A 142,602-nucleotide genomic window follows, 5' to 3' on the forward strand; every position below is an offset into this window, starting at 1 on the left:
ATCACCTGGGGTTGTGTAGAAAATGAACTGGGAGAGCAAAGCAGATCAGTAGCTTGACAACTTGATGATCCTGAGGTACCTGCGATCATAGAACACATGAACTAAGCCGGGGGTTGATCCGGCGGAAACCCCTCCGACGCTCAAGTCAGACGTGCTGATCATAGAAATAGTCCAGAGAATACGCGTTTTTGTATTGCTCAGTTAATAGGACGTACCTTAATAAAATGAGGAAAACCTCTATTTATATGTCGTTTATTGGGTTGGGTTTGCTTTGTTGGGCCCAAGCCTTACTTGAAGGTGTTTGGGCCTCGGTGATATTAGTCTTCGATATTGGACTCGTAGCCCAGTAGGTAAAGAAATTGTAGGCCCATTGGGTTGGCCCAATTAGGCATATCACCGATGTTTTCCGAAAAGTATAACAATAATAAAATATATATGAAGAATTTATCGTATGAGTAGTTATAGCTTTATGATTTTATGTAAGTGGATGTTCTTGTTTTTGAAATTTTATGAAAGTTTACGAAACCTTTCAAAATGTTAAAACTCATAAGTGGTTTCCAAAATTTCCCCGAGCTTCCGAAATTTCCATAGATCGTGGAATTGGAATGAATTTCTAAATTTCGAAAATTTTGAAATTAGAATTAGTTTTGTACTTCAAAAAAACGTTAAAAATTTCTAAAAAGTTAATTCCGATCTTGTTCCATCCGACTTTCAGAGTCTAAATGGCTAGTACAAATTTACAATACTCACTATGTGTTTGAAAGAAAATTTCAAGATTGTGGTACCACCAAATTCAAGATTCTCAATTTTGATACAAAATGTATCATAAATAAGAATTCCTATCTACTGTCACAAAATTCATCAGAAGATGAAAATAAAATTCCCCAAAAAAAAATTTAAATAAAAAATAAAATCACAGCATCTCAGTTTCCTTGACAGCAGCAATTCTAGCATTCTCCTTATCCTGCTTAAAAGTCCAATACAAAGGACTATAAAAAAGGCAGCACAAACCCGTGGGGACCACCATCATCGCCAAAAGCCCCCTCGACAGAGCCATCGCCTCCTTCGCGGACCCCAAATCGGGGTCCACTGTCTTCGTGTCATACCCGTAAACCTTCTCCGCAAGTATCCCCACAATCGGAGCGGCGAAAGACGAAAACGACACCTCAAACGCCCTATCGAACGCGTAGATCATGGTACGGTGCTTCGGCGGGACCACCTCAGCGAACATGGGCCCGTTTGCGGCGGTGGCGCACCAGCTCACGGTGAGGCCCATCAGGAAGAGCGTGGTGGCGTACGTGTAATAACTCGAGACTTGTTGGGGTATGATACTTAGGAGGAATATGCAGAATGGGATGCCCATGAACGAACTGAACTGCGCGCACATTATCCTCCCCGAGTGGGGGTATTTTAGGGATATTCTATCGGCTATCACTCCGCCGAGGAAAGAGCCTAGCGCGCATCCCGCGGCAAAGAGGCCGACTAGTGTTGCCGAGCTGTTGTGGTCGAAACCTGCGCATTTTTCAAATTTTCGTGTTAGAATTTAATCAATGTGAAATCTCGCGGAGTAGGAAACGGGCGCGCGGCTCCGGGCCGAACCGACCCGAACCCATATTGAACCGGTCAATGGTTAACCGGTTTGTGATGGTTCTAGAGGCAACTTTCGCAAATTTGTTTAGAAAAAATTGAAAAAAAGATGCATGGTCTTTAGTTGCTCGAAACCACGAGTCGTAAAACGAAAACGCAAAAAAAAGGGAGGAAATTCGAAGAGAAAACTATACCGATGAGTTCGAACCACAAGGTGATGAAAACCATGGCGGTCCAAGGGATCGATCCGACTAGACCCTGTAAAACAATGAACTGAAAAGTCGGCACTTTCATCACCGTTTTCATCGCTACCCACGAGTCCCACCACACCGTCGAAGATCTTAAACTTTTATTCTCTATTAAATTTTCCCTAAAAACAACAAAATATCACCCGATAAACAATCAAGCATTACACGTAAAAGAATAAAAAACAAAAAACGCGTACCTTTCAGACATCTTGGTAGCATCATTCGAACCACCGTTAATCCTCCTCGGATCAACAACAAACTGAAAGACGAGAAACGCAATCAAGCAGCTCAAAGCCCCCATCATCACAAACGAGCACCGCCACCCAGCCACCCCCCAGTACTCACCACCGGCCATAACGGTGGCAATAGCACCGCCACCTATGCCGCCGACAGTTCCGATGAGGTTCAAGAATCCGAACCCAGCACCTCTCACTCCATCCTTGTAGCTATCGGCGATGAAAGACTGGAGCGCCGGAATCACTATCGCCAGGCCGAAACCATTAACGGCCCTCCAGAAGGCGACCTGGAAGAAGTACTTGCTGGCGCCCACGGCTGCCGTGGAGAGGGCCCAGCAGAGAATGCCGATAGCAAGAACGGTTGGGCGGTCGTAGTTTATGGCTAGTACCCCTGCTAGAGGCGAGGCGAGACCCTGTACGAAGTTGCGTATGAACGTTAGGTATCCGAGATCCGAGGGGCCCGCGGCGAACGCTTCGCTGACTTCTTTGTAGACTGCCGGGAGGAGATTCTCGTCCGCTCGCTCCATTATTGCAGCCATGTTTATGATTACCAGAGAGAGAGAAATTCCGAATATTGTTTTTGTCCTGTAGTGTATACGATTAATTTTCGACTCGCACGTTTGAATTAGTGAATGTTGGACATTCTTTGTTGCGTAAGATGAAATGCAAGAAATGTAAGTATGTTACACGTTGTGAAGAATAATTTCGGGTGGTAATTACGATAACCGATATGCAAAAAACAACGGATTTCGGAAACCAAATAGGTTGTGAAATCTGCGCTTAACATTCGACAATGGAATGTGTGCCTAGAAAACGTGATCAGTGATGTGGCGACGAAAGGGGGTGCAGTAGAACATTCATTTAGAAGAAGAGATGGAATTAAAGAAAGCCATTGAGTGATTTCAACTTCATAGAGAGAGAGAGAGAGAGAGAGAGAGAGAGAGAGAGAGAGAGAGAGAGAGAGAGAGAGAGAGAGAGAGAGAGAGAGAGAGAGTAAATGAAAAATCACACCCAAAACAAGAAAATGAAATCGAAAAGCAATAACCGCGTGGGATTGCCAAAACAAGAATCTTTACTAGGGAATCTATTACATCAGGATAACTGGTACTAAATCTTATGTAAGATTCTAACCAATGCCCATCAATCAATCTTTGAACTACATACACCTCATAAATAATATCACAACCCAAAAAAGCAAGAAAACGGGTCAACCCGTATCCAATCAGAAAAACCCAACTGTCATACAATACAACAAGATACGAAAAACACCAATCAACGAACAGAAAGCAGAGAGCACACGATTCAAATAGAGAAATCCGACAAGAAAAATACAAACGTGGGCAGAAATCGAAAAAAAAAAAAAAAAAAACTCACTTCATGGTAACAAGATTACTGGGAAGCAGATTCTTGGATCGAAAATAGGAAGAAGGCCCACGAAATCTCTGTGCCCTTGAGGTAAGTCCCATAAAATCAATCAATTAATAAGGTGTTTCGGATTATGGGATTGCCCTCTGCGGCGGATCTTGCACCCATCACGGCGGCGACGTGATTTATTTATTTGTGTTGACCCCCGAAAGAGAATCTTCAAGCCAGCAAAAGAATAATAACGTATGAGAAAACAGGTGTATTAAAATTTATAAATAAAATATTATCTGTAACGGGTTTTGTATTTATTTGATTATTAGTCCGAGAAGAGAGTTGAAGGAAATGTGGATTAATTAGTGAGTCAACAATGGAGAGAAGAGAAAGAAGAGAGAGAAGCGATGTGGAATTATTATTACAAAAATCTTATCTGATGATTGGTGGGAAGCTTTGGAAATTTCTATGTTGTACAAGGTTCTATTTTTCACTCTCGATTCTTTTCTTAACCAATCCAATTTCTTTTTTCATTCCGTCATTAATTTCATTTAAAACTCATTTGAAATTATTTTCTTAAATTTTGTCTCGGTGTAGTAGGGTTAAAATATTTGGATTTGAAGATATGACTTTGGACAATAATTTCAAATGAAATTTGATCCTGCCTTGAAAATTATTTGCCCGTTGCAAGTCACTTCACAACTACTATATGGACACGAAAGCCTTAACCCGTCGAATGTAATCGTTCTGTCAAAAAAAGATAAGTCGGAGTTAGCACTCCAAATGTTGAGTCAGTAGAAGACAATGAACAGTTTTAAGGGTGGATTCATATACTTTATAAAATAAACAGACTAAATAGCCTCTAAGTGTTTAAAAACTTACCTCCTTCGGGGAAGGGGAAGCTCCCATTTATAATACTTCGATCCAAGTCATACCACTCCCTGGAAATAGGGGCGAGCGTATACCTACTGCCACCCCCGTCGTCTCCTTTTTACCTTCTTCGGGTAATCTGACCATCATTGTCATCCAATCAGTCATCGCACCTCACATAAATTCTAGGGGACCACCTTTTCCTACATTTACATGGATTCTCCTATTTTTCCGACTATCACCAGTCATTCGTGTAACAAATGCTGATGTCAGTGCATTTATTGCGCCGGTGTATGTGTGAGACGAGCTAGCTAGAGTGATTTAAGGCGCCCCTCCCTACTTGTCAGAGTGATAAAACTTTTAGACAGAGCCATCATGGCGTTTCCCCGAGAACCATATGTCCGCTCGGACCTCAGCAACTCGTCCCTTTTGCTCGGTCGCATTAACAAGGACGGGTTTTTGGCGTGGGATATTTTTTTAGGCCGCACACCTTAGTGGGCCTTGGTGGCTTCTGTCTTTTGAGCCAAGCCTTTGGTTGGACCTTAACAGACCTCGTCTCGTAGGCTACATTCCTATTCGGATCAAAATTGATGGAAATCTAACTTAAAATTTAACATTCTTTGTTAAATGAATTGATTCACACAAGCTCAATATATTATTATCAATTTAAATATTATTTCCTCAAATTGTTTAATCCAAATACAACTATAAAGAATTGGAGTTGCATTTATGAGTTAGAATTCTCTCAATTCTAGTGAAATTGAATGTGTATTCCATCTGGTATAGTATTGAGAAAATCAATCATTTGCACACGAAATTGTCCAATACAAATTTTAAAAAAGTCGTATGATTTGTAGGTTATTGCAGGAGAACGGAGTTTTATCCAATGCACGTGTCATTGCAGTTTCCTTGTTAACAAAAATTGAATTATATAATAATCTATTTATTTACCACTAATTAATATTTAATTGAAGATATATTTCGAAGCCCAGTATGTAGAGTTTTACTCAAAAGTGGCCCATTCAACAAATATACACTAAACTTCTATATATTTAAACAAAAGCCCAGGTATATATGGGTGTTTATTTAGTAAAATTAAATTCTGTAGAATCTAATAATGGATTATATATTTAATTCTTTTTATTCTTGTCAATATCCATAGGACCATATCCAAAAAAAAAAAAAAAATACAAATATGTTATTTACATTATAAATAATTAATTAATGATAAAATAAAAGTATAAAACATATTTTGGCATTTTTAGGTTGTTTGATATTGATATAGAGGTGGCGGTGGGTGCATATGGTAGACTAAACCCTAAAGCAATGTGAATTAATTACACCAATACCAATCGACAAGGCATGTGCATGCATATAGTGACCCCTCTTGCATGTGTTCTTACATAAAAGTTGTGGCACATATATACATACATACATACATACATGTATATACACTATTTCAATAATATTCTCAATCATTATTTTAGCAGAAATCAATCATCATAAAATCCGAATTAAAAATCCAATCTTCTGATTTTTAATTTTTTTTTTTCAATATTATATTTGATTTAGATTGAAGTACACTAAATAAATTACATCAAAATGAAAATCATAAAAAATATATATAAAAATTACACTAAATTAACTATGTGTGACGTAAATAAATTTGATAAATAGATTTAAATTGGTGTCAAATAATTAATTACCAATATTTATGAGAAAAGGGGTAAAATGAATATTTATTGCTCCACCAACTATTGAATTATTGACATTTGCGTGTGTTACTTTAATTTCATATATATTTTTTTTCTATAAATCTAGAATTAAATTATTTTTATTTAATTAGAAAAATAGGAAGAAGAAATAGTAGAGTAGAACAAATAGCAATAAAGCGTGGGGAGGCCGTCGTCCTCGTGACCATCCTGTTCAAATCCCCCACCCCTTTCTCTCTCCTCCTTCCCTCCAACTACTCTCTCACTATTCTAGAGAGAGAAAGAGAATATACAGTGAGAATACACAGAGAGAGAGAGAGAGAGAGAGAGAGAGAGAGAGAGAGAGAGAGAGAGAGAGAGAGAGAGAGAGAGCTCAATTAAGTGAATTGGTGAGTGAATTGGGGCTATTTCCGGCGGCGGAGGAGATCAATTTCATTTTTTTAACAAAATGACGGCCGGCGGTTCATCGACGGGGCGTCTGCCGACTTGGAAGGAGAGAGAGAACAACAAGAAGAGAGAGAGGCGGAGGAGAGCCATCGCCGCCAAGATATACGCCGGACTCCGATCTCAGGGCAATTACAAGCTCCCCAAGCACTGCGACAACAACGAAGTCCTGAAAGCCCTCTGCTCCGAGGCCGGCTGGGTTGTCGAAGACGACGGCACCACTTATCGCAAGGTACTTTTATTTCATTTTCTGTTTTTCTTTTTTTCCGATTTTAATTTGAATTAAATTGTTTCTCGATCATATATATGTATATGTATATATTCTCGGATCCAGATCTACTCCGATCCCTAATTTGTTTTTGTTTCAATGGCGGTTACCGGAAAGTCTGAAAATGACTATTTTACCCCTAATTCCTGACACAATTACCGCTTTGGTGCAGGGATGCAAGCCACCCCCATCAGACACATTAACAGAATCAAGAAACATAAGCCTCTGTTCTTCAATCCAACCAAGCCCGAATTCTTCGGCTTTCCCGAGTCCAGCACCTTCTTACCCTACAAGCCCAACTCACCGGAACAAAAACCCCACCTCGTACATTCTCCCATTCCTTCAGAACTTATCATCGATCCCTTCTTCGCTCCCGCCTCTTCGGATATCGAACAGTGCTCCGGTGACCCCGCCGCTTTCGTCTCCCACGAGAAATTCGAAGCCGAAGCCTTACTGGGAGACGAACGCTTCGAATATTTCGTCGTTGAATTCTTTTCTGCACCCTATTTTTGCCGACTCTGCTCCGTCCAGCCCGACGCGACGCAGGCGGTTTTTTACGCCTGTTCCGATACCGGAATGCGACGAGTCGGATATTTCTACGGTGAACTCTTCTTGCTCGCGGTGGGGCAGTTTTCAGACAGTGCCCACTTCGCCTACCTACAACCTCGTAAAATCTCAGCAGAAATCTGCAAACGGTGCCGAGTTTGGATGGGGAGCTGCGGCGAAGAGGGCGTGTGGGCCCGAGTTTGAGTTCGAGAACGGTGGTGCGGTTAAGGCGTGGGAAGGTGAGAGAATACACGAAGTGGGAATGGATGATTTGGAGCTCACACTCGGTAGTGGAAAACCTAGTGCCTATTAAGATCACACGGAAAAAAAAAAAAAAAAAAAAGACGACAACGACGACAATTTGGTTAAAAAAAGAAAAATAAAAAAGCTTTGTTAGAATCGAATTCTTGATTGCATTAGTTCTGAAGCAGCTGAATGGTGTTTAAGCATCCTTGAAAATTTGAAATTTGTTATATTATTATTATTTTTTTTAATTTTTTTTTCCTGTAGATTGCCATGTACAAAAACAAAAACGTTCGGAAACCCGAGTTGTGCTTCGTGTTGTAGTTTTCTCAGGTTGAATTACCCAGAAAAGCAGCTCTGGTTCCTGTAATATGATTTGCAATAGATGATCTGATTATACTTTGAGATTATAAAACCATTTTTTATTTTTTATTTTTGTTATTTTTCTGTTTGGTGTCCAATTCTTGAATGTATTTTTCTTCTGTTTGGTCAAAGATAGGTATATTATTACAGGGGCCCTTCTTCACCATGTGATATGTTTTTGTTTGGACAAGCAAATATGCTTCTAGGGTTGGTAACATCCCACGCTTGGCTTTTAATGTGACAGCCATTTTCAGTAATTCCAAACAATTGTTTAGCATCTTCCCACTAGTAGGACTCGTTTTGTTCATTGCTCCACGTGCAAATGGCGGAGGACTGTGTCGCTTTTGTGTCGATCGTTATCGAAGTAAAATAAGTGGTTGGTCTTCGAGTTGTTTTTCTAGCATCCTCGTCAAAGAAAGCTCAGGTCCCGCTCCCCTAAAGTTTATATGTTATTGCAAGTCTTATCTTTTACGCGTTCGGAAACTATAATTTTTTGAGTTAGCTTTCTGGAACGAGAATTTGAATCAAGATTAAGTTACATATGATTGAATCGCGTTCTGATTTTTTGTTAACTCAAAAAACATTAAAGTTGTGAGCACTAATCATTGGTTCATTCATATTTTTCGCATCCAACATTCAATCTTAACGATTCAAGTTGGATTAGAAAACTAACTCAAAGAATTATAAATTGTGTTTTGGGCTTTGCCAAATTCAGCTTCAAAACTGGTAAAACTCACGTTTAAAATCGAAAACGATATTATTAAAACTAAAACGACATTTATCATGTCCCGATTAAAGTGGACTTGTATGAATGATCATGCTTTTTCTATATAAATAAGAAGCACCATGCCTAAAAGATTTTGACATAAATCATTATTTCACTTGATCAGAAGAGAGAGAACTGTAAGATTTTGACAGAAGTTTAAGGTTCTAAAATTCTTTAGGGGTTGAAACAAATATGGGGAAGTAATGGTCCTAGGAATTGAGAGTGTCGGAAAGTAAGGAAATGATGGACTCAAGCAAGAACAGGTTCAGTAGCTTTCTTGAGCCATTCCATCTCAGTAGTATCGAGAAACGGAGCCAGAATTTCTCTGCATCTGTAATGGTACTTGTTCAGCCATTCCACTTCTTCAGGCACAAGGAGGCTGAAATCCATCAATTTCGTCTGATACGGTGCCTGAATTGAACAAGACATTAAAATGAATTAAAATTTTCGAAAGCATAAAAAGATGAAGGCAGGGCAAAACAGAGATGAAAAAAACATTACCCATGTTATATGCTCGAACGACAAGTAACCCTTGTTCCCAAAATTGAACTTTGTTTCGGCTTCTTTTACAACAAGCACGTTCTCCAATCTTATGCCGAAGTTCCCATCCTCGTAATAACCGGGCTCTGAAACCAAAGTCGTAAATCAAAAACCTTTTGCTAAGAAGCAAAAAAAAAAAAAAAAAAATTCAGATTTCAGAGACTCGTTACCATCTGTCACAGTCATTGAAGGTTGCAACGGCACATTTCGAGCAGCTGGTCTGAAACTGATTTGATGAGGCCCTAAAGAAAACATAAATTTGTGGACATTAAAAATAGGGCAAATTGTAAAAAACAACCCTCGAGGTTAGATTTATTTAAAATTTATTTAGCATGTATTAGATTTGACGTTAAATGTTTTTTATGGCAACTAACCTTCATGAACATTCAGATAAGACCCTATCCCGTGGCCGGTACCATGCCTGTAGTCAAGACCATCCTTCCACAATGGAATGCGGGCAAGAACATCAAGAACATGACCTGAAAGAGGAATTGCAGTGATCAAGAACAGAAGGTTTCACATAATTCTTAAAAAACCAGTCCAACATTGTTGGAGCTTACGGGAAATCTTTAATATATTTCAGTTAAAATATTATTTGCTGAAAGAAAAAAACAATCTTTACCGGTGGTTCCATTGGGAAATCGAGCATTACCCAAGCCAATGTGGCCCTTGAGAACCTATATTTGACACAAATTAAGTACAAAGTAAAACGAATTAAAATTAATGTTTTTAAACTTGATAGAAAACTAATTTCTACATACCGCAGTATAACATGCTTTCTCATGTGAAGTGGGTTTTCCGAAATGCACTGTCCGAGTAATGTCGGTTGTTCCATCTACATACTTCAGAGCCACCAAGAAAATTGGTACAAGGAAATCAACATGCAGAAAAAGTTTTAATAAATTATAAGAACTAAAGAAAGAAGGAGAGGAGATGCACCTGCGCTCCCGAATCAAATAGGTACATGCTATTCGGATCAAGTTCAGCGCATGTTTCTGGCTCTGGAGAATAATGTATAACCGCACCATTTGGACCAACTGAAGAGATCGTAGGGAAGCTCAACCCCCTAAAATGCTGTTAAAATCAAAGATGGGTTGAGTTACTAGAAAGAGTTATTCACATGCTCGACTTATGCAAATATGGAAGTCCATGCACTGAACTATAAATTTTTATTTGAGCACACAATATTTCCAAGTTAATCAATATGCATCAAAACTAAAATAATGTAGAGGGTAGCAGTCAAAATAAGAGTCCTGTTTTAATCCCTTGATGCGAATTGAACACGGAGAAACGACTTATTTCAGTGCTATTCAATTTCATTTGATGGATAAGTTTAGTTAATACCTCTTTGGATGCACGGAACTCTTCTAGCTTATCACTCACCGAAACTTCAGTAAGTTTTCCTGTTCTCCTGCATTGTTAGAAAAGAAATAAGTTGAAATTGGATTAAGAATAGCGTTTGCCTAGTAAGGACTCAAAATTAGTTCCTCTAGTGTAGTACAACCCGGAGAAAGTCAGTATGTGGCTACGTGTTGGTGTTGATGCTGAGACAGTAGTTTTAATTTCCACTTATTCTTATTACAGTTTAACATGTTTTCACTCTAATCAGAAATTTAATTACGACAGACCGAAGCAATATTCCCCATTCATTAGGCAAATAAACATTGGTACAACAAACTTACGATTTGTTATTCTTGTTGATCTCGTTGTCCACGAAGTAACCAGAAGCCCCATAGATTTCCTGCATCTGAGGGCAACCAAAAGATAAATTAATAACAGTTCATACATCCCCTTTTAACAGAGCGTATCACAAAGAATGTGTAATTGGAGACTGCAATGCAATCATTCACTACGTGGATTAAGTAAAACATAGGCAATATCTGCAATAGACAAAGGATGTAACATAAATCGAAGATAAAGCACCAATCTTGGCTTAATTAATTAAAACATAGATGCACTAAAGCTTCATATATTTCACTTAGTGAAGAGTAAAATAAAATATTTCTTCATCACTAGTCGGTGCTCTAATAAGAGCATGAGTTGTTTGATTTCACGGAAATCTACTAAAGAAGGACTTTCGTTTTGTAATGCCAATACCAATTAGGATCTAAAGTAGACCAAGACAGTTAGCTAAAGTAGCAATCACCATAAGTTACATCTAAAGAAATCACGAGACAGAAAGTAATGGAATGTATCCACATTTCCGGCAGTTATTCCTTTTACCTGTTTGTCCAGCCAAACAAGATACTGCACAACAGCTGCCCCATCTCGAATGTGTGCATTCTTCAGTCCTTCAATCTCAACAGGATTCTGAAAGTATGATCAAACATAAAGTAAACAGAAAGTCAGATATTGGTAAACTGACTGCAGAAAGTTTAAGCTCATAATACATCTGATTCCAATGCTATTCACACACACTTATATTTTATCCTATCTGTACTTGCTTTACATGTTTTAGTTGATCTTCTCGTATTTTCCATAATTGAACAAGAATGTTTCTAAATTTAAGATATAACATGATTGCCATCATACTTAGGAACGTGAAATTAAACATTCAAGTACTCGGACAATGCAAACAAGTTATTGATGGCATCATAAATTTCTCAACTTCTAGATTGAAGCATTGCATTGCATATTGCACGCCCTACTTAAAAGCACAAAAATAAGCATCATTCACCAAAATACAGTTTGAGGCCTAATTATAAAGACACTGCCAACATGGATGATCGATAGAACTATCATAGAAGCTAGTGTTCAGTCCCATTGTAGCATTGCATAGTACTCGGGATACTGAAAAAGAAAATAGGAAAATATGAAAAACATGTAAGGACCCACAAGCATCGAACTTAGGTTATGGTTCTGGCCAGAAAAATCACAATATGAAAGGAAAATAACATCTCAGTGGCTTTTCAGAGAGAGGAACATACCTTTAGGGCTTTAGCAAGGGCCAAAGGTGATGAGTGCAGGAAAACTTTATCAAGATTCAGTTTTGAATACAAAGCAAAGCATGAACCAGGATCAACCCATATGAGATCGTTCGGGTTTTGCGAAATATCATGTGCATTTTCTTTGGCGGCATTGGAATAAGAAAGCTTGTTAGATGCAAGTAAAGCTGCATCTGAACTAACTTCACCATAATCCCGCACTTCAATACCATTTTTCTCCATGTGAGAGCTTACCTGCAGATAGTATAAACTTGAGACCACGGTATGATCACAAAAAAGAAAGAAAAAAAAAGAATTTTAAAGTAGACTAACCTCAGAAGACACCTTTCTCTTGTCGACATAAAAGAAAGCTGCAGCCGACGTTACTATAGCATACGCATGTACAACGGGACTGTAGTCAACATCAGACCCACGGACATTATACAGCCATGCGACCTGAAATCGTAATCATCTAAATGACAGGACTAAAAACCTACAAAGTTACCATTAAAAAATTATAAATTTGAAAGTCAATATGGCTTGCCTCATCTAATGCAGTAAGCACAATAGCACGGGTTTTTTCCTGCATAAGTTCTTCCCTCAAATCCTTTAGTTTATCTTCAACAGAACGACCAGCAAATTCCAGTGGTTGCACAACAACAGGATTTGTTTCAGGTGGTGGTCTACTTGTCCAAACTTCATCGACCAGGTTAGTCGCAGTTTGAATCAACTTTTGCTGTTTCTTAGCAAAAGCACGCTCCCATTTCTGTGCAGTATCAACTGATATGCACCAAGGATCAACACCAATTGCTGCATTACTTGCTAGATTCTAGTGCATAATAACAAGATTCAGTTAGTATGACCAATGAGCAAACAGCAAACAATCCAAGATATCACAGAGTATTCAGAAAATGGTGATTTTATAAAGAAAACAAAAATTATCATTCGAACATAAGAGTAACAATTCAAAAATCATGCATATATAGATCTCTTATTTAACAGGAAACAGATATGTAAACTCAGAGTGAAATCTCACATCAGCCATCCAGATATCAACTGTAGGGTCTTCTCCTACACGCATGAGCTTCCATTCGTTGCTAAGCTGTTTTTCTGCCTGCAAAAAGTACCGTCCATCCGTCCAAAGCAGTGCCTCATTTGCTGTTATAAGTGCCAAACCTACAAAAATAAAAATTTAATGATCAAGTTCCTTTTTCAGTAGTAATCGATAAAAAACAATTAACCATCGATTCATACAAAAGCTGTAAACTTCAAACACTCATTACAGAGTTACTTAAGTAATTAACTTGTATGGACTAATAACACTGGAGGACTAATTTCTCCTAAAATCTCGAGAATAATCTATATCAAATAAAGTGCTTTTAGACCTCAAAATGCAGAGACTTCAAAAATTCACTCTTAAAATAGATATAAAAAACATATTTTTCAATTGCATCAGTAAAAAAGTTCGCAAATTAAAAGGGAAAAAAAAACATTTGTAAATCGATAAAGAAGAAACAAACCAGCGCTTCCATTAAAACCCGATACGAATTCGCGACGCTTGTCCCTCGCGGATACGTACTCGCTCTGGCGCACCGATGATCCAGCCAATTCAACCAACAACCAAAAGTCAAATTAAAATCAAAATAGAAATAAATTATTCCGATCATCGGTAATTGAGAGTCCGATTAACAACCAATTCAATTGCACATCGGAAACATAGATTCACAATCAGCAAAAAGAAAATCCACAGGCGTAAACGCGTAACGATGTAGAGAGAGAGAGAGAGAGAGAGAGAGAGAGAGAGAGAGAGAGAGAGAGAGAGAGAGAGACTCAAACCTGGTGATAATCTTCGGAAGGAACGACCAAAGCGTCCAGTGGAGGGTAGTGAGACGCCATTAGAGACCTTAGCGAAGCCAGTGTTTCTTCCGCCATAGCTGCCAGTTCTCTCTCTCCTCTCTCTCTCTAAACACTGTAGTTTGTGCGGACTGGAGATGGACTTGGTGTAGAGTAGACGTATGGAGGAAGATGCGATTTTTCCGTTACTTCCGACGATTTGAAAGATACGTTTATATCAGTGATTGAAGTTTTTGCTTCTGCCATTAAATTTAGGGCCCGGCTATTTACAGGCCCATATATGTTTTATGCACGACCAATCTACCTTAATTTACCAATGTACCCTTATAATTACCCCAAAAAGGATATTTGATGTTGGCTTGGGTTTGTTTTTACCTTTTCTCTTTTATGAGCGAGGGTATTATAATAGACACGGCCATGGGCCGGTTCACTCCGGTTCGCGGTTCACTTTTTTCGGAACCGGAATCGGCCCGTATTATGCACGGTCTGGCCGTTATTTACTTTTTCTCTTGAGCTTTTTTGAATTTTTTTTTGATTTTTTTTTTTAAATCTGGGTGAACCGCCGGGCCGGCCCGGCCGTTCACGGTTCACCAATTCATAGAACCAGGCCTGTCTCGGAGACTACAGGCCGGTTCACCGATCAACGGTTCAGGCCGGTTCGTCAACGGGCCGGTTACAGGCCCAAAACCGCCCCATGACCGTGTCTATATTATAGTGATTTAAATTGAATATTGTGTGTCCATAAATTAATGTAATTTATAATACGTATTAAATGGATGGGCGAACTTACTGACGAAAGAGATATATCCTTGAACCTAGCATTTTTTCTCGTGCTTACCGGATAACATTTCAAAATTGAAAATTCCTTTTCTATATATAAAAAGAAAAAAAAAACGTTAGTCAATCATAGGGGTGATTTCATAGTATTCTACGAATTGAATGATATATAAAGATATGTAATTCTTCTTACATATATAGGGTAAATTACCAAAACCCGTTTGAAGTTTGAACTATGATTTAAATTAAGGGAATATTTCATAAAACCCCCTCATCACAAAAGTCCAATTACAATAAGCCCAAATTTATTTCTTATTTTTAAGATAAATCCAAAACATCTTTTATTAATAAAAATTAATTAATTATACGTAATATCTTTTCCCTTAATATCACGTTCTCAATATCATTCACAAATCTCGCCCTTGAATATAACTTTTTTTTTTCTTTTCTATTCACCGTTGCAGATCTCCTTCCGTTCACCTCTTCTTCTCTCCCCATCGGTGCTGCCCCAACCCGCACCCGACGCCGCCCAGCCGCCGCCCCAGCCCTCGCGCGGTGCCAGCCCCCACCCCTATTTTGCAGATTCAAATCCAACTCGAGAATAATTGTTAACGGAGGAGAAGAGACAACGTTTGTTGGTGGTTTGCAGATTCAAATCCAAGTCGAGAACAATTATTAACGGAGGAGGAAGAGACAACGTTTGTTGGTGGTTTGGGTTAGAAATTGTAGATGAATTTGAAATGTGAATTTTGTTATTTTTTTATTTTGATCAATTCTTATATATTTATAAATCTTATTCTTATATTTTTTTTATTTTCCCTAATTAATGGTTTTTAGGGTTTCGATCTTTCTATAAATTTAAATACAAGACCAATTGCATACATCATGTTCACAACTTGATATTTTAATTTGCTTTATAACTTTGTAGTTTTATCCCCCTCTTCAGTTTATATGGTGTTCGGCTTTATTCTATTAATGGTTTTAACTTTTTACAGCATCTCATGGTGTTTTGAGTATAATTCTTTTTTTTATTTTGTTTGTTATTGTTTTTTTGTTGTATTCTATTTTTGTTGTATTGTATACTGAATTACGTTAATTTGATAGTGGATTTCGATAAGTATACAGAGTGGTTATCGATAAATTTATGGTGAATTTCGACAAGTATACAAAGTGGTTTTCATATTTATATAGTTGTTTATACATAGTGGTTTTCATGTTTATATAGTTGTTTATACATAGTGGTTTTCATTGTTCCTCGTTCATTTTTCGTTTCAACGGATTTATGCAATATGCGTAGGTTGAAAATAATTTGTTTATGAAAGCTTCTCATATTTTGTTCCCACCACATGGTATGACACCAAGGTTTACTTTTGGAAATTGGTTTTTATTTGCTAATTAAATTTGTTCTTGTTCAGATAGATTTAGTGATCCTCGTCGGCCTTGTTGGTGGTGGTGTACTGGTCTTGCACTTTTTCGTGGACATGGTAGTCATTTACATTTAAAATAGTGGATTTTGAATAGTGAATTTACGGTTTTTTTGTTTGTTATTTTTTGAGTTGTGTTAGTAGTGGACTACATATGTTTCTAGTGGATTTTGATAAGTTTGTTGTGGATTATGTTAATATTAAAGTGGATTACGTTAATTTTATTGCGGTAATTTTACAGTGGTTTTCGATAAATTTGTAGTAGTTTCCGATGAGTATATAGTGGATTTTAATTTTCGTAAACCTGGTGGAAAAAAATAAAATAAAACTGAAATAATAAAAAAAACAAAAAAGTAAAATAAAATTGGGCATTAAATGAAAAACCTAGTGGAAAAAATGAAAAACTAATTAAAAAAAATTGAAATAAAATGAAAGCAATATTTTATTTTAAAATTGAAATAAAAAAAATTCTGCAAAAAGAAGAATAAGGAAAAGAATGAAATAGCGTAAGATTTGTGAAAGTTATTTTGGAAAGAAAATATAATAGGGGTATTTCAGGCAATTTAAGTCAAATGGACTTATGTCAAATGTCAATTAATAAAATGGATTTATCATGAAGTCCAAATTCAATGAGGGGTGTTTGACAAATAGCACCTTAAATTAATTACCGAGAACCCTTCACGTATACCAAAAAAACTCCTATGACTGGTTGTTGACCAAATTTATTATTCAAAAAATGTATAATGTCTATAATGCTAGAGTTAAATAAAATTTGAAAAGAAGATATATAATTGTCAAAAACTCCCTAAGGTATAGTCAATGTACCAAAACCCCCTAACATATCCATTATTACTAAATATCAAATTACCACGGAAGTTATAAAAAAATAGGACTTATAATCTGAATTTTATCCTATAGAATCTAATATCTAGAGAGCATCTTCTTAATTCTTACAGAAATCCTAGCTATTCTTAGCATAATATTGGGTCATCTCCGGGGAATTGCACCAAAATTCGTAGAAGCTTCTATCGTAAAAAATTACACCCTTTTAAATAGGAACTGACAAATCCGTTAAATCCTTAACCCTTCCCCTCTTACTAAGACTTAAGAATGCTGTCTTTGTCCACAAATGATGTATTGAACTCATATCTAAAGCAAATTATCCCTTATAACATTTCACATTATTAATAAAATATAGTAACAAAATAAAATTTAGAATTATGAGAGATAGAGAGTATTAAAAATTAATTTATAATACAAAATGTTGCATATAATATAATTTGAGTTATCTAACATATTTTCCACTTTGTTTAGCAGCTCAAGTTCTAGGACTACATATCTTTTATCAAACATTAGAAATTGTACAATTACTTTTTTAAATCTTTTCTTTTGTTCTTTTATGTATATTTATTATTTATTTACCTTCCTCATAACTGAAATATTGGAAAAATAAAACATATCATAGATAAAACAATTTGACGTAAACCACGATTATAATGTAGTTAAATAATATATCATTAGAAATCTCTCCAAATGAACTTCAACGTGATTTTATTTTTAGATTTCAAAGTATTTTAAGAGTTTGATAGAAACAAAATATTTATTAAATAAATTTTAAAAAAAAATTATACACTGTTTTAACTTTTAACTACTATCATATGATTCATATCTGTTTTCATGGGCTTCGGCCTTTCTCACTTGATATGGTTTATTATGGCCCAAATTAAATATTGTTCAATTCGATTTTGAAGGATCAATTTAGTAGCCCTTTTGGGTATGGGTCGTTTTTTACCCTACCCGAATCCATACCTAATTAATATCAATAACTTTTTTTTTTCTTTTTTGAAGTAATTAATATCAATAAGTTGCACATGCATGCATGCACGCATGCCTTTTTCTTCACAGACAAGAACATAGTATATATTGATCAATCACCTGGAAGCAATAAAAATCTTTCCCAATATTGCCTCATCAATATATATATATATATATATATATATATATATATATATATATATATATATATATATATATATATATATATATTAGAAATTGGACACATAAACAATGGACCACCATAAACTGGATCTAAAAAAGGCTCAAATTTCAGGCCATTGTCTTCGGATCTAGGACACCTGAAAGATCCCTTTAACAAATCTCTCTTCGACACATGTTCATGCCGATCCTTCGCCACGTATCGTCGAATTTAAATACAAAAGAAATATATTTATTAATTAATATAAAAAGAAATAAATTCTAGCTAGCTAACTAATATAGCAAGTGCTAACCATGTGCAACAAAAGGTTGTGCAAGTTTACAGAAAGATAGAAAAGAAAAAAGACAGCAAGAATTCTACGTTGTTGTGTTTTTTTATTTTTTTTATTTTTTTATTTTTATTTTTTTATTTATTGTTTTTTTTTTCTTTTCGGAAAAGAGTTGAAATATCTCAAATTATATAGTAAAATTGATGTAATGAAATGAAGGAACATAAGCATGCCACGTATGTGCATACTTGTAGTCCATCCACGTATAGGGAAATGAGTATTTTGATTAACTTAATTAATCATTAATTAATGGTAAAGATTCTTTGTTTGGAATGTGGAGACTAATTAATCTTACTTTATGTCTTTGTAATGGACTTTGTTTAACATTTTGGTGGAAGTTGTAAGCTATAGGGGTTGCCTTCCAATAGCATTATTTCAAACACCCTTTTTTTTTTTTAATAAAGAATTGATTATTTAACCTATGAATCATCTTTTTCATCCAATGGGAGTAGATATATAGTTAATTAAGTACTCTATTAATATTGATTACTTATGGATTAGTGGATAGCTTCAAACCACGCGCGTTGTAATTGGGGGTTAGATGTTATGTCTGGTTATTTACACCGGATAAATTTAAATTGTAGATCTGATTAAATAATAATTCGCTAAGCACATATACATATAGATGTGTGTCAGTGTGTGTGATTATAAAACCAACTAGTGTATTATAAATAATTATATCAAATTATATCAAATATATTCGACTTCTAATTTTCAATATATATATATATATATATATATATATATATATATATATATATATATATATATATATATATATATATATTGAAAATTAATGGTGGATTAAGCCAAGTATAGTACCACCATAGGACACCTTAATATCATAATTAACCTAGATTGTGGCCTAACTTTGGCCGTAAATTAAGGAAAATTTTGATGGATTCCAAGAATAAATATATTAAAAAAATTGGGTTGCCTCGTGTAAGTGCGTGGGAATGCACGCGCGCAGTTTTAAAGTTGTGATTAGTTGAAATAGGCTCGGAAGTAGAGGAAAATAAAGTGATTAGTATGGGTGGAGGGAAACATGGAACTGTTTTGTTTTGTTTTGTTTGTGGCTCTAATTACCAACACAAATTCAACTAATTAAATTGACTACACTTAAATGCTAAGATTACTTATAACCCCACACTTTGTTTATATTAAAAAATGAACAATCACCTAGTGACTAGTTCAATTAAATTTCTATAAATTAATATAATCGGGACTGACAAATTCTATTAATTTATCGAACTAATAAGTTAGTACAATTTTATTTAATAGGGACCGAAATGAATTACTATCCAAGTAAAATTATTAATTTATCGAAATTTTACTATACTTTTATAATCAAAAATACATTTACAAGAGTCCAAGACCCACCCCTTATAGAAATACATAATAGTCATTTATTTAATAAATACATTGTTGACCTCATATATATTGTAGGGAGTAGGGACCCTAGGCACCTATGTTTTTTAATATACACTAAATTATTAAAAGTTTACATAAAAAACATCAAAATCTTGGAAAATTTTATTATATATATTTTTCTTATAAATTTGGGTATATATATAATAATAATAATTTCATGAATAGGTTTGTGAATGGATCAAGGGATTAATGAGTCCTCTCTAATAGGAAATAGAAAAATGCTCTTGAATTTTATTATATTGAATTATTGATCAAATACAATAGTTAGCTAAAGTATAATTAAATAAAAAGAGCATATTAATTAAAGTATGCATTTCTACTTTCCAAAAAATAGCTAATTTTTTTAATTAATTAAAATCAAAGTTGGAAGGCCTTTTTCTTTTCTTTTTTTTGAAATGATTCATGAAACTACACCACTTAAAAAAAATTATTTCTATTTTTTAATTCCACTTCTTTATAATTTCGTATATAGTGTATATAAGACGTGTGGGATTGGGATCACAAAAGAGAACTCACCGTGACCGGTGGTTGAGAAAATATTAGAGGGACAGTATGATTTGTTCGATCCTATACTCGGTGATAAATAATGGGTGGGTCTTCTGCTGTCACGTGTCTCTTTTTTGTATTTTATAATAGATTTCCAATTATGATTTACCTTTAGAGGTTTTAGAAAAATAAAAAAAGAAACACGTGGCAGCAGAAGAACCACCCGATGTTTATCACCGAGTGTATGGTCGAAGAAACTCAACATTACGGAGGATCTCATACGTGTGGCTTTACAGTTTGGCATATGTAAGAATAATAATAATTAAAAATGATGGTTAAGAGGTCCCTACTGTAATAATTGTACGGATGGAATATGTGTGACAATAAAAGTTTTGCATAAAGCGTGTTTTGCTAGCAGATATATCAACACGATTACAAAGTTTGTACATAAGAGCTGTTTGTAGTGGTGGAGTTAGGATTTCATTTACAGTAAAGGCAAATTCATCAAGATTTTGTTGGATTAGAGTGAGTCAATTTAATCAACCTAAGAGGATTGGTTAAAATAAGATTAAATTACGAAAAATCTCCTCATATTTGTGTAATTACAACTATACCTCAACTAGGAATCTTTTTACACATTCACCTAGGATGGCAATGAGTCAGGGTTTGCCGGTAATGGGTGTAAATTTCTAAAACCGAATGTTTTAGGGTCGGGTTATAGATTGTATTGAAACCGAGCCAGAACAGGCCCAAAACAGACCCGTATAAATATATTATATTTCATAGTTATCTACATATACAAATTTAGGATTTCATTAATCAAACTTCCAATTTTTATTGTGTCTATTCTCATTTGCATTTTTTTTTAATATGGTATGAATAACATCAACTAAATATTTACATAATATTTCAGTTGAATTTTCTAAAATTTGTGATGGAGCCGTAGCTCATCTGGTCTTATACTGGCTTCGCCACTAATTATTTATATAATGAATAAATGTGTCATTGTGTTGCTACGGTGAAATGATAATTACTAAAGCACATTGGAATATTCCGTGGTATCTCATAACTTTATTGTTTATCTTTTCTATTCTCAATATTCAACATTATTGGATTATCATATTAGTTTAAAGTTTAAACCATAATCTCTTGAACCAGTTTAGTGAGCTTTAAGCCGTATTGCCTAATTAATATAATCATCATTTACAAAATAATTAGTGTCAATTGGTGGAGAGCTAATTGCAATGTAATCAATGAATTGTGGCAGGATCACCTACAATTAAACTTCTATAAATTAATTCAGTTTGCACCAACAAAATTCTATCAAATTAGCGTAATATTAAGTTAGTGAATTAATAATTTAATACGTTTTCATTTATCAAGTATTAATCTATCGAGATTCTACTGTATTATTGTACATGTATATATTAACATGATTAATAAATTCAATCAAGGTCCTAGAATCGAGTACTGACAACTACATCGTGAGAATTTCAACTCCAACAAGAGTTGGTTGCTGGTGGGCACCATATCCGAGTACGATACCTTAACATGCCGTTCTATCACCTTAATTTCCAGTTCCTCCATAAAAACATGTCCGGCCAGTGAATGAGGATCCTGAGGATGAGAGATTTCGCCTTTTGGCAAGTTAAATACAAATCAACACGATCAAGAAAATTATAATTAAGAGGTGATTAGCCAATAATAATTGTTGAGAAGCTCAACCCAATGTGTGATTAGCTGTTGAGCATCTGGTGGGTAAGTTGGAAGATTGGAAACAAGAGCTAGGGTTGTCGGGATAAGCATGGCACAGATTAATTTAATCAAAGATTTAGAGTATATATAATATTAAGAAAAATCCAAATTAATTAGCCCTATAATTAAGAAATAAATAAATAATTCATCATCAAAAGCATACAAATTAGTGAAAAAAGGAATCGCCCTCCCCTACTTCAGGGCACCTTCTTCGATTCAAATCTTTCCATTAAACTATTATCTCTTGAAAAAAAATATATAAAGTAATAATAATATATAAATAAATCATTCAATATTTAAGTTGCCAGATCACCGCGAATCTGTGTTCGTAAGAGAGATATGAAGAAAACAATTTGCATTTGGACGAATTTATTTCGTAATATGTTTTAAACTTGAAAATTTGAAGTTTTAATCCCTCAATTTTGCACTGGTTTCACATTTTGTCCTTCATGTTCGGAAAATAAAACGTTTTGTCCCTTGTATTTCAAAAATTAATCACCTTTTGTCATTTTCATCAATTTACCGTGGGCCGTCACTTAAGGCAATAATTGACTCATACTTGATTCCGTAAGTCTTAACGGAAATTGATGATTTGAAAAATGAGGGTCTAAATGTGTATTTTGTGAATATTGAGGGATCACATATATAATATGTGCAAACTTAAAGGATGAAAACTGTATGTTTTCATTTAAAACCTATAGCTTAAAAGACAAAATAACAACGGTTATATATCTATGGCTAAAAATATATTTCGAATGCATTAACCAATTTTTTTTTTTTTTAAATTATCTGAACTTACAGTAAAAATACGGTCTTGTCGTAATTATTTCTGAGTAGATAAAACAAAACAAGATATAGATAATATATAGATTTAATTTTTCCTTATGACTTATCCATTACTTACCACCTTTAAGTAGTACTATAATCTACACTAATCCCTATACTAAAACTCTAATTAATCCTCAAAATCTCAATCTTATCCTTGTTGATTAAGATAACCAACTTGAAATAGAATTAACCTTTCTTTACCTTAGATACCCCCTACCCCCACTCCCACCCCCACACCCCAAAACCTAGGGAATGAAGAATTTCGGTAGGCCACTTGTCATTTTCCTATTGGGTCCCACATCCCTAAATGCTTTCTTAGTGTATGAAATTATAAAGTTGAAACTATAATAACTGATGCTTTTTTTTTTTCTTAGCTTAAAAGTTTGTGACTTCAACTTCACTAACCGAACCCCCCAATCAGTGTTGTCTATCCTCTGACACAAAAAAAATGACCATCGTATCCCCAGTGCGCGCCATTTCAATCTAGAGGGGCTGAATTCTTGAGTTTCCCAGGTTCCGCCACGTGTCGCGATAGTTTTTTGCCATTCATGGGAAATTTTTCTTAGCCCCCTCAATACTATCATGCATCCCCATTTACTTTCCCTTTATAGGAATCTTTAAGTGCGTACGCAGTGGCGGAGTCAGCACAAAACTATCGAGCTGAGTACAACCGATCTTGAGAAATTTTAGTGTTTGTATATTTGGCTTCCTCGAACGCGAAATCCTCGAGTACCAAACCCTAAAAAACAATGGTTATTATAAAATATGTACGAAAACGATGTAAACCGTTGGCTGATTAGTGTACATGCATGTGTTTGAATTAATTCACATTCACTTATATCAAACTTAAACAATTAAACCAATATTGTAATTAATAGGAAATACAATTGTAATTATTTATAATACCCAAAACAAGAATTGCACGAAAAGAAAATTAGAAAGATATGTGGGGGTTGGGGTGCAATCTTATCTTCTTCGTAAGAAGAAAATGGTTTGTGGTAAAGTCGTGCGATTGTGTGTAAAGTATCTCAAAAAAAAGAATAAATACAAATAATATAGATACAGATGGTGGTTGTATGCATTGGCGGCTAACGTTAAAAGGATAGAAAAAAGTGGTCCCAATGGAGGGGTGTTTCCCGGGTTAGGACGCGTGTAAAAGTTGTAGGGTTCCCGCCCATGTGCCTTTGCTTCGCGTGATACCTCTTCTTCTCAAACAATCTACCACCCCCCCCCCACGCCACCAACCCCAAACCCCCCCCCCCCCCCAATCCACTCCCCAAGATTTTTTTTAATTAATCATTTGTTTTATTTTGTTGGGGGGGTTTTAGCAAGTTAAATTAAACATATTTAGATCTATTCGTTATTATAAATATGATTTTATTTCATATTATATTGTTGTATTAAGCTTCATATGTTTAGTTGGTTATTAGAGTGCATAACTACGTGACCCGAGTTTGAATCTCCTTATAAACTTTTCGAGGTTTGTTTTGCAATCTATTGTATAAGATCAATTGAAATTTTACCTAGCTAGTAACGCTGATGATTAAGTACGCGTTTTATTTTTGTTGTATAAGTATTAGATAAATCCTGGCTAATCTTGCATTGAGACAACAAGAAGATGTTTAGGAATAATAATAACAACAATAATAGTATTGTAGAAGTACTAATAAGAAAAACTCAAAAAAAAAAAATAAAGAGTCATAAGTTGAAAATTAATTAAATTATGTTCTAAATGTGTTTAATTCAAGATATTTCTAAGAACTTCTTGTTTTCATAATTTAGAATCACTAAAATTTCAATATAATTGTAATTACTAGATCTCTTTTGTGATATATATTTTGTATCTCGTTTTCTATATGAAAAAATGGATAAGTTTGCTTCTTTTTTTCTTTCCCTTTTTTTTCTTTCAATTCGTCAACTTTTAAAGTCAAGACATGCCCAAATTTGACTAGTAAATTAGTTATCGACATTGCGTGCGTGACATCTCACCAACATTTGGAGCCAACATAAATACTAAAAAAAAAAATATTTCACATATAAATTTGTTATTTTTCGGACAATGTAGTATTATGATCAGATCCCATAAAAAAATTAATTATTTTTTCATTAATTTTCTTGAAATGCAAACTATTAATTTACAATAATTGGTGGAACATATGTTATAGATATGATTCGAATCTCTTAATTAACTCACCTCTTTAAAACAATCTCAGTTATCAACTCTCCACAGATTGGATAAGAGTTGATAAAAAGTCGAACTTAATGTATTACGAGAGAATAAATTAGTATGCAACAGTTGTCAAACAACGTTTTTAATTACAATTTTACTATTTTAAAACATGAATTTCTTGTTCTTGAAAATATTCTATCTATATATACAAGGTTTTTTTTTAATAAAAAAAACCCTTATAAGATGAAGTTAGTGCATTATTGTTTCTTACATGTGTTTATGTTGACATGTTTTTCTAATTAAAGAAACCAAACTATGGATTAAGTAAGACTATTAATAGCCATTAACCTCCAAATTTGGTTTAAAGTCATTCATTTCACATGAAATTGAATATAATTAATTTTTTTCACATAAAGTTGTTCAACTTTAACCCTTTATTTCCAATCCTCAATCATAATATATATATATATATATATATATATATATATATATATATATATATATATATATATATATATATATATATATATATATATATATATGTCATTATTTTGTTGCGGTAAAAGGAAAAATATAAAGTTCAAAGATAAGATATTGTTGTTATAATCAAAAGATTCAAAACAATTAGATATAAATTAAAAGGTTAATTTTCTTTCGAGATTTAGTATCTTATACTAATTGCCAAGTAATTAAATTATCAAACTAGGAAGCTTTACTACTCTAGGATGATCTTTCTTAAATCATACGAACCTTAGCTAGGGTAATTAGACGTTACACTTGATTATTTACATTGTGTGGATTTTAATCATAGATATGTATATAATCAGTATACAATTCAAATTCACACGATATAAAAAGAAAATTAAAAACTTGCTAAATAATCTTTATATTAACAAGCTAATTCAAAATTAGCCTCGATTAAAAATAATATAAATATTAATTAACGTGAATACGTGATCCTATTTCCTTTAACCTCACATTTTTCTACCTCAACAATTAATGATGAATGGAAAAATTGGTGGAAATCCGTCAAATTCGAACTCATTTTGTCGACGAATAGACCCCTTCCCCCCACGAGTTATAAATTTCAACACTAATTCTTTTTTATTTTTTATTTTGTCCCTTAAGGAATGGGCTAATGATTGGAACAAGTGAGCTCGTGTCAATTGATTCAAATTTGAATCATCTTGTCAACGGTTGCTAGGTGCAGTTTCTCACACATAGTTAGCTTAATGGTTTACATGCATATCTCGTAGGTTTACCTAATGCAATTATATGATCAGCTACGAGCTTCTTCATTATATAAAAAAAAACATTATATTTTTTTTCAACATTATATTTCTTTTTATGTGATAATGAAATTAAGTTGAAGGAAAGAACAATTTCACTTAGAGACAATATTGGTGTGGATAGTCAAATCCATCCACGTAGTTCCACTTCCCTCCACTCAATCCCACTCTGCCTCGCCTTTCAAATCATTGTACTCATTTATACTTTTATTCAATTTCATTATTATTACTATATAACAAAAATAAAAAACAATAAATAATAAATAACTATCCATCTTAAATTAATTAGTTCTTATTAGATTTTAAAAAGTTCCTTAAATGTGATCATACAATTACAAGCTATTCAATTTTAGAACTAACATTGTATAAACTTTTTGACCTATAAAATTGAGGGTTTTATACATTGTAAATGCTTATAAATTTTATTTATTAATTAAATAAATTTATTAAAAAAAGGCCACTGAAAATAATTAAGTAGATAAAAAGTGTGGTGGGGTATATAAGTGAGGAGAAAAAGGCTTTTTCTGCATATGAGAAAACGACCCCCTCATCTCATCAGACAATAGAACAGCCAAAATAATAATAGTAGTAATAATAATAATAAAAATAAAAATATATTCTTTCAAAAAAAAATAATAAAAATATATATATTTAATTGTTTAAAATATAAGAGCCTGAAAATGCGTCAAAATCCAATAAAAGTGAGGAAAGGGATTGGAAAGGAAGTGAGACAAACAGATATTTTCTTGAGCACGGTCCCTCTTGCACGCTTCATCAATTAATTTTGCCATTTAAATTTTAACATATGATCTATTTAATCATTTTTTTAAATTTGTTCTAAAATATTCGGTCTTCAAATTTATTGTTCAATTTTTTTTCTATGTGCTTCCCAATCAGTGGCGGATCCAGGATTTTTACCAAGGGGGTTCGAAATTGTAGAATAAAAAATTAAAATATCACTTTATAAAAATAGTGGACCAAAAATTTATAATTTATAAATTTTAGGTGAATTGTGGAAATATTTAAAGACCAAAAAGTTGAAAAATGTTAAGATTTCAAAAAAATTCCATTATTGTGAGGGTGGGTTTCGAACCCATGACCTGTTAATAGAAAAAGACATATCTATACCACTTCAACCAACTACCTTTCCTGCTATTTTATGTATAATAGTAATATTTACTGAAAATCAAGGGTGTGCAACTGCACACCCTAGACCATGGCTACATCCGCCACTGTTCCCAATATTCAAAAATATATACATGATATACATGATTTGGCTACTACAATATTTTCAATTCTCGTCTCGTAAGAGATGGCCGGTTTATCGGTCGGAGCAATTGACTCAAATTAAAAAAAAAAAACCTTTTGTTTGGGTATTACAACTACCCCCTTCAATTGCAAATTTCTTTACACGTCCACTCTTGCGGGATCAAATTTAGTGAAATCTTCTAGATTATATGGGATATTTTCAATTTTGAACCCATTTTATATGGTCATAAGATGTGTTTTTTCGCTGTGTATCAGATTGTAGTGCATCGAAAACTGCAGTTTTGCACAAAACAAAATCAGTGAATATTTCACGAAATCTAGAACATTATGTTGAATTTGACACCAGAAGAGTGAACGTGTAAGAATATTCATAGTTGATGGGTAGTTGTAATTATCCAAACATGAGGATTATTTCGTAATTCGACTAACATCTCAGGGGGTGATTGTAATATATACCCTTATTATGCTAATGTAGGCGGAGCCAACATAGAACAGGGCGGCAAAAGGGCATGCTCCCCCAACATTTTCCAAATCCTTATTATTTTATATAATTTTCGTAAAACATCACAAACTTTTAATTAATGCATTCGACACCCGCACTTAAAATCTGGCTCCGTTAATGAACTTGATTAATATTTTTATTTTTATTTTGTCTATTCATTAATTATTTCTATATCTAATTACATCCTTTTAACAATCAGTAATCTATATATATGGCCTATAGATTCAGGCTATTGATCGAATTTGATTATAACCCCTATTTATATATATATATATGTGTGTGTGTGTGAGTGTGTGTGCATAAATATATGTGATGTCATAGGTTAGCTACTGATATGGGGGAGTTCACAAATTTGGACAGACCAATTAGAAACGTTGTACTGTTTTTTGCTAACAACTATTCACTCTTCTCGAGCCACGCATCATATTTGGTGCTACCTACAAGTGGGGCCCCTTCATACACTAAACAAAACCAATTAAAATTTTAACCCTTAATTTGTTTTAGTAAATGAACCCCCATCAAAACATATATATAAGTGCATCGGATGAATTTACACTATCGTATAATATTTTGAAAATCATACAAGGGAAGTTATAAGCTATATTAGACTAATCATGTGTGATAAATTCGATCTAACGACACTGACAAAGGGGATTCGGACTTGAGTTTATTGACACAAACTCAATTGCGGAACAATTATTAAACTATTTAAAACCATATATATGTCACTTAATCTATAATTGGTAATAGTAACTAATAACTATATGTAAATATTTGTTATTTTTCGTGTATTTATAGTATTATCTACAGCTTTTGAGAACTTTTAATTTATATATATTTGACCTACTTCAACACAAAATTCAAATTAATTATGCCATATGGCTTAAGAGTACTAGTTTGACTTGGGTGTGCATGCTTCTAGTGTATATATATATATATATATATATATATATATATATATATATATATATATATATATATATATATATATATATATATATATATATATATATATATATATATAAAGTGTGTGTGTGTGTGTAGTGTAGGCACTAGAAATGTGAATATAATGTAGAGTAGAGGGGGGGAGTGCTTGGAAAGAGGAGAAATACCACCTAATTGGACAACAAAAATAAGTTTCTCTAGTCCAAATCAAGAGGCTAATTAATCTTAATATTATTAATTAATTTAATTAATCACTTTGATCGAGGTGGTCAGAAATTTGGGATCCCAATCCCTAATTACCTAACCTTATCTCTCTCTCTCTCTCTTGACACACACACACACACACACACAAACACACACACAGTTTTCACAAAATAGCTAGAAATAGAATTAATTGACAGAGCGTCACACTCCTAAGTAAATATACCCAAATGAGGAAAGCCAAATGCAAGCAGCATTCCTTTGTGTCACAATTACTTTCCACTGTATTTGTTGATGGATAAATATAATGGATAACCCTTTACATTTTTGTATGCCGTTTTCACTATCTTTACATCACTTATTTTTTCTTCTTTCCTTTTAATTTTATATATATTCGTGGACTAAGTCGTAAATTCCTAGTGTACGAAGCTATTTCTGATTATTTACAATGAATGTGTATTTGAATTAAATTATCAGAGTGTGTGATTATGTGTAGATCCATGGTTCGAATCCACATAATATAAATAATCATGTATATTATTTAATTTACCGTTTGTTAGAGCTACCTTTTTATTTCTTGATTTACCAAAAAAAAAAAAAAAAAAATACATTTAAAATCACATGCTCCCACTAGAAAACAGAAGTACATATGTATTTGTTTCGTTGTCATCAATTTGATCCAATGAAACCATCAAATGGGGTCCTTTTGCCGGTGAATTTTGCAGCCTTTTTATTCTTTGTGGATCATATTCATTCATCTTCACACAACAAAACATCAATTTTTTTTGTAATTAAAATAAATTAATTAATTAAAATAAATAAATAAATTAAAATAAATAAAAAGTGTTTGGCTCACACAAGAAATTACTATATGCACCCCATTAATTGAGTCACGTTTCACCAAATCAAGACACGATATAACCACCCAATATATAAAAAAAGCCATTCCAATTATCCCATCTTTCTATAATCCAATTTCCCCATCTGTATAACCAAACACCCCCCTTAATTCTCTCTCTCACGCACACACACAAACATGTGTGTGTAGGGCATACATACATACATGATACATACATACATACATACGTATATACATGTTACATGATGACGAGGAAGCTAAGCATATAAGTGGCATAATTGAAAATAGGAAGAAGACCAAGACTGAACTCAATCGTCCAGGCTTTATAAATATAAAGCCTTTTCCCCCATTTCCAAAATCCTATCCTAAGACACCAAGCAATACTTTCTTCCTTCATATTTTTTTCCTAATTATAAGTCAAACAAAACTCCCATAAATCAGTGCAGTAAGTACTAGCTACCACCATCTGTAGAGAGAGAAACACAGAAAAAAGAGGAGAGAGAGAGAGAGAGAGAAAGAAAAAGAAAACAGTATTATTATTGTTATTATGAACTCTGAATTTGAAGATCAAATGGTACTCATTTCTCAGTATTATCCAGACGGCATGTACAACAACCACCACTTCGTACCGGAACAAACTGGTCTGTACTTATTACCTTTATATACATATACATATACATATATATATATATAAACACACTCTAATTTTATATATACGTGCGCATGCATTATTTATTAGGATGGTTGTTAATTTTCTGGTGGGTTTGTATGTATGTGTACTGTGTGCAGGTGGTGCGGCGGCGGGGGTGGTGAACTCGAAGCCGCGGCGGAGGCGGAAGAAGAACAAAGGCGGCGGCGACGATGGTTGCGGCGGCGTTGAAGGGATGCTGAGGAAGAGGAAGCTGAGCGAGGAGCAGGTTAACATGCTGGAGCGGAGCTTTGGGAGCGAACACAAGTTGGAGTCGGAGAGGAAAGATAAGCTGGCGGCGGAGCTTGGCCTTGACCCACGCCAGGTGGCGGTTTGGTTCCAGAACCGCCGTGCCAGGTGGAAGAGCAAGAAACTCGAGGAGGAGTATTCCAAGCTCAAGGCGGAGCATGAGAGCACCGTCGTCAAGAACTGCCACCTCGAGACTGAGGTATATATGTATATCCATCTCTCTCTCTCTCTCTCTCACACACACACACACACACACAAACAAAAAAAACCCCAAGACAAAATTTGTCTACCCATTTTGGGGAATCTTGAAATAACAAATAATGAATAATTACACCATTTTTGTAAAGATGCATGCACCATTTGTATGGGGTAGAAAAACCTAATTTCATTAAAGATAGAGGACCTAGCTGAAAATAAAAAGATATGGAGGAACATAATTTTATATCAACACAAAAAAAAAAAAAAAAAAGACTGCAAATTGTACTATTATTATGCTCAGGTTAGCAAGTAGCAACTGGTCCGTACGTAGTTCTTTAAGGTGTGGGGATAGTGCTCCTTGATAGGGCCGCACATGCAATTCACCCTCCCCACGTGTACGGCCCAGATTCATCCACCCTTACTCTTACACATTCACCTTTCTTTAAGTTTTTAGTACGCGTGTCTTCATCTCTTCATCATACATTTCATAGGGATAATATATAAAAAAAATAATAAAATTATTGTACGCATAGGTTTCTTTAAATTGTGCCCTTTGGTGCTTCCTTAAATGGACCACACACACCAACATGGGTGTCTGTGTGTGTGAAAATGTTTTATATATTTATGTATTTTTTTTTTTATAAATGTGATACTAAAATTGAGAAAAAATTGATGTGTATGTACAGCTTTTGAAGCTGAAGGAACAACTAAACGAAGCGAATCGAGCGATACAGAGGCTATCGGAGCAACGATCGGACGGATTTTCGAGCAATAGCCCGAGTTCTTCGTTCTCAATGGAAGGACTAGGAAATGTGTTTTACGCGGCGGAAAACAACTATTTTCATGGAATGGAATGGGACAATAATATCTACTATATGTAAATATAATATATATTTAATCATGTCGTATAATTAAGTTAGTATCTCTAGTTAATTAACTATGTAGATAGTCACTAATTAATTATATGTAAATTAATTTATCTTTTTCGATTGTGGGGTTATTAATAATTAGGTGATGTGTGTGTGTGTGTATGTCAAGTGCTTAGTAGTACTAGTACTAGTGATTAGCAATTATTAGATTGTTATTCATTGTGAATTAATTTGTGATCAATCAATTAATTACCATCGCTTTCGTTTTGACTAATGTTTGTAGTTTATCGTTTTTTTTTTTTTTTGTCGTTACTATCTTTTTTTTTTTTTTGTTTTTGGGGCCTAACTATTGGCTTATAAGTTATAAATAAATAGAATGGAGACAAATTAATCTACGTCGGCGTCTTCTTTAATGGTCAATAATGTGGGGAAAAATGAGAAATTGGAACGAGTTAATTGCAATTGTTTAATGTTTAAATGGGAACCAAGACTTCTTAATCTTGTATTAATTAATTGGAAGAAAATCATAATGTCACAATTTAATGGATATATACGTATATTTATGTGTATATATTATATATATACTACTCGAAAGAATCTTTGATCAACTTTGTGTGACGAAAAAATGTGCTACTAGCTTTTTATATGTGTGTATATATATATATATACATGTGTGTGTGGGTGTGTGAAAAATTTGTATTCTAGTACGTATTTTATTTAAATATTGAGATACTATCAGTTTGTATTTTAAAATACAAACTGGTAGTATCTTATGTAGTAGCACTAACACGAAAATAGTGATACAGGGAACCGGGTACAAAGGAAATGAAATGTCCAAAAAATGGGGAGATGAGAATTTGGGGAGAAACGTGTAAGTATTAAGAATGTAGGGCTATATTTATAAATATGTTATATAAACCTATATCAGATTTTATTTATATATAATTTCTTTTTAAATCTATTCATACAAATATATTCGAAATAAATATTATTATCAAATATCACTTTGTAATTGTCATTAAATCATGTAAGTAATTAAAGAAACAGCAAACATATTTAAAAATTTGCGATTTTAACATATTTATGTTTTTTTAGAAATTGCAAAACAGCTCAATAGTGTCGTTGGACATGTGTCCTAAATTGTGAGACACAAGACGTGTCTAAAACATGAATATATTGAGAAGTTGAGTTTCCGTGCTACATAGATAGTATCTTACTACTGTGTGTATATGTACATAAGTATATGTTACGAATCTTAAAAAATAAACTAAAAATAGAGGTTTCAAATTTATGACCAATTTTTTTTTTTTTTTTTTTTTTTTTGGTAATGCAGGAACCCGCAGCCAACGAGAGATGTAAACCACACTAGGCTAACCATGTGTGACAAGCTCGACCTAGCGACCGTTGGCAAGGGGATTCGAACTTGGGTCAATTGACCCAAGCTCCCTTGCTCCAACCGCTAGGCCACCCTTGCGGGTATTTATGACCAATTTCAATTCTTACCAACTTGGAGTGTCAGCAATTGCAGCACGCCTTATCTTAGCGTCAAACAACTCATACAATTTTAAAAGTTAAAACATTTTTCAACATTTAGGGAAACTTTACACTAATTTAGTTCTATACTTACCAATTCTTTTTTCTCTTTACACATACAATTTACATCCACCACGCAAAATTAAAGCACCAAACGACAATTCATTAGCTGCCATTGTCCCTTTCAACTACTTAAAATAGTGCAACTATGTTTGTTGCGCTGTTAGAATAGAAGAGTGTGACGTCTAACGACCCGAGTTTGATTTTCACTATTATTATTTTGTAAGTCGGACTAATTTCACATATTTTATCCAGTACGATATACATCTATCGTGTAGTTTACTCACTCAGTGCGTATGGTTTATTAAATGATGTTTACATCGTTTGTGCGGATTCCGAGTTATTGCCATTGGACTAGAACGAGATTCATTCAGTGTACTTATGTGGCCGCAACTTCCCTCAGAGAAAAATGTTGGTGTTTTTTAAAAAGAAAAATTGTATATTTTTGTATTTTTCTATCTAATTTAGTGTCATTAAAAAATACTCCATATAAAAAAAATATTAATCCATAAATCCCAGAAATATCTAAGATAATTAAAATTATGAGTTATTTTATTAGAAGCTAAATGCATCAAATGCTGTGGCCTGTGAGTTGGGTTAGTTAATTCTCAATTGTGAAGACCCAAATCTAATTGTTGGGCCGTTAGCATCAAATGGTCAAAAAAGAAATATTTTAGCCCAATCTCATTCTATAAACTCCCATTTATTTATTTATTTATTTTTATTTTTTATTTTATTATTATTATTTATTATTTATTATTTTTTAATTTTATTTTAATACAAATAAACTCTCATTGTTGCCTTAACGTAGGGTTTGGGTAACATATTGATTTCATCTGATTAGTATTCCATTTTCGACTCATATTTTTAACCCACAGCTAATCGACATCGACCTATAGGTTGCGAATTTGTGCCCATTTCGCTAGTTACCCTTTAAAATAAGAAAATAGCTCTGCCACAAAGTCTCATTGATTAAGGCATGTAGAACGAAGTTTTTATTATTTAACGTATATTTACCAAGAATTTCAATCATACGTCTCTCAATGAGAAGTGTGCATCGAATTACATCGAACCGATATTTTGGTATATATTAACTGAATACCGAAATATTAATTCGATTTAGTATTAAGATTTTCTTTTTCAATTTTTTGGTCATTATGTACCTGCAAAAAATAAATCCCTTTTATAAAAAGTGATAATGAAAAAATAAATTTACTTGTTCAATTGCAAAAAATGATAATGAAAAAAATATAACAATAAGTAATTAGGCCCTAATAGATTTTTGATATTTCCTATATTTTATAAAAATACCAAATTGAATAAAATATTTTGATTGGATATGTAAAGTTTAAAGTGTAAACCACAAACAATAGTTTTGAAGATATGTGTACGGTGAAATAACCCAAGTTCGAATCCCCTTGTCAACGGTTGTTATGTGAAGTTTTTCACTAATAGATTTTTGATATTTTCTATATTTTATAAAAATACCAAATTGAATAAAAAAATTTGATTGGGATATGTAAATTTTAAAGTGTAAACCACAAATAATAGTTTTGAAGATATGTGTGTACGGTGAAATGATCCAAGTTCGAATCCTCTTATCAACGATCGTTAGGTAAAGTTTTTTATACATAGTTAGCCTACTGCGATTTACGTCTGTCGTATGATTTTCAAGTTATTATACGAGAGTGAAGGTTTACATGATACACCTATGTGATTAGTTGCGGTTCCTTCATTACGAAAATAAAAAATAAAAAATGTTCTATTATAATTTTCAAGTTATTATATGACAGTATAAGTTTACGCGAACCTATATACTTGATTGCGGGTTCTTTCATTACAAAAATAAAAAAATGTTCTGTGTATGCAAGTGTTAAGTGTATATTTATACACTTAATTGTACCTTTTTTATTTGAGCTTTTGGTGTGTTTTAACGATAATTGGTGCTTAAAATGGTTATTATTTGTATTTTAGGTGCAAAGTGAAGAATTGGCAACTTTTGGGGTGAAAACTGCAAATTTGGAGAAAAAGTGGGCCAAAAGTGAAAATATCAAAATTCTGGAGAATTAAGGACCGGACGGCCGTCCGGATTTTAAAGGGTATTCTCGCACGGCCGTCCGGATTGGCGAGGTGGCGCAGTGAAGGAAGTTTAATTACACAAGGAAACCCGCCCTATTATATTTTTGCACCCTATTTAAAGACCAACCCAAGCACACAATTAGGGATCATCTTTGAACGAAATTTTACACCACAAAACGCGAAGAACGAAGATCAACGAAGACTCAAGCATAGTTTTTCTTATTTCTTTTATTTTTATTTTGTTTATCATAAGAATTACGAGTAGCTAAGTTTTTATTCTAGGATTTTATTGGAACCCTATGTGGTAATTCGAACCTATTTTTCTACTTTTATGCAAGTTTAATTCTTCGATTATTTCTTCTATCTTGATCTTATTTAGCGCATGAAGGTAGCTAATTTATGTTGCTATTAGTTATTGTTAGAATTGATTGACAGATCGTTTTAATAATTAGAACAGGGATAGAAGAGCCTTCGAGTAGTTTTTCACCGAATGCGTGTGTTGATTGCATGTATTATCGTAGACATACAGATAATACCTTAGGTAGCCGTTTTCGAGACTTGTTATTTAATGCTTTATTCATACTAGGTTTGCATAGACATATAGTGAATCTTTTATGACTAATAGGCTTATAATACAGCGACAGCTGGTTATGAGTAATTTCGTGTCTTGGGTTAATAATCGGGAATCATAACTTGCATGATAGAAGATTAATTGGGTGAAAAATTATCGCATAGGGAGAAGATAAAATCCTAGATCCGTTTTATATTGATATTCTCTCGTGTTTAATTGCTTTCTTAATTAGTTTAATTTATTTAGTTAATTAATTTGACAACTCTGCGTAGGCTGGATAAAAATCGTAATTGTTAAGATTTGGTACTTAGGATTAAATAATTTGCGTATTCCCTGTGGGATCGACATCCGACTCTCACGAGTCTACTTTACTACTTGTTTGCGATACGTGCACTTGCGTGTTGGTATTTAGCACCCAACAGCAAGCAACTAACTCATTTATTGAAATTAAATTAGATTCTTATCGGATATCCAAACACTTGATAATGAATGTAATCAAATTCGGGTTTTGACCCGATAGCAAAATTAGATTGCAAAGGGATCAAGTTTTATATGGCAAGTAGGTTTACCATTTTGTCATACATTAGTTGTATTATCTAATGTATATATGCAGACAATTCCTGCTTTAATATGCAAAATACATGGTAAATAAAAATTATTTATTTATTTATTACTCCCTCTCGTTTTTTATTCTGTCATTTAAGTTTCGATAAATATTCAAAGGAATTCATATACCCTTTTTATTATTTTTTCTCTAATAATTATCTCTCCTTAAATTAGGAGTATGAGGGGAAAAATGAGAAATTTTTAATAAATACAACAAATAATACGAAACAAAAAAAAATATATATCTTATATATAAAAGAAAGAAATGCTGTACAACCCTAACAAACCCTAATGGTATTTCTTTCATTAATTATTTTTAATATTTTTTATCTACTAATTTTCAATAATTATCAATCTCCTATTTTTCATCAATATAACTCAAATTTTATGAGATATTAAATCTAAATCTATATATTTGGATTATAAATCTTAATATGTAAAATTTAAACAAACTAATGTTATATAAAATATGAATAATACTACATTATTAAATTTTACTATGTTCGGGAACTATATTTTCTTATTATGTATTAAACTGATTTTTTTACTCCTGAAATAAATAATATCCCGTGCATCGCACGAGGAAAAAATGCTCGTATATTTAAATTTACATTTAACTTAGAAATAAATTGAGTAAAATAACCAAAATATTTTGAATAAAAATAAATAAAAATTCAGTGACGCGTGGGATCCCAAACAAAGTAATTTAATACCACTTTCTTGATTTATGACGTCACCAAAATACATTATAGTAATGGGATTACAAGAATTCAATATTTTTCTTTACTTAAGAAGATTTTTCCCTCTTATTTCTATCACTGTATCTCATTCAAATACACCCCCTCTTCTCTCTCTCTCTCTCTCTCTCTCTCTCTCTCTCTCTCTTAATGCAACGGTGGGTTTATTAGGAAAAAAATAAAAATGGCTGATCAGGATAAACCCTCTGAGCTTTCTCTCTCTACATTTTATTACATGAACGGCGGCGATGATTTGAATACCCAGCAGAATTCTCCGGCGCCGATTGATGAGAAGCTTCTGATTGATGCTGACCAGCTTGCTATTGGCCCGATGATCAGTGAGGGCCACTATTCCATTGTCTATCAAGGATTGTGAGTCTCTTTCTTTTTTCCCCAATTTTTTTTTTTTTAATAAAAATAAAAATAAAAATAAAAAACCCATCTTTATTTACTGTGTGCAATTTCATCAGCATTTGGGTTTGCGGCCGTTGATGTTCTTGTAATCTGCGTGCATGTCTCTGTTTTTGCACTTAATTGTGTTTCGGTATTTGATTTGTGCCGAATGTTTCGGTTTCTTCGATTTTATTTTTTCTGTGCTGTTTATCTGTTAAAAGGGGTTTTATTTGTGCGGATTGTTGCAATTAGAAGGGTTAATCAATATTTTTATTTATTTTCGATAACTTAATCGCAAATTTCGCTTTTTATTTATTGAAATGTGGTTGTTTCTCGGTGATGGAGTTTGCGGATATGTGTTGAATTCTTTGTTTTTCTCATTGCAAGAAGCCGATTTCTTTTTTTTTTTTTCTTCTTTTTTTCTTAATTTTTGTTGAGCACCATTTTATTTTCTTGGTTGAGAAAAAAAATTAGAAAATCGGACTGAGAAACCGAGGAAGAAATGTTAGTTGAGTGTCATTACGATTCGTAACGGATGACGAACGAGAATTGCACTAGTAGTTTTCGCCATGCTTTTGGTGACATAAAACACGGAATAAAGTTTGCAACGTGCGTTGTAATCTGATCTCTTCATTACTCTCACTCGACACCATTGTAGATATTTTGTCGTCTAGAACATAATTTCAGAAAAAAAGGAACGGATTTTTATATATCCGCAATCTTGTATCGATTATGCAGGTTATTAATTGATATTAAATGAATACCCCCCGCAAAAAAAATAACAATAAAAAATGGCAAGTAATTGGAGAATTCTTGGAGATTTAAGCTATCCGTAGAGGATTGCTTACCGGTTTACACAACGTGTTCTATATAATATTACAAAATATATTTTTCCCGATTTTGGGAGGTAAGATTTATGTAACAGAGGAAAAAATATTTGGTAGTAATAATTGTTGAGTTGACGGAGTAATGAATTTCGACAAAGTGAGTGTAAAACCTTCAATGAGGCAGAATCGAGAAATAAGTGCATGAATTAGTTGCTTTCTGCTTTATTTAAATGTGTACGCTTTTGATAAATTTAGATTTCGTCTTACTTACTTTAGATATGAATTGTTTCGAAATTTGCGTTCATAAGGAAATTTTCGGGAAATAACGGAAATTTTACTTACTTTAGAAAACCTTATTTATTTTGTCTCAAGTTGTCAAGTCGAAAATTTTATGGTGAATTTTTTTTTTTTTTTTTGAAATGTTGTTCGTTCGATTATTTTTTCAGGTACGGGTCGCTACCTGTGGCTGTAAAAATGATACAACCAGACATGTCAACAAGTGTCAGTCCAGAACTCGAGGAAAAATTCTGTAGGGAGGTTTCGATGCTTTCTCGAGTAAATCACGAGAATATTGTAAAGGTATGTTTTTATCAAGAATCGGCCGGGGAGATTAGAAATAGTTGCATTTCCTTGCATGAATTCAATTATAATAATTATTTATACAATTGCATCAATTTTTTTTTAAACAGTTAATTGGAGCTACGATCGAACCGAATATGATGATAGTCACAGAGTACATGCAAGGTGGCACACTACAAAAGTTTATGTGGGGCCTACGTCCGAATTGCCCCGATTTGAAGCTTTGCATACGTTTTGCTTTAGATATTTCCCAAGCCATGGAATATCTTCATCAGAATCGAATTATCCACCGCGATTTAAAACCAAGTAATTTTCCATGCCGATTTTATAAAACATATCATTATACAAAAAAATAAAAAATTGTGTCACATTTACTGATGGATATATATATATATATATATATATATATATATATATATATATATATATAGGCAATCTACTTCTTACAGAAGATAAAAAGAAAATCAAGTTGGCCGATTTTGGATTGGCTAGAGAAGAAACTGACGATGAAATGACAACCGAGGCTGGGACCTACCGTTGGATGGCTCCCGAGGTATTATTTATAACTCGTGATTTTTTTAATATAGATTTTCTTGATTATATAATACTAAGCCTCAGTAATTTTTTATTTTTTTTCTTAAATTAGTTGTTTAGCGTCGAAGCTCTTCGTTTGGGTGTAAAGAAGCATTACGATCATAAAGTCGATGTTTATAGTTTCTCGATGGTTTTGTGGGAGCTGATCACAAACCGAACCCCTTTTAAGGGCAGGAACAACATTATGGTGGCTTATGCTGCAGCAATGGTATATATATATATATATATATATATATATATATATATATATATATATATATATATATATATATATATATACTAAAATAATAAAATGCAAAAATTAATTCAAGAAAATTGCAAAACTGAGATAGGTTTTTTTTTTTTTTTTTTTTTTCCTTTTTGTGTGAGTAGAACCGAAGGCCTAGCATAGATTGCATTCCGGCAAATATTGCACCGCTATTAGAGTCTTGTTGGGCGGAGAATCCAGAAAATCGGCCGGAATTTCAGCAAATTACGCAGTTTCTGAAGAAATATCTTCATAGCATATGCCAAGAGAATATTCTAGAAGCACCACCGATTTTGTCGGAGGTGGAATATTCTAGAAGCAAAGAAGAGACGGAAGATCCACCGGCTACGGATTGCTTGATGTATGGGCCGATGGAGAACGAGAAAAAATCGAAAAGCCTGTGTTTCAGGTTTGTCAAACGTTTCGGACAATGTTTTTAAGAATATACATGCATAGAATCTATATAAACATATATAAATATATATAATATATATACAAGGTGCTACTTTTTCCTTGTAAATAGTTTTGTAAGCTATGCTCAGTTTTGTAGTTCTTATAGTGAAAACAAAATGCGTAGCTTTTGAAGATCGTAGTTCCGTTTCGTTTTGGTCTCTCGTTTTCACTACAGACATTGTACAGGAGAAGTGTTTATAATCGGCATGTAGTGTGTGACTGTGTGTTAAATAGAGAATGAAAATATAGTTTCTGATGCAATGCTGTGATTTAGGTCTCTAAACTTCTATTTTCATCTTTATTTTTTGGTAGAAAATGAATTTTATACCAATTTTTATTTAATTCATGTCATGTGATCTTATTAAGGTGGGAATCGGACGGGGTAGATCGAAATTAAAACTTTCATAAACCTAATTCCAATTTTCGTTCGAAAAAATCAGAAAGAAGAATTTCGTAAATTGGAATGAAAAAACTTGGTCCAAATCGTAATTGGCTGAATTCGGATATTACAATTTTCTAGTCACCTACAACATAAAATATATAATAATCTCGATATTCAAATATAAAGTAAATAAATAAAACAGTTGCAAACAAACGGCTAACTAATCCCAGAAAGAGAAGCCTCGTTCCCTCGTAACGCTTCTCGATTCCGGTTGTCTGAGAAAATCACTCTCCCTCCGACTTTTTTCACTTTTTCCAGATTTACCCCTCACCTTTTCTCCAACTTCACTACAAACCGTTCGATTCTCTTTCGACACAACCACATTCAAATCTCCATCCCCTTTACCAGCCACCCAAGCCTGAAGCACCTCGTCAATTTTCGGCTCCGGCAAGAACTGCTTCTCCTTCATTTCCAAGTAGTACTTATGGGCCTCGTCCAATCTCCCGTTCAAGAAAAGACCGTGTATCAGCACAATATACGAGCTTCTATCTGGATCGAGCCCATTCTTGCTCATCTCACCCCACACCTTATACACGTCGTCCAGCTGGCGCCACCGGCAGAATTTCCTTGTCAGCATTATATACGTCTCGTGGCTCGGACTGCACCCGCTAGCCGACATTTTCCGCAGAAGCTCAAACACTTGTTCCCGTGTTCTTAAAGCACGAAAGAAACCGTGGTACGTTCGGATGGAGGGTTGCAGGCCTCTCTCAGTCATTTCGTCAAACGCATGTTGGGCTTCGTCCAATAGCCGCGACTTGCAGAGCGGCATGATGAGCGAGTTGTAGGTGATTGCATCGGGTTTGAAACCCTCGTCTTCCATTGTCTTCATCACATTATAAGCTTCTTTCAGAAGCTTCCCTTTGGCTAGAGCGTGAATTACGGCGTTGTAGACTTTCTTGTCGGGTTTTACGCCTAAAGACTTCATCTTTTCGTAGAGTCTGACGACTTTGTTCAGATGGTTGGCTTTCGAATAGCAGGACATGATGCTGGAGTACGAGTACACGTCGGGCTTGACGCCTCTCGTCTCCATCTCGTTCCAGATTCTCTGGCCCTCGCGGAGGGAGCCGATCACGTTGCACCACCCATTGAGGATGATGTTGAAGCTCTTCGTGTTCAGAGGGAACACGTCCTTGTTGCAGAAGAGCATGTGCTCCGCGTCTTTCACGTTCTTGTACCTGCACAGGGCGGCCAGCATTCGCTGGAACTCCTCCAGGCGGATGTCGAACTTGAACCGCCGGAGGGCGTAGAAGGCTCCGATCGCCTTGCCGACGTCGTGCACGGCGGCGTAGCGGCGGATCATGATCAGGAGGGTGTGGGGTGTGACGAGGGATTGGGCTCGCATCTCGTCGATTAGGGCCCACGCGGTGTCGAATTTTCGGAATTTTCCGAGGATGGCTATCATGGAGTGGTACTCGCGGAGGGAGTGGGCGTAGCCCGGCTGCTTGCCGGCCCACAGGAAGAAGGTGAACGCTGCTTCCCAGTCGTTGCGTGTGCCGGAGAGCATGTTGGCGACTAATCCCGGCGAAGCATTGACCCCGCACTGCTCTAGCTTTCTGCTCTTTTCATGAACACCAGGTGTTCGAAGAATGTCCGCAATGGCTTCCAAATCACGCGAACAGCATTGGTCGTCGGCGTTCTCGTCAGCCGTCGGGGCTTCATCGCCGCCGCTATCGAATTCATGTTCTGGGTCACTGTGGGATTCTTCTTCTTGGCCGTCGGCGGAGGAAGAAAAAGATGAGTAAATGGCGGGTCCGGTGATAGGGTTGTCAATGGCGGATTTGGAAAAGCTTAAATTAGTGGTGGCGGAGAGATGTCTGGATAGATAACGAAGAGGGTGTTGGATATACTGCGGTGTGTTGTGATCAACGCCATGGATTTTATGACGGAGAGCAAGAAATAGAGAAGGTGTGCATCTCAAATTTCTCTTCATTTTGAGTGAATTTGAATCACATAGCAAACCACATTGGTGACCAACTGACCATGTCGAGCACCTGTTTGAGGAAATGACTCAATGACTACTGGGGATAAGAAGGCTAAACCCATCTTTTAAATCAAATATTTTGTCGATTATATAATAAACAAAAAGTCGCTTTGGCCGAGTGGTTAAGGCGTGTGCCTGCTAAGTACATGGGGTTTCCCCGCGAGAGTTCGAATCTCTCAGGCGACGATGTTTATTTTAATTCTGAACAGTTTTTTTTTTTTATAAGTTGTAGTGGATTTATTTTTTTAAAGAAAAAAAGAAGTATACATATTCTGTGAAAAATTAATAGAGCTCGAATAAAAATTGCATAACACATATATTAATAAAGGCCAAATTGCAGTTTTGTTCCTCTATGTTGGCTTATTTAGGAATTTAGTCATCTAACTTGTCATGTTTCAGTTTTATTTTACATGTAATGACTTTGCAAATATAGTATTTTTAGTCGTATTTTGCATTATTTTTAATTTTATGACGCGACAAGTAAACTTGATGCATTTACTTATATGGACGCTTGAAAATTGATAAATTCAACATCTAATTTTACATTAGTAGAACTTTAATTATGTGAAACGATACATCTATAAACCAAATTAGAGGACCATTTATAATTTTTAAGTGTCCATATAAATAAAATTATGCGAGTTTGTTAGGTATATCATTAAACGATCAAGTGAAATATGACTATAAATACTAACTTTGTATAATTATTGCATGTAAAATTGAAATAAAACAACATATAGGGCTAAACCCTAAAAAAATAAACATACAGGACCAAAATTACAATTTTCCAATGTTGTTAGAACCGGACCGGCTATAAAACCGAACGACCATTTGGGTCATGGTTTTATAGGGTCGAACCGGTTCAACCGGGTTTTTGATTTTTTTTAATATGTCCAATATTTTATTAATTTTAATATTTTAAAAATTCTATTTATTTTTATATTTTTAATCTCCCACCTATTATTTTCAATTTTATCTACCTCACCCCACTTTTCACTATATTCCTTTTGTTTATACTCTATATTTTTCCATTCTTTACTCTCCAAATCCAACAATCGGCCACCCCTATTCGATCACTCATGACCATATCCGGTAATCCTTTCGACCACTCACGAATATATCCGGCCATCCACGGCTCACCACTAAGTTTGTGAAGGTTCTCGCTCAAATCTAGCAAAAAATAACCAACTTAGCGGTGGTTCGAGACGTTTCGGCCGAAAATCGGGTTCTTTGACTGACTCGTCGGTTCTCGGGTTTTACCCGGTCGAACCGATTTTGGTCATTTGACCCCGATTTTTTAATTTTCCGGTTTTAAAGGTTAGACCGGACCACATCATCTCCGGGTCACGGTCGAACCGGTCCGACCGGGCGGTTCGGTCCGGTTCTAACAACATTGCAATTTTCCCCATTAATAAATGGAGCTCAAACGAAATTTTGATGTGCAAAAAAAAAAAGACCAATTTGATTAGATTTTGCCATTTTGGCCTCTAATGACACTTAAGTACTAATTACAAAATTACCAGTCTAATTAATGGTTTAATATTCTCGTGGTTTCTTTTGGTTGGTGGGTGGGCGGCGGCAAATGCAAGTTAAAAAAAGAAGTTATCCGCAGAAAAGTCGTGACTCACCAAAAACACTTGTTCGCCTTGTCACGCCCATCCACTCACCTCCCGCCACGTGTATTCCTCTCCCCCCTCACGTGTCACCCTCCCCAAAAACCCTACCCCCAATTTCCCCCCGTCCCCGATTCGCCACCAGCAAGCACCATGTTCGTTGATTTGATTTTAATCAAATAGATAATCCGATCACCCACACAGCAATTCACGCGTGTTTTATTTTTCTGCTTTTTTCCTTGAATTTTTATTTCAACAAGGGGGCAAAAAAATTAGGGTTTTCGTCTTTATTTATTTATTTATTCTCAGGCAAAGAATTAGGTAAATTAAAGCGCAGCAGGTACTGCTGTCGGAGCCATAGTTTTGCCCGTTAATCGGGTAACCGTTAGATCTCAGGCAAAGAGTGTGCGTGTGTGTGTGTGTGGCGTTATAGATAAAGTATAATACTATTTGACAGCCATACCAAAACCTCGTCTGTCTGACTTGGACTCCATTCGTTCCACCTCAGTTGCTCTTTTTTCAGACCAGGTCAGTCCCTCTTTCTCTCTCTTCTTTCTCTCTCTAGTTTTTTTCTGACCCAATTTTTCAAGATTCAATGAGGGATTTATCATTTTTTGGATTGATTGATTTAAATTTGGTAATCCAATTTTGCACTCTATTGGATGTTTATTTATAAGCTTGTGGTGGATTGATTAACATGGACCTTGTTAAATATGGATGGATATATATACATATGTTTATTATTAAATAATATATATGTATTAGTTCAGTTATCAAGAAAAAAACACTAAAAGCATCTGATTTGTATTCTTGTGGTGTTTTATTACAGAATGTAACTGCAGAATCTTTTACCCATCAGATTTGCTGTTATGTTGGAAAAATGCTCTGATAAAATATCAAGATTTGTTTTTTCTTGTTTCTTGTAATAATGAGAAGTGAGTTTAGTGATGGGTTTTTTTCGGGTAGAACCGAAACCTCTTAGTGCATATAAAGTTTTAAACTTTACTGCATCTTGGTCGAGCGCTGTACCACTTTCGCGTTTTACAGCACACTGATTATCTAGTGACTAGGTCAAAAGAAAATTGCGATCATCTCAAAGAGATAATCAATATGGAAATACGAAAAGGGAAAGTTACACTGATATCGTTTTCTATGTTGGCCTTTTGATATATAGTTGACGAATACAGCTTAACTTTCGTTCCCTTTTATTCTTTGAAATGTGACTAATCTTATATATAAACATCTCACCGATTTAGTTACCTAGAAGCAACTGAGTGGGGGAAATTGGGTTATCTGTATAGCGTATATAACCGACTTCCTATGTTATCTACCTTTTGGACAGTCGTTCATAGGGCTTAAGATATTGACCGCGTACTCTGTGATTAAATCCTTTTTTAATTAGAACCCGATCATAGCTTCCTCGTATATTTTTCATCTTTTTTTAAGGCGCTTAATATAGATATCCATTACAATCTTGTACTTCATTAGATTTTTCAAGAATACAAAGATCTTGTCTCGATCTTTTGTTTTAATGGGGGCTGGGGAAGAGGGCACACCTGCAAAATCTTCCAAACCTGCATCCACAGTACAGGTACCGTTTTTTTCTTATTATTTATCGTTAATGTAATCTACTAAATAAATAATGCTTCGACACACTTTTTACTACCTATACGTATGCCCCCTTTTTTCGGATTTATTAAAGCTTATACGTTTCATTGTTTTATTGAATTTGCAGGAAGGTCAAGGTACCCCTACTGCGCCTACGCCTGCATATCCTGATTGGGCGAGCTCTATGCAGGTTTTTTTTTTTTAATCATGTTTATAAACAGCTTTCATTTGTTCCGTTGTTTTAAATTATAATCGTATTTTCTTTGACAGGCTTTCTATGGTGGTGGAGCAACACCGCCTTTCTTCGCTTCGACTGTGGGCTCTCCTACTCCTCATCCTTTCATGTGGGGTGGCCAGGTCATTACTGTAGAATAATATTTAATAATTTCGAACACTTATTATTTATCTTCTGCTTATTTGTGGGAGCATTTGATTTCCTTTTATTCACATTATGTACTGAGCTTTTTTGTTTAAATTTTCAGCATCCTCTAATGCCGCCTTACGGAACACCGATTCCATATCCAGCTATGTATCCACCTGGGGGTGTCTATGCTCATCCTAACATGGTTAGGGTAATCAAGATCTCGGTTTTTATTTTTTTTTAGCTTTCGACGGATCGAAATTAACTAATTGAATGGAAGTTGATTAGTACTGTAATTTTTGTAGTAATTCTGTATAATCTTGATTCTCAGCTGTTAGTTGGGTTCTCTTTTGCAGGCTTCCGTCAATGTACATGCATCCGAATTAGAGGGGAGAGCTACAGAGGGGGGTAAGGATCGTGCCTCGACCAAAAAAAGCAAGGGTAATTCGGCAAATCATGGCTTGGTTAGTGGTAAAACTGGAGATGGTGGGAAAGCAACTTCAGGCTCTGGAAACGATGTTGGTACACAAAGGTTTGTTCGAGACGATATCTAGCCCCGGACTTGATAATATATTTTTTTTAGAAATTCCTTTTTCTTTTTATTATTATTATGTATTGAAATTTGATTTTATTCAGTGCTGAAAGCGGGAGCGAAGGTTCGTCAGACGCGAGTGATGATGAAAATCAGGTCTTCATATCATCTTGTATGGCTTTTTAGTATATATAGAATATATACATATAATATTCGAGTGATTAATTCTTTTAAAAAAGCTTGCATTTGTGTATTTGATACTGAAGCGAATGTAGTTTTCGATTTCAGGATTTTTCGGGTAACAAGAAAGGAAGCTTTGACCAGATGCTTGCCGATGGTAAACTAGTAAAAGATTATAAAAGGCCGTTTTTTTATGTTTCTTTAACTACGTCCCGATTATGGGATTTTCTGACATTGAAAAATGTCAGGGGCAAATGCTCAAAACAATGGTATTCCAGCTAATTTCCAACCTGGCAATACTGTAGCTTCTGTGCCCGCAACTAATCTGAACATCGGGATGGATTTGTGGAATGCATCACCTGCTGGTGCAGTGCACCCGAACCAGCCTACCGTAGCTCCAGCTGGCGCCATGAACGAGCCCTGGGTTCAAGTAAGCTCTCAATTATGTTACTATTGACACAATTTATATGGGTTTAATTTAATGAAGGAATATAGTAAATCTTTGTTATGTCTTTATTTCTTATACGAGGGTTATTCAACTCATCTCGACACTTGAGTCTAATTTGAACTTTGATCTGACAGGATGAACGTGAATTGAAAAAACAAAAGAGAAAGCAATCTAACCGGGAGTCTGCTCGTAGATCAAGATTACGCAAGCAGGTACTGTTCAATAAAATTCTAAGAAATTAAATAAATTTGGCTAGTAATTTTTCCTGTGTTACGATATTTATTTCACCAATCTTTTTTTCTTCTTTGCAGGCTGAGTGTGAAGAACTGCAGCAAAGGGTGGAGGTATTGAATAACGAGAATCGCACTCTCAGAGACGAATTACGGAAGCTTTCTGAGGAATGCGAGAAAGTCACATCTGAAAATAACTCTATAAAGGTTTCCTTCCTCTCTCTCTCTCTCTCTCTCTCTCTCTCTCTCTCTCTCTCTCTCTCTCTCTCTCTCTCTCTCTCTCTCTCTCTCTCTCTCTCTCTCTCTCTCTCTCTCTCTCTCAAACAAAGACTGCTGGTTTTTAACAGGAGGAGCTATCGAGGTTTAGTGGGCAAGACGACGTAGAGAATAAAAGCTCCGAGATGCATAAATCTCAGTAGGGATGTGAAGGTAACTGTTAGAACAGGCGTGCGTTATTACACAGTAGATTACGCTTTCTCTAATTTGACGAGTGTCCGAGAAATTTATTTCTAGGTTCAATCCAAAGTTAAGAAAAGCTTGTTGTGCCTACTAATTCTATACTATGTAACCCCCTATCACTACTACACTACTGTTGTAGCATTAATACATACATGTTATTTAGTTAGTTAGGTAGAGCTTTAAGCATCAACAAATTCTGTATGCTTTTTGGTGTGAACGTTGATTCGGAAGAGTATCTGACATTGTTTTCGTCGTCTTAGTAGTTTTCGTCCGTCTTCTTAAGTGGCTTCGTATTACATGTATGCATTTGTATACTTTTTGTGAATGTACGATGATTTGCTTGGAGATTGATTTGAGGATTTTGTGAGTTGCATCAAAATAGAGGTGCAACGAGTTCGAGCTTGAATTGAACTTGGTTCGTTTGGTCAACTTGAGCTTGAATTTGAGTTCATTGATATTTTTCTTTTCTAATTCGAACTTAATTATTTATTACATATGTTTTTTCTATTGATAGACATAATTAAAATAAGAAAATGTAAATCTCATGCGTTACTCCAAATTAGTTTTATTACATTTTTTATTAAAATATTGAAAACAAATATAAAAAAGAGTTTATGAACAACTAGACTCATTTACATTGATTAATCAATTTCTTGCTAATACTTCCAAGCTGACGTGGCAACAATTGGCCTATCGTGCCAGCAAAGCAGCATCTCCGCTTGTTGTTTGACGACGTGGAATCCCTCCACTCTCCCTCTCCTCACTAGACACTCTGCTTGAAGCTCTGCCAGTTGGCTCAGCCCCGCCTCTCTTAATCCTGCCGCCGCCAGCGCCTCCCTCGACCCAATCCCTCGCCGGCCCGCCGCCTCCACAATCATAGGAAACACCACAAACGTTTCAATCATCTGAACCCAGTCACCGCCGCCGTCAGATTCAGCTGCTTCCAGTGATTCCAGCAGAGCGGAGTACAACTCAATCCCGTCGATCACAGCCTGCCGACACGACGACGATCCGGAATCAAGCCCCCCTTGGATACCTACGTGCACCACCACGTATGGGGACACTTGTGGGAGGTCATTCAGGAACTCCGTCCCCACACGATGGAATATCTCCGGAGATAAAAGAACGGCCACCTTTTCACCGTCGGTGAATTTAATCGATCTGAAAGATAGATACTCGAATGTTCGTACCGAGATAAAGTCGATAACAAACCGATCGATATTAAGCTCACGTGAAAACTGAACTAAACTCTCCCTAATCAGCCTCGACTCCACCCCGTACTGTTCACAAACAACAGCCGATATTCGGAGCGCTGGCGGCGGCGTGGCTCTACTGGCTAGGTCTTTCATGAACGAAGCCCAGTGGCCGCCGAGCCCGATGTCGAAATCGATGACGTGGACACTTGTCGAGTTGTCCATGACATCAAGCACGGCTTGGTTAGCCGTGAAGCTGGCGAACATTGGAATCGGAGAGATGGTGGAGAAGATTTTCTGGGCTTTGATGGTTTGAATAATTTCGGAAGAAGTGGTTGGGTGACGACTCGGCCGAGTTGACTCGGTGAGTAGGCACTGAAGGGCTTCCTTGAAATAGAAGGCAATTCTCTGGAGAGGTTTTCCGGCTGGAGAACTGAGTGTCTGATTGAGCCGCGAAAGTAGCACGTTCCCGAGTTGAAGTGAGTTGGTGTCGATGGACTCAGCGAGTTGGATCAACTCGTTTACGTAGCCGTCCAAACCGGTGAAGCTATCAAATGAATTGATACTATAGGGATTATTATGGATCAACGATATATCCGAGAGAGAGCCGAAATCAGTTTGTAGAAGCTGATTTGAGTACTGATCGGTTGGAATAATCTGAGTCAGCGGATGCGAATTGAGTTGATGAATAGTGGGTTTGGAAACTGAGTTAGGATCATGATGATCATGCAAACCCAACTCGCTGAAAGAATCCCAATCCACCAATTGTGGGTCCACCAATATCAAAGGCTTTTGATTAGAAATTGGACTGCCACATAGCTCAAGAACTGATTTGGGCTCGTAGGCGGCGGCGGCGGCGGCAGTGGCGGTGGCGGGCGGTGGTTTTGGGTTGTTTTGAGTGTTTACAGAAAAGGGAACCTTCATTTTGTTGAATGAGAGGGAAAGTGAAAGTTAGAGAAAGCAAAGATGTAGTTAAATCATAAATGGAGTTCCAAGAAAATATTGAATAGGTTAGGTTTATATCTTTCCCAAAATTGGCCGATCTTAGATATATAGGGTAAATTACGACCACTCTCGAGGTAATATTAGATTACAAAAACTCACGCTTATTTTGGTGATTACAATTATCTCTTTCCCTAAAAGAAAAATTACAATCATCCGTTCAACTATGAATCTTCTTATAGGTACACCATTATGGTGTCAAATTTTATAGGTACACCATTATGGTGTCAAATTCAACATAATCTTCTAGATTTCGTGGAATGTTCTCTAATTTTCGTTTTGCAAAAATATAGTTTCTGATGCACCACAATCTGATATTTACAAGTCAAAAAACACAAGGAGAATTAAATCACATATAACACACCAATTCGCCGGTACCTAACCCACACAGACCAATGAATAAATCAAACTTGGTGCCTCCGCTTGGATTTACGAGCACGCGCAACCAAACTCAGCAATCAATGGTTTAGTTCTAATTGATTATATATCTGCATTAAAGGTTTAATATTTTCGATGTGAGACAAATCATTCATCTTTTTTTCTTAATTGGGGAGATTAGTTACCTAGGTAGTTGTAATTACTTAAATATGGTTATTTTATTCGTAATTTGATTTTACGACGGTGAATGTAATTTACCATAAATATATATGGATAAGGGTCGAATACCTCCCAAAATCATCCCAAAATCATCCCTAGTTAGATTATGATTCAAGGACCTATTAGAACAAGGGGTCAATTTGTCTCTCATAGTTGTAAATGTAGAAATCAAAAGATTGGTACTACTACTTTCAATTAGTGGTTAGCTTTATTAACTTTTGCTTCTTGTGGCTTTTGATAATTGCTTCACATTTTTCATCTTAATATATCAGAATCTCTTTAAAGATCATCATCGAAAACATTTGGCTTTCTTTTTTGATAATCATGGAATCCGTAGTCGAACTTATAGGAACACTGGGTAAATCACTCTCGTATAATAGCTTACAAATTATACAAGAGACGTAAATCATGTTGTTCCCGATACATAAAACGGGTAGTGAATTTAGTAAATTGGTTGAACAAATTAATTAATTGTTGGAAATCTGCTATGAACGAGAATTTTGCCGAGGCGAGTTGTCTCTGTCCTTAAGACGAAATTTCCCCGCAACGGTGCTAACGGATTAAATGAAAATCGTCTCCCAAGATACAACGGCAAAACTTGGAATAGGAGCACTCCAAATCCCAAGTACGACGAACTGTACTTTGTGTAGAACTTTTCGAGAGAATCTGTGAAGGGTAGGCTTAATATGTAATAGGCTTGTTTTGGATTGAAGTGAGGAATTTTGGGAAAGTTAGGGTCTATTTATAAGGTTCGAAAAGTAGTGTCCTTTGGAGCAAAAAGGTACCTTTTGTTTTGAATGGTTGCACCATTTCGAGTTGAGCCAATTGGGAGTAGTTGCACCATTTCGAGTTGAGCCGAATGGTTTGCATTGGTTCGGCCGCACCAATTCAGACCAATCAGACCAATCGAGATGGGCTTCGAGTAATAAGGGTCCAATGGGTTAAAAACCCATGACCTAATGTTTTTGGCCCGTCCCAATATTTTGATATATATACAGCTCAGTACTTCTCTACTTTTCCAATGTGGGATAACTCAAATCCCACTTTCCTTATATTTTGGACTAGTATTTTTTTCATTCACCACAAAATTGGTTCTAATCCAAAATTCATTTATATACTCAATTAGACCGTACAATAACATTGATAAAAAATTGTTCATGACTCAATTTTTAACCAATTTTCCCAACAATCCCCCACATGAATGAAAACGAGGGCGTCGATTCTCTCTAGAGTTCCCGCGAATAGTATTGCATCGGGATAGGTAGCATATAGCTTTGAACCTTCCGTAGTGGAGTTACATCGGATTTACTAGGCTGAGTAGTGAACGCGATGTCTTGAACTGTCAGCCGTTCGTGTAAACCAAGACAATGCAACCCACACAATACTATTCTCACATTTCCTTAGTTCTCATGATTGTGTCCGTTTTGGCCATGGACACACATCTTGGATTCATAAGTGTTTGTCAAGTTTTTTTGAAGCGGCCCTCACTTCATACACTTACATAGGTGATCTCCTATTAAAGGTATCCTGCCAATACCTCACCTTTTGTTATAAGGTTTTGGAATCATTAAAAGCTTTCGCTTATCCTTTACCCTCTCTGCAGGCAGCACTAATGTCTATCACGGGAATGAGTTGGAAATATATTATTCCATAGGAATATATACTCCTTAGTGCATCACTGAACTTTCTTAGCTTAGTTGTCCCTTTTGAACCAGTTCTTGGGATCTCCAGTCAGCATGGTTGGGTTACCACCAAGATTGTCCTTAATTTATGGGTTTTAATCTCACTCCCCTAGACAGGCAATATGTTTGATCTCTTTAGTTGACTTTTAGTCGCGGATCCGCTATTAACCATTGATTTTCATAATCAATGTTATATTATTTCTTTTGAGATCAATTGCCTAATGGTCTTATGTGTACGAGTGTATCGATACTTAATTGCCATTATACATGTCGTTTGTGCCCTTAACGTAACCGATTGGTTATCACAATTTATTCATAATTGTAGACACCGACTTAGTCCAATACGGAACATCCTCCAATAATTTTATGAAGTTTATTCAACTTCTTTTATAACCTTATCTCAAGTTATACATTCGAATTCGACCATGAATCGAGCTATTCAATTTTGTTTGAGGATTTCCAAGATACATAATCTTAGTGGACTCATATATCCAATGTACTTTCCTAATACAATAAGATATTTTCTTTAATGTAATCCATTTAAAGGCTATACTTAGATTACCTAAGAACCCTTATAATATCATTGAATGATTATTATTTTTGGAATTACATATTTACTAGTTTGCAATTCATTATGCTGCCAAACTATCCAAAAATATTTGTAATTGAACCATTGTTCATCATTATTTTTGGCAAGGTAAACCCTTGGTCTTTAGATAACTAGATCAATTTTCTAGTAGTGTCTCAACATGAGACTTTCAATAAGACTATCTTTGTCTTAGTGATTTTAATCTGTAAGATTACATCGTCTAGACCCTCGTCTTTTGACATCAAAATTTTATTTTTACTTTTCCAATATTTTCTCAGCGTTCAAAATAGTATCATGATCACTATCTCATGATTATAATGTCGTCTATAGACATATACTTCCATGTGCTTTTAATATAAACACACTGGCCACACTCGTTATTGCTAACACAATTTTATCAAATATTACTTTAGAATATTTCCATAGCTATTTAATTTAGCTTGATATTACAATGTTATAAATAATCAAGATTTTTCCATAGCTATATAATTTAGCTTTATTGGACCACCCTTAATCATTCCTTTGAATAGTCCATCGAAACCTTAATGGTTTACTACTTGGAAGAAGACAAACTAACTTCCACGTACATTCTTCCAATGTAGACAATATTTCAATAATTGTCCTTTGTTCATTTTATAACTCATAAATTATAAAATCAAATCAAAATCAAACATATTGATTTTCTTTGTCATCTTGTTGTATCTTGGTTGTTCATCACTTTGATGATTTACCAATCACACATATTTTAACTTGGTTATTCATCACTTTGATGATTTACCACTTAGACATTTATTAGTTCTCTTATTTAGAACTTATTTATTTTCTTATTTTACAAGAAAAATATAATGTAATTTGCATCAAGAATGACTATCTTATGCACAATCATTATTTGCATATTCAATGAATATGCTTAAGTATTTTATCCACTTAACTATACTAGGCATTGTATATTAACTTAGGTACTTTTTTACCTTTGCCTAAACACCCCCACATTTCTAAATATTTATGTGGTTAGCTCGGGATAAAGAACCCCACATTTCTAAATATTAATGTGGTTAGCTCGAGATATCTAATTTCCACCACAAATTCTAGAGTATATATTCTAGAATTTATCAATATAATATCCATAAACTTTTTCCAAAAGTTTTGGTTCTCATTTTTCATTCATTTGTCAAAGTTGGCTCTTTCCAACTTTCATTCACATAACATTTAAATGCTTTGAAATCCTTATTTTTATTTTATTAATAAGGATACAATGAAACAAAATACATTTCTTCTTTAGTTAGAAAAATATTTTGGATCACCAATAAGATTTAATTACAAAGTATTGTTTTTCTTTCTCTCAAGAAAGCACAACAAGAAAAATCTTCTCAAGATACTTAAATCTTGTCAACAATTAAGATAATCAGATTTCTTCTTTTTCCTCAAAAGAGAAACTCGTCAAGATACTTAAATCTTGTCAATAAACAAGAGAATATTAATCTCTTCAAATGGTGGTTGATCTCCACTATTCAACATTAAAGTTAGAATATATAAATTCTAATCTTAATCATTCATAATTTAGGATTGCATGTCCTAAACATGCTGTTCAAAATTCAGTCAAATCCAACGATTTAATTCTACAAAACGAGCTCTTAAGTAAACTGCTCGAATTTTATTTCAACAAAACATCCATTGTTGTTAACAACTATTTCGGATCTTTGAAAAATCAAAATCCGATCTCATCCATTCACATTGTAGATCATTATTTTGCAAATGTGATATCAAATCAAATCAAACCAACGATTCGATCTTCTTTTATGTTCTTGAGACAAGAACTACTCATGTGTTATCATGAATTGAGCTTCTCTTTCTTTCAATTTTATTTCAAATCATGCTTTTAATTAAACCGTAATATGATTCATATGTACATCAATATTATAATAAACATAATATTTGACATGTGAGCACGTCTTTCATACTAGTTGATCATAGAAAGAAACAATATATCAAGCATATTATATCAACATATACATAGTATACGCACGAGTATATAATAACATCAAATTTGAACATAATATTTCATGGCATAAATAAATTCATGTCCAATATAATGAATCGATAAAAATTCTATAGCACGTAATCAATGCATGTCAATGCAATAACACAATTCTAAGGAATTAGTATGGCTTACGCAAAAAATAATATGTATAATAATATTCCTCTTACTAAGTAACTCATACTTAATATATGAGACAAGTCTAATCGATCATGACAATAATAAAAACGTTAATAAGATCACGTACTCACATATTCGAAAATCAATCAACCGGACAGTTCCACATCAAATTGGGAGAAAGTTAATCCCATATCAAACTATAAGCAATTTATGCAAATAAATATTGCATTTCCATGAGAAATGTCATTAGTATAGCACTTATCATGCGGTTTATGATAAACTTATTCAAATAATTAGCACATACGCTATCACTTTATTTTATTTAGGATAAAAATATTTCTATTATTAATGCACATACACAAACATCGTGAATATTCATTAAGCATATATATTGTATATGGTTTACCATGCTTCCACATAGAAAATTAAACTATCATGCAATAATCCACCATTATATCATATAGCATTATCAATATATTTCACAAATAGATTCTTATAATTAAAAAGCGTACCCGATAAATTATATGTTCGTCAATTCAAAATTTGTGGGTAGCACCAAATCGTGTCAATATTATGGCAGTGCTGAATGATTTATTCATATCTCTTCCATCCCAAGTCCGATTTTGTTGATTCAATATGATCCGAACAGCCAACAAACTTTTCTACAACTTTTATCTTTTATGTTTTCTGAGATTCGGACCGGATCATGATCAAAATAAGCCTCGAAGTCGGAATAGGTGTGCTGTAAATTTGCACCTACAATGGAACCAGAAAAAAAAATATTAAATAATATTCATGAATCAAAAATAATATAAAACCTCATTATTGATCTTCGATTCAGTTTTCTTTCACCAAAATTTCGTGCATTGGACATTGGTGATGAGTTAATATGCGACGAGTTGCATTGGTCACGAACGGTTTGTATTTTTCATGAAAAGGTGCATTGGCAGTTCTGCCACCCTTTCGTGTTTTCATCATAACTTCCTCGTACGATCTCCGATTGTGACGATCTAACATGTTCTGGAAAGCTAACTTGATTATCTACAACTTCTGTGAAATGTTAATTTGCCATATTCGGACTTTAACACCTTCGAAAATGGGAAAGAATGTGGACTTCATGTTCTGTCCGAAAATAAACTTTCTCCAATTGTATTTTGTAACTTCTTGATTTTTGGCAGACTATCTTCTTCTCCATCTCGTTTACCAAAGTGTGCAGAAAACACAATTTACTAAATCAAAAAGATTTCGTCTTAAGATTGTTGTTCCCGATACATAAAAGGGGTAGTGAATTTAGTAAATTGGTTGAACAAATTAATTAATTGTTGGAAATCTGCTATGAACGAGAATTTTGCCGAGGCGAGTTGTCTCTGTCCTTAAGACGAAATTTCCCCGCAACGGTGCTAACGGATTAAATGGAAATCGTCTCCCAAGATACAACGGCAAAACTTGGAATAGGAGCACTCCAAATCCCAAGTACGACGAACTGTACTTTGTGTAGAACTTTTCGAGAGAATCTGTGAAGGGTAGGCTTAATATGTAGTAGGCTTGTTTTGGATTGAAGTGAGGAATTTTGGGAAAGTTAGGGTCTATTTATAAGGTTCGAAAAGTAGTGTCCTTTGGAGCAAAAAGGTACCTTTTGTTTTGAATGGTTGCACCATTTCGAGTTGAGCCAATTGGGAGTGGTTGCACCATTTCGAGTTGAGCCGAATGGTTTGCATTGGTTCGGCCGCACCAATTCAGACCAATCAGACCAATCGAGATGGGCTTCGAGTAATAAGGGCCCAATGGGTTAAAAACCCATGACCTAATGTTTTTGGCCCGTCCCAATATTTTGATATATATACAGCTCAGTACTTCTCTACTTTTCCAATGTGGGATAACTCAAATCCCACTTTCCTTATATTTTGGACTAGTATTTTTTTCATTCACCACAAAATTGGTTCTAATCCAAAATTCATTTATATACTCAATTAGACCGTACAATAACATTGATAAAAAATTGTTCATGACTCAATTTTTAACCAATTTTCCCAACAAATCAGACTAAGGATAACAATGTATATGAATGCTGACAATAATGCAATTACAATATAGGGCCTTTTGGCTCCCCATTTATATATATTCCCTCTCATTAATTCTTGAGAGTTAACTTTATTGCAAAAGCATTCACCTTTTAAATATGTTTTTTTTATGTCTTTTTGGCTCAAAACAACTTTAATTATTCTCTGCATCAAAGAGCAAATTAAGTATAAGCACTCATGTCTAATCAAGATTTGCACACCTTCAATTCGCTTAACTTTTACTATGCTAGTGTGAACACGTTTCTCTTTCTTCCTTTCTTTTCGGAAAGAGTACGAACTCCGCGGGTTATTTATTTATAATCTAATTGAATAAATAACAACTTTTTATGTAATAAATAAAATAAACTAATAATACGCGTACACATTCCGTGACAAATTGACTTTAATGTTAATTGAGCTACGGCTTAAATTGGACAAATCAACGAGTTTCAATCAATTTCTAGAATTTGGACTCGATTTTGTTTCCATACTCAAGAAATTATATTGTTTTTTTGTGAAATTCATGTACATAGATCTTTGTCTTGATTTCACGATTCTTGATCGTAGAAAGTCATTTATGTTATTTGTTATGTTTGTATCATATTGCAATTTAGATGGAATCATTCGATATTTCTACATGGAACAAGCACATCTCTCCTTAAGTAGTTAGGAGTTAAGTTACAAAAAAAATGGATAATAAGAAAATAAAAGAAATAAGAGAGGGAGCTTGTAGCATACAAAAGAGAAGATAAGTGTGGGTTTAGATTCTGATCAAAGATCAATCTTCAATCATACATAGATTTGTCACATCCTTTTCTGCTAACTCTCAAAAGCAAAGGCAAAAGTCAGAATGGGAAATTCACTCTGTCACACTAGTAGTGTATCTTGTATCACATATGATGCATGGAAACTTCTATACATAAGTATTTTTGTGTTTGGGAAACGTTTCGACAACTAAAACACCATGACACCTGTTGGAAATATTTTGGGAGTGCTTCTATAAATGTTTAAAAGTTTCGAAGATGTTTATGATAATAATGAAAAAATAGAAACACATTTCCATCCAAAAAAATTCACAACCCGTTTAATTAAAAACTCATAATTGCCTACGATTAAAAAATCTTAAACCTTATGTTTTTTTTTTCTTCACTTCTAGTGATGTCTTCATATTTTTTGTAGATGTTAATTCCATACTAAAATAAATTCAGATGCCCCCGTATATTATTTGTAGAATGATAATTCGGATTGAAACTTTTAAATTATATATAATTTGTAGACACAAATATGTAACTGACAATAAGTATATAAGTTAAACGTTTTAATATTTTTTAGAAATTATGAATGAACCCCAATACTTATAATGTCTACATTTTCTCCACACGTTTATGTGTCCAACTTTTTGAAAAATCGAATTTTTCCGTGTCCGTTTTACTGTGTCTCCGTATCTGCATTCTCATGTCTGTGCTACATAAATTTTCACTAGTTGGAAAATGAGGGAAAATTAGTGAATTATTTCATAATTCAAATTAGTGCCAACATATATATGTTCCTAAAAATAATGTTATCAGAATTCAGAACCACAAAATGTCCATTCACAATATAGTTATTTATATGCTATACCTGATGAAAATTACATTGGGTAATTGTTTGCCGATTATCCACACACTCCAATGTGAGTGTATATGTGTTTGTGGTATATGAATAATAAAAATATGTCCCGTATATTTCACCCGATGTAGCATAAAATAGAAATTCAAAATATAATAGCGCGAACCACGAATTAGGAATTGAAATTGGGTAGTTTGAGAATATCAATGAATGGGATTATTATTAATTAAGCAGGGCTACTAATTATGACACTGATTAAACATCGAACAACTAAACAAGCAAGGCAAGCCCAATAAGCCACAGTCCAAAAAGTCAAAGGCCCAAAACAAGGTCAACAATTCACCACGATTTGACTTTGTCCCTACATGCATGGAAAGCTCACCCAATCCCAAGCCACGTGTCACTCCCTCACTTGCACGTGTCCATGCAAAAGCCACGTACCCCCCTCTTCTTCTTCTTCAACATATATTCTGTGTGCTTTTAATTTCACCTCTCACTCAATAATACATTTAATTAATTACTACAAAAATGTCGAAGAGAAGCTTCTTCTCCGGCGGCCCCCTTTCGGCGCTTTGCGTGCTGTCTGCGATATTATTTCTGCTAACAATCGGCGCCGCCGGTGCTGCTGTGCACGCGGAGGAAGGAGTTCGGGCTTCGGGCTTTTTAGTGAAGAAGGAGAAGAGGACGACGGTTGTTTCGACTGAGTACGGAGAGATCTCGGCCGCACGTGCCGGAGATAATATCAACGGCTCTTATCTACTTCACTTCTTCACCTTGGACCCCAATTCTCTCTTTCTTCCTGTCGTTCTTCACGCCGACATGGTTTTCTATGTCCATACAGGTATTCATCATAATATATATATTTTCTATTTTTAATAATTTATATTTTGAAGAAATACATTTTAATTTTGAAATTAAAAATAATTATAGTTTTTTTAAATATATATGCTAATGTATCCCCATGTAATTAGTATGCTTATAATTACCGAGCAAGGGCAAAAATGTCATTTCTAAAAGAATATTCCATGGTTTGGGTAATTGCATCCGCCCCTCTTTTAAAATATTTTTGCATAAAATTTATGTAATCCGGTAAATAAGCGAACCAAATTGTATATTCAGTTCGGTAAATGTAATGGTATCAAATGTTGGCGTACTGCAATTTTGGTTCGATTTTATCGATTTAACATCCCTAAATTTACATTAACATCTAGAGGGGTACTTTCGTAGGATAATAAACAGTTAGGGGTGGCTGTCTGTATACACAGGGAGGGGTTTTTTTAATTTGACCATTAAGTATGGGGTGGCCGTAATTGCAAATGTAAGGGAGGTTTTTTATAATTAGACCTTATCTCAAGGGGTTTTTTTGAAATTCTTCCAAATTACGAATACTGTTAATTATTTCAAAAATTATGGTTCCCCATAATTGCATGAATTGGGCTTGAGCAATTGCTTTAATTACTTTAGCAATTGGTTTAACTAGTTATGGTGGTGTAAGTTTGTGTGTGTGTAATTTTCATGAGTTTGTAATGTGTGTGTGTGTGTGTGTGTGTGTATATATATATATATAGGGAGTGGAAAGTTGAGTTGGACAGAGGAAGATGAGCTTAGGACCACCGATTTGATACGAGGAGATGTCTACAGACTCGAAGAAGGATCTGTTTTCTTCTTACAGAGCAATTTGGAAACTACCAAAACCGAGCGACAAAAACTTCGCATTCACGCCATCTTTACCGATCCAAACAATGGAGGCCTCCACGTACTAAAAATTACATTTTCTACATTAATCACACACACACACACATTACGTATTAGTATGTTAATTTGGCAAATTTTAATGCAGGAACCGATAAACGGACCTTATTCTAGCATCCGCGACATGGTTCTTGGTTTCGACAGCAAAGTTCTGCAAGCAGCTTTCAATGTAAGTCGGTTTGTCAATTTGGATTTCCGATTTTCGATTTTTCGATTTTTCGGTTTTCTAGGTTATGTTTTGTAATATTGAACATGATTTTTGGTGATGAATTAATATAATCTTGTGTTTCTTTAATAAGGTGCCTGCGGAAGTGATAGACGAAATATTGAACGGCACGAAGCCGCCAGCTATCATTCACGGGGTGACGAAAACCAAGAAATCAACTTCTTCGTGGGAGGTGGAAACTCGATTCGTACGAGCCCTTCTTCGAGGCAATGTTTATAATTACAACATATTCGAAACGAACAAGAAGAAGAAAAAGTCGAGTGTGAAACTATTCAACCTCTTCAAAGAGAGCAAAGATTTCGAAAACTGCAACGGGTGGAGCACAACGGTAACAAGAAAGAAACTGTCTGCTTTGAAAGGCTCCAACATTGGTTTATTCATGGTCAACTTGACCACGGTAAGTTTACTACGAGCTAGTATACAAACTATTGCTACGTACGGAAATTAGTTAATTAATTAATTAATATTTAATGTGAAGGGGTCGATGATGGGCCCGCACTGGAACCCTATGGCTACTGAGGTGGCGGTGGTGCTACAAGGGAGGGGAATGGTTAGGGTTGTATGCGCGAGTGTTTCGAACGAAACGGAGTGCAAGAACAGGAGATTCGAGGTAGAGGAAGGGGATGTATTTGTGGTGCCGAGGTTTCATCCGATGGCTCAGATGGCTTTCAATAACGGGACTTTGGTTTTTATGGGATTTAGCAGTTCGGCGAAGAGGAACCATCCGCAGTACTTGGCGGGACAGGCTTCGGTTTTTCGGACGTTGGATAGAGATGTTTTGGCTCTGGCGTTTGATGTTTCGAACACGACCTTGGATCAGCTTGTGGGCCCACAGAAGGAGTCGGTGATATTGGGTTGCGTGTCTTGTGCGGAGGAGGAGTTGAAGATCGTGGAGGAAGAGAAGGAGAAGGAGAGGGAGAGAAAAGAAGAGGCGGCGAAGGAGAGGGAGAAGGAGAGGAAGAGGGAGGAGGAAGAGGCGGCGAAGAAGGAGGAAGAGAGGCAAAAGAGGGAGGAGGAAGAGGAGGCGGCCAAGAAAAAGAAGGAAGAGGAAGAAGAAAGGAAGAGACGAGAAGAGGAAGAAGAGAGGCAGAGGAGAGAGGAGGAGGAAGAGGCGGCGGCAAAGAAGAAGAAGGAAGAGGAGGAAGAGGCTAGGAGAGAGGAAGAAGAGAGAGAAAGGAGGGAGGAGGAAGAAGCAGAAGCAGCGGCGAAGAAAAAAGAGGAAGAAGAAAGGAAGAGAGAAGAAGAGGAAGCAAAACGGAAGGAGGAAGAGAAGGCGGCTAGGAGAGAGGAAGAAGAGAGAGAAAGACGGGAAGAAGAGGAAGAAGAGAGAGAAAGGCGAAGAGAGGAAAAAGGAGCGAAGAGAAGGGAAGAAAAACAAAGGCAGGAGAGGGAGGAAGAGGAAGCTAGAGAGAGAGAGCAAGAACAAGGGGAAGAGGAGGCTAGAGAGAGAGAAGAGGAAGAGAGGAGAGAGGATGAAGAAGAGAGACGAAGGCATCAAGAAGAAGAAGCTAAACGGAGAGAAGAGGAAGAACAAGGAGGAGGGCAGAGCGAAGGTGAACGCGCGGCAGAGGAAGAGAGAAGAAGGGAGGAAGAGGCACAAAGGGAGGAACAAGAACAAAGAGAGAGGGAAAGAGAGGAAGAAGGAGGTGATGAATGGAGAGCTGTGTCTTTCTAATTCGAGTATATTCGCAATTAGTATTCTGTAATTTTAGTTTTAAAAAAAAAGTGTTATGTCATCCCATCATCTCCAGTTTTCGGGATTTTCTGTTAATCTGAGTTTTGTAGTGTTCTTGTTGATACCTTCTTTTAAGTTTGAATAAAATGTTAAATGGTTGTTCGTACAGTGTTTTTGTTGGTTTTCGAGTTTCTTGATTCATGTTATATGGTTCGAGTTCTACTTAAGTCCTTTTTATTTCGTAAGAAAAAAGAAGAAGAAAAAAAAGTAATCGCAAAAGTAGTGTCGGTAGTATTAATCATTCGTGCAGGTTAAACACTTCGAAAGCAGAAACTAACTCAAGTGGGGGGGAAATTCCAGGCATTTTTAAGCAGAAACAAAAGAGACAAGAACAGTTAAATCATCAAGTTTACCGCCATAGTAAGCATATCCAGCTTCTTGAGCAGCAGTAGAAAAAGGAGTCCTATGTTTCCTGTCCAAAGCTCGCGCACGTGCCACATCAGCTATCTTCTTAGCTGTCTCGTCCGGGCCCACACCATCTCTGACCGAATCGCCCACAATAGCCGCTATTTCTTTATTATATAAGTTATCGAACAACCCATCACTCCCCGCAACAATTACATCTCCAGCCACTACCGGAATCTTGAAAACCTAGACAACACATTTATAACCGTACATCACTATAAGACAATTCGAAACTAGGACGGAAGGGTACTGTGGTAATTAAATGCTTTCCAACTGACCTGTCCTGAGCTTGGCATATCGCCTGTGTTGCCTCGTTCGAGTTGGAAAGTGAAATTGAATCCGTGTTGTTGAACGGGGGATTCGAATATTATTTGACCGTCTCTTACGATTGTAAAACCGCTGTCTCCAAGATTAATTGCGTGAAGATCCTGTCCGATTAAAGGAAAAATTACGTTAGAAGCAATTTATAAATCTTCTTACATGATTTGTGTTAAAAGAAGCTAAATACGAAATTCGGATAAACAAAACGCAACTCATTTTGATGTCTTGAAGACAGATTGTATAAAATCTTACGGTTTATTGCATTCAGCACCCCTATGTTTACTATAATTGTTAAAAAAGATCCTCGTGTTATTAATATTAGCAAAACTCCCACTATAATGCAACCTTTTTAGCAAACAACCCTAAAATTTCCACGTTTAGGGGGGCTGTGTGCTAAAAAAATGCATTGTAGGGGGGTTTTGCTAATATTAATAAGACGGGGACTTTTTTAGCAAATAGATATAATACAGGAATAATAATGCAATAAACTCTAAAATCTTGCACACACGAAAATCCAAACTATCCAAAGTTTGGTAACACAAGATAAATTCAAATCTATCAATCTAAATCGCTATTAAATAAATAATCATAGTAACAATGAAGAGAAACCGAACCTGGTTTCTGAGGCAAATGATGCATGCAGTCGAAGAACCCATGGCATTAGTTCTTGCATGGGCTTTTTCCAAAACGAGCAAAGGGTCAACGTCACTGTCCGTATTTTCTCTAATAGCTTCGACCGAATTAGACATGAGCTCACGCGCGTATATTCCTGCATTGACTCCCACATCCGCCCATCCACCGACTCCATCAGCCACACCAATTACTTGCTCTTCCTCGCATATAAAATGTGCATCTTCTCCTCCCGTTTTTAATTTTTCCGGATGGGGCATATAACACACTCCAGAAACTAGCTTCAGAACGCTGTGATTCCGACTCCTGCTTTAAAAAAAATTACGGAGCTTTATCAATGTACATTTAGTAAGGTTTTGTTCACGGAGAAAATTATGTAAAATAAGATTCTTGACTAGAGAAAACGTAAAATTGACGAAGTTTTATATTAGGCCGAAATTCTGCACTCTTGGTAACGATACTCGAATTTAACTAAAAACTGAAAGATTTATCTCCGTATTTTGAATTCAAACGTCGTGGTTGGATTGTAAAAACAGGGGAGAGTAGATATCGTACGAGGCTTCAAATGTGACTAATTAATTTAGTATTGATTGTCATACTGATGTTAAAATTCCATGCATTTTTAAAAAACGGGGGTGCGAAGATGAATTTAAAATATCTAGGGAAAAACAAAAAGGAACGGAGAAGTTGAAAGGGGAGTAATGCTAAGAAGATATTTAAATTCAAACGGGGGCTTAGACGTGCAATTCGATAAACTTCTAATACGTGTTCGGAAAAAACTAAACATAGAACCTTCTACGAATCAAACAAATCTAGATTCCAAACCGAAATCGTCAGTACTGAGATATAAACACGAATCCATGAATAAAAGAAGGACGTACTCGTCAGTCGAAAGTGCAAGGCTCGAAAGCGTCTCCACACTCAAAGATCCGTCACTCGACACTTCAGGCGCATTCCCATCAGAGTAACACGAAGACGAAAAACTCCGAGGTTCACTCATCCCTTTCGACGAACGAGCACCACCAGAGTTACTACTACACCTCCTCACAAAATCGAAAATAGGGGATTCTCGAAAGCCATTGGGGCTTCCATTCCCTCCACTTCTTACGCTAACCCTAGCTTTACGGCATACCTTAAAACTCCTATCTCCGTAAAAAACACCACCGGGCTTCAAGAAACCCGACACATTGCCACAGCTGGACAGCAGAGTATCAACCACAACATCCCCAGAGGCAACCATGGAAGAAGAAGCCGCCATTCGATTTTTACCGCTACGGGTGAAAAGGGTTTCTATCAAATGGAGGGGTTGAGATTGATTTACTCTTGCAGCCCTAGGGAAGCCGAAGCTGAGAGCAACATTCAGATTGGGAAGTAACCAAGATGGCATTTTTATCAATGAAAACTACACAAATTCAATTTAGGGTTTTCATTTGGGGAAAAAACCCACATACGGAAAAGCTCCCAATTAAGCAATGGAACCTGAAACAACAGCAGAAGATTGGGGCGAAGCCATTAAAACACACACAAGTAAACTTAATTTCATTTTCTACATTCAGAAGAAGTAAAAAACAAAAAAAAAATTGATTGGAATTGGGGAAAAGGAAATACGAAATAAACGAATATGCTTTGATAAATCTGGAAATGGAAGTTCAAGAGAAGAAGATGGTAACCTGGAACGGCTGATTGTTAGAGGAAAGATGCGCCTTTGTTGCCCTCCTCGTTATTATTACAAAAATACGTGAAAGGAAATTAAATTAAATTAAATCAAATATAATGTTTTCTTTTATATATATATATATATAAAGGAAATGCAGAATGGATAATTAATATTTGAGTAATTTGTGAGGAGGTGGGAAAATGCTTATACATAATCACGTTCTTTTGGATATGCCGCCCACCAATTGAACACAGACAAAACTAGAGAGAGAAAGTGAGAGAGAGAGTATTTCTTTCTGGGCTTCAAATGATGTTTTATGAGGCCTGTCTTTTTAATTTATAGTTTTCCTTTTCTTTTAATTGGGCCAACCAAATATTTTTTGGTCCATTTTTTAAGTTGGGGACGTATATAAAGATGTAATCGAATTGAGTCGAGCTTTTAGATTTATTTGAATTTTTATGAACTTTAAAAATTATGTTTGATTGACTTGATAAGCAATCGATTCGAACTTGAACGATCTTTAACGAAGCCTACAGCTCGAGACTCGAGTACCCCCATCATCTATACACATTTTATCATCTTATCAAATGAAAGTGTGTCCAAGCTGGATTCTTTATGTTAACAAATCGAATAGTGATCGACGTTGAATCAAATATCGTAGTTTTATTTGATTTTCAACTCAACAAGTCCTTGTATATATCGGGGATTATCATCCCAATTATGCGACGCGTTAAGTTGGATAAGATAACATATTAAACCTACACTGATAAAAAAAAAAAAAAAAAAACATATTAAAGTGTATATGTTGATGTTAATTTGCATCTCATTCTTTAATGTATGTTTTACTTTGCTTGTTGAATAATTTCACTTATTTTGTAGGGTTGAATCGTCAATTAAAATTTTAAAATGGCTTGTTTCTAAAGTATAGTGAATTAAGGTTTGTGGGGCTAGTCAAATGATGTTTTGGTCAACCACCCCACACCTTATTTATTATTCCATCAAACATATATGCATTCATTTAAAGTTTAAAGAAAAGGTAAGGAATTATACTTTTAATTTTAATGGAAAATATCAATCTTAGTAAAAAAAAAAAAAAAAAAAAAAAAAAATCAAAAAATTGAACTATTAAATATTAAATATAAAAATGCGTAAGATTCTTTTGGAAATGTTAAAGCGTCAAGCAAAACCCCTATCGAGTCGATTGGTCCAAATGATGTATTTCGTCTAACTGCACCTTATTGTACTATATCTTAATATTTTCTACATATTAGATTGGATTAAATTAGGTTGAATTAAATTGCTGTTGAATAAATAATTATTTAAGTAATAACATGTTTGTTTTTTAGATTACATCTTATTGGAACTCCAATTGCACTTTGACGATTGATCACGAAATTAACGTGTTGAGGTTTATGCTCTATTCGATCTCTCTTATTATTGTTGATTATCAACTGTTGTAGAAGAAGATAGCAGAGTGAGCTACGGACTAGGTCGTTCTCTTAATACGAATTTTACGACCATTTCTCAAGTGAGGTGCATAAAGGTTCTGATCGTGTCGTTTATGGGATACAACAGTTCAACCTATCTCTCCGCGCCGCTGTATCTTCACCGAAACTGCACGTTCAAGTGAAGTAGAAGCTTACATCCAACACACAATAAGAGCTCAACATATGTGTATATTATAAAGAGAATATATAATCTTCGGAAATATACTTTTATTTATCTTTTTCTCCTCACTCTTGCAAAGCCACAACACCGCCCCCCCCCCCCCCCCCCCCCAGTATATAATATGACCACCATAAAACCATCTATTTAATATTGAATTAATGAAATTTACGGTGTTTTATTTAGGAAAATAATGTTATTGGAGGTTTCAAAATCAATAAATTTGTATAGATTATAGCAAAAAAAAGACATAGAACATTACGAAAATATCCTTGACATCATGTGTATTACAGCTAATTAACTAAGAGTTATAAAGAGTAAAATAAAAATAATGCAATTAATAATTCATCTAAAAAAGACAAAAACTGGTGGATAGAAGAGTATTATTGTTTTGATGTTATCCATATCTCATGAATGTGGAGTGTCAATTCTCATCTAACTGTGAATTAGCTTGCACCAAGTTTTAGATATTAATTCTATGATATTCATGCTACACCTTTTATATATATATATATACTAAAAATCACAATCAAAAGTCATCATTTTGTTGGGAGAGTAGAAATGTGTAACGTTTAACGATTCGAATTTATTTTATCACAAACACTTTTACGACAAAAAGTAAAATAAAAATAATAATAATCGAGTTCTATATCAAATCTATATGTTATATTCATGAATTTGACTCATTCAACAGACCGGAACTATAATACGGCATATGAGATTCTAGTTCTACACCTTGTGAAATATATCACGTGGATTTAAACTGCAGATTTGCATAAATAACTATTCAGTAAGCACATATACACATAGGTGTATGTATTATTATATATAGATCAATTGGGTAAAACCACAGAATGAATTTCACCATGTATAAATTTTACAAAACACCCATAACTATCTTTTCATGGCAGAATGAGAGGTTAAAATAAGACATATGTGAACTAGTAAAATAATTATGTTAAATTCATTATATTTTACACTTCTTACAATCGGATAAAAAAATAAAAAGTTACGGCCACCCTTAAGTAAGGTTAACTTACGAAAGAAAAAAAAAACACCTTATATTTTGTTAATTACAAACACAACCATAAACTATGAATTTTCATGAGTTTGTACCCGTTTTACTCCATTTTATACCCGTTTTACTCCATCTCAGCTCCACATTTTAAAATAAGATGAATCTTTTGAGAAGTGATTATAATTATCCAAACATTAGAGGTTTGTTCGTAATTTAATCTTACCTCAACAGTGATCATATTTTAAACAAAAAGAAAATCAACTAGATAATTTATTTACACTAGATCTGGATCCACACTTAAAATAAACAACCAAAATTATGATTACCTAAAAAGAATTGACTATGTCCCATATTATATTGACTTTGCAGGCATTTCATACATTAATTATAGAAAGGCACATAACAAATGTTTTAAATTACTAAACATATTTGACCCAAAATATAAAAATAAAATAATAATAATAATAAAAAACAAGTCCTGGTCGGCATTTCCATCACAACACATTGAATAGTCTCAACTGCTCCTCTGCCTCCTTTGATTAATTAATGCCTTTTCTTTTCTTACCAATTATGTAATAATTTACTAACATTTTTTAGACAATTTTGTTTTTCCTTTTCTTTCTAAAAGCAATCAGCTTCATTGCATGTCTTCGCCACCATATTCTCCACCACCACCACCGAACGGCGGCATCGTCATCAGAGCCGACAGCCCACCGCCAGAACCACCACCGGCTGCTGCCGCCGCCATACCCAACCCTAGCAAATCAAGAGTAGTGTGCTTCGGACCAAAAACCGAAGGAGTTCTCAACATCAACTCCTTCAAACCGGCCGACCCGCCGTCACAAGCCAATCCCAAGCCGAGACTATCGGGCTCGAGGTGGGGCCCGCCGCCGCTCCATTCTCGAGGTCCGTTCGAGTTCAAATTCGAAGAAGACGATGAAACCAACCCTAGACCCCTGAGGAGCGACGCATTCGATGCAGCGGGCCCCATTTGTGCCGCCTTCTGCAGCAGCGCGGTGGCCGACATGGCCGCCGCCGCCGCCGGCTGCGGCGGTGCGGGGGCGTATTGTCTGCGTTCTTGGCCGGCTGTTCCGAAAGTTGACGACAAGCAGAGAGATATCGGCTCGGAAGATGGAGGGGCACTACGGTCGTTTCCGGAATGGAATAAGTTTGCGAAACCGTTTGTTCGGGAATGGATGGTTCCGGAGGACGTGGACGAAGCGAACAGGCTGGCGAATACGTTGCTGCTCGAGCTTCCGTTAGTGCTGGAACTGCAACTTGGTTGCGTTGAGTTTGTGAGAGAAGGCGGGGTGGCATCTTCTAATAACCGAGTCGTACTCTCGAGAATCTCTGCGAAATGTACAACATCAAGAAGTGATAAAAAAAGAAACTTTTTCGAAGAAAGTCGAAAAGAATGATAAATTATAGTGTTCCCTTTTCTTCTTTCAGCTTTTGGATCTCAATGCTTCTTTTGCTTTACAATAAATTAAATAAAGATTGCATTTTTAAAATTTTTGTATCTATTGAAGCATGTGTTGTTTAAATATGTATAGTTCTTGAACATTAAAAATCCCAGATCAGCAAGTTTAAGGTTTTATACTGTAATAAGAGACAAAAAACAAAAAAAACAACTAAACTCCAAGATTAGATACAGACAAAGTAACATGAGACAAAACCCAAATCTCAAATTGCCAAAAGATTCAATTTTTACCTGGATTCTGTAGAGGAAAAACAGATGGCACCACCGTTGTTGGTGGCGGCGGCGGCGGCGTTGGTGGCGGTGTTGCTTCAACATCTTTACCTTCATTAGAATTAGGGTTTTCAGCTTTTGATTTAGCACTTTCTTCTGCCAATGCATCACAGAATGCCCTGTGTGTAATAAAACTATCCCTCCTGCACAAAATCACCAAAATCAAGAACTCAAACAGAAACCCCACAAATCAAAGAACATGATTAAAAAAAATTAATATTAAAATTAAAAAAAATTGGGACCTGGAAAACAGAGTACCGCAATCGCATTTGTACTCTTTGGTGCCACAAATCTTGGAGTGGGCCTTCCAATCGGAGCGGACGGCGTACTTCTTGGAGCACTTGTCGCACTTCCACTTCTTCTCGCCGTGCTTCCTGCAGAAGTGTTTCTTGATCCCGGTCAAATCTCCCAACGCGCGCGACGGCTCGTGGTGCACACACCCCTCTTCGGGGCAGACGTACACCCTCTTCTTCACTTCTTTACTCGACCTCTGCCTCAGCTTCCATGGCAGATTGTGGCCCCTCCGGTGAAGCTGCAGATTCTGGTCCCTCTGAAACCCTTTACTGCATATCTCGCACACGAATCTGTTCGTCGCCATTAGCGTCTTCGGCGATAGAGCCACCACCTCCGCATCAGGATCTGTTTCAGAATCAATCCAATCAAGAAACCCGGATTTTTTTTTTATTATTAATTTCTTTTTCTTTTTTTTTACCTGGCATGCCGGGAAGATTTCGCTTCTTCTTGGCGGTTGGTTTTGGAGGACCTGTCGGAGAATTGCCGGAGATTGTGGAATCGTTCATGGTGGAGGATTTTATCCAAATCTGCAGAATTTTATATTTTTTTTCTGGGTTGCTGTAAAGATTGTTTTTTTTTTTTATTGATGTCAACTAGTTAGTCTTGGATGTTTTAGTAAGCCAGCTACCGGTTCCTTACCGGTAAAGCTCAAAGAAACCAGCTGCTAAGTAAGAAAATCATGCCGGAAAATGATCGACGGTGGAAAGGTCGCCGGTCGCCGGCGAAGATGGAGAAAAAACAGAGAAGTTTTGAGGTTTATGAGATGATGAGGGCTTAAATCTAGGTACAGAGTAATGGGTTTGCTGGAAAGTTTTTGGACTGGTTGATAACGCCGGCAGCTTAGAGAGAGAAAGAAGAGAGAGAGAGAGAGAGAGAGAGATTGACGAGTGTGTGTATGTGTGCGAGAAAGTCTCCGGTGTCTGGCTTTTTGGGCCTCACACTTCACTACTACCTTTCTCCAAAAAAAAAAAAAAAGAAATATTAAAATAGTGCTTCTGAAAATTAGACCTTTTCCACAAAAATAAATGATTAAATAAATGCAGCAGTAATTACTATATTTAGCCATAATGATAGTTCCTTCAAATTTCACTTCCAAATTAATAGAATTTGAGTAAATCAGTGTTTTGAAACCCGGACTGGTTGGTTGAACCGATTAAACTGCGAATCATTGTCTTGTTCGGTTTGGTTTGATCGGTTGAATCGTTATATTACAATCCGAGTGAAAATTGGGTTTTGGTGCCCAAAATTGTGTTTTTTTTAATAAAAATACAATCAAATAAATGGCAAAAAAAATATCTGAAAAAAGAAAATTAAAATATTTTTTTTTTCAAATTCGAAGACATGTTATTTTATATTATAATTGCTATAATATTTGAAATGATTCAGTGTGATATGCGTGTGGTTGATATGTTATGTGCATAAAAGAAACATAAGTTTGATTTACATTTTAATTGCAAATGAGTAACCAGTAAATTAAAAGAAAATATATTTTATTTATTACAAAATTATGTATAAATAGTTATAAAATAAAAAATAAATAAATCGGTTGGACCCCAGTTGAATCGGTCCAAGTTTCCAACTGTGATCCAGTAACTTGTCCGGATCAATATCCGATCCTTTTTTTTATTAAAACATGAAAAGTGCAATACTAACAATATGTTGTTGGATTGAAGCTTTTAATCACACAAGTTTTCATTCATAAAAAAAAATACTTAAGTTTATATTATATTTTACTTCTAATTCTCACTGCGAAATATTTTATAAGTCACTATTATTTAGTCAACTGAACTTGACATTTGACAATGGTAACCAAACAAGCACTAGATCTAAATTTTAGAGCATATAATATTTGCATTTTGTTAACCCTATTTTCAAAATTATTCTCTTTAGAAAACACTAATGTAGCTCTCGGAATACTATTCCATTCATTTCATAATATATGTCGTTTAAGATTTGGTACATATTCAGATAAATAATTAAATACTATGAAATATGGAAAAATATATAAGTAAGATTAACATAACATTTGTCATCAATGAGATGATAAGACAAAGTTAATTTTTGATATAATTGAATTAATTAATAAGGATAAAATATAAAATAACACATTTAAAAATTACTCGAACTACAAAGTGAGAGGTAATACTGAACAATTTTTTTTTATAAAGCGACAAATAATTTGAAATAGATGGAATACCCTCTAATCCCATTCAATTTTTATCACTTACACACAATTATCAATATTTTTTTTTTTCATTTTTTAGCTACAAATTAAGTAACCATGATTAAATTGTTAACCACAATAAATAATAGCATATAAAGTTAGAGTGAAATAGAGTGTGAAAAGACAAGTTGTAGATAAGACCATATTAGTTTTAGAAAAAGATGTATCAAAGTTCAACTTTTCCACTTTCATCTAATTTTGAGGAGTGTTTGGGAAACAAGTTTTAATCCTAAGAGAGCTGTCAAGCATGTGTTCTATCAAGACCTTGAAAAGTCAAACGACTATGATTAATCCTTAATCATGTCCTTATCCTCCTCCTAATCCTCCATTTTAATCCCTCGTGGAGTTGATAGAAATACATGTTTCAATTATTATGTAGATTGAGTGTTAATCCATTGGCTTTCAACTTTAAACACGTGATTAGGTGGTGGTGTAGTGTCAATCGAGAAAAGTTAACTTTTGGCTCGTAAAAAGTGTCTTCGAGTCTAGTAAGTATGGTGAAATTTCGAGCATAAGTTAGGTAATTCGTATAAATTTGAGTACGATGAACGTATAATATTTTAAGTTGTTTCTGCCAATTTACGGTTATTCCGTCAGTTTAGGCGGTCATGGACGGCATGTGCTTCATCCCGTTAGTCCTGACCAAACAAAAAGGACCAAAATTGTTGAATTTTCGAAATATGGGGAATCAAATGTATTTTCTATAAAGATGAGGGACCAAATATGAAATTGATGCAAATTTGTGGGATGAAAAAAATATTTGCCCATTAAATATATCATGTAAGATCAATGCTTCCTAACAATCCCTGCGAATTAAAGATTTTTTCTATGATACACCCGATCAATATTACATTGGGTAGATTTTCTACCGTTGATCTACACACATCAATGTGAGTGTATGTACTTATAATGGTAAAAACTACTGATTATTTCAGTCGGTGTAACTAGGGCTGGGACTGGGTTGGGTCGGTCGATTACCAACCTAAAATTCGACTCATCCTTCAAACCACTTTTGCTCAAATTTGAAAACGGTTGCCGATCCAACCTTTGTCGGGCGGTTGATGGTTGGCAAACGAATCTTTGGTTCCGAACTGGGTCGGTTGATGGTTTATACCCGTCACCTAGTTCACTTAAAAAAAAATTAACGAAAAAATAGAATTAGGAAATTCAAAATAATTTCAAACATGCACGTGAGATTTAGTGGAGTTTTGTGGGTTTTTTATTTAAGCTTAGGCATAAAGAAACTGGTTGAAGATTTAGATCATTTTTTTTTCCTTTGTAGATTGTTTCAAAATTTAAAATGCTAATTATTTTGATCATTTCAATAACCACTTAAGAAAACACAACATTTATTTTATATTTTTAATATAATTTTAATAGTATAGTTGGATAATCGATAATTATCAGTTAACCAACTTTTGATAATATTAGAAAACACCAACCGACTCATTATAGATGGGTTGGTTGAAAATTTCGATCCGATCCAATAGGTCGGTTAAAAATTGATTATCCATTATAGATAGTCGGTAATGGATCGATTGATGGATGAAAACCAACTCAATCCCATTCGTAGGTGTAACATAGTATAAATCATAATTGACACGTTTTTTTTCTTCTCCAAATTAAACGTTAGTGGCTCCACCGGCCAAAATAAAATATCTCCCAAAATACATAGCCAAATAATTTAATATTCAATAGAGCGAAAAGTATTGGTTGTTTGTTTGTTGTCTGAAAATGTGTAAAATCATGCTTAGATATTTTGACTTGTTACCCAAATAATGGAAACTTTTAATTAGGGTTTGCTGATTCAAAAGGTTCAATTTTCCACTAAAGAATTAAAATGTTTGTTTTTTCTCTAGTGGACCACCCCAATTTCCATGCCCCTATACTATAGTTAAGTTACAGAGTAAAAGGGACATAACCTTATTTAATTTGGGACGACACAAGGGTGGAAATTGGAACAAAACTTTTCGATTTATGCTTACTCCAATTTCCATGCCCCAATTCGATGTTTTCAATTTTGGAACAATATGTTTCAATTTGAATTTCGAAATTCCGGCTTCCGATTTTTCTGAATTATTTGAACCGTAATTGAAATATATATGAGATTCCGATTTTCAATTGAAAAAAAAGAAATCCAAATTACACTTCAAATACATATATTATTCTGTATTTTATGTTTTAAGGTGACCAAAAGTTGACAATTTTCGAATTCCGGCCATTCTGATCCAATTTTTTTTTAATTGGAAAAAAAAAATCTTTTTAATTTTTGAAATTCCAACTTTTTCGATGTTTTCTGTAATTGAATTGGAACTAGCTTTTTACTTCGTAAGCAAATCGGAGTTTTTCTGAAAGAGCTAATTTTGACCCGATCCGTCCGATTTACACTCGTAGCCACGACCGATTATATATTATTCACATCATATTCATGCTTCCCCTTCTGAAGCTATCATTCATTCAAAATTAACTGGTGATAGAAAATATGCATATTCAACATACCAAAAGCTAGACAATAAAACACGACGAGATCATAATCATTACGGGTTTTACAAATTGACGACCACAAAATAAAACAATGCTAACATACAAATATACACAAAAATTCAAGTGTGTTGTGCCGTTTCAGTCACATCTACACGATTAATTATTCGAAACATATCACGTCTCTATCGAAGCAACCAAGCACAAATAAAATCAAAATACAAGGTGGTTTCTCAAGGGATTTTGCTGCCATTAAACAATAGAGACAAATCCATGATGTATCTATCACTAACACCAATAATTGCTGCTTAAATGCCATACAATTTCTATATGAACTTACATATCGATTAACGAGAAAGTATTGCTAAATAAAAATAAGCAAAAAGTGTACATATAAAACAAGCTGAGACATAATATAGTATTCCGGCTACTGTTGGATCTTGATCTGAGGTCCCTGCACACGGGGACTGATCACTGTAACAAATCTGAAAGTGTCGAAGGCAGATCCAATCAGAAGAGTAAATATTCAAGTTGTAATAAAATGCTTTACACAATCAATTGTGTCTTCGTAAAAATAAAACGTGCATAATTTTTTTGCTAGCCTAAGTTTGATGTCAAAGCTCAAAGGGACTTCGATCAAAGTCAAAGGAACTACAATAAGGACTAGGAGCATATATTTGTCGAAAAAAATTAACGGAGACCTTTTTGCTGTGTACGAAAGGACCATCTTATTCTGATTGCCCAACGTTTGTAAGTTACTAGTTGGATCCATGCATGAAAGCAATAGTGAGAGTTCGAAAATCCAAGATTTGATTGCAAAACATAAAACATCGAAACCATGAAAATGCATATCAACTGACTTGTATCGACATTCGAAATTTCTGCCAACAGTTAGATGCCGAATGGTAAAAACTTTATGTTCTTGCCCTCGCAAAGAGATTTTTCTGAAGTTTAGCAGAATTTTTTGAACACGTACGTTCTGCCTATAAGCAGCGGCATGCAGAGAACAACTTGGGTTATGATAGGGTGATTGTGTGGGCAGTGTCTACAGCTTCAGTTATATTCAAATGCTCCGATATGGTTATTGTTCGAAACATTTTCAAACTAAAGGATACTACACAGTAATCTACATTGCATCCTAATAGCCCGATCTGCATCTATATTCACTAGATACTTGGAAAAACATTCGTATCATATCATTTTGTTTATATGAATATAGCATTTCAAGAGGGCCACAACAAATCTACCGATGAATGTACAATTAGGGCTCGAACTTGGTCCGACAGTTTAATCCCACTAAGTACTCTTTGCACAGTGTCATAATATTCCTCACGAAAGATTCATGCAGATGAAAGTAATAGAACCAAACGAACTTATCAACGCTGGCTTTCCAGATATGTGATTTTAAAGCTATATTCTGCAGATTCTTGGGAAGTTTGACCAAAAATTACGACTCCCCCGTAAATAAAGAAACATTTGATCATTTTTAAAGCCACGAAACTCTTGTTTTTCTACATTTTCTCCACATAATGTTCGACTATTTTCAGAACAAAGCCATGACTTCGAGTCTTCGAGTATAAGAGCAAAAGAACCACAAAAGCCATCGATCACTACAACTCGACAACCTAAGTCTTCTAATAGAGTTTTTGGGGAACGTAAACTTCTATTTCTCGTAAATCATAGGAACTCCTAATCACAAACAAGTTCAGGACAGCAAAAAAACACGATCATTACTGATTCACGATATTCCTCATGCTTTCACTTTCACCCCCGTAATACTAATTCCACTATTTTCACGTTATCATCATAAAACTGAATCAAATTCACACAAAATTTGATATCTCGAAAAGACGGGCGGAACGAACAGATCACAGATGAGAATAGGAACTACATACCTCGTGCAGAACTCCGACGCAGAACGAACCCCATTGTAACAAACAAACCACATCAATACAACCAACAGAGCATCTATTCACACATTAAGGTTCCCAAATCCCAAAAAAAATATATTAAATAATTAAAAATCCAGACCTAGGAATTTGAACTAGAAATGTCAAATTTCATCAAATCCCAGTTTTAAAGCTCCAAAATCCGTCAAGTAAAAATTCATCCGATCCATGTACGAATCGTACAACTATTCACACTACCACCATCGATGCAACAATTACTTCAAAAAAATTGCGAAAAAATAAAAATAAATTGAGGATACTGAAGAGAAAACGCTCCCACCAGTCGAGCATGTAGAGTCCGAACGTAACGTTGTAGAGATAAACTTTGCGCTGAACCCAATTCATTTTCTTCTGATCTGTGAATGAAATTGGTGAATTGAAAAACCACATGGATCGATAATTGAAGTACGATCGGAATTGATTCTTCAAATATATGAATTTACCTGTAGAAACTTCGTCGGATGGTGGAAAATGAAATTCCCCGAAATCAAGTCTGGGCTGCTGCAGTAGTCTTCGTCTTCAATTCGCCATCATCACCCAGCAGAATAGTTTTGACATGTTTTCCAAGCTCCTCCTCCTTCGACCTTTCCCTTTTTTGTTTTTTAGGAAAAATTACCGTCAACTCCCTGAAATAAAGTCAAATTACGAAAAGCCCCTTTTTGTTTGGATAATTGCAACTACTTCCTTTAATTATGTATTTTCTTACAAAAAAACCCTCATAGTTGGTAAATTTGTAACCGTAACTCCGTAAGGATGGACGTATATAATTGAGGGGTAGTTGTAAAAATTGAAAAATCAAGATTTTTTGTAATTTGACATTACCTTAGACGGATTTGCCGTAATTTGCCTTTTTTATTATTACAAGTAAAACTAAACTAAAAACTAAATTACTTATATTTAACTCTTTGATTATAATGATAAATTTACACAATTTTATATATTTTAGTCAAAAATCAAAAGTGTCCAATGCCATGCTTCAACTAAAGTGTTTCTTGGGATAATACAAATAATTATTTTGAACTATCTTTATAGATGAAAATTGGCTGATTCAAATAAAAATTTAAATGTTTCCTTACTTTTACATATGAGCAAAATACCGAAAATTCGAACCGAAAACTAAAAAATTCGAACCGATATGAACTGCCCGACTTAAAAACCGCATTTGCAGTAAATATTAAAAAATCGATTCGAGTGCAAAACGACGTCATTTTGATGTCTTGTACAAATACTTCTAGATAGTGTTTGTTTTGTCTTGAGGAATGAATGGTATGATGTTAAACTCATCGAGTTGTTTTTTGCTTACTTGACTGTTAGTAATGGCCTTGATTTATTTAGTTCTTTTTGGAATTTTCAAAGGGTTATTTATTTGTTAATCGTCAAACAACTAGATGAAAAAGCTAAATTCGTGATTAATAAAATATGGGTTTAATGCCAAACCCATTCGAACTGAATGGTAAAACCGAAATCGAACCTAAACGAATTTGATACCGAAATCGTACATCGAAAACCGAAAAATCTATTAACATGAACCTGAAAAAACTCCGAAATATTTGGTTTTTAAAATGGGAAAAATAGAAATTATCGGCACGGCACATCTTTGGATTTCCGTGATAAAGACCTATCAATTGAATAATTTAGTGATAAAAGTTTATTTGATTTTATTTTGTAAGATTTCTTTTTTTTTTTTCAATTATCCGGTGTGATACTGATTTTTATTTTTCTGCACTTTGTGCGCTCGAAATTAGGTTGGAGGTTAAAGAAAATAACAATTTATTTTTTTATTTGCATCCCGGAAAAAAAAGAAAAAAATCAATAAAAAATGTACTATCCTTTATTATTTAATTCATAGTGCATTGTGACTGATTTATTGTGTTTTGAGGGTGCGAAATGCTATTATTGTTTTTTAATGGTGCAAAGTGCCAAAATGTTTCAAGGATGCAAAGTGGGATTAAGCCAAATTATTAAAATAGATTATAAGCTTAAAGTAGATTGTAAGCTTAAAAGAACTTATAATCTATTTTTAAAAACTTCACCCTATTTTGATGGAAGTGGATGCTAATTACCCGTTATTAACCCCAACCCCCCACTCTACAAATAATTAAACCCGAACCCCCACTTCCGTCACGCGCAATATATATAACAGCCCTAATTCCCCAAATCATTTTTCTTCACGTATTTGATTTTGTTTCAGAATCAGAGTTACAGTCATGGCGGACATGGACCTGGACGATCTGTTGGATGCCAAGCCACGCGCCCCGACCCGAGTAGTTCGATTCGCACCCAAAGGCGGCAAACTCAATCCTAAACCCAAAATTGAACCTTCTCAATCACTGCCACCTTCAGCATCCGACCCCATGGATACACTGCCTCTACCGAAGAAAGAAGAACCTAAGCCCGAAATTGAACCCGATATTAAGCCCGAACACGCCAACGGTGCAATGGAGATGGATGTCGAGGTGAAGCCCGACGTGAAAGTGAAGGAAGATTTGATGGAAACGGAGGTGGCGGAATCCGTACTCGACTCCGTAGTTAAGGAATCCACAGTTGATGAAGTTGTTCGCGAAATCGACGTTTATCTGAACCATTCTGTTGATCCTAATACTTGTGTAAGTGTCTCTTTTTTTTTTCGGCGTAATTCCATTTTTAATTTGTTTAGTATCTGTTTTCGATTTATTTCCGTTGCTCGTGTACTGTTTGTTATATCGATAATAGAGAGATCGGATTATAATAGGATGTTGTTTCTTTTCCTCAGTTGCATGTGTGGCAGTATCCACTTAGGCCACTGTGGCGACCATACGAATTGGACGAAAAATGCGACGAGGTATGCACAACTTTATCTGCAAATGAAATGTGTAGATTTTGTTTTTTGATGTAGTTGTTTTCTCATCTCATCAACAAAAGTATTCGGTAGGATTGAATGAGAGCTCTGTAATATTGTTCAAATTTTAGGTGAAGGTGAAGCCGTCGGGTGAAGGAGTGGAGATTGATTTGGCTGTTGATACCTATTCCAAGAATTATGACACTACTGCTGATCCCAAACTGCAGATGCAAAAGCAGGTATGTTTTCCAGGTTTTCTCAAATTACTTGAAAAGATTTTGGTTGAGATTAGTGATAAATCTGTTAGGTTGGTATAGGAAGTGAGTAATTGATTAATGTCAACCCATTTTGAATGCAAAAAAAAATTAACTTTATAATTGGTCATATGTTTAAGCTGACTGCATGGCGTGCTTAGGCATTAATTGAAAATGCTAGCCTCCCTCTTGTCTTCTTATTGATATGTATACTTTGGTTTATTTGTTTAATTGCTTACTGTTTTGATTAATGGAGTTAGTATCTGCATCATATCTTTTTATTTGTTTTCTTTATAGACTCTTAGGTCAACATGGATGCCACCTCACGCAAGTGGGCAGGCTGTTGCGGTTCTCGTTGGAAATAAGGTAGGTTGCTTTTTTCTTCTTAAGCGCTAATCTATCTCCAGTTTCTCTGAATTTTTGTACGAGTTTGAGTTTTTTCATTTATGTTTTTTTGTCTGTCATGCAGTTATACTTGAATCCTATTCATGCAGTTGTACAGCTCCGACCATCGATGAAGCATCTTGACGCTGAAGATTCTAAGAAGAAGAAGACTAATGCGCGCAGTAACACTAAAGATAGTGTGAAGCTGGAAGATCCCCAACCTTCTGGCGCACAAACGAAGCCGGTTTGTTATCTTGCTTTGACATGCTTGTTGACTTGATACCTCGTTACAGTACTAAATATTCTGCTGACTTCCTGTAATAAGTATTTCATAGCTAAATGGTTTATCGTTACCTGACAGAAACAGTAGTGATTTTTAAACCTGCATTCTTTGTGATTAATAGCTGTTGCTCGTGGTATACAATGTACTTTAGTTGATGTCTAGACAACTAAAAGAATCATAGATCAGTTGTGCAAAGAGAGCGAGAGACTTCATCGTTTCCACATTCCATATTTACTTGAGTAAAATTCCATTCCTAAAATATGTAGTTATACAATTTCCTTATCTCATCATTAGTTCTATTCCCTTATTCCATTATACTGGTTTGTCTCCCGAAGAATGAGTCAATACAATTGTAAATCCTTTCATTTCCTACTTTAGGAAGACTCTGATGTCTATTATCTTTGCTATAACAGTTTTAAGGTGTTTTAGTTATCGTATCATGCGTCAAGAAGAATACACAAAAGTTCAATGGTTCTCCCAACTGTCTCCTTATATATATATATATATATATATATATATATATATATATATATATATATATATATATATATGTTTGTTTTTCTTTACCTGATGAAGGGGAGCCCAAGGTCCCTGCGAGAATGCTATTATCCCCTTCGTTTAATATTTTTAAGCTATTGATTTAAGGCAAGATGAAAAGCAATGCAGTTGATTAAAACTCAACTTCTCTTAATTTTCCTTTTTCCTTTTCCAGGACTGGGTTCCTCTGAAGTACCATAGTGCCAGGAGTGACATGGCAGCCACATATGTGAAAAAAATGATGGCACGAGAAGTCGAAGGCTCCCAGATTTCCTTTTCCATGAGCTCGTATGCATTTAAATGTTGCCACTTCCATTTTTCCGAGTCTTTCGCTAACAGATGTTCAGTGAACTGTTTGGCTTCCAGGACATCATATAAGTTTGTTTCTGAATTTATTTTTTTCTTATCCAAATTGAAGGAATGACTATATCAATAGCTTGTGTCCTGGCACTTCTAGTGGCAGTTTCAGTTCGAATGTTCCTCCGATAAGGTAACCAAATGTGACTTTGCAGATATGTCGTGATTTTTCTGTTATTGATGTTTTAGCAAGAATGCCAGCTGAAAATTGATTTTCACTAGCTATAGTGCATTTGTCTGTTGATAATAAACCTCTTTTGTACATTAATTGTTTATTTCCATCATAAATCTTTGTCCTGAATATTTGCTTAGTTATTTTGATTGATGTAGGCTTGTCTTACATTAGGGTCGGTTCAGAATAATCTCCTTGTATATTTTATTGCTGGAGACTCTTAACTCTGAAAAGTGAATGAAAATGAGTTTTTCAGATCAATATGAACAGTAACTTTTTTTGGTTGGATGAATGAAGGAGATCACCTTACCTGGTGTTAGTCAATATTTGAAGCTGAAATGATTTTTTTTCCCACTCTCTGCTATATACTTATATATATTATTGTGAGAGCTGATCATTTCGTCAACCATGTTGTGTATGTGATTGATGGTAGTATTTCTAACCTCAGATAGAAACTTAAAGTTACTCCATTCCTTCTCCCCCATTTTTGATCTGCATTTTGTGATAAAACATGCATCCCTTACGAAGTCGATATGTTCTGCCCCATATTTCTTCTTGAGTTGATTATCGTTACCCTTTTTGTTGCTGAAATGAATTATATATTCTTTTTTATAAGTAGTTCTTTGGGTTATTGTACATGGATATGTTCGTCTTATATTTTGGTGTTGCTTCAGGTCCTTGCTTGCTTTACCGCTAAAAGAACGTTTTAAAACTTGGCTCCTTGAGGTATGTGGCTACTTACCTTGATTTTGAAGCTGTAACAATTCTTTCCTATCTTTGGATGTTTGGATATTGTTACCTATGACTAGAGATAGGGAAAATTCTATGTCGCAGTCCTATTTGGATTGATAGGGCCCTGTAGATCCTATTTGTCTTCACCGTACTTTATCCTATTCAGACCACCTCGGGTCTTTTCTATTTCCGGCTTTGGTATTTGTAAGATATGTGTTATTTTTTCTTCAATTGATTTGTTAAGTTGTTGGAACAGGCCAACACAGTTCACAGATTTGATGCTCTGAAGCACCTTGGCCCAGATGAGTCTATTGAAGAAGTTTTAGAGGTCTTGCAAGACCTTGCTCGATTAGTTCAAGGACTTTGGTTTCCAAAAAGTCGGTTGGTGTACGGAATTGATCATGGACTTGATGTATTAGCTAGGGATTATGTTCTTGCTTTATTTAGCAAGAATGTGATCATTACCAACTCTCAATTACCTTTACGGCCTCAACTAGCTAATGCGATGAAAGATGTACTAAATGTATTGGCTGTAGAGAGACCTGCATTTGATGACTGGAAACTGAAAGCAAGTCCAGATTCGAATTTCATGAAATTCAATCAATCTATTGTAAAGAAGCACGAGGAAGAGTGGCAAGGCGTAGAAAAGAAAATTAATGATGATTTCAATGTAGCAAAAAATAAGGCTGCTATGAGGTCTAATGCAGCCAAGAAACCTGCAATACCAAAAAGTTCTAGTAATGTAGAAACAAGGACCCCAAATGTATCAACCTCCAGAACTGCCATGTCAGATGATGTTCGAGAAGCTATAAAGAAAGCCCTCCAAAAACTTTTCAAGAGTGTCAAGGTTTGCAGGTAAGACACTTAATTAGATCAAATTAATATTTTCAAGTTCTTATATGCTCTCCCACAACTGGGTACAGCCGTATAGAAGCTAACATGTCTTTTAAGCAGCCATTACCTTAAATTTGAACTAAGTCTGCTCGTTTAGGGAAATTCGAAAAAAAAAAGTGTTGTTTGGTTGCACTGAAATTAAATTAAACAGAAAATCTATGAGTTAGGAAAATCCTGACTTTCACATAAGTGCTGGAAAATGTATTGCCATTGCCATAGCTTTTACACCTCAAGAACAAATTTGCAAGAAATTAATTCCAGCTTTTGTCTACTTACCATTCATTCTTCTTGAATAAATTGTGTCATATGCTATTAGGTCTCTTTATTTTTACATCAGTGCCTTCTGACTTTCTCACCATGTACTTCATTTTGCATTTTCGTATGCAAGAACTTTTTAAATTTCCTCTTGAAAATGACAACTTTTAGATGGCCTTGAAGGTCCATGCGAAGTTATTCTTTCTTCTGTTAGGCATCGGTATAACTTTGACATGATTCATGTTATCACTCTGACGTAATAGGATCCTAGATAACTAATCTAAAGTTGAAAATTTGTCTCAAATGAACTCAAATCTTGATACAAGATTTCATTCTGTCGTTATATTCATACTTATTTATGCTTTTAAAGATGAGTTAGTAAATATTTCTCCTATCAGATGCTGATTACGTTATGGTTCATGGATCCATTTCCGTTTTAGGGGGAAAACAAAACAGCTTTATTTTGTGTTTATGGATTCTGTAAAGCTGATGGTTTAACGGATGAATAAAACTTAACTACGATTTAATACTCTTAAGCTATCCTAAGATGTAGATTCTCTCCAAGGAATTTATGATATTACTGAACCCAGTCAAAGTAAGGGACCATCATTCTTTTTCTTGTTTATCATAAATTTCCCAATTCTTCTGTGTAACCAAATGACCATGAATTGAGGGAAAGAGGATCTTATCACGAAAATTCATTTTGCGTTTTGTTGCGTAATGGAAATTTTAAATTATGCTATTGCAGTTTGCAACAAATTAGCCAGCGGTTAAGGGATATGGCAGTTTCTGAGTCTACACGTTCAACGGGATTTTCCAGAGAGGCAGTAGCTGCTGCAAACAGCATCGATGCTTATCCAGATGAACTTCAGGCAATCATCAGTGAAGTAGCTGTCAATATTCATGGCATTTGTGTTCCAAAATCATCACCAGATCACCCCCAATACGACCCATTCAGGTTACACCCACATTCTAGCCACTCTTCTGTACTTGAGGAATCAATTTTCTTTCTTGTATAATAACGGCATTTTTTGGTACTTTCCCTTTCAGGAAAGTTGTGATTGATCTTTTTATTGCTGAAGGACCAAATGCTAAGATTAAAAAGGCTTCCATGGTTGAGGCTGCTAAGGTGGAACTCAAAAGGGATATACCTCCAAATGAGTATCAGAAGGTACTTATGCTTGTGCTATTGATGATGACGACTGCAATTGCGTTTTTATTTATTTATTACAATACAACCCTGTTTTAATATAAAATACTCATCTTTCTCATATACCCTTCGTTCAAAGTGCCTTTCAAATGATCACAATTATTTGTTTCTGCTTCTCGAAATTACCATGCTTATGATGTTGCCTTTGTTGTCATCCTTTTAACATTTTTTTACCACTGCGAGAAAACGACCTTATGAAATTGCTAAATATCGGGTCTGTGTTTTCCCAATCTTTATTATACTGGTACTTCTGGTCGTTCTTTATTTAAAAAAACTAGCAACTTCCTCTGACAATCACTTTCTGTGTTCTAAACTCTGTACGACCTAACTGCACTTGATAGATATGAATTGTCAAAATTCAGAGTTGATAAGAGTTTTATTCGTATGCCTTCGAAATCGATGCTCCGAACGTTATTCATAGTTTTTCTTTCGGTTCCTGATTCTTGATGTGTGTTGCAGGTCGTACAGGAACTGTGTCTATCTCAAGGCTCTGCATGGGTCCTGAAGAGTACTGGCTGAACAATCCAAACCATTAAAGCCTAATCCGACAAATTCATATACCATCGTATGAGGTAATTACAAATACATACAAATGAAAAAACTGGATAATGTATCCGTGATTCTTATCTGTTTTAAAAGAAAAATCTCTACATTTGGAGCCAATTCCAAATATCCTACCAATTCCTTATTTCTTAAAATTTTAAGGTGTCATTGGTTTGTAAAAAAAGAATCGAGGATGTATTGGAAGTATTATTTGGTACAAGCATGTCATTTCTTTAATAAGAACATTTATCTGGTGTGCGCATTATTGCTTGAAATTAATCATTTGTTAGTTTTTGTTTTTTCCATAGATGATTAAAGTCGAACACTTGCATGCAATATTTTATTTTAGTTTTGGTGGAGCCAATATTTGTGAAATTATCTAAATCTTCCTTGTTTGGTTCAGGATTCTATTTTGCTGGAATTTGGAAAAATCAAACAAATTCACAAAACAAGGTAATTAATTAGATGTAAAGTTGATCGAGGGTCCAACGAACAAGTAGTTAAAGTTTTTTTGTCTCTGTGTCCTGCATTTTTCGACTGTTTAGGTTGGATTTCGAGTCTTAGATATATCATATATGGTGTTGCAAATTTTATTTGTTCGACAATATCCTGTCGTTTTTATTCTGATTGATAAACCTGGCAATAATTTTACTTATATTAGACCGCCTGTTATTTGGAGAGAAGGAAGTATGGTCATCAACAATGACATAAAAAGAGAGGGTATTTGGATCTTTTTTTCTTAACGAGAAATGACCAATTTACCCCCACAAAATCATGAGATATGGGTGTGGTGGTACTCAATGCAGTGAGAAACATGCAAGAAAAGAAAGAAAAAAAAAGAGAGAAAAATGCCTCTTATGATTTTGATGGATAATCATTTTTGTTAAACTGAATTTTTAAACTTGTAATTATCATTAACAATCATGTACGGGAAGATAAAGAAATTAGTTTTGCTATCCCTATTTATAAATTTGTAATTGCCAATTTTATGAATTTGCAAAACCCAAAAAAGATAATTATACTCCCTCCTTCCCGTTTTATTTGTGGATTTGGGCTTATGTACATCTATTAAGAAAATTAATAAATGTGTCATAGCTTCACCATTAGTTCTTTTAAGAATTGTAACGGCAAATTTGAGAAAAACACATTAAATGCTTTATTGAAATTCTAAAGTGACAATTATTTTGGAAAAGTAAAATTTTATCTAGAATAGTAAATGAGGAGGAAGTATATGTACTAATTTTAAAGGGGTAATATGCTAGGAGTCCCTCAAACGAAACTTAATTTGAACTAAATGACAAATTCAAATCAAATTTTTTAATTAAATCCTTAGTTTGAAATAATATATGAGCCACATCCCTAATTTTTTTATTATTCCCATCTTGCCCTTATACCTTTTTATAGTCACGTTTCTTCAATTAACATTTATTTTTCTTCTTTTTATTTTTTTTCTGTCACGTTCTCTCCCCCTCTATATTTCTTCTCTCACGTTCTCTCTCCCTCTCCATCTTCTCTCTCTCTCTCTCTCTCTCTCTCTTTCTCTCATCTCTCTATATCTCTTTTTTTCTCCTGTAGAAGCACGACCGAAGGCCGTTGCCAGCATTGATAGGAGAGGAACAAGCAGCAACGATGGTGGAGGTGCGACGACATGGGCTGTGCGGCGGTGGATGAGGTCGTGGTGGAGGCGGCGAGTTAGGGGATGTGCGGCGGTGGATGGGGTCGTGGTGGAGGCGGCGAGTTACGGGTTGTGCGGCGGATCGGAAGTTCGCAAAGGCTGTGCGGCGGCGGTGTTGGGGCAGATCTAGGGTTGGTGGGGGCGGATCTAGGGTTGGTGGGGCGGATCTAGGGTTTGGTGGGACGAATCTAATTTTTTTTGATTTTGATGTCTATAGATGTCTGTGAGTGTCTATGAGTGTCTGGCGGCTGACGGCTAGGGTTCAAATGAGAATTTAGGGTTTCAAATGAGGATTTAGGGTTTTAAGATGTCTGTGGGTGACTACGGATTACTACGGTTTCTATGGGTGTCTGCAAATAACTCTGGAATTTTTTTTTTTAAAAGTCATAATTTTGAATATTATGTAGAAAAAAATAAAAATTCATAATTTTGTATATTATGTAGAAAAAAATAGATTCTTAATGAGAAAAAAAAAGATAGACATATTCTACGAAAAAAAATAACGAAAATGCTAGATGCAAATTAAAAATGTTAAATAATAGCATAGAACATCATAGAATATTTATAATCTGACTTAATTTCGAATTTTGTGAGGTAGGGGCATTTTTGGAAAGAATTTTTATAAAGGATGTGAATCAAATTTTAATTAGGCATGTCATTTAGTTCTAATAAGGTTTGTCACTAGGGACTTATATCTTAAGACCCCAATTTTAAAACTATTTTAGGGTTCTTGCAAACAATAGCTCCATAATTTTATTTCACCTAGGCGAATAATCCCATATAAGCATTTAGAGCAACTCCAATGGAGAGACATTAAAATGGAGCATTAAACATTCATTTGATACTTGATATAATACTTTGATACTTCTAGAAAAAAAATTCACTCCAACAACAAGTATCAAATAGATTATCAAATTTTAAATATGTGAATAATTATATTATTAAATGCCACGTGGCAAATTGTGATAGGTTAATAGAGTGGTTACATTTTTGATACCTCATTTTCCAGGGAGTATTTTTGCACCTCGGGGTGGTTGAATATCAAAATAGTTCTCCCTTTAATGCCTCCATTGGAGGAGGATTTTTTAATTTTGGAGCATCAAAGTGGTAGTTTTTTAGTTTGATACCCCATTTAGTTCCTCCATTGGAGTTGCTCTTATGTACACGAGGCATATCAAAACGTTACTCGAATCTCTCCTCTTGTATCCACTCAAAGGTGCACGAAATTGGGTCCCCATTTATTTCAATGAATTTCCAGCCAAATTTGGGTATGTACCAAATAATTTCTCATATGGAATATCAGTCTAGTCCTATTGTGAAAGTTGCATCCAATAAATTCCCTGGCATTTTGTTTCAAGAACAAAACTTTTTATCTTATTTTAATACTCCGTTCTACTTCAATATTTTTAGTTTTTACCCTCACTCCGTAGGATTGGAACACGCATATAAAAAAATATAGTGGAAAATTAATAAAAACTTGGGTAAATTATACCGACACCCCTGAGGTATGCTTAAATAACTTGAAGGTCCCTGTGGTATCGATAATTACACTCATCCCCTTGAAATGTAGTTATAAACTCTAATGGGATAATGCATTGGATACATTATTACGATATAGTTGTAACGGTCTATTGGTTTCAGGAAGTGGTGGAGACAACAAAGACTTATGGGTGATTTAAGACATATTGAGGGAGCCATGTCATCCCATAACTCCCCATAACTCTATGTTATCTCCACCACTAGCTAAAAGTAATAGTCCATTAGAACCCTATCGGAATAATGTATCCAATGCATTATCCCGTTAGAGTTTCTAACTACGTTTCAGGGGGTGAGTGTAATTGTTGATACCATAGGGACCTTAAAATTATTTAAGCATACCTTAGGTGTGTGTGTGTAATTTACCCTAAAAACTTACTCATTACTTTTTTACGCTTTCAGATTTGAGTTTCAGCTATGTTAATTGTTATTAACACTATAACAAACTAGTATTTCACCCGTGCATTGTACGGATGTTAGCTTCATACTGATATTAATACATATTCTTATATTTATACTTATACTGATATTCATACTAATACTCATACTTATACTAATACTAATATTAATACTAATACTAATACTACTACTGATACTAATATTGTTACTTATTATTGTTACTAATTCTGATATTGATACAAATACTAATACTGATACTAGTACTGATACTAATACTCATATTCATACTCGTACTAATACAAATATTAATATTAATACTAATACTAATACTAATACTAATACTAATACTAATACTAATACTAATACTAATACTAATACTAATACTAATACTAATACTAATACTAATACTAATACTAATAATAATACTACAACTGATACTAATACTAATACTACTATTGATAGATACTGATATTAATACTGATATTGATATGTATACCGATACATATATTGGTACTGATACTATACTGATACGGATACGGATACATATAGGGAAACAGACACTAATACTAACTGATATTAACACTGATACTCATACTAACACTTATATTAATACTGATACTGATACTGATATTGATACTCATACTAATGCTGATATGAATACTAATACTAATCATAATACTAAGGGTAAATTACACCACATCCCTAAGGTATGCTTAAATAACTTTAAGGCCCCTGTGGTATCGGTAATTACACACACCCCCCTGAAACATAGTTAGACACTATAATGGGATAATGCATTGAATATGTTATCCTGATAGAGTTCTAACGGATTATTACTTTTAGCTAGTGGTGGAGACAACATAAAGTTAGGTGGTGACATGGCTCCCCCAACATTTCTTGAATCACCCATAGTTCTTTGTTGTCTCCACCATTTCCTGAAACTAATAGTCTGTTAGAACTCTATCGAAATAACGTATCCAATGCATTATCTCATTAGATTTTCTAACTATGTTTCAGGGGGTGAGTATAATTATCGATACTACAGGGACCTTGAAGTTATTTTAGTATACCTCAGGGGTGTGGGTGGAATTTACCCTAATGCTGATACTACTACTAATGATGATATTGATATTGATACTTATACTGATACTAATACTCACACTATTACTAATACTAATACTAATACTAATATTAATACTAATACTAATACTCATACTTATAATGTTAGATATACTAACATTAATACATATACTAGTACTAATATTAATATTATTCCTAGTACTAATATATTAATTTGCTAATGCTACTATATATTAATAGGCAAATGTTGATGGTAATACACCAATGCTAATATTAATTCTAATGTTAATGCTAATTTAATTATGATAATACTAACGCTAATAGTAATTATAAGTGTAATGCTAATATTATTCAAATCCTTATCCTATAAACTAATCATAATTCTAATATTAATCCTAATCCTAATCATATTCTCAACACTAATCGTATACCTAATCCTAATTCTCTTAATTCTAATGCTTGTTCTAATTCATATTCTAATCTTAACTCTAATCTTAATTCTAATCCTAATACCAATCATTATCTTAACCTAATATTAATACTAATACTAATACTAATAGTAGTCCTAATCATGATCATAATCTTAAGGGTAAATTTCACTTTTCCCCTTATACTTTAGCTCGATATCACTTTACCCCCTTCTACCCTCAATTGCATCGATCTGCCCCCTTGTACTTTGGCTCGTTATCACTTTACCCCCTTCTACTCACAATTGCATCGATTTACCCCCACGTACTTGAAAAATTGTCTCAATGTGGTCATCGCCGTTAATTTTCAGAACTTTGACTTTAACAACGTTTAATCTAAGTATGAAAATTACTAAAAAGTCAACCCTCCAGTTTAAATAATTATTAAAAAAATAATTTATTTTCTTATTTTTTTATTTTTTTATTTTTTTATTTTTTTAATAATTATTTAAGTTGTGAAGGGTGTTTTTTTTAATTTTCAAACTTAGATCAAACGGTGTTAAGGTCAAAGGTGTGGAAACTAATGGCAAGGGCCACATTGAGACAATTTTTCAAGTACATGTGGGAAAATCGATGCAAATGAGAGTAGAAGGGGATAAAGTGATACCGAACCAAAATACAATGTGGCAAGTCGATGCAATTGAGAGTAGAATCGGGTAAAGAGATATCGAGCCAAAGTACAAATGGGCAAATCGATACAATTGAGAGTAGAAGGGGGTAAAGTGATATCGAGCCAAAGTACAAAGGGGGAAAGTGGAATTTACTCTAATCTTAATTATAATTATAATATTAATATTAATTCTAATACTATATTAATCCTAATTATAACAAGATTCCTAATCATAATATTATTACTAATACTAATTCAACTAAATTAATTATAATCCTAATTTTAATGCTCATACTAATTATAATCTCAATTCAGATTTTGCACTAATTTTTTTTCAATGATCTATTATTTTGCATAAAAAAATAATATTTAATCTCTCAACCTTCATATCAAATTTCTTTTGTGTGGTACATGAAGCATACAAAAACACATTAAATATATTAAAAGTTAATATATAATTATATTATCAAACTGATATTAAAATTATTTAAAATATTATAAGTGTATAAGTAAATATTAAAATGTAAAAAGAACACAAATTTTTGTTCATAGGATAAATTAGGATAACTCCCCTAAACTTAGGCTAAATTACAAAAAACATCCCCAGCCATTGGTAGTTATCAAAATTCCGTGATGTTTGTTTGTGTTTTACACGACACTCTTATGGTGTGATATTTTACGGAATTTTTTGTATTCCATGTAATATCCCAAAAATGTGGATTCTACCCCTACAGACATGGGCATTTCTTTTGTGTTACCGTTTAAATACAAAAAATACCCTTAGGGCAGGTAATTGTAATACTAAAAAGTTGTGAATATGTTATTTAAGAAGAATAATGATTCGTGTAAAGTTCCCTTAAGGGTAATTTTTGTCTTTAAAAAGTGTCATAATGAAATGTCGTGTCTGCAGGATAGAATCAACATTTTTCGGGAAAAAAATCCATGTAATAAAAGATTTCGTGAAACATCATATCGTAAGGGGTCGGTGTAAGACGGAAACAAATATGAGGAAAATTTTGGTAATTACGAATATGTGGGGGTGTTTTTCTTAATTTAGCCTAGGTTCAGGGAGTTTTCATAATTTATCCTTGTTAATAATATACAATTTAAATTGATTTAGACGTTTGACCATATATTGGAAACTAACATAAAGGTTGAAACTAATAAAAAATTATCAAATTTCAAAAATAAATGGAAAATTAAAAATTAATTGGATCTTTGTCTAAATCAGTCGAATATATTGTGATTTAAAAAAAATAGAGGTATAAAATAGATATTAGATTCTTATAAAATAAATAATTTTATTTTACAAATATATAAAAAACGAAAATTAACAAAATAAATATATTTTATTATATATGATGGGAAATAGAAAACGTAAGAATATTTCACTAATTTAGATATATGATCCCAAAAAGATAGCGAGATATATACAACTAGTATTTCACCCGTGCGTTGCACGGAGGTGAGTTTCAAAATTAGAAAACCAAACTTATGTAAATGACTATCTCTTTATAATAATAACAATTCAAGTAAAACAAAATGGAAGGAATAAAAAATATAAACTTTATCTCTTAATTTAGAGTCGTAACATATGAAATTAAGTTAAAGATTACAAATAAGAAAACTTGAAGCGCGCAAAACACGATATCAAGATTAAGTGAAAACATTTAAAACACAAGGATAACTCTATTTCTTGGATTGCAATCTACTACACCATGTGAATCTAAGGTAACAACAAACACGGTAGCAAAGAAGTAACACAATATATATTCAAATAACCTGCAAGTTCATTACTAATAGCATTCAATTAGTGATGCACATTACTCAAACAACAATAAAACTTATAAATATTGCAAAAGAGATATGATGTATACGTCACTACCAGTATTGATACCAATGTTGATACCAATACCGGTACCAATACTGATACCAATAGTGATACTAATTCGATTAATACTCATACTCATAGTAATATTAATACTTATAATACTAATACTAATACTAATACTAATACTGATACTAATACAAATATTAATACTACTATTGATACTAATAATAATACTGAAACTAATACTAATACCCATACTCGTACCAATATTAATACTAATACTAATAATAAAACTAATACTAATATTAATATTCATATTGACACTAATACTAATACTAAGAATAAGACTAATATTGATACTAATACTAATAATAATATTGATACTTACATTGATGATTATAGTGATATTGATACTAATACTAATACTAATACTAATACTAATACTAATACTAATAGTGATAGTGATACTAAAACTAATACTAATACTAATACTAATACTAATACTAATACTAATACTAATACCAATACTAATACTAATACTAATACTAATACTAATATTAATACTAATAGTGATATTAATACTACTATTAATACTAATACTAATACTAATACTAATACTAATACCGATAGTAATACTAATACCGATACTAATACTGATACTAATACAAATATTAATACTAATACTGATACTAATAATAAAACTGATATTAATACTAATACTCATACTCGTACCAATACTAATACTAATACTAATATTAATATTCATATTGATACTAATACTAATAATAAAATTGATACTTACGTTGACAATTATAGTTATATTGATACAAATACTAATATTAATACTAATACTAATACGGATACTAATACTAATACTAATACTAATATTGGTACTAATACTAATACTAATACTGATACTAATACTAATACTAATACCGATACTAATATTAATATTAATACTAATATTGATATTAATAATAATACTGATACTAATACTAATACTCATACCAATACTAATACTAATACAAATAATAATACTAATAATAATACTAATATACATATTGATACTAATACTAATACTAATACTAATACTAAGAATAATAATAATATTGATACTAATAGTGATAATAATACTGATACTTACATTGATAATGATAATTATATTGATACTAATACTAATACTAATACTAATACCAATACTAATATTAATACTAATAATAATAATGATACTTACAGTGATATTAATAGTGATATTGATCCTAATATTAATACTAATAGTAATACTAATACTAAGACTAAGACTAATACTAATACTAATAAAAATAATAATTCTTATACTGATACTAATACTTATACTCATATTAATACTCATAGTAATATTATATTAATACTAATATTAATATTTATACTGATATTGACACTAATATTGATACTCATAGCAATATTAATATTAATACTAATATTGATATTGATATTGATACTGATATTAATACTAATACTCATACTAATACTAATACTCATAGTAATACTAATATTAATATTGATACTCATACTGATACTCATACTAATACTGATACTCACAATCATACTAATACTCATACTAATATTGATATTGATACTGATATTAATACTGATATTGATAGTGGTACTAATATCGATACTGATACTGATATTGATACTGATACTGATACTCATACTCATGCTGATACTGATATTGATACAAATGTTGATACTGGTACTGATATTAATACTGATACTGATACGAATACGAATACGAATACTGAAACTGAAACTGAAACTGATACTGGTAATGATACTGATAATGATATTGATATTGATACTGATACCGATACCGATGTCGATACCGATATTGATGATGATACCGATACTGGTATTGATACTAATACTGATATTTAGGCTAATATTAGTATTAATATTAATACGAGCTAATTGCAAATACCACCCCTGTGTTATCTCTAATTGTTAAATAACCCCCTGTGAAAAAAAAAACTCACCAACACCCCCTTGTGTTATCATTTTCGAAGCACACTGCACCCTTTGTGATTTTAGGCTTTGACTGAAGGTAAAATTACAAAAATGCCCTATAGGGTTTTTCAACAATTAATAAAGCATATTATAATTTTATAAATACTAGTATTACACCCGTGCGATGCACGGTGAATACAAATTTCTAATTGACAGTAAATATACATTTTAAATTGATAATTCAAAACAAATGAGGTATATTTGCATATATTCAAGTCCATACAATCATGTTTTCGAAAAAAAGAATAGAAAATTTAATAGGCTAGTTAATCACTTTATAACATGTTTATTAACGATATTTAGAGTATCATATTCCGTTGTTAGTACAATATATAACTGTTTAACGTCATCAGACTTATGTAAGAAAGTGTTCGGTTACAATGTAAAAAAAATCAATTTCTGAGAAAATCGATGTTTGGACAAATAAACTACTCGGAAAGAAATGAATGTATGATTGAACAATAAGATATTGCCAGACTTAAGCCACCGGGTTGTTTCCCCTTCATTCGCTTCACGTGCACGTCTCTATTGTTCCCAAGTAGCTTCAATCTAGAACCTGGAAGCCTGAACGACAGTTTGAGACATAATTCTACATCCGATCCTATGATCCTATATAGTACCCGAAAAAAATGATAAAAAATTTACACAGGAAGATATAATTTGTGAGTAACAGGTTGATGGTACCCTAAATATTCTACATAAGCCCGTTCATATGTCACTGTAACATTTAAATTACAGCATAATCCAAAATCCATAAGTATAACAAAACATAAGATGTTATAAGTCATAACCAAAACATTCCTACAAAATTCCGAAGCACATTTTACTATCAATTAAAGAACCTATGAGACAACATACTAATTGCCAACTTAACAATTCTACTACAGAAATGAATGTGGCTGACGGAACATAATTACCTAAATGGACTAAAAATCTAAAAAACCTATCACTAATTATAAAATACAGTAAAACACAAATTCTAAAATGCGATAAAAAAAATTCTAAAATCTAAAATTCAGAATTACTAAGTGCTTAAAAAACATAATAAAAATTCAATTAAATGTATTGTGCAGTTTATCTCTAAAGTACAAACACAAACACAAACACAAACACAAACACAAACACAAACACAAACACAGTACATCATACACATAAATTGCACTGCACGCATGGACAGATCTCAATGCACACATTAGCGCACACACATTTCTTATCTTATGTGAAGTAAGCATCGAAAATAAGAACCTACAAATACGCGGAAGTTCAAAAATTCATACCCGAACAAACTTGCTTTTTCATACTACTATTGTATGTTCAATCATCAGACAGTTGAAATGAATACAACCGGCAGTGATACCAAATAGATCGGGAACGCTGAGCTCTTAAGAGGTAAGAGAAAAAACCAATTAATGAAAATGACCTCTAGAGAAAGCAATAAAAAACATCATAAAAGTACTGAATGTAATTATAGCAAAACGGTCGCTGGAACTCTTCATGTATATAAATTCCAAATACAGTTTTATGCAGAATGTTACTTTTAACGAACTAAAAACATTAAAAATAAAATCAAGAATAATGGTTATTTGACAAATGATTATGGTCGATTGGAAAGGTACAGAAGGAAGTTGTTATTTTATTTTAGTCCCAGTTAGCTTACCCGATGTAACATGCTTTTATGTCGTAAATAAATTCCTTGTCATTGCATCTCCAACCAAAATATCGGTACGAACATGAAGCCCCAATACCTTAATAACACCATAGGTGATAACATTTGCTTCATCTCCTTTCGATGGAGCAGCCTAAAGTTATTGGAAATAAGAACATTAAGCATATCGTCTTAGAAACATCAATGAAAACTGTTTTATATATAGATTTTCTTCTATAGTAATTTAATTCTTTTTTTACTTAGTATAGATTATCTCTTAAACTAACTCATTTGGTAGAGAAAGTATATTAAAAAAATGCAGAAATAGTAAATTTTAATTTACCTTTGCGTAGATATCAACATCAGAGTCTGGTTTAACATGTTGCTGTCTCTCTCGTTGACAATTTAGCCGGCATCTCTGTTCAAAGAATAAAAGAGAAAAAATTATAACAGAAGCCTTGCAAAATATATTTACTCTCCCATATATCATAATCAAAGTTATTTATGTTGAATCAAGAAACTAATTCTTTTCTGAAAAAGTTAAAAAAAAAAACTCAAATATAGTTGTTATGATGCGATAGGTGATGAGAAATAAATAAAAAAAAAAATCCCAGATGACCTGCAAATAGCTATTTGCAGCACTAAAAACTATCTAACTCTCGGTAAAAGAAATGATCGCTCTTTGCATCATAATTTGATTGTTTATAGTTTTCTATGGCGCCTTGGATTAAATTAACTGAAATAAAAATATTAAATGACTCAAAACATTAAATCCTTGAGAAAATAAAAAGGAAAAAACGATATAAAATGCATAATAAGAATTCGTATAAATGCATAATAAGAATTCGTATAAAATAACTGAAATAAAAATATTAAATCCTTGAGAAAATAAAAAGGAAAAAACGATATAAAATGCATAATAAGAATTCGTATAAATGGTTCCGCTAAAAAAACTAATAAAAGAATGCAAGAAAACACCCAAGAGAAATTACCGTCCCACATATTTGCAGAATTTTTTTATCGGATAAACGTGATGAAGACGTGGTGAGAAAAGTAGTAGGAAAGGGGTATGTATTGTTCAGTTATGCAAGATTTTCTCGGAAGCGGTTTTGTAAAAGAACAAAAGAGATATTCAGATTTTTTATTGCAAAACTACCCAGGGAAACATAAGAAATTACAAAAACTGCCCTTAGGGTTTCTAACCCTAAAAGGTGCCACGTGTCAACGTATTAGGCCAAGGATTGTCTTTTTATATATACATAGATAGATTATATATATTTTTTTATTTTGTAAATATTAAAAATACAAAAATATAGAATAAAATATATATTATAACATTAAAAGTTTTTATATGTTTTTTATTTATTTTTTACATTCTATATTAAATAAAGAAAAGAAAAGAAAAAAGAAAAAAGAAAAAAAGAAAAGAGCTTCTTCTCCAGAACCCGGCCATTGCAGATCCCTCCCTTCCACCCAACTCACAGGCCCTCACTCATCAACCATTTGTTCATCCGGCCGCCGCTTCTGCTCCGCCGCTGTTCACCACCATCTCAGCCCTCCACCACCACCACCACCACCATCTTCTTCAAATTCTCCACCCAGAACGTCTTCGAAATTTAGTTTCCACCAATAAACTTTACACGTGCCTCAAACCTTACCACAATCTACTATTTTGATGGCGGTGGCGGCGATAAGGCGAGCAAGAGAAGAGAAAATCACAAAAAAATGCAATTTTTTGACCTAGCAGGTTCGGCCGTCAAACTCGTCGCCGTCGAGAGAAATCGTTTGGAGATGTTGTAAATAGGTCGTTGCTGTAATTGGGGCTGGGGTTAGCCTCAGATTGTTCGGATTCGGCTCCGATATGTGGATTGCAGAATAGGAGGTGATGATGTTGAACTTGGGGTTGGGGTTGGGGTTGGGGGTGGGGATCGGGAAGAAAACAATGATTTTTTATTTTTTTATTTTTTTTAATGACATATAATATTTGTCACTATTATTTTGAATTCTAAAAATTATAATTTGGTCCTATATATTTAGGTTATTCATAATTTAACCAATAAGGTTATTTTTTATTTTATAAAGGGGTATTTATGACATTTCACCCTAAAAATACTATTAAAAATCGCACAATCCGCGAGTGAGTGACATGGTTTTGCCTCTAGGGGTCTCGATGCTCTGACTTTGATAACACAAGGGGGTGTTGGTGAGTTGTTTTTTTCACAAGGGGGTATTTGACAATTAGAAATAACACAGGGGTGGTATTTGCAATTAGCTCATATTAATACTAATACTATTACTAATATTATTACTAATCTTAATATTTATACTAATACTAAAATTAATATTAATACTATTTCTAATACTAATATGTTAACATTGTTAATGTTAATGCTAATGTACATATTCTAATGCTAATACTAATTTTAATGTTAGTGTTAATCTGGATATGCTTATGTTGATTATAATTGTAATATTAATATTATCCAAATCCTTATCCTATTCCTAATCCTATTCATACACTAATCATGATTCTAATCCTAATCATAACTCTAATCCTAAACCTATTTCTAACATTAATTATAATCCTAATAATTTTACTACTAATAATACTAATGCTATGCTAATGTTAATTATAATTATAATTCTAACCATAATCCTAATCCTAATGCTAATCATAATCATAATCATAATACTAATACATGTCACTAATTGTAGTACAAATCAATAATCATAATCTCAATTATAATTATAATACTAATATTAATCATAATCATAATCATAATATTAATTATAATACTATATTGATCCGAATCCTAATTCTTGTATTAATGCTAATACTAATTCAAAGATTATTAATTATAATCCTAATTCTAATGTTAATACTAATTACAATCCTAAATATGATTTTGCATCAATGTTTTTGCAATTATCTATTATTTTGTATAAAAAAAATTCTATTCAATCTCCCAACTTTTATATCAAATTCCTTATGTGCGGTACCTGAAACGTCAAGAAACACATATTAAATATATAAGAAATTAATATTTAATTATATTATCAAACTGATATTAAAATTATTTAAAATAATATAAGGGCATAAACAAACATTAAGACGTGAAAATAACGATAATTGTTGTTAATAGGATAAATTACGAAAATCCTCATGATCTTAGGCTAAATTACGGAAATCACCCCCTCTTATCGGTAATTACCTAAATCCCCCAAATGTTTGTTTATGTCTTACACGACCCCCTCAGGGTCATTTTTGTCCTTAAAAAGTACCATAAACAAATGTCGTGTGCAGGGTAGGATCTGCAATTTTCGGGGAATATTCCACGTAATAAAAACAAATCCGTGAAAAATCATACCGTAAGGGGGTCGATGTAAGACGAAAACAAACATCAGGAAAATTTTGGTACGAATATAATATTAAATTAGTAAAAAAAAATAAAAATATTTTCTGGCCATGTCCATTTAAAATGTATAATATCAAATGATTTATTCTGCAGTATTTTTTTTCTTATTATTTCATTGTTGTGCATAATTATAATTAATTATTAACGTTATGGGTATAAAATTTATGGGTGGAAATATATAGCGAATACTCCATTTAAAGTTAAATGATCAGATTCCACTAATTATTGTACATGTATAGTAATATTTAATAAAAAATGAATTATCATGATCTAATAAAAGATATTTGTAACGTATTGTGCATTTAAAATAGGAAATAATAAACATATTCAGTTTAAGAATAAAAGGGTTGGAGAGTATTATTTTATTTTGACATTAAATCAATTCATTTAATTGTGTAATTTTATTATTATTATTTTTTCGTTTTTTTGTTTCTTTTAAATTTTTCTTAAAATTAAAATTATTTTTTCAATATAATAATAGAAAATTCGAAATATTATATTACGTATAAGTTAACAACATTAAATAATAATTCACATTGAGATGACTCCATATCATTAAGTAATTGAAAGGGGAAAAGAAATGGATATAACTACATTTTGAAGGAAAAAGAAAATAGATGACAAAAAAAATAACATATTAAAAAAATATTTAATTTCCATTATTTAACAAAGTAATGTATGTGAAAAGCATTTTTTTATTGTAAAAAAAATTAAATATACAAACTTAGATAATATTTTTCAATAAAATAACTTTCAAGATTCAATGCTTACATGAAGAACATAAACAATAAAATGAAAATCAACGACATCTCAATATTTGAACTAATATTTTTAACTTCGAGAGAAATTTGTCGGCCGTCCAGTAAACGAATTAGGCAGTATCATACGACCTTGTAAAGACAAAACATTCGCCTCTCCGTTCAAAACCGTGTATGACAATCCCTTACAATTTCCAAATATCAATCCTGTGTTATGCAAAACACCGTCTGTCAAATCGGCACAATTCAATCATATTAAAAGTATAAGCGAGGCACATGTCTTTCCTAAACCCATCGAACGTAGCTTTCGAGAGGATATTCATCTGGAAAATATAATGAAATATAAATATTAATTAGTAAGAAAAACAAAATAAAACATATTAGTAAAATCATGAGATAAAGATGATTCATTCATGTATTTATACGAATTTATATGATTCTTTCATAAAATAATTAAAAGTATAAACACCAAATTTGAGCATACGATATATTGAAATTATAATTACGAAATTTTGAAGATAATACAATATTATAAAATAAAAAATGAAAGAAAAATCCTCAATGAAAAATAACGAAAAAACTAAATAACATAATGAAAAACAATCAAGAAAACATAATTTTAAAAAGGAGCCGATCTTATCAAAATAAAACGCACATAACCATACGTTTTTTCCCGAATGAAAAATGATGGTGGAATAAAGTGAATCGGTGGGGGTTTATATACTTGTATATGAACAATGAAAAAAGAAACAATCAATTACATTTGGTAATAATATAAAAAACATTAAATGCAATAAAAAGATATATCTATATATATATATATATATATATATATATATATATATATATATATATATATATATATATATATATATATATATATATACACACATACACACACACGCAAGATTCTATTATATATATAATTATATATATACAATTATATATTTGATTGGTAATTTCTATATATATAAATTAATATTATATATAAAGTTAATAATTATAGTTAATGACATGTACAATTATACAAATGATGACATGTTTTTTGCTTAATTTTCTTAATCAATCAAATGGACACATGAGATGAAATTAAAGACATGTCATCATTTAAAATTGACAAATGTCAATCAATTAGGCATGGAATTCAACTTTTATATATTATATAGATGCTAAATATTTATAGTCAATTATTTACTCTATAATACCCTAGATTATATTTTATTTTCATATGATTTAAAAAAATATTTAAAAAAATAATCATAATATTTTTAGCGAAATGAATTATAGTAAATCTTTTATAATTAGTCATATATAAAATTAGTAAAAAAGAAAAGACGTGCTCTCTAGTCATATCATGTAAAATGTATAATATTAAATTATTTGATCTACAATAGTTTTTTTTTAATGCAAATCCAAGTTTAGGAAATAAAATGCAAAATTTCGTAACAACATCAATCATGCAATTATAATAAGATAAGATTTCAAATTGAATTGAACTAAATTCAAATTAAATTACTGTTAAAATTAATTTATAGAGTAAATCTATTTAGAGCTTCCAAATATATAAAAATCTATTTTTGGTTTGAAGGTGTTCATGTAATAAAAAAAATGATACAAAATAATTAAATATAAATAGCAAGTGGTGATGACATATTTTTTGATGATTTATTTCCACCAATCAATTTGCCACATCGGATGAAATTGAGGACATGTAACCAATTGAAATTTAATACACACATTTTACTTTCGTTGCTTGAATTACTCTTACGTGATATATCCTAAATACCCATGTATCACATCACTTAGATGGACATAGTCGACATGTGAACCAGCCCGGAGTAGGCCAATTGACTATGGGGATGATTAATTGTAGATCGTGAATTAACTTGCTAATTGTGAACTCAGTTCATATATTGATTCAGAATTGTTAGTTTGAACTATCAATTTAAGCAGAAAAAACGTAAATTCAAAAATAAAATCGTCGAACTTGCGATTCAAACAACCATTTTTAATTATGAAAAACAAACCTTGAACCAAACCAGAACTGTCGGAATTGGCAATCGATATTAATGAACATGTTTCATCATTTTTGTGACAATAAAGTGGAACTACCAGTAACTATTTGTTTAACTTCTTATGACTGTTATACGGTTTTCCATAACGATTCATCTGAATGACACTAAATGCACTGTTTCACTTCGTTATTCATTTTTACGTACAATTTTACCTTACCCTGCAGTTTGCAAACTAGGTTGGAGATCAACAAGCCGTCACGCAGAGTCAATCCCTCCATAACCGGTAAAACCCAATTACGAAGCGTCCCTTAGGATCTGTTACCAAACCACCAGTCACCCCTTTTTTCGACAATGCGTTCCACATCCCATCGATATGTAATATCAATGCGTCAGGGGGTGGAGGAACACAATCTCTAGGTAAACGAGGTTCTTTTACCTTCTCTTCAAGCTCGTTCTTTTGCTTATTAGACTCTTGTCTGCTTTTCCTTTTCTTCTTCTCAAGCGCCATATCATCCAAAGGATTAGTCTGCTTTTCAAAGACGGCTTTGTTGGATACATGTACGTTACCCAGTACATCTTTTCCTACAATCTTCACATGCATCACTCCACCGACTAACCCCGGTTCTTTCTTTTCTAAGTCCTCGAAAACTTTACTGACCTGTTGATATCATAAATTAATATTTCAATAAATGCAATAAAAGTTCACAAAATATATATAAAATGTATGCACAAACCCGAATATCCAACAGCTCGGAAGTGAAGACGAGACCCCGTTGGCCGCCTTCAAACTCCACAAGGCCACCAAGTTTTTCCAGTGATGTTAAACGAACATTATAGATCGCTCCCTCGAGAATCTGAAAAATCAAAAGTACAACGACAATAGCAAGTCTTAATGTCTCAGCTAGATGAACTGTTTCGGAATAGGATATGTAACCATCATGAGAAGCAAACGTGCGCCCAAAACAAAAGAAAATGAGAAAAGTTTATGCATAGAAGTTAAACTTCGGACAGAGAAATGAGTGAAAGAACTGATGTTTATGTTCATCAGCCAAACATATTGAGAGTCTGAGACTGAGCCCTATGAATTTGGAACGTGTCACCCAGTATCCAAATTCCCTAACGAAGTAAATTTATCATCGAACCAAAAGTCCAATAATCAATTAAAGGAAGAAGGGGAAATCTCACACTATTCGAAAAAATATCCTACTACATCATAGCAAAAGCACACTGGCAAAACCACAAATTTGAAGCGATATTTAGGGCTGAATTGGAAAGAGAGAAGCTCGAATAAATGTAGGTGGACATCTAAACTTCATATAACCTCAAATATAATATAATTCTCTCGAGTGAAAGAACTGATGTTTACATTGTTCATCACCTAAACAAATTGAGAGTTTGAGACTGAACACTATGAATTTGGAACGTGTCACCCAAAAATTTTACTTGCAGTAACCAAATTCCCAAATGAAGTAAATATATCATCGAACCAAAAGTCCAAGAATCAATTAAAGGAAGACGGGAAAATCTTACACTATTCTCAACAATATCCTACTACATTATAGCGTATAAATGTACACTGACAAAACCACAAATTCGATGCGATAGTTAGGTCTGAATCGAAAAGAGAGAAGCTCAAATTGATGTGAATAATAAAATGACTAAGGCGTATTCTCTAGGTGCACATCTAAACATCATATAACCTCAAAATATAATATAATCGAAAATTCATATAAGTAAGTCAAGAACTAACCTTATATGTTTCATGTAAATCAACATGTAAATCAACTGCCATTGCCAACTCACTAGCACCGACCTCCTCGTTATCTCCGGCGACACTCAACCCAAGATCTCTAGAGAGTTCCTCCCATGCCTTCAACAATTCGGGATGAAATTATTCAATAGAAATTGGGCGTAGTTATTCTTATCAATATGTTGCAAAGCCGGATGTGAATGTTTTCTTAGCTCCTTGACCCGAATTTTGGAAACAAATATATACGTATGTGTGTGTGTATATATATATATATATATATATATATATATATATATATATATATATATATATATATATATATATATATATATATATATATTTTTTTTAATTAAATAATTAAATACATATATATGTGCAACTCCCCATATTAAATACATATATACGAAACGGCGTTGTTTGGATCGCTGTTTGATCTACATGTGTGCTTGTTCTTTACACTTTTCTCTAATTTCTGTGTTGGGCATCATTGAATCAGTAAGCAGCAGCAGAAGAAGAGGATTGCTCTCTGCATTTCGATTTTTGTTCAGACTTCGCAGCTCCTGCACTTCCCTTCGCCTTTGAAATAATGACAGCTAAATTTGTACAAAATATATTCCTTGAGATTGCAATCATAATCGTATAAGCTTCCAATATCTCATAATCACCATCTTGACAATCAAATATTTTCCATAATCTTTTCCTTATTGAGATAAGCTTTAAACACTTCCCCTCAAGTTGGAGCATGGATGTTAGTTGTGCCCAACTTGCGGACATGGAAATCAAACGGACTTCTACCAAGTTGGGCATATGAGGAATTTTATTGTCAGTTCGCCAAGTTTGATTTTATCTCAAACAACATGACAATCCATTTGAATGTGCTTCGTTCTTTTCTGGAGGACGGGATTTGCCGCAATATGTAGAGCTGCTTTGTTATCACAATGTAAACTCGTAGGGTCTTTGATTGATAGCCCGAGATCTTTAAACAAATATCTAAGCCATGTTAGTTCACAAGTTACTGCTGCCATGGCTCGATATTCCGCTTCAGCGGATGATCTTGAAACTGTTGTTTGCTTCTTCGTCTTCCAGGAAACAAGTGAATTGCCAATATACATACAATACCATGTTACCGATCTTCTTGTGGTTCGACATCCACCCTAATCAACATCACAATATGCAGTAAACATCAAATCATTTTCAGATAGATATAAAAGTCCTTGTCCAGGTGTATATTTTAAATACCTAAACACTCTCATTGTTGCTTCATGATGTGGTTTTCTTGGTTGACACATAAATTGGCTTAGTAAATGAACTGAGTATTAGATATCTGGCCTGGATATTGTAGGATATATCAGCTTCTCGATTAGTCTCCTATAAGATGAAGGGTTTTTCAGCAGCTCCGCTTGATGATACGCGTAAAACCTACGTATGAAAAACCGCAAGTGTACAGTATCGCGTTTTGTAGAATAGCGAATTCCAGATATCGATCCACAGGGAATTAAGTTCCTAAATCTACCAAGTACTGTAATTATACTATCTGAAACTTTATCTAGACGATCGAAAGGATGGGATGGGAGAAATGAAGCTAAAAACAAACAAACAATAATAAAAACAACGGTCCGCCAGTATAAGCGAGAAATTCCGACGTGTGATGGCTTCTAGGGTAAAATCCACCAGTGTACTATCGATAAAGATCTACAAATCCGAATCTAATGTCAATTCTATATTCGCTAACCCAGACACTAAAAAACCTTAACCCCCGTCTCCAGTGTAGTTAGAGTCTACCCACAGGTCCGACGTCTCCGTTCAGAACCTGATATTAAGAGAGCATTTAGGTCAAGTCCTTAAGGGCTACCCGAGGTGCATCACGTCTCCCTTTCCACAACCTGAGCTATGTCTTCTTAAAATCAATCGAGAAATCCTCTCTCGAGTTCATTCCCATTTACAATCAATTCAACTGCTGGCCAAACAATCGAAAGCATTTAATACAGGAAAACATAAACAGAATCAAAGAACGACAAATAGATCACAGATCTGGAAATCAAAATCAATATATACAAGGTTTCATTTCCCTAAAAGAAAATTCTTAGTTCATTACAAACATAGCATCCAAATGAAGAACACGAGAAATCATAAAGTAAACGTAAAGAAAAGTTTATGAAAAACCCGAGTCGAAACCCTCGTCAAAACTTCCCGCAAAGAACTGGCGAGAACCGAAGAGAAAACCGAAGAAGAAGTCGAGAGATAATCAAGAGTTGAAAAAATGAAAAAGAGACCTTCTATTTATAGTTAGAAATCAAAGAAAAATATCTGGTCTCGATTTCTGTGCCCAGATCGCGATCTGGGCTTCTTGGATCGCGATCTGGCAGCCTCGAAAACTGCAGACCGCCTTATCCAGATCGCGATCCGGTTCTTGATCAAAAAATGTACTGTGAGACCCCCCAGATCGCGATCTGGGTCCTGATCAAGAAAATGTACTGCGAGACCCCCCAGATCGCGATACAGGAAGGCTGGATCGCGATCTGGTCTTCTGCGCCAACTTCAAACCCTGATTTGACCCTTGTTTAGCCCGAATTTGACAATTTTTCATTTCACAAAAGTTGTAGATCTTGAAGTTATCTTTCTAAGGCCACTTGAATCAACACAATCGGAGGTTGTATGCAAAAGTTATGCTTGAAATACGAAACGGTGCCACAACCCGCGAATATGCACTTTTGCACGTGTTTGGTTTAATTTTCGGCTTCGCTTCCAAAATCGTTTTGAATCGGAAAAAATAGCTTCTCTTTACCTAAAATATAAATAAAACAAGAAACGCATAATATGTACAAATAAAGCCGAAAACTCAGACGAACGAAGACCAAAACTCGAAAATTCGATAAGTAAAAGTTGTGCAAAATGAACACTTATCACTTGAGAAGGTGTGAGCTTCAAATTTTGTTCCATCGGAGTGACGACTGGTGCGAATCCTAACATGTCTGCTTCGTCAAGAAGGTCGAGCGTGTATTTCCTTTGTGAAATACAAATTCCTTACTGAGATTGCGCAACTTCAATCCCCAAGAAGTATTTCAACCTGCCTAAGTCTTTGACTTTAAAATGTTGATTGAGAAATTTTTCAAGTGCTCATATATCTTCATGGTTGTTTCCCGTGATTATCATGTCATCGATGTAAATCAATACAATCGTAAATGACTGGCCTTTGGACTTGATGAACAACGAGTAATCGGCTTTAGATTGTTTGAATCCAGCTTGACAAAAAGACTTGTTCAGTCGACAAAATAATTTCTCTTTCTCCCCCTGTCGGCTGAATCCACGTGGAGGTGCCATATAAACCTCTTCAATGAGATCGCCATGCAAAAATGCATTTTGTACGTCAAGTTGATAAAGAGACCATCGTTTTGTAGCAGATATTGATAGCAAACACCTTACTGTCACGAGTTTTGCAACTGGAGCAAATGTCTCTTTGTAATCAACGCCTTCAATTTGAGAGTATCCTTTTGCCACTAAACGTGTTTTATATCTCTCGATACTTCCATCAGAGTTATATTTAATTCTATAAACCCATTTACATTCGATGGCCTTTTTCCCTATTGGAAGAGGTGTATATATGTCCAGGTGTTGGTATCCTCTAGTGCTTGAATTTCTTGCCTCATCGCTTCCATCCATTTTGGATTACCTATAGCCTGCTCATAGGTTTCTGGCTCCAAATTATTAGAATTAGAGACAGCAAATTGAAGATGAGAAGCAGACAAATTCTTATATGTATAATTGGCAAGAGGGTATTTTGTACCTTGTTTAGAACCTGGATATGAAGCAGATGAATGAGATTGAGAGTGCAACATAGTGGCTTGAGGACACTGGAAATCTTTAAGCCAACGGGAAGGTTCTCGAGCTCTGGTAGATCTTTGAAGTGTAATTGGTGAACCTAAATTTCCGGGTAAAGGAGACTGCTCGGGCTCGAGAGTACGTGATGTAGATACATCAAATAAAATTGAGTCGTGTGGGTGTCCATTTCGGGAATAGGTAGGACTAGTCTATTAGAATCTGGTATAGGAAATTTGATGTGTATGGAAAGATTGTTTCGTGAAAAATGACATCTCGACTTGTTAACATTTTCTTGGTCTCCGAATCCATCAATTTATATGCCTTTTGACCAGATGGATAGCCCATGAACATACATTTGACTGCTCGGGAATCAAACTTATGAGTTGAATTGATATTAATTGCATAACAAAGGCAACCAAAAACTTTTAAATGATTGTAACTAGGAGTTTCTTTGTATAAAATCTCATAGGGAGTTTTCTTTTGAAGAAGAGATGTAGAAATCCTATTAATTAGGTAAACAGCTGTAAGGACACTTTCCCCCCAAAAATGTAAATGTAGATTGGCATGAAATCTTAGTGCTCTAGCAACGTTTAAGATATGCCTATGTTTGTGCTCAACTACCCCATTTTGTTGTGGAGTTGACACACAACTATGTTCAAATAAAACTCCATGTTCATGAAAGAATGAAAACATCGAGGTAAACTCCCTCCCATTATCGGCCCGAATTCTTTTGACTTTTGTATTGAATTGGGTATTAATAAAGGAAAAGAAGGATTTTAGTATACCTTGAGTCTCCGATTTAACCTCATTAGATATAACCATGTGTGTTGGGAATAATCGTCAACAATGGTTAAAAATAGTAAGCACCGGTGAATGATGCTACTTTGAAAGCACCCCATATATCACAATGGATCAATTCAAAACACGAGTTTGTTTTTATTGAACATATCCCAAAAGGCAGTCTTGTTTGTTTTGCGAAATGGCATGCATCACAAAATTTATTGAAATCACAAGAAATCTCTAAACTAGAATTCATAAGATACTTCATAGTAGATGCAAAAATGTGCTCAAGTCTTTGATGCCATACATTGTTTGAAAAAGGTATTTGGTTTATCGATCTTGGGTTTGGCTTTGATGTGAGGTAGTAGAGATCATTATGTTGCTTCCCCAATCCAATCATCCTGGGAAAAAAGTAAGCGAGCAATTTAAGGCAATTGTCATCTTGCTGACATATAAAGGTTCACATTAAAGCTTGGTACATGTAGAACATCAGATATCATAAGATTAGACTCAATTTTTATGGTTCCGGCATTTGTAATCACAGCTCGTTGATCATTTGGAGATGTTGATATCTCTTTGCCTTTCTTCCTGTAAGACCATGGCATAAATTTTTCCAATGGAGGGTAGAGGTTGTAACAACAAAATTTGGCCACGAATTGCTGAATATGTGTCATTTAATCCCATTAGGAATTGCATTACCTTGTTTAACTCGTCTGGTTCAGCAACTTTGGAGTTTGCTCCACAAGTACACACCAGAAGATCATTATAGGATGAAAGTTCATCCCACGGGCTCTTTAATTTAGAGAAGTAAGCCATAACCGAGGTAGTGTCTTGATGTAGTGATGCAATATCCCTTTGCAATTGAAAAACTCTTGGCGCATTATTTTGTGAAAAACGATCTTTTAGATGATTCGGTGTAGATAACATTGTCCGATAATGACGGATCAATCGAATTGAGGAGCCATGATAACACCATGTCATTGCATCTTTTCCATCCTGCAAATTTTGGATCTGCGATAGAGGGCCTTTTGAAAGAGTCGTCTATGAACCCTATTTTATTTTTGGCACTAAGAGCAATGCTCATCGATCTGCTCCATGTTGCATAATTATCACCATTAAGAAGTTTGGTGACTAAACTTGCTCCAGGATGATCAGAAGAATGCAATTGGAAAGGGTCGGAAAGGTCCGGAGTGGTTGTAAGGGTTGCTGGTGTTTTATCGTTACTCACGGTAATTTTTATTTAAAGAAAAAAAAAACTTTCAGGATTTGCTCTGATACCATGTAAAATAATGAAGCATGATTATTATTCGAGATTAGATTTACATCATAAATGATGATAGACTATTTACCGTGACAAATAGCATGTTTACTATTTAAATAATGTTTATTGCTCAAGTAATGTTTATTTTTCATATGGAATGACTATTGTTTATTATTCGAGATTAGATTTAGTCACTTCTGAATAAGCTGTAGTTTTTTAACCATGTTTTAAGAAAAGCAAGCAAAGATTGTTAATTTATCGGGTTCCTTTTTTTTTCGTTCGAATTTTGAAGTTTCGATTTGCTTTTCTTTACAGAGGCTATCAGGAGCATCGTTGTTGATTTTTGCAAATAAACAGGATATCCAAGGTTCCCTCTCGCCCGATGAGATAGCCAAGGTAATATGATTTGTGATTATTTGTCTTCTAATCCTTTTTTTCTTTTTTTTTTTGGCTTGAAACGGAGAAGTAGATTTCGTTTTCTGCTAATAGTTTTTCGAGAATGTTTCTTGGGGTTGTCTAGGGTCCGAGAGGGGTTGTACTTCTCGGACCTAAACGATTGAATCTGCACGGTATAAAATAATTAAAATTTAATCTCATCCATTAATTTGCTAGTACGAACTAGTACGACTTAGTACGATACTAGAGATTTGAAAATTAGAATACGAACCCAGTAAAAAATGATCGTACATCATCGTACCTTTAGTACTTTATTTAAATTACTTAATTAACCTTGACTCAAATCAATAAATTAAAAAATATTATAATAATTATAATTAATTTTACACCCCTAAATATGAGGGACTATATTTATTTTTATGACTAAGAGGGACCAAATATAATATCAAGGTTAACATTGGAGACAAAAAATAAATTTTCCCCATTTTAATGCTTGCAAATAGCACCTCATAATTTTTATTTTATCTATGCGAGCATTTTCATATAAGAACTTGAGATATGAAGCTTTTAATTTATAATAAAAATTTGAGTTTTATATTGTAATGTTGTTTAAATTATTTGTTAACCCACTTAAGTATTTAATTTAATTTTAATTTATCTGTAAGTTGTTTTGGCAAACAGATCCTGGTCCTTAAACCCTTCTACAGCCATCGTCGCTCTCTCACTTCACTTCACTCCAAAACCCTAACCCAGAAAATGTCTCCCTATCTCGCTCTCCGCCGCGCCCGTCACCTCTCAACCGTCGCCACCGCCGCCGCAATCAAACCCATAACCATTTCCCAGACCAAAAACAGGATCAGAAAGGGACACGATCCCGACGAGGCCCTCCAAATCTACTCGTCCTTCACCGCCACCAACGACCCCACCACCTCCCCCGCCTCCACGCGCCACCTCCAGGAGCTAACCGTACGCCGTCTCGCCAAATTCCACCGCTTCTCCGACATCAAGGATTTCCTGGAATCCCACAAATCCCAGCCCCAAATCACCAGCGAGCCCTTCCTCGCCTCCCTCATCCGATGCTACGGCATCGCCGGAATGTTCGAGAATGCCGTCAACACGTACAATGAAATGTCCGATCTGGGCACCCCTCGGTCAACTCTCTCGTTCAACTCCCTCCTCTCGGCCTGCATCCATTCCAAGGTGTTCGACCGGGTCCCAATTTACTTCAACGAATTCCCTGCTAAATTCGGGTTCGCACCCGATAAATTCTCCTACGGTATATTAATCAAGTCTTGCTGCGAGATGGGGTCCGTCGAAACTGCCATGGAGAAATTGAATGAGATGGAGGAGAAGGGGAATGAAATAGACGCCATCTTATTCACCACGATTTTGCACGCGCTCTACAAGAACGGCAAAATCGAAGAGGCGGAGAAGTTTTGGGATGAAATGGTGACGAAAAAGGGTATTAAGCCAGATGTTGGGTCTTACAATGTGAGGCTCTGCCATAACCAACCGGGAAATCCCGAAGTTTTGAAGGGTTTGATGGAGGAAATGACTAAACTCGAGCTAAAACCCGATATTATTAGCTACAATTATTTGATCACTTGCTACTGTTTGAATGGAATGATAGACGAAGCGAAAAAGGTGTACGATGATTTGTTGAAGTCAAAAGGGAGCAAGCCGAATGCCGCCACTTTTAGGACATGGGTGTTTCATTTGTGCAAGAAGGGGAGGTTTACGACAGGGTATAAGGTGTTTAAGCAGAGCGCGAAGGTTGGGAAGATTCCGGATTTCAATACGTTGAAGTATTTGGTGGAAGGGCTGGTGAAGGAAGGGAATTTATCCGAGGCTAAAGCTCTGGTTCGGACGATGAATAAGAAGTTTGCTCCGGAATTGTTGAAGGCTTGGGAAAAACTCGCCGGAGATCTTGGCCTGACGGTCGCCGAGGAGGGTGTTGGTTCTGGTGAGGTGGAAGCAGCCGGAGTTGATCGTGAAGCGGAAAAGGTAAGTTCTTGAGTAGATTATTTTATTGTATAACCTTTTCGATTGGTTAATGACGATTGGTTATTTGTGATGCCTCCGTCTCTACTCGAGAGAAGAGAAATTATATTAATGTTTAGAGGCTTAGAATTTTTTATTGTTCACAATCATTCGAGCTTTTTTATTTCTGATTCGGTCCTCTATTTCTGATTCGGTCCTCTATTTCTGATTCGATCCTCACTATTGCTTCGTATTTTTGGTTCTAGATAATGTTCTTACTTGATAAGAGAACGGACTTCACTATTGCTTCGTAATTTTGGTTCTAGATAATGTTCTTACTTGATAAGAGAGAACACGTTTTATTGCAGTTAAAAAATTTTAAAATTTTCGCTTACGAGGCCGGGCCATTTTGTTTAGCTGACGAACGATTGTAACTCCATGTAACTCCAGTTCCTTGGCTCGTGTTTCTCTGTACAAAGTTTGATTTCTAATTGTAATTAAATTGGTTAGCTATCAATGATATATACTATGGAATGAAGGGCTGTAAAATTTTAATGAAAATTTTGATTACATGTCATAGTGTTTGAAGGAAATATTGAAGAAGGTTTTCAAACTTTATCAAAATAGATATTAAAATGAATGAAAAATGATTTTTTTTTTGGTCATGAATTTCTCATTTACAGTCTTTGAAATACATACACTGATTGATGTATGGACACTAAATATATGAGGAAACTTCCAAAACACTCTTGGAAAATTTCCAGAGTTTTTGTATTACACCATTTGTATTAAATAAAAATAAAAAGTGGGATGTGATAAATGTCGTTTCAATATTTAATTATACCTTTTCAACTTTTATACGCAATTTTGACCATTTGCGACTCGTAATTTGGTCAAAACTTAAAACATGTATTTCGCAGTTTGTTGAGTTATCTTTGTAATCCAAGTTGAATCGCCAAAGATTGGATGTCAGGTAACTAACTCATTTATGGATAACTTAGTCATCCGACATTCAATTTAGCTGATTCAAGTTGGATTATAATTAACTGAAAGGATTACGCTTCATGTGTTTTGAATTTTGCAAAATTCAGACTAAAAAATGTCAAAATCACGTTGAAGTCAAAATAATATTCGTAAAATGAATATTTTGCCCGCATGGGTGTAGCTCAACTGGTTCCGGATGTGGTAAGTTGGTGCAAGGTCCTAGGATCGAATCCTGGCAGCCGCAGTGTGGGAATTTCAACTCCAATGAGTTGGTTCCTTGTGGGCACCAGGTCCGGGTCCGCTACCTTAACGGGCCGTTGAGTTACCATGATTTACATTCCTCCATCAATCCTTGTCGGGCCAAGGGATGGGGGTCCTGGGGGCGAGGGATTTCGCCTTTTGGTGCAATATTCGTAAAATGAAATGTAATTTAACATTTTAAATAAAAATAATTAAGAATACAAACGTTCAATGGAACTTGGGCACAATAAAGATGTTGTTGTTACCGAATAAACCATCTATTATATCATATAATATATCCATGAATATATATATGGCTGACCGAACAAAATGAAACTTAACTCAGACATGAATTAAGGGAAGTGAAATCTATATCTTTCTCATTACATACACTCATAGTTATATACAAGAAATGGGCCTTGTCACACGGGACACCAAGCTTTACAATTGCATAATCATTATAAGATATAGCTACACGTATACAACAAGCTATGACGCAGCCAATTTCTTGCATGCGTAGTCCACGTGTTATTATAGCACTCCCCCTTGGACGTAGCATTATTATTGAATCAGTTGTAAGTTGAATGAGTTAAATATATGTATGCCTCGTTAAAAACCTCAAGCCGGAAAACCCAGTGGGACGAAAACGGTCATAAGGGAAAAAGAGTGCATAACTCAATTCAAGCCGTGTGCATATAAGCTGCCTCGTTAAAAACCTTTGCTGGAAAACCCAATGGGACAAAACCAGTCAAAAGGGAAAAAGAGTGCAGCGCACCATTGCTCCCCCTGAAATGAGCAGTATATATAGCTTCCGAAATGGGCCGTCAATCTTGCTTCATATTGGCTCTTCTCATTCCAATGGCGTATACCAACTTCTCAAATGTAGAAGTCGGCAAGGACTTAGTAAACAAATCAGCAAGATTGCCACATGAGCGAATTTGTCGAACATCGATCTCTCCATTCTTCTGAAGCTCATGTGTGTGAAAGAACTTTGGTGATATATGTTTGGTCCTATCACCTTTTATGTATCCGCCCCTTGTTTGCCCTATACAAGCAGCATTGTCTTCGTAAATGACTGCGGGCGTGTCTGTAACTGGATGTAATTGGCAGGAATTTCGTATATGGGAAATAACGGATTGTAACCAAACACATTCTCTCCCTGCCTCATAAAGGGCTATTATTTCTGAATGATTTGAGGGGGTGGCCACCAATGTCTGTTTGGTAGATCGCCAAGATATACCTGCATCATTATAACAAAACAAATATTCGGTTTGTGAGCGAGCTTTGTGGGGATCAGATCTATATCCCGCATCGGCATAACCAACTAACCCTTGGTTAGTGGCATTCTTCGAATAAAATAATCCCAAATCTGCAGTACCACGGAGATATCGAAAAATATGTTTAACACCATTCCAGCGGGTAGGCTCAAAACTGTATCGCGCAAGCATATTTACCGCAAAAGCGATATCAGGTCGAGTGCATTGTGCTAGATACATTAACGCTCCAATAGCATTAAGATACGGCACTTCAGGGCCAAGTATCTCTTCATTAAATTCTTTAGGTCGGAACGGATCCTTTTTAGGATCTAAATTGCGCACAACCATAGGGGTGCTCAATGAATTAGAATTTTTCATATTAAACTTTCTGAGCACTCGTTTAGTATGTTTAGTATGTGGATATTGGTGTATAAGTATGCCGTTATTTTTATGCTCTAGCTCTATACCAAGACAGGGTTTGGTTTTTCCAAGGTCCTTGACCTCAAACTCTTTCTTTAAATATTCAGCAGCATTGGCCAACTCTTCAGGAGTGCCAATGAGGTTCATGTCATCTACATAAACCGCAATAATAGCAAATCCGATTTCTGATCTTTTAATAAAAACGCATGGGCAAATAGGATCATTTTTATAACCTTCCCTGATAAGGTATTCACTCAATCTATGATACCACATGCAACCGGATTGCTTTAGACCATACAATGATCTCTGTAATTTGATTGAGTGCAGCTTACGAGGAGCGCCAGAGTTTGACATTTTAAATCCATGGGGAATTTTCATATAAATATCAGAATCTAGTGAACCATATAGATAGGCCGTTACAACGTCCATTAGACGCAGGTCCAGTCCCTCTTGGACGACCATATTGATAAGAAAACGGAAAGTGATCATATCCATCACTGGTGAATACGTCTCATCATAATCAATCCCAGGCCGCTGGGAGAAGCCTTGAGCAACAAGGCGGGCTATATATCTTACAATTTCATTGTTCTCGTTCCTCTTACGGACAAATACCCATTTATACCCAACGAGCTTTACATTATCCGGAGTTTGAACGATTTGCCCGAATACTTTTCGTTTTTCTAGGGAAGCTAATTCAGATTTAATTGTTTCCTCCCATTTAGGGCAATCATTTATTTGACGGCATTTCATTATGGAACGCGGTTCACTATCATAATCATCATACATTATTTCTTGTGCAATCGAGAATGCAAAAATATTATCGTTGATTATCTCATTTCTATCACATATTTCATTGCAATAACTTATGGGATTCTCGGTATTCCCGGGATTTGATATCGTTTTTTCAATATCAGGCTCAACAGATTCATTTGGAGCATTCTCACTAGGAACCACTTGGTTCGAGGATTCATCGATTTTCCCCTTTCTTTTTCTAGGAACAATGTTCTTTGATCCAATTGGTCTACCCCATTTTTGTCGTGGGGGATCATCATTCATTTTCACATGTTCTTCAGGAACAACGATCCTAGCTGAAACATTCACAGCTGGAATATAAGACTTCGTAACTTTACTGGCATCATTAAATGCATCAGGAAGTCTATTGGCAATATTTTGTAAATGAATGATTCTATGGATCTCATTTTCACATTCAGAGGTACGTGGGTCGAGATGAGATAAATGTTGCTCACACCATGTGAGATTCTCGATTGGTTTTTGTTTATCATATCACGTTTTTGTTTATCATTATCACGGATATTCTGAATATCCTTACCAATCGGTATAAATAATGTCTCATCAAAATGACAATCCGCAAATCTAGCGGTAAATAAATCAACCGTCATTGGTTCCAAGAACCTAATAATCGACGGTGAATCAAACCCAACGTATATGCTAAGTCGGCGTTGGGGACCCATTTTAGTCCTCTAAGAAGGAGGAATTGGCACATGCACAGCGCAACCAAATGTGTGAAGGTGCGAAATATCGGGCTCAAAGCCTAATGCCAATTGCATTGGGGAATGCATATGATCAGCAGTTGGGCGTAATTTAATTAGTGCTGATGCATGCAATACTGCATGGCCCCATGCTGCACTAGTGAGTTTAGATCTCATCAGCAAAGTACGAGCAATTATTGGACGTGTTTAATCAAAGATTCCGCCAGTCCATTTTGAGTGTGAACGTATGCTACTGGGTACTCGACATTTATTCCTAGTGCTGCACAATACTCATCAAAAGTTTTTGATGTAAATTCTCCGGCATTATCCATTCTTATGTTTTTAATGGGATAATCAGGGAAATGTGCTCGAAGTTTAATAATTTGTGCTAGCAAACGCGCAAATGCAACATTTCGCGTAGATAATAAGCATACGTGGGACCATCTACAAGATGCGTCCACCAAAACCATAAAATATCTAAATGGCCCATTTGCAGGGTGTATTGGTCCACAAATATCACCATGAATACGTTGTAAAAACGATGGTGATTCATAACCGACATTTTCAATGGAAGGTTTTATAATGAGCTTTCCTTGTGAACATGATTCACAGAAATATTCATTGGACATCAAGATTTTTGGATCTTTTAATGGATGTCCTTTAGTATGTTGTGCAATCCTACGCATCATAGTCGTTCCTGGGTGACTCAGTCGGTCATGCCATAACCCGTGTATATCGGGATTAACAAGTTTCCATGGCATAGTGGCGTAGGATTCGAAAGCTCGAATTTGGACACAATACAGTCCAGAAGCAGTCGCTTCGAACTTCTCATGAACAATTCTTTTGTCCATGACATATGATGTGACGCATAGACACTCCACGGTATTTTCAACCAGTGTCTCTAAATGATACCCATTGCGTCTCACATCTTTAAAACTCAGTAGATTCTTGTTCGATCTACCGGATATCAGTGCATTTTCAATATGCAAAGTGGTACCATTAGGCAATACAATTGTTGTGTTCCCGGAGCCATCTATTATTTCCACGGAACCTGTTATGGTCTTAACTTGTGCCTTGCACAAATTCATACTCGAGAAATATATTTTATTATTGAATATTGAGTGTGTAGTTGCATTATCGAGTAGGCAATAATCATATTTAGCCATGTTTTCATGTACGCGTATCACAATCAGCTCGACCTCGGGTATTTATCCTCCAAGGGAGATATGTACATATGGCTTTACCCAAACAACTCGATCTTGGGAATCACATCATCCAAGAGAGGTTAAACATGGATACACACAAAATAACTCAATCTCGGGAATCACATCTTCCGAGAGAGATATATAAACACTGGGTACAAGATAACCCAAAATCCCTTAAATTTGGGCTTGTGATTAATAGCCTCTAAGTTGGCTCTTGACGGGTTTTACCTCGTCTAATGACTCTACGAGCTTCAGGCTCGGAGTTGTTTTCAGATATTTGACCTTTAAATCGGCTTTGGCGGATATTATCACGTCTTGACTCAACGAACTTCAGGCTCGGAGATATATTCAGATATTTGGCCCTTTAAATCGGCTTTTGACGGATATTATCACGTCTTAACTCAACGAGCTTCAGGCTCGGAGATATATTTATGATTTAGCCTCTAAATCGGCTTTCTTGTCTCAACGAGTTTAGACTCGGAGTTGTATTAAATATTTAGCCTCTAAATCGGCTTTCTTGCTTCAACGAGTTTAGACTCGGAGCTCGGGAATTCCAACGTCTTGACTCAACGAGTTTTTCGCTCGGAGTTAAATTATGACCTCTATACGGTCTCTGTTAAGCTCTACGGGTACTATGCCCGGAGTTGATAGCCTCAAAATTGGCTTTAAGCGGAGATTATTGTTTCCTCAACTCCACGAGCTTTGTGCTCGGAGTTGATCTCATAGTCTCTAAATCGACTTTCAACTGAGATTATTATATCATTTACTCAACGAGCATCATGATCGGAGTTAATATCTTGACCTCTAAGTCGGCCCACAGATCTGTTAAAACTAGCACGTGCTTATAACACTGCTTGGGATCCACAAGCTTGCAAATATAAATTTCAGCAGTAATTCAACAAATAAATAAGCAATATATTAATATACACGAATCCATGATATCCTTTGAAAAATGATAGCGTATAAAATACCGAAGTATTCGCTAATCATTCTCGTTTGTCATTTCGACAATAGAACGAGGATCTGAATTTTCGTAAACTAAAATAAAAAAAAAAATACGAAAATAGCAAATCCCTATCGAGCTAAAACTCGTGCTGATAACGTGTTATAGAATAAACCATCTATTATATCATATAATATATCTATGAATATATATATGGCTGACCGAACAAAATGAAACTTAACTCAGACATGAATTAAGGGAAGTGAAATCTATATCTTTCTCATTACATACACTCATATTTATATACAAGAAATGGGCCTTGTCACACGGGACACCAAGCTTTACAATTGCATAATCATTATAAGATATAGCTACACGTATACAACAAGCTATGACGCAGCCAATTTCTTGCATGCGTAGTCCACGTGTTATTATAACAGTTGTATGATTAATGACTTGAATCAATTTTTTATTTAACAGAAAACAGAAAAGCAAAGCAAATTCGTTTGCAAACGTTTATTTATTGAGTTTAGCTAGAGTGTAATTACAAAAAAATCTCTTTTATTTTAAAAATTACATCTAGCCCCTTGAATTTGTAAATTTATTACATCCACCACCTGCAAAAGGATGTTAATTAATCTAAGAAATCTATAAAATTCGTTTGAAAATTACATCCAGCCCCCTGAATTTTGTAAATTTATTACATCCACCACCTACAAAAGGGTGTTCATGAAAGAAATCTATAAAATTCCAAGGGGTTGATGCAATTATGGTAATATGAGGGGTTATTAGGTAAATAGATCTTACCTTAGGGGTAATTGTAATTTACCCTAATTTTATAGTGATTGACTTCAAAATAAACTCAACAATGTCCTGGCCTATTAAATTTTACAATTGTTAGAGAATATTTTATTTATATAACAGCAATTCTATATATGTAGTACTGTGTGCAGTATATATTTAACTTTGAAATATATTGAAGAACACAACTTTTTGAAATAAGGTAAAGAAATCAAATAGTGCAAAATGATTTGGACGGATGAAGACTTGATAAATTCTATTCACATAGCATTTGCCAAATAGGAATAAATCCATAAGCTGACACGTAGCATTGAAAATGCATACGTGTCATGAATATATGAACAAACGCATAAAACTACAATTCAAACTCATTAAAAAAGAACTATAAAAACTTAATAGCCAATATCATTAAATAAATGAAGCATATTCTTTTATTAAAAAAAAAACGTTAGGAAATAATTAATAATAATTGTTTAAAATATATATATATATATATATATATATATATATATATATATATATATATATATATATATATATATATATATATATATATATATATATATATATAGATGTAGTAGATTATGATTGTGCTAGCCGAAATTTAGTGTTAAAATAATTAGAAAAAAAATAGCTGTAAAATAGGAGATAAAAAATATATTTACACATAAATTAATTTATTTTTACAAATATGCCATTAGAATTTCTTAGATTGTTGTTTCTTTCTTTTATATATAAGATATATATATATATATATATATATATATATATATATATATATATATATATATATATATATATATATATATATATATATATATATATATATATATATATATATATATATATCACTTGGCTATGTGAAATTGGGCTCGAGCAATCGTGTTTGACTAACTTGAGCCTGTTGATATGAGTATTTGGGCCGTAGTGCATGGAATTGACACATCATATGCATAATTGAATCCTTAATTAAAAAAAGAACAACTGAATAATTAATGGTGATTATTAGTAATATACTATATGTGAGATGAATTACATCAAGGGGAGATTGATTTACACTTACACACAATGTTTTTCTTCATGTATAAAGTATTCTGAGGTCATAAGTCATAACTACTTTCTTCGATACAATCTGGTCGAACGTACAGAAAATTAGATGGTGCAACTAGTTGTTTATATCGGGCATATTTTAATTGTAGATCACCCATTAAGCACACATGCATATGAGTGCGCTAGATTATGTGTATATCTAAAATTGAAATCCACAAAGTTTCAATAATCAGGTGCACCATCTAAGTAGCTAATACATCAACATGTACCTACTACGCAACACCGGGAAAATACAATTCTCATCCCTTAAGTTTGGACCGATTTCATATTTGGTCTCACATATTCATAAAAAGAACATTTAGTTATTTATGTTTCAAAAATTCAACATTTTTAGCCGTTACCATCAATCTCCCGTTAAAACTAATGGAAACAAGTGTGCGTCCATCACTGCCTTAATTAACTGACTAACGGTAAATTGACGAAAATGATTAAAAAAATATTAAATTATTAAAACATGAGGGAGCAAATACGTTTTTTTGTGAATATGGAGGACCAAGTGTGAAATCGGTGCAAACTGTAATTTCCCCACGCAACACTTTTAATTGACATGAAATATGGCATGCAACCTGTCCAGGTTATTTGCATGCAGTCACCATATAAAGCCGAACAATATAATTAATTAGTAGCTTTGAATTAATTATTCGTAACTCATGCATGAATACTAAATGATCAATCCTGAATCTATTACCAATACAGTTATGAAAAGCTTCACAAATCGAGAATCACGTCATCATTTAATTATCATGCAGATATCTTTATTCGTTTTGCTGCACTGTCTCAGAGAGAGAGAGAGAGAGAGAGAGAGAGAGAGAGAGAGACTGTGCAATGTAATAAGGCATGCATGCAGGTGGCAAATCGTTGAGAATTAAATGCTTGTCTCTTAACTTTGTAACTCATGCATGAACAATAAGCAGGTTTAATTTGTATATATATATATGTAATAATATATATATGTATATATAGTGTCAGTTATTGATGAGGCCTATACCTACTTTCATATATATATATATATATATATATATATATATATATATATATATATATATATATATATATATATATATATATATATATATATATATATATATATATATATGCCGCCGATCGATAAAAGATTTTACTTTTTTGGCAGTCATATATGTATGTATTATATATATGTGTATCATCAGTACTGATCGTATCTTACATTAGCATCGTCTTGTCTGAATTGCACCATGCATGCTAAATATATAGTACCGATATATATAGATATAAATAGTGTATATCTATATATATATATGATCTTAGCTAATGTTTGTTTGGATCTCCAAGAATAGTTTAATGATCATTTACTACCTTGTCTCCTCTAACACAACCTTTATATTTCCTAATAAATTAATACTTAAACAGAAGAAAGACATAAAAGAAAGGGTTAAATACAGTTTGCACCCCTAAAGTATACCATCTGTAACACTTACCCCCTTAAAGTATCATTTGTAACACTTACCCCCCTCAAGCATAATTTAATTTGTATTTTTAAATTTTAATACCTTAAAAATTTATTTTGTTAAAAGGAATAACTAAAAGAATAATTAAATTATACAACTAAAAATATCTGTTAAAAAATACAATATTTTAAAATTTGAAACTATTATCTTGCGTTGGATACTTTTTCAATAAATAACATCTAATTGTTGTTGGACAAATTAATCAAAATACTCTATCGATAAATTTTAAGAAATCAATACATAACTAATAAAAATCTTAAGTATTTAAATTTATTTTAGTTTATTAATTATTTAAATATATTTTCATTCATTATTACCCAATATATATTACTTTTTTTTTTCAATAATTAATTTTAGTTACTTTTCAATTTTCTATGAACCGTTAATTATTAGATTGTTATGTTTATTATTTTTTAAATTTTAAGTATACAATAATTGATGTTGAGGGGGGTAAGTGTTACAAATAATACTTTAAGGGGGTAAGTGTTACATGAGCTATACTTCAGGGGTGCAAAGTGTATTTAGCCCTAAAAGAAACATCCTTAAAGCATAGACTCCACATAAATCAAAACATTACACTTTTAATAATATATAGTACTTCTACATGAAATGGAGAAGGAAAAAAAAAGCTTATTTTGGTTAAATAAAGACAATTATTGGTCTTCTAATGCCTTTATTTCGATCATTTTAACTGCTTAAAATATGTAAGAATCGAAGAAAAGAATTCGGTACAAGGCTACATATTTGATAGTTTTGATCGATTGTACGTACGTACGTCATAGAAATATTAATTTCGGTTGATACATACTGATCGAGACGAAGTTAATGTAAATGAGTTAGCTAGTTATATCTTGTTCTAAGGGGCGAAACCATGAATTTATGTTTTGTTCAGGAGTTCAGGAAAAAAATTAATCGTTACAACTCTTTAGCATTACGAACTAGAAAATGTAACTAAATTAAGTAAACAAGTACGATGCTAAGGAAAAACCGAAGAACTTTTTATCGTGGCCGCGAGTTTGAAAATAATTAATTAGAAGTATATGGAGTCGAGGTAGAGAAATTATAGATAAACAATGAAGTATTTTATTTATGTATATTAATATATAATATGACTTTAGATAATTATTGAAACTTCTCAAACTTATAAATTATGAATTATGAATTTTATTTATTGGGTGCAAATTTAGACCGGATGGTCTGTTTTAATAAGAAAATCGGATGCCATAGGATGATTGACATGTGGATAATTTAAATTAAAATATAATTAGTATTCTAATAATTGAAAAAAGAATACCCCAGCAGAACCCGTAACCCTTCTAACCCTAATTATAATAGCGTGATTTATTAAGAGTTAGACTTAAAAGTGGCACATGTCAAAAAAATAGTGGAATCCGATTTATATTAAATATCGGCTCTAGAATTTAATCTCTTATTTATTTGGTTGGCAAAGAGAATACATGAAAAAAAATTGCAAAAAGAAAAAGAAAATTAAAAATGATAATTATTATTATTATTATTATTATTATTAGGGTAAATTACAAACACCCCCTGAGGTATGGTCAAATTACAAAAAAAACCCTCTTGTTTGGATAATTACATCTACCCCCTCAACTATGATTTTTTTCTTACACCTCCACCCCCATTGTGCCAAATTCAATATAATCATCTAGATTCCGTGGAATGTACTCTAGTTTGTATTCGTTTTGTGTAAAAATACAATTTCCGATGCACTACAAACTGATATACACAAGCTAAAAATCACATATTATGATCATCTTACTTCATAATGTAGAGTTTGAATGGTATAAAACGGGTACAAAAGTGATAATATTTCATATAATCTCGAAGATTCCACTAAATTTGAAGAGCTGAGGGAGTGGTTGTAATTATGCAAACAAGAGGGGTGTTTTTGTAATTTGACCATACCTCAGGGGTGTTTGTAATTTACCCTTATTATTATTCTGATTTAATCGGATTGGAGAAGTCTTATCCAATCTCGGCACAGCATTGCATGCGCAGTTTTCCTCTAAAAGAAAAGTACTGAAACTATTTGCCCAAACCACGATGTACAAAAAACGGTTGATTTATGACCACACGATCAGAACACCAATCAATCAACCGTTGAGATTGGTGAAAATTCAGATTATGATCGAATGGCATAGATTCCGTTTAATAATGGCAGATGGGGAATGGTGGGATTCCATATTTGTTTCTTTGATGAGTGTTTATACGAAGGTTGTAAAAGACGATAATCGGGTATGAGACGATTAGTCACGGTTTTATTGTTAATTGGTAGGGTGGTGATTAATCTATTATAAATCGAAAATAAATTGATCTTTTAAATTAAATGTAATATAATTTTAAATGTTATTTGTAAATACCCAAAACATATATAAAAAGATTTTTAAACATGATTGTATCCACATTATTTATGTATCATAATCACATAATAATATTTTAATAATAATAAGATCATAACATAATTGAAAGTATGACAAAATAAAAATAAAACAAAAATGTTGGAGAAAATCTTGTGCATTCAAAATTATACTTGATAATTGCAAGCATATATCAGTGTGCACTTTAAAAATGAAAATGTACATAAACAAAATAAAACAAAACATAAATTCATTTCTGATTAAAAACTCTACCTTTTTTATTAAAAAAAAAAAAATTGATTTTTGCCACCAAATTTTGACCCGCTTTCAAGGTTTGACTGTCTCCCAAGCAAAAATTAATTTTTCAAACTTTGATACCAAAATGATAAATGTTTTAGACCGTCTCCGCCCCGCCCCGGAGACCAATTAATCGGCCACCTCGACCGATTTATAGACGACTGGCAAATAGTAAATACACATAGTTACACTATTTCACTTTGCCCCTTGAATTATATACTTTGTATCAAATTGACCCCTACAATTTGACTCTACATGTGTTAGTGCATGTCTAATAATATAAAGTGGGGAGGGTTAAAAAAGGTAAAGAATCTATGATAGCGTGAAAATGGGACAGTGGTTAAATCATTTCCAAATGTAGAAATGCTGATAACCGATCAGAGTCCATTTTGTAAGTTAATTGAGTGGGCTATACGTAAACGAAGAGGGGTTGGAATTTGCAGAATCTATAGGCATATTACACTTTAGTCTTTAACTCTGCCATTCCCACTATATATATATATATATATATATATATATATATATATATATATATATATATATATATATATATATATATATATATTTATATATGCAAAATAAAATAAAATTTCTCTAAAAAATGGAAAATATAAATATTTGTCTTATGAATCCCGAATGAGGATGAGGAAGAAGATACGAAGATTCTTATTGTGCGTGACGATTTTGGAGTTCTTTACGATGATTTCAAATTGGATCTATGTAATTCTCTATAAAAATCTAGATTTTCAGTGCTTACTCGTGCTCAATTGGTCCCAAGGAGGTTATCTACATAAAATTTTCTCATGTTGGAAACGTGGGAGGATTTTTCTTTTTATTCTTTTATTTTCTAATGATCTTCTGATATAATTATTAGAATTTCATGAAATAAAATGTCGTTTTTATATTAAAAATATGAAATTGGTAACAACCAAAAATATATAGTTGGTTAATAATTGTATTGTATTCTCCATATCATTATAACACCGTATCGCTCCATATTTAAGAAGATAGTGTAATTTTGTTATTTTGTTCCTTATTTATTCATGTGATAGTATTTATAACTTCATTTTAATTCTTTGTTTCTAATACATTTTTTTCATTTTCTAAGTATAATTTTAGTTATTTTCTCAAATAATATATTTTTTTTATTGTAACTTTAGTATATATTTTGATTTCAATAAGCAAACACACATTAATAGGATTTTGGTAGGTAACAATTTCTTTTTGTTAAGAACTCTAGTTAACCGTTAGTTAATTATGAAAAAATTAGGGGTTTTTGGTAATATGAATACGTTAGGGGGTATTTGGTGATTTCACCTTAGTTGAGGGGGGTTTCGTAATTTATCCTAAAATTAATTAATTTTGAATGTTTACATACATAAGGTGGTATTAGTTCATGACACTTATAGTAGGTGACTGTCTCCTGATTTCCGGCTCATCAGATACACTGTAAAGGCTGTTCATATTTTGCTTTTCTCTGCACTACTGAGAAATCAAAGTCAAATGATTTTGACACTAAATTCTTATTCTATGTTGCAAATTAATTGTTCTCTCCTTTGTTAGCAATATATATAATTGATTATATATCTATATGCATGCAACATATAATACTATATATATTGTCATTTGTCAGATAGAATACAGGCAAATTTCACTATTACGAAAACAATTACTCTTACACTACTAGAAAACCAGCTTTTAATGACGGCTTAATGACGCACTTTAATGACAACTTTTAAAATTGGTCGCAATAAGTACTTTATTGAGACGCTTTTGTGTAGAAGCGCTTCACTAGGTTTGTATAGCTATTTTTCCGTTTTATTTTTATTTTTATAAATGCATTTTGTGGCGCTTTTTAGGCGAGCATCGTAACATATGCATTGTATTAAGACGCTATTTATAAGCCGTCTTAATATATGGGTAAACATTATATAATAATAATAATTCATTAAATAATTTATCTTTAACATAACAAATTATTTTGTGGGCTAAAATGTCTGCCGTTCTTCCCTTTCGGCATTTCCCTTTTCTCACTGTGCAGCGAAGCAGGGTATTCAATTTTCAATGCAATTTTCGTTTTTCTCCACAACCATAGGCTTCAATATTCCATGGTCTACTCAATCTTCAAGGCAATTTTCGTTTTCCTCCACAACGGCAGATTCAACTATTTCGTAAACGAATAAGCTTTTTTTTTTTTTTTTTTTTTTTTTTTAATTGTTAGGCAACAACAGGTTCGTACTGGTTTAATCAAATTTTGATTATTTTTCTATGAAAACGGATTATACTTCTGATCTATTTATTGATTGCAACTTGGTGGCAGCGAGGGTCAGCGGCGAGATAATACATCGTCATATTTCACCTAGGGTTCCATGTTATGATTGTTCTCATGCGCGATTCTTCTAAGCGGTTCTCAAGGTAGATTTTTTTTTCGATTTAGTTGGTAAATTTGATTTCTAAATGATTTGCTGGCGAATATTTCACCTAATTGAAATTTATTTTTGGAGAAGGATAATTATATTATATTTTACGAGAATACACAACAATTGGCTTATGGCATTTCTGTTTTTGCTGTCAAGAAATAGTTTTTATTTTGTTAATTATTAGTCTGTTTCATTTTAATAGCTCGAAACAGGATGACTATTGAAAGAAATTGTTTTGTGGGATTATGATTTTTGTTACACATGGTAATCAAGAGATTCTTGACTGGTTTTTATTTATACTGTCTTTTGTGTTATTTGATATTTATTTAGTAATGGTTGGAGTATTAGGGTGTGTTCAGCCTGGGTAACCAATGTTATATTAGTATTTTTATAGATTTTTCAACTGTTTGATAGCTATTTAGTAATTGTTAGAGAATTCGTGGATTAACACATATCTTGTAGGTCCCAAATGCCCTGGTCACTTTTATCACTCATATGTTCTATATATCACTTCTAAAATATTTGTAGTGTGCAGTCCCTAGCGTATGGAGTGGTGAAGGAGTGGAAGCAACTCTTGATTTGCCTTACTTTCCAGTGGCTATCCTACGTTGCTCTTCATTGAGTAGAACTCTGGTATCTTTCTACAATCTTGTTACTCCTGTTGGACTAGTATGGTTTTTTGTATTTAATTTTTTTCTTCTTGTCATGATTTCAATAATAAGTACATAGTATGACGGTGAACTGTATACTTATTTAAGTCATATGATGGGATAAGAGGTGAAGGCTTAGCTGGTTAAGCATCCACTTAACAAATATTCTAAATTAAAATGTTCAAAATCATATTAGTAGCTAAACTTTGAGTGATTACTTATTTGCATTCTACTGTGAAACATATATCCTTTTGATTTGTCAATGATAAAGACAATTGTTCTCGGCTCAAGAGATGATTGGTTGTGAAGGTTAATTATTTGCTTAAGAAGTTCACTTGCATTTAGGATAATCCTAATTCCTTGTTTACAGTATCAATTTTTATCTCATATTCTACTTGACTACACAAGTATAATTTTTCCCTATTAAACTCACTTAATCAATTGCATATTATTCATTTTTTTATATTATTAGTGTTGATTTCATAATTGATACTGTTAATGTTGTATTTCCTCACAAAACTAACTTTTTTAGTACTCAAACATGATTGATGAGCAGGTATTTCAGGTATTTCGATTTACTTGCAGGAGGTGGAGTATTTTGACAAGTTGCAGTAGATGGTTCCAAGTCTTGGGAGATACAATGAATTGATTGATAGTGTTTCTGTAAAATAGAAGATTTTTTTATTGAATTACACCTCATATGTAATTTGTTGTATCACATGAATGATTGTGAGATTATAACACTAAATGAAATTTAAAGAGTCCAGTTGCACTATTTTTGGCATGTTGTAATATTATTATACTTTTAATACTTGTGTCTTTCAAATTAATATAAATCGAGATAAAAAAATAACAGCAGGTGGTTAATATAGAAGAGAGGAAAACGTGATAACAAAAAGCGTCACAAGAAATACATACTAGAGACGGGTGGAAGCGTCCTGAGAGCAAAGCCATTGGGACGCTTCTTTGCCGTCACAATAACCTATTACCACGGCCACCTATGTGACGCTTTGGTTAGGCGTCACAATAGATAAAGCGTCACAATAGCCGCTTGTTGTGACGATTTGGGGCGTCCTAATAACCCATTATTTTAGTAGTGTTATTTGTATAATTATATTCACCCATCAACTATGCATTACAAACAAATCTTTTCAGTTGGTAGTTTTAAAGGTGTCCATTCGGTAAAATCGTACCGAAATTTCGGTACACCAAATTTTCGTACCGTTCTTCAAAAGATTAGGTAAAGTAATCAAATTATCGAAATTTTATTAAAAATACGTGAAATTTGTTATTTTATAATTAATTTTAGTTAAATGCTAATATTTCATATATATATATATATATATATATATATATATATATATATATATATATATATATATATATATATATATATATATATATATATATATATATATATATATATATATATATATATATATATCAAACCAAATTATCTATATGGTAATCAGCATGTAATGAATTTTCGTTCGGTTCGGCTCAGTTTACCGACCGGATGAACACCCTATGCAAATTTGACAATGTACGAGTGAACATATAATGAAGTACGTAATTGAGAGGTGGGTATAATTACGCAAACAAGATATGATTTTTTCGTAATTTAACCTTAAATAAGGGGTGACCGTAATATACCCTACAACGTATCACTTGAGTTAACTCATATGTCTTAACTTTGCCCAACTAGTTTTGGGGCACGAGTTAACTCATAAATTGTCGTACAGTGCATGGAACCACTGATTTTTGCTTCATTAATAACATACTAATTAATAATACACCATTAATATGCAAATACGTACTTAGAAGTTAGAACAAGATCGTAATTAAGCTAAATTTCTTAAAGAAAACTAAAAGGAAGCTATTCTGGAAACACGCCGGCGGCGATGCTGAGGGAAGTTGAGACCGGCCGGCGGCGAGAAAATGTCATTCCAAATGTCGGAAAAAACCTGGACGATTATCCCGTGGTAGTTGCCGGAATTCAAGGACAGAAAGCACTGCAACAGCTGTTCCAAATCTCTGTGGTCGAACATCTGTTTCTCCGTAATCATATCCATCATCGAATTCTTGAAATCCTCGTACGGATTCTCCGACCTCTTCACCACCGCGAAACTCTCCTTCACTTTTCCGTCGATCGCACACGGTATCAACTTCTTTAGCATTGACAGCCTCGCCGGAATCTCCACCTCTTCCGACGGCGGCGGCGGCCAGCTCACGGCGCCGCGCTTGGAGGAGATCACTCGTCTCTTGTTTTTGATCTTGTGGGAATTGGAGGAAGTAGTGTCGGTTGTTGATAAGCTCGCGGCGGAGGAAACCAGTGTCCCGGTCTCCTCCCTGAAACGTTCATCTCCGGCGTCGGCGGCGGCGGCGGCGGCACCGCCGTCGCTGCTGAACCAGCCGCTCGCCGCTGACGAGGTGCTCGTGCGAAGCCTGCTCGGGACGTTACGGTACTTATTTTTCTTCTTCTTTTTGTTCTTCCTTTTCCCGCGGCAGTAGTTTTCCTCAGCCGAGGAAGGCGGCGGAGCGGGCGGCAGAAACGCCAAGTCGTCTTCAGAGGCTGAGGAGTTGCAGATTTTCCGGCGATGAATGGGCTGTTCATACATCTTGGCGACGACGTGCCATTTCTCTTCCTTCTGCCACTTGAATTCTTCGTCGGAGGTTTGTTGCAAGCCACAGGCGGCGCCGATGGATATGAAGGCGGAGGAGGCGTGGTGCTTGAAGGATTGACGGCGGTGGCTGCCACGGCGGCGGTCCAGTTCATCGGCGTTGAGTCTAGAGAATGAAAGGGCAGGATCTTCCGGCAGAATGGATGGGTCTTTGGATCGGCAAGATTGCCAGGTGGCGGTGATGGCTCTGCAAATCCGAAGCTTGAAACGTTTCGCCATTGTTGTGTGCGCGTGAACTGTATGAGAATTGATTGCGACGCGCTTTTATAGAGCAGGGAGCAAGATTATGGTTCATTCGACCTTACATGCGATGGGTCTTCTGCTGTCACGTGTCCCTTTTTTTATTTTTTTAAAATCCCTAAAAGTAATATATTATAAAATACAAAAAAGAGACACGTGGCAGCAGAAAATCAACAACCCGGTGTTTATCACCGGGTGTAGGAAACCGGGTGTAAGAACAAATCCAAGATTATATATCTTTTGTCCTGCACATTCTCTTTTCCACGTGGCGTTGTTTGAATTTAATTTCCTGTTTATTTTAAATTCAGTAAATTACAACAATCTCTATGAGGTAAAGTGTAATTACAGATAAAGCCTTTCGTTTGAGATATTATATCGACCGCTTGAAATTTGAGAATTTATTACAACTACACCCCTACAGAAGGGTGTTAATGTAAGAAATCTACGAATTACAATGGGTGAATATTAGACACGGCCACGGGCCGGTTCGGGCCGGTTCCGGGCCGGTTCGGACCGGTTCACGGTTCACATTTTCCGGAACCGGAACCGGCCCGTGGCGTGCACGGTTCACCGGGCCGGGTCGGCCCGCCGGTTCGGGCCGGTTCCGGGTCGGGCCGGAAATTTTGAATTTTTTTTTTTTGTTTTTTTTTTTTTTTTGAAATATTTAATGAATAAGTAAATTAAAAGAAATACTTTTAAATAGATAAAGGAAAAGGAAATAAATGAAAATTCAATTTAGAAGCACAAGTTTGAAATATTTGATGAATAAGTAAATTATAGGAAAAATTGGGGTGTGAGGGTATTTATAGGAAAAATTAGGGGGGTTTGGGGGCAAAAAAAATTCAAAAAAAAACAAAATTGGGGTGTGAGGGTATTTATAGGAAAAATTGGGGGGGGGGGGGAAAATTCAAAAAAAAAAGTAAATAACGGCCGGTTCACCCGGGCCGGTTCACCGGGTGAACCGGCCGTTATTCACTTTTTTTTTTTTTTTTTTTTATTATTATTTTTTTTTTAATCCGGGTGAACCGCCGGGCCGGCCCGGCGGTTTACGGTTCACCAAATCTAAGAACCGGGCCCGTCCCGGGTAGGACGGGCCGGTTCACGGTTCCGGACCGGTTCACACGGTCAACGGGCCGGTTTGGGCCGTCAACGGGCCGGTTCGGGCCGGTTCCGGGCCCAAAACCGGCCCGTGGCCGTGTCTAGGTGAATATAATTATGTAAAAATGAGGATTTTCTTTCATATATAGTCCTTACCACAGAGGTGATTGCAATTTACCGTTTTAAAATATATTTTAATCATAATATTTGTATAGCACTTCTAACAAATTCGTAATACACCTCCAGAAATTTATTTTTAAGAAAGATAGCTGAAAAAAATTGTTAATTAATTAATTGCACAAAATTTGATAAGAGTTAATAACACTTACCCTTGTGGTTTGAACTTTGTGTACACGACCCATTGTATTTCAATATAGCACATGAATTCCTCGTCTTTTAATATAACCACATAACCTCTTTGTACTTTCAAAAAATTCATCTTCCAAATGAGCATGAGTACTATTAAGTGGAATACCGTATGAGGGTTATGTGTTTATAATTAAAGTAAAGGGGGGTTAAGTGCACAAAATTCAAACTACAGGGGCAGTCATGTGCTAATATTGAAATTATAAAGGGTCATGTGCACAAAATTCAAAGTACGCGATAATTAAGTGTAATTTACCCTTTTAAATAAAATCGAGTACTAGTCACTAGTCACTACCGTCTTTAAAGAAAAAAAGTTGCATAAAATTTAACTAGGAATGGAGAATAGAGTGAAAAATGTTAAATATTCGAGGCATCCATACTACATGACATTATTATTACTTACTATAGCCTTTTAGTATCTTTGCTCGAAGATGAGAATATTTAATTATGAGGGTAAAAGGAGAAATGAAAAAGCAACTTTTTGGCGAAACATAATAATGAAATACACTATAGAAGTATAAAATGAAACTTCAAATGAGGCAAATGAGCCAAACTTTTTTAGTATCCCAACTTCTTCTTATATTTTTAAAGGTAATTTATAGAGTCGGAGATTCATTAGCTAATAAATCAATATTGCAATGTATGTATTTTATTTTATTTTTTTGTAATGAAGGAATCCAAAACCAATTAATTTTTATGATCTATTGGTTAAAAAAAGGTCAATTTTCTGATAATTACATCAAATAATCAAGATGAGATATGTCCGTCAAATTTTTTTTTCCTCTCTATTTGGGGACGAACTGTAAAACGGCCCTAAATTTGGGGAGCGAAGTGCCTTTAACTCTACAATCTAATCCAAATTACTCCAATCCATGTAAACGAACGAGGCCTAGAGTGAAAAATGTTTATTTTAACCTACATTGACTGAACTTCACCGAACGTAACCTCAACCATACACGTGTATTGTCAACTACCTAACTTTACATTCTCCCATGTACACATATGATTGTGTATAGATCAATAAGTGTAATAAAGTGAAATGATTTATATGATATACAATATTGTTCTCCTTTATAACATAATATTTATTTATTACGTACATAGTTGATTAACATATATAAATATATGCATTAATTACGTCATCTAATACAGTTTAGCCCATGGTTATTAAAACCGGACCGGACCGGCCGGTTCGACCGGGACCCGGCACTTGGCCGGTCCGGTTGATACTCCAAACCCGGAAAAATCAAGACCCGGGGTCAATTGCACAAAAATTCGGTTCAACCGTCCAAAACCGAAAAACCGGAAACCGGTTAAAGAACCCCGTTTTTGTCAAAATAGCCGGATTTCGTCGTGGTTGAACGAATCTTGTCGTCGGTAGCCGGATCTGTTGGCTGAAGATGGATGCAAGGTAGAAGAGGGGAATGTTTGGAGTTAAGGAAGATAGGTGTTGTGTGAAGATGGAGATTAAAAAAAAGTTGAAGACGATTGTGACCGGTGTTGACTGCTGCAACATGCGAAGAAGGAGAAGGAAAATGGGGGCTACGGGAGAGATGAAATTGTGGTCAAAATGGAGAGAACTAGTGAAGAGAATTTGTTAGAATTCAAAATATGGAGGTTGTAAGCACGCTTATGGTGTCGTGCTATGAGTTGCTGTCAAAATGTGATGTGTGTGGGGGCACGTTTGTCATTTTCGTATTATTTAGACCATTAGAGTACCAGTCAATTGAGTTGAACAATATTCTTCAAGTTGACTTTGGTGAATCACTTGTTGATTTTAGGGGTGACCCCCCTTTTTTTTTTAATCGATAAAATGAGAAACTTCAATAGAACCAAAAATTACAAACATCAACGATGGGCGAGCCACTATCTCAAAAAACACATCCAATCAACATTTGATGCTCATTTGGCCAAATAATCAGCTGCAAGATTTGAATTAGGGGATGAGTATCTAAACTTCCATGTATGCCAAAGAAATCCAAAACGCTTGACACCTTCGACTAGGGATGGCAAAAAAACCCGAACCGCTAGCTATCCGCGGGTATTCGATCTGTTTAAAATCCGTTACCGAAACCATTAGGGTTTGGTAATGGTTTTGGTAAGATATTTGGCAAAATTTTAAATAAAGTATTAAATAATTTAGGGAGGATATATTTTTTTCTCTTTTCTTTTTTTCTTCCTCTTTTCTGAGAGTTACTTAAACGTTATCGGACCCAAAGTTATTTTCTATTACCGTAATTTAAATGGTAAATGGTTACCCGTGGGTACCCGGATATTCGCGGTAATGGTTCTGGTTTTTCCATAACCTTTTTAAATATGTTTGGTATGGTCATGGTTTGAGCTATATTAAATGGTAATGGTTCTGGTATTGCATTTTTTCGAGGGTACCCGCTCCGCTGCCATCCCTACCTTCGACGTTAAACTTCGCAGTCCAGTGAAAGTTGTGAGAGGGATCGATCATTGATGAAAGTTATAACATTGAGTGAGTCTGATTCGAAAATAACATTGCCTATCTTGGCACTGTTAACAAATTGACAGGCTTCTTTAATCGCCAATGATTCAGCATCAAGGGAGGTGACCCTTTTCTTTTGATACGGCTGAAAATGAGGATTTTATATATGATTATTTAACGAAAATTATTTATTATTAAAAATCCACATGCCTGTTGTGAGTAGCCGTCTGATTTTAGCCATTTAATTGGCCATTCTTAAACTTTAAAAGAGTTAAATCACAGATCTCTATTAGTTTATATAAAAGTATAAAAAAATATGTACAATAGGATTTGCGGCTCCTCATTAGAAATGTTTTAATGCATTTGGCTCCTCCCCAAACTTTAGATGATGTTTGCAAACGTTTTTTTTTTTTCGAGTGATTATGAGTTTTTATGTGTTTAAAGAAAAAATAATTAAAAAAATAAAAAAACTCATAATTACTTTAAACAAATATTTATAAACACCACCTTAAAATCCTGATATAACCGCAAATATCACTTGGTCCCAAATTCCAAGCATGCTTTTATTTATCATTGGTCCTTTATGATGAATATATTAAGGGACTTCATAAATACATAATTTATTTTTAGTAAATGAAATAATTTAATAACCAATAACATAAATTTATCGAATTTTGAGCAAAATTCAGACTTGTATTTACCCCATGCGATTGTTTATTTGTGAAGTTTTTTTAGGTCGAATTTTCACCAATCTTGTATATTTAATCCTACCAAATCCACCGAAAAACTCTTTACTCTTAAGTAGTAATCGCAATTTTTATTTTTCAATTTCAAGATAAATCTATGAACATAGTTTGAATATAAATTTCTTTGTCATAATTTAATTCCAAAACTTAAAAAGCCTAATTTAGGTTTTTAATTCAACAACACTAAATGTAGTAAATTAAATATAAGAGTGAAATTGTAGAATTTATATTTAGAATGATAAAGTAAGCAAAGATAATAAATTGGTAGAGTGAGACTTAAATTTAAAATTGAAAAATTGTGTTGTGTTCACTAAAAATCACCATATATTGTCTAAAAAAACATATAAAAATATCACCATGTGTTTATATTCAGATATATATTAATTTAAAAAAAAAAAGAAAAAAAGAAAAAAAAAGTCCAAGGTCAAATAAGATGTAAATACCGGCGTGTTATCCGGACGGTGGATCCAAATCCAATATCAACAAGTTGCCCATTCTTATCCATAATGCCAATTTGACAGCTAATTCAGATCTCCTAATAAGGTCAACTTCAACGGTCAATGCCATTTTTATTTAAAAGGATAATAAATAAATAATAATAATAATAATAATAAACATACATATATAGTAGCAAACATTTTATTTTGTTTATACAAAAATAATAATTACAATACTATCTTCTCTATAACTCTATGCACAAAATCGAATCTTTATTATTTTAAACGATATTATGTCAAGCATACGATTTTGTAGATACTACATCCGATAAAATCATAGTGAATAATTTTAAACCATTGATTTACACATAATAACAAACATGTGTACAGATCTTATAGACTCGAGAAAAAGAAATAATACCAATTGAAGAAATATTCCTAAAATATAAATTAACAAATTTGACTAATAAAATGTAACCGAAACAGATTTAAATGATCCGACGTAATTATAGCAGTCTTATCCAAATAAATAGGATAAAGAGAGAGAAGTTAAATAGTCTATATTACTACTTATTTCGTGTGTTAGCCACAAAACGTCAAAACCCTATTTTTGTTCTCCCCAATAATTAATCTCAACCCTAAAGAAAAACAACCTCGCTGCTTACGAATCTCTGTCTTTATTCGTCGACATAACTAATTATTATATTGCAACTTGGTGTCTTGTTTTCTTAGATATTATTTTTTGGTCCACTTATGGGGCATGCTTTGAAGCGTTTACTACTTTCCAGTGATCAGTATGAATTGAAGTAGTTTTCTTGGTTCTTTTGTGTGTGTATTTATAGTTCGTCATTTGCAATTTTCTTTTATTGATTTAATTATCAAATAGAAGAAGAGAAATTTATTTATTTTTATTTTAAATAGTTAAAAGTGTAATAAAAATGGCTATTGCCGGAGAAATTAGTAGTGAGAGAAAGCTTAACAAATATGCCTGCCGTTGTGCTGTTGTTGGCTCTATGATTTCCATTATTTTTGGCTACGGTGAGTGTTTTTTTTTCTATTTTTTTTAGTAATTATAATAAATTAATTTTATTATTTATTTTTTGGATAATTAATATAATATTATATTATCGAATATTTGATGATGCAGATACTGGTGTGATGAGTGGAGCAATGATTTTCATAAAGGAGGAATTTTCAGTTAAGGAAGGACAGATTGAAGTACTCGCCGGAATCTTGAATCTGTGCGCTTTGGTCGGATCTCTATGCGCCGGAAGAACCTCCGATTACATCGGAAGGAGATACACCATAGTTATGGCTTCCATAATCTTCATGCTGGGTTCGATTCTGATGGGTTACGCGCCGAACTACGGCGTTCTTCTGGCGGGAAGGTGTACGGCCGGCATCGGAGTAGGGTTCGCACTGATGATAGCGCCGGTGTACGCCGCCGAGATATCGTCGGCGAACACACGTGGGTTCCTGTCGTCCTTGCCGGAGATTGGGATAAGCTCCGGCATACTCCTCGGGTATATTTCGAACAATATTTTTGCTAGGTTGAGATTGGAGCTCGGGTGGCGGCTGATGCTCGGGATCGCGGCGATCCCGTCGCTGTTCCTGGCCATCGGAATCTTGAAGATGCCGGAGTCGCCGCGGTGGCTGGTGATGCAGGGGCGGCTGGGGGAGGCCAAGAAGATCATGTACAAAGTCTGCGACGACGCTGAAGAGGCGGAGCAGCGTCTCAGAGACATCAAGCGGGCCGCCGGAATAGACGAAAACACCACCGACGACGTCGTCGTCAAGATCCCGAAACTGAAGAACGCCGGCGGCGGAGTGTGGAGAGACCTGCTCCTCCGACCGACACCCACCGTCCGCCGGATGCTGATCGCCGGCGTCGGCGTTCATTTCTTCGAGCACGCGACGGGGACTGAAGCCGTGATACTGTACGGGCCGAGGATCTTCAGAAAGGCCGGCGTGACGGCGAAGAGGAAGCTTCTGTTAGCGACGGTCGGAGTTGGGCTGACGAAGCTGACGTTCATAACAATATCCACCTTCATAATCGACAAGGTCGGCCGCCGCACGCTTCTCCTGTTCAGCATCGGAGGCATGATTCTGACGCTGGCCGGACTCGGCACGTGCCTCACGGTGGTGGAGCACTCGGAGAAGAAGCTTCTGTGGGCCCTAGTCCTCAGTTTGATCTTCGTCTACTCCTTCATAATGTTCTTCAACGTCGGGCTCTGCCCGGTTTGCTGGGTCTACAGCTCGGAGATATTTCCGATGAGGCTGAGGGCGGCGGGGGCCAGCGTCGCCGTCGCGGTGAACAGGCTGATGAACGCCACTGTTTCCATGTCGTTCCTGTCGCTGTCGTCGGCGATAACGATAGGCGGGGCGTTCTATTTGTTCGCCGGAGTGGCGGTGGTGGCTTGGTTCTTCGTCTTCTTCTGCTTGCCGGAGACGAAGGGGCGGAGCTTGGAGGAGATGGAGGAGCTTTTCAGCAAAGGTGGTGATAGCACTTCCAAGAACCAGACCAAGCAGTTGGAGCTGGTCAATAGTTAATCAATTAATTCTTGCCTTTGATTTGTGTTTGATCATCATTAATTAAAATGGATATATATAGTGTGTTTGATGATTCATATCGTCATATGATAATTAAGGGTAAATTATAAATAACCCCACAAGTTATATTTCAATTATGACAATCCCAAAAACTCTACATAAAAGTTATAACACAATGAATTATACATAATGCACCACAAATAAACTTTTAAACCTAATAAAGATAATTCAATATTTTTAGTGGTATTTTTGGGGATGCAAAATGTGAAATCACTTTGTTTTATTCGTCAATCTTTTCCAAACTACAAAGCGTAAAAATATTAAAAATAAAAATACATCTCATCAACATATTAATTTATTTTGTCGCAAAAAAAATATTTTACAAAAGTAAAAAGAACAAAAATATTGTTCAGCTATTTTAGGTATCAAGTTATTTTAAAACTATACTTTCTTTCACAAAGTTCTACCAAATATTTTCTCTAATATTTCATTGTGAAAATTACATTTATGCCTTGACCATCAATCACTAACTATAGCAAAAGTTTTGAAATTATCAAAATTGCTATGAAGTAATGGTGATTTGATGCCACACTCGGTGATTTATCAAAATATCTATGAAATATCAGAATTGCTATGAAATTCATTCAATTTACAATATAATTGTATTGTTTTGAGTTTTAATCGGCGTGATTATATAATTTGCGTGTTTCAATTGGTGTAATTTAATTACTAGGGGTCTTTTATTAACAAGGGCCAAATCGTAGACAAATTCCCCCTAAATTGCATGTAAATATGTTATTTATGAAAGCTTAGATGTGATACATAAATTACTAACAATATAAAAAGGCATACTGAAAAGTCAAAATGTGGCACTAAAAAGTTGGGTTTATTTCATGTTATTCAATGAAATAGAAATTATACGTATGTGATGATCAACTGTTGTGATTATTAATTATTGATTTGCACATAATCACACATATTCAACATTTTCAACATCTAACTCCCCATATATATACTTATAATCAGGGGCGGATCCAAGGGGGGCCTCCGCCCCTGCAGAAAAAAAAAAATTTACCTATCTCTTATTAAATTTTTAATATTTTATGTTATTTTTCTATTAATTTATACTATTTAGCCCCCAAACTTCAAATTTACTATCATTTTAGTCCAAAAAAAAATTCTAGCTCTCTCACCCAATACTCTCTGGGTTCGCCCCTGCTTATAATGCAAAGTTTCACACGTCGCCTAGCTAGCCTGAGAATGACAACATCTAGAAAATCATAAATTATAAGAGTTTAGTGTTTTAAACTTTAATGTTTAAACTAATTACGATAATGTGTATTTTGATGAATAAACTATTTTGAGATACCTCCAAATTTATAATAGATTAAATAGAATATTATAAAATAAATTTACATAATAATTAATAATTAAGTAGCTCGATCGGCTCGACCAATCGAACCGTTAATTAATTAAAACTGGACCAATTCGCACAATGAGACATTATTCTTCAATCTGTTGACATTCCCATTTTGTGTTCAATTAACTACGATGAGGTTGCACACAACTAATTAACGTGCAAACTTCAACGGTTCGGTACGGTACTTTTTTTTATTTAAATTGGGGAAAACTACAATTTTCACCCCTTAAGTTTGTACCAATTATGTATTTGGCCTCTTGAATTCACAAGAAAACACATTTGGTCCCACGTATTTCAATAATTTAATATTTTTTATCTTTAACACACGCTTGAATCTATTAGTAATAACGGAATATTGAAGAAAATGAGTAAATATGTTGAAATTTTGAAACATAAAGGACCAAACATGTTCTTATGAATATGGAGGACCAAATGTGAAATTAATGCAAATTTGAGGGGTAAAAATTGTATTTTTCCCATCTAAATAGTGATACTTCTAATTTTATGTAATTGTAGCATATTTATCTACAAAATTTAGTGAATTATCATAGAGAGAAATAAAATTATTTTAGACTTTGAAATGACTACAAAATAGAAGGGAAAAAAGGATATTAGACTCATGAAACAAAAATAGACAAATAACTTATATGAAATTATTAGAAGCTTTGGTATATATAATGGGTAAATTCCACTTTACCCTTCGTACTATTAATTTCGTAGATTTACCCCCTTGTACTTGTACAATTTCCCAATATAACCCTCTTCGTCAACTTTTTTCGATTTTGACTCTGACGCCATTTGGTCAAGAGTCAAAATATTGACGTAAGTATTGAATTTTTTTTATTTTGACTCTCGAGATTAGAAAAGAGAGTTTCACACATTCATATATTTTTTTCTTTGTACTTGGTGGAATCGATCAATTTTTTGATCTTGATTTTTACTAAGTTAGGGGTTCAATTTGGGGATATCTTGGAAGGCGAAGTAGTAGGAGAAGAAGAAATGACAATATTGACGGAGGAGAAACGACGCGTTATAGACAGTGGCAATTTTGTAATTTAACCAAACGTCGTCAGAGTCAAAATTGACAAAAGTTGAAGAAAAGTGCTGTATTGGGAAATTGTACAAGTACAAGGGGGTAAATCAATGAAATTAAGAGTACGAGGGGGTAAAGTATTTCTCAGGCACAGTACGAGGGGTAAAGTGGAATTTACCCTATATAATATTAATAGTAGTAATAGTATGATATATTTTCAACTTTTATTTAACAATATTCGGAGT

At 34.2% G+C, this 142,602-nt stretch overlaps 16 protein-coding genes, 2 long non-coding RNA genes and 1 other non-coding gene across 23 annotated transcripts; 10 read left to right on the forward strand and 9 right to left on the reverse strand.

Moving 5' to 3' along the window:
* Positions 1-758: 758 nt before the first annotated feature.
* On the reverse strand, positions 759-4,663 carry LOC105974465 (Major facilitator superfamily protein). The gene is made up of 5 exons (XM_088821724.1): positions 4,638-4,663; positions 3,446-4,014; positions 2,033-2,656; positions 1,782-1,957; positions 759-1,512 (listed from the first exon to the last, which is right to left on the reverse strand). Exons 2-5 carry the CDS (start codon positions 3,535-3,537, stop codon positions 914-916), a joined length of 1,491 nt encoding a protein of 496 aa, XP_088677850.1. The 5' UTR covers positions 3,538-4,014; positions 4,638-4,663; the 3' UTR covers positions 759-913.
* A 1,661-nt stretch (positions 4,664-6,324) lies between these two features.
* LOC105974476 (protein BZR1 homolog 1) lies at positions 6,325-7,942 on the forward strand. Its single transcript, XM_012999587.2, has 2 exons — positions 6,325-6,685; positions 6,894-7,942. Exons 1-2 carry the CDS (start codon positions 6,458-6,460, stop codon positions 7,578-7,580), a joined length of 915 nt encoding a protein of 304 aa, XP_012855041.2. The 5' UTR covers positions 6,325-6,457; the 3' UTR covers positions 7,581-7,942.
* A 669-nt stretch (positions 7,943-8,611) lies between these two features.
* On the reverse strand, positions 8,612-14,295 carry APP1 (aminopeptidase P1). The gene is made up of 16 exons (XM_012999599.2): positions 13,940-14,295; positions 13,624-13,687; positions 13,140-13,279; positions 12,648-12,932; positions 12,437-12,559; positions 12,107-12,358; positions 11,403-11,489; positions 10,862-10,926; positions 10,524-10,590; positions 10,119-10,253; positions 9,941-10,021; positions 9,802-9,856; positions 9,554-9,658; positions 9,350-9,421; positions 9,141-9,265; positions 8,612-9,050 (listed from the first exon to the last, which is right to left on the reverse strand). The coding sequence occupies exons 1-16, from the start codon at positions 14,033-14,035 to the stop codon at positions 8,889-8,891; spliced, it is 1,914 nt and encodes a 637-aa protein (XP_012855053.2). The 5' UTR covers positions 14,036-14,295; the 3' UTR covers positions 8,612-8,888.
* Positions 14,296-30,579: 16,284 nt separating this feature from the next.
* LOC105976075 (homeobox-leucine zipper protein ATHB-40) lies at positions 30,580-32,491 on the forward strand. The gene is made up of 3 exons (XM_088821720.1): positions 30,580-30,858; positions 31,007-31,353; positions 32,039-32,491. Exons 1-3 carry the CDS (start codon positions 30,765-30,767, stop codon positions 32,231-32,233), a joined length of 636 nt encoding a protein of 211 aa, XP_088677846.1. The 5' UTR covers positions 30,580-30,764; the 3' UTR covers positions 32,234-32,491.
* Positions 32,492-37,892: 5,401 nt separating this feature from the next.
* Positions 37,893-41,172, forward strand: LOC105976084 (serine/threonine/tyrosine-protein kinase HT1). 2 transcript variants are annotated; one of them, XM_013001376.2, is made up of 6 exons: positions 37,893-38,179; positions 39,474-39,606; positions 39,717-39,912; positions 40,038-40,159; positions 40,253-40,408; positions 40,573-41,172. In XM_013001376.2, exons 1-6 carry the CDS (start codon positions 37,992-37,994, stop codon positions 40,885-40,887), a joined length of 1,110 nt encoding a protein of 369 aa, XP_012856830.2. In that variant the 5' UTR covers positions 37,893-37,991; the 3' UTR covers positions 40,888-41,172. The 2 variants fall into 2 exon arrangements, with proteins under 2 accessions (XP_012856830.2, XP_088677847.1); XM_088821721.1 differs by lacking the exon at positions 37,893-38,179 and adding an exon at positions 39,089-39,107 and having other exon boundaries at positions 40,573-41,048.
* Positions 41,173-41,336: 164 nt separating this feature from the next.
* Positions 41,337-43,336, reverse strand: LOC105974495 (Tetratricopeptide repeat (TPR)-like superfamily protein). Its single transcript, XM_012999610.2, has one exon. The coding sequence runs from the start codon at positions 43,270-43,272 to the stop codon at positions 41,503-41,505; it is 1,770 nt and encodes a 589-aa protein (XP_012855064.2). The 5' UTR covers positions 43,273-43,336; the 3' UTR covers positions 41,337-41,502.
* Positions 43,337-43,427: 91 nt separating this feature from the next.
* Positions 43,428-43,509, forward strand: TRNAS-GCU (transfer RNA serine (anticodon GCU)). The gene has a single exon. It is a non-coding gene; the product is annotated as a tRNA-Ser (tRNA).
* Positions 43,510-44,882: 1,373 nt separating this feature from the next.
* On the forward strand, positions 44,883-49,183 carry GBF1 (G-box binding factor 1). 4 transcript variants are annotated; one of them, XM_012999620.2, is made up of 12 exons: positions 44,883-45,464; positions 46,425-46,527; positions 46,672-46,734; positions 46,815-46,901; positions 47,027-47,116; positions 47,262-47,437; positions 47,542-47,593; positions 47,726-47,774; positions 47,866-48,047; positions 48,200-48,277; positions 48,377-48,502; positions 48,643-49,183. In XM_012999620.2, the coding sequence occupies exons 2-12, from the start codon at positions 46,468-46,470 to the stop codon at positions 48,712-48,714; spliced, it is 1,035 nt and encodes a 344-aa protein (XP_012855074.2). In that variant the 5' UTR covers positions 44,883-45,464; positions 46,425-46,467; the 3' UTR covers positions 48,715-49,183. The 4 variants fall into 4 exon arrangements, with proteins under 4 accessions (XP_012855074.2, XP_012855087.2, XP_088677851.1 ...); XM_012999633.2 differs by having other exon boundaries at positions 47,923-48,047; XM_088821725.1 differs by having other exon boundaries at positions 44,943-45,464; positions 47,027-47,110; positions 47,923-48,047.
* Positions 49,184-49,309: 126 nt separating this feature from the next.
* Positions 49,310-50,978, reverse strand: LOC105975334 (scarecrow-like protein 15). Its single transcript, XM_013000522.2, has one exon. It carries the CDS (start codon positions 50,869-50,871, stop codon positions 49,411-49,413), a length of 1,461 nt encoding a protein of 486 aa, XP_012855976.2. The 5' UTR covers positions 50,872-50,978; the 3' UTR covers positions 49,310-49,410.
* Positions 50,979-60,113: 9,135 nt separating this feature from the next.
* On the forward strand, positions 60,114-63,464 carry LOC105974522 (vicilin-like seed storage protein At4g36700). Its single transcript, XM_012999640.2, has 5 exons — positions 60,114-60,484; positions 61,212-61,399; positions 61,484-61,564; positions 61,695-62,018; positions 62,100-63,464. The coding sequence occupies exons 1-5, from the start codon at positions 60,172-60,174 to the stop codon at positions 63,294-63,296; spliced, it is 2,103 nt and encodes a 700-aa protein (XP_012855094.2). The 5' UTR covers positions 60,114-60,171; the 3' UTR covers positions 63,297-63,464.
* A 100-nt stretch (positions 63,465-63,564) lies between these two features.
* LOC105974526 (putative protein phosphatase 2C 80) lies at positions 63,565-66,677 on the reverse strand. Its single transcript, XM_012999644.2, has 5 exons — positions 66,383-66,677; positions 65,594-66,191; positions 64,697-65,018; positions 64,040-64,189; positions 63,565-63,947 (listed from the first exon to the last, which is right to left on the reverse strand). The coding sequence occupies exons 2-5, from the start codon at positions 66,097-66,099 to the stop codon at positions 63,663-63,665; spliced, it is 1,263 nt and encodes a 420-aa protein (XP_012855098.2). The 5' UTR covers positions 66,100-66,191; positions 66,383-66,677; the 3' UTR covers positions 63,565-63,662.
* A 2,697-nt stretch (positions 66,678-69,374) lies between these two features.
* On the reverse strand, positions 69,375-72,100 carry LOC105974532 (zinc finger protein GAI-ASSOCIATED FACTOR 1). The gene is made up of 4 exons (XM_012999650.2): positions 71,515-72,100; positions 71,045-71,441; positions 70,764-70,945; positions 69,375-70,402 (listed from the first exon to the last, which is right to left on the reverse strand). The coding sequence occupies exons 1-4, from the start codon at positions 71,600-71,602 to the stop codon at positions 69,690-69,692; spliced, it is 1,380 nt and encodes a 459-aa protein (XP_012855104.2). The 5' UTR covers positions 71,603-72,100; the 3' UTR covers positions 69,375-69,689.
* Positions 72,101-75,826: 3,726 nt separating this feature from the next.
* On the reverse strand, positions 75,827-78,339 carry LOC105974540 (hypothetical protein). Its single transcript, XM_012999656.2, has 4 exons — positions 78,194-78,339; positions 78,011-78,106; positions 77,697-77,769; positions 75,827-76,286 (listed from the first exon to the last, which is right to left on the reverse strand). The coding sequence occupies exons 2-4, from the start codon at positions 78,093-78,095 to the stop codon at positions 76,229-76,231; spliced, it is 216 nt and encodes a 71-aa protein (XP_012855110.2). The 5' UTR covers positions 78,096-78,106; positions 78,194-78,339; the 3' UTR covers positions 75,827-76,228.
* Positions 78,340-79,744: 1,405 nt separating this feature from the next.
* Positions 79,745-86,849, forward strand: LOC105974557 (SIN-like family protein). The gene is made up of 13 exons (XM_012999673.2): positions 79,745-80,356; positions 80,503-80,571; positions 80,700-80,807; positions 81,120-81,188; positions 81,292-81,450; positions 82,202-82,314; positions 82,445-82,516; positions 83,230-83,281; positions 83,544-84,142; positions 85,185-85,394; positions 85,487-85,607; positions 86,106-86,218; positions 86,593-86,849. Exons 1-12 carry the CDS (start codon positions 79,958-79,960, stop codon positions 86,163-86,165), a joined length of 2,031 nt encoding a protein of 676 aa, XP_012855127.2. The 5' UTR covers positions 79,745-79,957; the 3' UTR covers positions 86,166-86,218; positions 86,593-86,849.
* Positions 86,850-96,099: 9,250 nt separating this feature from the next.
* Positions 96,100-99,416, reverse strand: LOC148768332 (uncharacterized). The gene is made up of 4 exons (XR_016033072.1): positions 98,471-99,416; positions 97,822-97,896; positions 97,491-97,632; positions 96,100-96,442 (listed from the first exon to the last, which is right to left on the reverse strand). It is a non-coding gene; the product is annotated as an uncharacterized LOC148768332 (long non-coding RNA).
* Positions 99,417-112,237: 12,821 nt separating this feature from the next.
* LOC105974567 (Tetratricopeptide repeat (TPR)-like superfamily protein) lies at positions 112,238-113,854 on the forward strand. The gene has a single exon (XM_012999685.2). It carries the CDS (start codon positions 112,430-112,432, stop codon positions 113,687-113,689), a length of 1,260 nt encoding a protein of 419 aa, XP_012855139.2. The 5' UTR covers positions 112,238-112,429; the 3' UTR covers positions 113,690-113,854.
* Positions 113,855-128,455: 14,601 nt separating this feature from the next.
* Positions 128,456-130,109, forward strand: LOC148768333 (uncharacterized). Its single transcript, XR_016033073.1, has 3 exons — positions 128,456-128,679; positions 129,220-129,317; positions 129,891-130,109. It is a non-coding gene; the product is annotated as an uncharacterized LOC148768333 (long non-coding RNA).
* A 959-nt stretch (positions 130,110-131,068) lies between these two features.
* LOC105954920 (uncharacterized) lies at positions 131,069-132,255 on the reverse strand. Its single transcript, XM_012978604.2, has one exon. The coding sequence runs from the start codon at positions 132,232-132,234 to the stop codon at positions 131,200-131,202; it is 1,035 nt and encodes a 344-aa protein (XP_012834058.2). The 5' UTR covers positions 132,235-132,255; the 3' UTR covers positions 131,069-131,199.
* A 5,678-nt stretch (positions 132,256-137,933) lies between these two features.
* Positions 137,934-140,038, forward strand: PMT6 (Major facilitator superfamily protein). Its single transcript, XM_012978642.2, has 2 exons — positions 137,934-138,392; positions 138,502-140,038. The coding sequence occupies exons 1-2, from the start codon at positions 138,293-138,295 to the stop codon at positions 139,902-139,904; spliced, it is 1,503 nt and encodes a 500-aa protein (XP_012834096.2). The 5' UTR covers positions 137,934-138,292; the 3' UTR covers positions 139,905-140,038.
* Positions 140,039-142,602: the final 2,564 nt, after the last annotated feature.

This window comes from Erythranthe guttata, chromosome 8 (assembly GCF_056151865.1).
Source record: "Erythranthe guttata isolate IM_541 chromosome 8, IM_541, whole genome shotgun sequence".
Taxonomy (NCBI): domain Eukaryota; kingdom Viridiplantae; phylum Streptophyta; class Magnoliopsida; order Lamiales; family Phrymaceae; genus Erythranthe; species Erythranthe guttata.

What these genes read in the sequence shown, in the direction of transcription:
- LOC105974495 (XM_012999610.2), bottom strand. Translation starts at nt 43,272, where the DNA reads ATGAAGAGAAATTTGAGATGCACACCTTCTCTATTTCTTGCTCTCCGT.
- LOC105974532 (XM_012999650.2), bottom strand. Translation starts at nt 71,602, where the DNA reads ATGAACGATTCCACAATCTCCGGCAATTCTCCGACAGGTCCTCCAAAA. An exon ending in AAATCTTCCCGGCATGCCAG is followed by an intron (nt 71,442 to 71,514) that starts GTAAAAAAAAAG and finishes ATTCTGAAACAG; the next exon opens with ATCCTGATGCGGAGGTGGTG. An exon ending in TGCGGTACTCTGTTTTCCAG is followed by an intron (nt 70,946 to 71,044) that starts GTCCCAATTTTT and finishes GATTTTGTGCAG; the next exon opens with GAGGGATAGTTTTATTACAC.
- LOC105974567 (XM_012999685.2), top strand. Translation starts at nt 112,430, where the DNA reads ATGTCTCCCTATCTCGCTCTCCGCCGCGCCCGTCACCTCTCAACCGTC.
- LOC105974557 (XM_012999673.2), top strand. Translation starts at nt 79,958, where the DNA reads ATGGCGGACATGGACCTGGACGATCTGTTGGATGCCAAGCCACGCGCC. An exon ending in TTAAAACTTGGCTCCTTGAG is followed by an intron (nt 83,282 to 83,543) that starts GTATGTGGCTAC and finishes TTGTTGGAACAG; the next exon opens with GCCAACACAGTTCACAGATT. An exon ending in CTCCAAATGAGTATCAGAAG is followed by an intron (nt 85,608 to 86,105) that starts GTACTTATGCTT and finishes TGTGTGTTGCAG; the next exon opens with GTCGTACAGGAACTGTGTCT.
- LOC105974465 (XM_088821724.1), bottom strand. Translation starts at nt 3,537, where the DNA reads ATGGGACTTACCTCAAGGGCACAGAGATTTCGTGGGCCTTCTTCCTAT. An exon ending in GCTACCAAGATGTCTGAAAG is followed by an intron (nt 1,958 to 2,032) that starts GTACGCGTTTTT and finishes TGTTGTTTTTAG; the next exon opens with GGAAAATTTAATAGAGAATA. An exon ending in CTTGTGGTTCGAACTCATCG is followed by an intron (nt 1,513 to 1,781) that starts GTATAGTTTTCT and finishes AAAAATGCGCAG; the next exon opens with GTTTCGACCACAACAGCTCG.
- LOC105976084 (XM_013001376.2), top strand. Translation starts at nt 37,992, where the DNA reads ATGGCTGATCAGGATAAACCCTCTGAGCTTTCTCTCTCTACATTTTAT. An exon ending in TCCATTGTCTATCAAGGATT is followed by an intron (nt 38,180 to 39,473) that starts GTGAGTCTCTTT and finishes TTATTTTTTCAG; the next exon opens with GTACGGGTCGCTACCTGTGG. An exon ending in ATCACGAGAATATTGTAAAG is followed by an intron (nt 39,607 to 39,716) that starts GTATGTTTTTAT and finishes TTTTTTAAACAG; the next exon opens with TTAATTGGAGCTACGATCGA.
- LOC105954920 (XM_012978604.2), bottom strand. Translation starts at nt 132,234, where the DNA reads ATGGCGAAACGTTTCAAGCTTCGGATTTGCAGAGCCATCACCGCCACC.
- LOC105974526 (XM_012999644.2), bottom strand. Translation starts at nt 66,099, where the DNA reads ATGCCATCTTGGTTACTTCCCAATCTGAATGTTGCTCTCAGCTTCGGC. An exon ending in CTTGCACTTTCGACTGACGA is followed by an intron (nt 65,019 to 65,593) that starts GTACGTCCTTCT and finishes TTTTTAAAGCAG; the next exon opens with GAGTCGGAATCACAGCGTTC. An exon ending in TCATTTGCCTCAGAAACCAG is followed by an intron (nt 64,190 to 64,696) that starts GTTCGGTTTCTC and finishes TTAATCGGACAG; the next exon opens with GATCTTCACGCAATTAATCT.
- LOC105976075 (XM_088821720.1), top strand. Translation starts at nt 30,765, where the DNA reads ATGAACTCTGAATTTGAAGATCAAATGGTACTCATTTCTCAGTATTAT. An exon ending in CTTCGTACCGGAACAAACTG is followed by an intron (nt 30,859 to 31,006) that starts GTCTGTACTTAT and finishes TACTGTGTGCAG; the next exon opens with GTGGTGCGGCGGCGGGGGTG. An exon ending in ACTGCCACCTCGAGACTGAG is followed by an intron (nt 31,354 to 32,038) that starts GTATATATGTAT and finishes GTGTATGTACAG; the next exon opens with CTTTTGAAGCTGAAGGAACA.
- GBF1 (XM_012999620.2), top strand. Translation starts at nt 46,468, where the DNA reads ATGGGGGCTGGGGAAGAGGGCACACCTGCAAAATCTTCCAAACCTGCA. An exon ending in CTTTCATGTGGGGTGGCCAG is followed by an intron (nt 46,902 to 47,026) that starts GTCATTACTGTA and finishes TTAAATTTTCAG; the next exon opens with CATCCTCTAATGCCGCCTTA. An exon ending in TGAACGAGCCCTGGGTTCAA is followed by an intron (nt 48,048 to 48,199) that starts GTAAGCTCTCAA and finishes TTGATCTGACAG; the next exon opens with GATGAACGTGAATTGAAAAA.
- LOC105974476 (XM_012999587.2), top strand. Translation starts at nt 6,458, where the DNA reads ATGACGGCCGGCGGTTCATCGACGGGGCGTCTGCCGACTTGGAAGGAG. An exon ending in ACGGCACCACTTATCGCAAG is followed by an intron (nt 6,686 to 6,893) that starts GTACTTTTATTT and finishes GCTTTGGTGCAG; the next exon opens with GGATGCAAGCCACCCCCATC.
- PMT6 (XM_012978642.2), top strand. Translation starts at nt 138,293, where the DNA reads ATGGCTATTGCCGGAGAAATTAGTAGTGAGAGAAAGCTTAACAAATAT. An exon ending in TTCCATTATTTTTGGCTACG is followed by an intron (nt 138,393 to 138,501) that starts GTGAGTGTTTTT and finishes TTGATGATGCAG; the next exon opens with ATACTGGTGTGATGAGTGGA.
- LOC105975334 (XM_013000522.2), bottom strand. Translation starts at nt 50,871, where the DNA reads ATGAAGGTTCCCTTTTCTGTAAACACTCAAAACAACCCAAAACCACCG.
- APP1 (XM_012999599.2), bottom strand. Translation starts at nt 14,035, where the DNA reads ATGGCGGAAGAAACACTGGCTTCGCTAAGGTCTCTAATGGCGTCTCAC. An exon ending in TTGTTTGGCTGGACAAACAG is followed by an intron (nt 10,927 to 11,402) that starts GTAAAAGGAATA and finishes GGTTGCCCTCAG; the next exon opens with ATGCAGGAAATCTATGGGGC. An exon ending in TATTTGATTCGGGAGCGCAG is followed by an intron (nt 10,022 to 10,118) that starts GTGCATCTCCTC and finishes GTGGCTCTGAAG; the next exon opens with TATGTAGATGGAACAACCGA.
- LOC105974540 (XM_012999656.2), bottom strand. Translation starts at nt 78,095, where the DNA reads ATGAATTGGGTTCAGCGCAAAGTTTATCTCTACAACGTTACGTTCGGA. An exon ending in GTGGGAGCGTTTTCTCTTCA is followed by an intron (nt 77,770 to 78,010) that starts GTATCCTCAATT and finishes ATGTGTGAATAG; the next exon opens with ATGCTCTGTTGGTTGTATTG. An exon ending in GCGTCGGAGTTCTGCACGAG is followed by an intron (nt 76,287 to 77,696) that starts GTATGTAGTTCC and finishes CGACACTTTCAG; the next exon opens with ATTTGTTACAGTGATCAGTC.
- LOC105974522 (XM_012999640.2), top strand. Translation starts at nt 60,172, where the DNA reads ATGTCGAAGAGAAGCTTCTTCTCCGGCGGCCCCCTTTCGGCGCTTTGC. An exon ending in TTCTGCAAGCAGCTTTCAAT is followed by an intron (nt 61,565 to 61,694) that starts GTAAGTCGGTTT and finishes TTCTTTAATAAG; the next exon opens with GTGCCTGCGGAAGTGATAGA. An exon ending in TCATGGTCAACTTGACCACG is followed by an intron (nt 62,019 to 62,099) that starts GTAAGTTTACTA and finishes TTTAATGTGAAG; the next exon opens with GGGTCGATGATGGGCCCGCA.